The sequence below is a fragment of the Typopeltis vanoorti genome, chromosome 10, assembly GCF_054136105.1.
Source record: "Typopeltis vanoorti isolate ZY-2024b chromosome 10, IOZ_Tvanoo_1.0, whole genome shotgun sequence".
In the NCBI taxonomy this organism is placed as follows: domain Eukaryota; kingdom Metazoa; phylum Arthropoda; class Arachnida; order Uropygi; family Thelyphonidae; genus Typopeltis; species Typopeltis vanoorti.
In genome coordinates this window covers 46765073-46909251 of record NC_143558.1, presented here as the reverse complement: position 1 = coordinate 46909251, position 144179 = coordinate 46765073, and the positions used below count along the sequence as shown (strand labels likewise).

At 35.5% G+C, this 144179-nt stretch overlaps 2 protein-coding genes across 6 annotated transcripts in view; one reads left to right on the top strand and one right to left on the bottom strand.

Annotated features, from left to right (window-relative positions):
• DnaJ-60 (DnaJ-like-60) overlaps nucleotides 1–44194 on the bottom strand; it is a 47991-nt gene extending 3797 nt beyond the window's left edge. Inside the window, exons 1-5 of the mRNA XM_090399447.1 lie at nucleotides 43686–44194; nucleotides 36134–36227; nucleotides 32162–32349; nucleotides 13749–13943; nucleotides 7874–7960 (exon numbers count right to left, since the gene is read on the bottom strand). Of these exons, the coding sequence (XP_090255573.1) occupies nucleotides 7874–7960; nucleotides 13749–13943; nucleotides 32162–32349; nucleotides 36134–36227; nucleotides 43686–43783 (662 nt within the window). The 5' untranslated portion in view covers nucleotides 43784–44194. The remainder of the gene's footprint in view (nucleotides 1–7873; nucleotides 7961–13748; nucleotides 13944–32161; nucleotides 32350–36133; nucleotides 36228–43685) is intronic.
• A 30798-nt stretch (nucleotides 44195–74992) lies between these two features.
• LOC150102390 (uncharacterized) lies at nucleotides 74993–143773 on the top strand. 5 transcript variants are annotated; one of them, XM_090399774.1, is made up of 5 exons: nucleotides 74993–75130; nucleotides 105552–106338; nucleotides 125406–125641; nucleotides 130101–130170; nucleotides 140802–143773. In XM_090399774.1, exons 2-5 carry the CDS (start codon nucleotides 105810–105812, stop codon nucleotides 142355–142357), a joined length of 2391 nt encoding a protein of 796 aa, XP_090255900.1. In that variant the 5' UTR covers nucleotides 74993–75130; nucleotides 105552–105809; the 3' UTR covers nucleotides 142358–143773. The 5 variants fall into 5 exon arrangements, with proteins under 5 accessions (XP_090255900.1, XP_090255903.1, XP_090255902.1 ...); XM_090399776.1 differs by having other exon boundaries at nucleotides 75007–75130; nucleotides 105771–106338; XM_090399775.1 differs by lacking the exon at nucleotides 74993–75130 and adding an exon at nucleotides 75207–75647 and having other exon boundaries at nucleotides 105771–106338.
• Nucleotides 143774–144179: the final 406 nt, after the last annotated feature.

Below are 144179 nucleotides of genomic sequence, written 5' to 3'. Positions count from 1 at the left end.
ATCAAAAACATCTCTGTTTAGCATTTACAATTATTGCAGAAGTTTTGATGCTGTCAAAACTTCTGCAATAATAGAAACTCTAGAAAATCAATCCATACCAAGTGAATGTGTGGAAGTGTTAAAAGAAATAGTCTCTTCTTATGTGTACTTGGGACAAATTTCATATTGAAAATGGATTACAGAGTGAAATTAAAAGAATACAGTTAGCCTGGTATTCATTTGGGAAATTGAACTACATCTTCAAGAATAACTTACCCATCTGCTTGAAAAATAAATATTCAACCAATGCATATTACCAGTACTCACCTATCATTCAGAAACTTAGGCAAAAAAAAAACATACTGGTGACAGAAAGAAGAATGCAGAGAATCATCCTAGGAATAATGGATAAAAAGAGGAAGGAATGGATCAGATCACAGACAAAAGTCTTGGATGTAACAAATTGTGAAAGCATCCAGATGGAGATTCCTCAGGCCAGATAGGACATCTGGCTCGAAGAATGAACAACAGATGTAAGAGAATGGATACCAATTGTAAAGAGAAGACAGGGAAAAGACAGATGAAACAGAAAAACTGGCTGGAAAGAAATGGATGGAAGAAGTGGAAGACTGGGATGGAAGATCATGGGGAGGCCTTCATTCAGCAGTGGATCGAAAATGGCTGAGAAAGACAAAGATTTATTTTTCAAGCCTCCAATAAGAAGGATGCTGGTGTCACACCATGTAATGAAATTCATCTCCCACCCAAAGACAATCACAGAGATCCAGGCCAGAATTCAGACCTGTAGTCAGGTGACTGGAGAGTGGATATGCTGATCACTCAGCCAACCAAGCAGTAAATATATGAATTAACCTGAATATACAATATTCAGATTAATATAACAGGGATTATTTACATTACTTACATCAGGAAAGCTCTTTATTATTTTAGATCAAATAAAAAAACCTATCAGCATGTATCCTTTTAACCATTCTTTTGAATAATCTCTTCATAAGTTACCTAATGAAATATAAAATTAACTTTTGAGACCAGATTTAATTATAGAATATATACAAATTTGACATGCCCAAAAGCAGTGATATTGTTTTTTTACTCTTTAGATTACCTACCTTACTGAAATTGTTTTAATATCCACAGCTAATTAACTTTAGAAAACAATCTGAAACTTTTTTACAATGCTGGAATTTTTAGAATTAAAAATAGTTTCAAAATATCAGCCTTATAAAAATATACTTCCTATAAAATATTATAGTACTGCTTCCACACAACATACACTCACAGAGAAACACTATTCTCATCCCCTACATCAGGAATACATTTAAAATAATATATATATTTTTTTTTATAAATCAAGACACATAAGAGGAAGAATTCATTAAATATTATTACCAGAAACACATTTAATTTAAATATCTTTATTTGTAAAATTTTCAGCTAAGTTTCATAGCCATTATCAATACAATTATATAAAATCAAAAAAGAGAACAACCAAGGATACACCTCACTTAAAGAACTCAACAATCTGGTTTAGCAAACCATGCATTGTCTACAAAATAAAGGGTTCACTGAAACAAAACCAAAGTTTTAACAAACGTTGTTTTCTTCTGGAAAGACAAGACTGTACAAAGAAAGCTGTGAAGCACACATTCACAATCCAAACCTGAACAAAAATGATTGCCTAAAACTTTCTCAATTTTGGGAAGATATATTGACTATTACTCACCATTCATGTGTTCCTTAATTTGAAATTTACTTTGGATATCTATTAATGCAGATGGAGCTATTCTCCTGCAGCCGATAGTGCACATAATATCATGAACTATCAATTGAATTGTTGTTCTCTTTTTTGATTTTCTATAATTATATTGACAATAGCTATGAAACTTAGCTGAAACTTTTACAAATTAAGACATTTAAATTAAACATGATTCCAGTAATAATATTTTATGATGAATTTAAAAAGATAGTCAAAGGACTATATAATCCTCAGACCACTTCTAAACTATATATATCAAACTAGCCAAGCATATTCTCTCTCTTATGAACAAATTCCATCTTTTGGCATATCAAGAAGTGTTTTATGTCTATGACTTTACCCACTATGGAGAACATAAAGAAATATTAGATCGCCTTGAAGAACAAAAAACATACACAATGCTACTCATTTAATGACAGTCAGGATTAGTAAACATGCACTAAATGGAAGTAAAGAACAACATGCAGAAGCTACTGCAAATCAGAGAAACTATCTTTGGACAGCATCAACAATAAAGTACTCTTTTACTTCAACTAGTATGGCTGCATAAGTTTATCCACTAGAGCTCTAGCAGACTTATTTTAAGACCACCCTGAGTTCAATGACTATAGGCTATGTGTGTGTATATATATATATATATATATATATATATATATATATACAGGGTGTTCGGGATAAATTTGACAGTTTCGTAAGGAAAAAGAAAATCTTCTTTGTATCTATTAAATTTAATGAATTGACAAAAAAACATTACAGGCAGAGTTAATTACAATACTATCAACAAGATTTACTCAAAATAACCACCATTAGCATCGATCACAGCTTCAATTCTGCTTCGGAACCTCGAACAAGCTGATGCTACAGTCTCCCTGGGAAGGGCCGCAAAAACTGTTTTAATTTTATCCATTAACTGGGCTTTTGTATTACTGGAAGTGCGATTGGTGTCTTTTTCAACTGCGCCCCATACAAAATAATCCATGGGGTTAAGGTCTGGGGAGTTTGGAGGCCAAACATTTGGACTGGTGAAGTCGTAGAAATTTTCAGACAACCATTTTTGACTTTTCCCAGAGGTGTGGCAAGGAGCCGAATCCTGCTGCCATACATACGGCCTACCATTGGCTACCCTTGTTATCCAGGGCTTGACTACAGTTAGCAACTCCACGAACAAAGCCCGAATTCCAATGCCAGGGTTCTTCAACACCTGTTCCTGCTGATTTGCGAGGAATTCTGTGTACGAACGCAATCAGATCGTCTGCTAGGGATCTTTCTTCTTGCTACATCCTCGTAGTCACCATTGCAAGTCTCTAGTTCATGCCTGATTGTTTTTACTGTATTCAGGGAGCATTGGGCAGCAGTCGTAATATCCTTATTTTGATGGCGGGCACGAATCATCATGATACAAGTTATTCTCTTCCATGATTCAGGTGGGTTCCAGCTATCCATCCTTTCTGACATCTTGTATATGAATGAAGAAGGGTCCAAACTTTTAAATGAAGAGAAGTGTGTGTTAATACATGTAACTTACGGAAAAATATAATTAATTATAAATATGTCAAATTTATCCCGAACACCCTGTATATATATATATATATATATATATATATATATATTCAGCTGAAGAGGGTATGCACTAAGACTAGTTCTCTTCCCCCCCCCATTACAATTCTGAAACAGAAACTGGTTTGAATTACTTAAAATCAGCTAATTAATGAATCACATAATTTATGTTGTTCTTATATGAGGATGAGTTAATACCAATAAGTAAATTTATGTATAAATAACAGCCAACACCTAAACCATATTACTTGAAGCAAGATATTCCTTGCTTCAAGGAATTTTTTAAATCAATTTTTAAAAACCAATTTTTTAAATCTCAATCTCCATACCATCTGCTATAAAGAACTAGTTTACTCTTGTTTCTAAAAAAGACAACTGTCCTTAATTTTATTTTTCATAACATTGGAGTCACAAATAACAAGAGATTTTTCTTTTTTTAGGAATAATAATAATAATCATTTACAGTTCTTTTAACATGTAGCAAATGAAACAACAACCAAAAAGATGTTCTTTCTCCATGACTTGAACAGTCACTTATCTGAACAACAGCTTTAGGATAACCATCTCTAAATTCTCATATTTGTCCAAACCCAGATATAATAGAATATTACGTTTGTGTCTATGGAAGCATAACCAAATCATTTCCTTCCTGCTCACTCTACTGTATAGATGCTAAATTTCAGCTCAGTGCCTATTCAGTATATATAATCATGATCACTGTTAAGATGAAATGACATTTGCAATCATACCACTCTCCTCAAAACCTGTTAAGGTATCAGAGCAGCAACTTGTGACCATCAACCAGGAGCCCAATTCCAACTCATTATACAATCCATTCCTGTTCATTTAACCTTCTTACCAGCTGAGGTGGATGAAATATCCAGCCCATCATTTCATTTTGCATGGATCAAAACTTCATTGGCATTCTACCTTTTATCATGGCATTACCTCCCTCTGCCGTTAATCCCTTCATGGCTATTTTAGAACCATTAGTGGATTAACTGATAGTGAGTGACCTTTGTGTCAACTGTCTTTACGCATACTGTTTTACTTGGAATTTCCTTTACTGTCCTAAGATATCTGACCTTTTTTTTGCCTCACAAATGATTTATTGTGTCTCTTCCAAAAAACTGAAACAAATTTCACATGTGCAAAAATAATCAATCCTGATCAGTGGTCATTTCAGGTGGTCATAAAATACAGCAAATTTACTATTAATGAATCTATTTAGTAATAGTAAATTTGCTGTATTCTATTCTTTAAATCAGTGCAACGGAACAGTTGCACTGGTTGTTCTTTTACTTTACTCACAATATAGGAACAAATTTTTTTGTGAATTTTCAAATGTTTGCATTGAAAATATTATGTCACATATTTATATTTTTAAATAATATTTATTGAAACAAATGACCTTTTGCTTTCTTTCCTAGCAAAATACCATTATATGGATCACCACATTTCAGTTTTAGAAACGATTTTTTTTTTGTGTGTGTTTTGTTTTTATAAACAACAAATGATGTTAAATTGCATTACTTTTTTGTAGGATGCACATTACGATAATATCCAGTGCGTAACCACCGTAGATATGTTGAAAATATAATATGAAGGATATCATATATGGAATGATTCAAAATTTATGCATGCTTACACTCCCTCCTTATCCTCTCATGGAATTCAATTACATAACTACTCTAAATTTCTACAGATTTGAAAACATTTCCAGATAGTATTCAAAATCTATTACTTCATTTTATCGTTTTGACAAAAGAAATAAGGCAATAATATTGTAATACCGTGAAGCTTCTTAATTCGGTACTATTTCTTTGCAATCTAAAATCAGCTGTTCTACTGTCTGCTGAAATTATTTGAAATTTTAGAAATACTATGCTATATTTTCACCATGTAAAACTGCTTATATGTATGCCAAACAAAAGAAAGTTCAGTAGTATTATTTTAGTTTCTTTTTCTTAAAATAATCAAAATATCTTTATTTCTACTTCTGCTGCTGGTTGCTATTTCTGAAGTAACCTATGTCTTAGAAATGCTTGATAGTAATCCTCTTAACTGGAGGAAAAGATAAAGGTTTAGATTACTCTCAGTGCTATTGAGAAATTAAAGAGAGAACACTTAGCCAGAAGTCACACTAAAGTGCCTCAAGCTGTAGTGCGAGATACATCAAGAATGTCGTGTTTCGTTTTCAATTGTTGATTAGTAGACATCCTAACATAGAAAGAAATACAGACATTTCTTTTACAGGCCGATATAGTATTTATGCTAAAATAAGTCTTAATTTATAATGATCAGTTTAATTTTTATTATCAAAAAATTATAAATTATTTGATACAATTATCTTGAAAAAGAGGATTTGAATTATTTTAAAAGAAAAGGAGTGTATGCTTTACATAATCTTATTTTTTGGGGGGAGGGTTATAGACCTATTCAACCTGCAGATATTTCAGAGAATTTATTTTATAAATCATTTGCAAGACAACTGTTACAAACGTAAATAACTTGGGAAACATGCCCATTTATTTTAGTGTAAATAGTATCAAAGGTTTAGCAATGCCATGTATCTAAACTAGAAGAAAAGTCGTTATATCTGCTGATGTTAGAACTCTTCTATAAATAATTTTTTCTGACATGATTTCTCTATTAATTATAATGTAATCAATTGACAGATTTTTGCCTTCTTGCTTTCTCCCATGTTATATGCAGCGATTTCTTCTTTGTACTACAAGAAAAAAAATCAGATAACACAAGAAAAATATGTAGTATTTTCTTTTTCATTGGGTGAATTTAAAATGTTCTTTCTTTGTGTTTTGAAAAGAAAGTACAAATGATTTTTTTCTTACTATTTTTGCCATTATAACAGCTTATACAATTATAAGAATGACATTTTACCATTTTTTCTCCCACACGAGGAAAAGAAATAATAATACTGTCGAACTTCATTGTAGCGGAAATTTTTATTACAAAACTTTGTAATATATATATAAGCAAAAGTATCGCTTACTATAAAATTGGGGCATAATATCTGAACTAGCAGAAAATATATACATATCAATTTAAATCATAACCGTTAATTTTTTTGTAATGACCAATTATGCAGGGAAATCAAGAAGGCGAAAGAGCAAGGAACAGTAGGTTACAATATAAAGAAAAAAAATGTAGTGATATGATTAAAAAATTTAATGTTATTCTCTATAAAGCAAAATTACTCCAGCACGTCCTTCAGGAAATCTGTGAAGTATTCTTCGAAATATGATTTTGAACAAAAATATAACATAATCTTGAATGTCAGCAGGCGGTTTTTTTAAATAATATTTCAAATAATTATCGTGAATTAATTTCTTCGAGAAAAAAGAAAATGTTTTGTGGAGTAAGTGATTAGAAAAAATTAGCGAAAAAAAAAAATTAAAAATGAAATTGATTCTCTAAGGTAAGGTAATATTTAAGTGAAGAAAATATGCAAGGATCTTTATTTTGTCCAGGCATTAAAATTGTATTGTACAATAAAAAGAGAAAATAAAAATAATTTCTATATTTTTAGTCTATCCAATATAACTAAGATTCAGTTACCCACCACAGAACGAGGAACTGCGTTTCTTGTTATAGGCAACTGAGATGTAGCTATGAGTGTGAGATAATCTGATTAAGAGTTCTCTTCAGCGTGAGGGATTATCACGCCTTCTAAACGACATGATGGCCAAATTGCACTTCTTATCCATGTTCTTTCAACAGGTCATCTGAATCGTATCCAGATTTAACTGGACATCTATAGATGTCTTGGCCAGTTGGGGGGTTAATCCTCGATCCCCCCCATGATCAATTGGTAACTACAATGTCTTTAGGTTAGAGAGAGAGACCTAAGTTTGAACAAATAAAGCAAATTAGCATTTTTCAAAGAAGTCAGAAGGATGAAAAAAAACAAAAAAAAAAACATATCCACTGATTGTAAAGGACCTCTGTCCAAATCACATTATGGCATGAAAGACATTTACAGACTTTTTTAGCTGAAGGCAAAGACAACCAAGGCTGATATGAAAGTGGTAGCATCATTCTTCCTGGAAACTTGGACGTTTGCACTGAAAATCAGTAAATCAGTTAAGATCATGCATTTAAGAGATGAAAATACATTTAATGAGATGAGTGGACAGACTGTAACATGCTCATGGTGGATAAATTATTAATAATGATAAGAACAAAAATTTTATTTTTCACCCACAGTACAAAGTACTAGTGTACCGTACATTCCACTTTCCCATCAGAGAATTAGCTTATTAATATAAAATAAAAATTTTTACGGTATAAAAATTTATGCAACTGTTAAAAAAAAAAAAAAAAAAGCACAGAAAAGAAAAAGTTAAATTAAAACTGACCAGGCAAATTAAAAAAAAAAACAAAAATATCATAATTTAGAGGCTCAGAAAATATCCCCACTTCCTCTAACATCTTAACAATGTACAAAGAACAACAGGACAAGAGAATACGTGATAAAGGCTAAATGCTACAGTAGCTACAAGACAACTATAACAAACATTTAAAGGCATACATACTCACCGTACATTTTCTTTAAGTTCAGCATACATCAACCCATGTTTTTTGCTTTCCTCTTCAAGTCTCTTTGTTGAGAATGCCACACCTACCCTGAATTGAAATAACAAGCATTGTAAATAGCAAAAATTTTATGCAAAGCACATAAACTCTAAATGTTATGTTGAACAGAATTACTATCCTTTTTATTGATTTGATTTATCAATACATATGCAAAACTACTTTTACCTCTGGAATAAACCGTAGAAAACATATGCAAATGTTTTCATGTATTTATATATATAAATACAGTAAACCCTCGATTTAACAGACTGATAGGGGCTAAGGGGTGTCCATTAAATTGAAAGTCCGTTAAATCACGCATTTTTTAAAATAAAAATATCTGTAACATTATACTGCAATTTTATCAATATTAGCACTGTAATAACAAAAAAATTGTTTTACACACAATTTTTAACAGAATATTCACACTTTTAGATAAGTTAATGTTTGATGTTGAGGAGCTTGGTTTAAGTAATCCTTCTTTGAAAAAACTAAGAAGTTTTTTTTTGAACTTTTGAATTCTGCCATTTTTTTATAATTAACTCCCTAAAATTACGAAAATGTGTGTAATAAAACTGCCACAGAAAGTCACGGCATGTGACAAAAGAACCAATTGCAGTGCGAGTGGTGTGATCACGTTCTAATCATTTGGCAAACATGTTTTATGAGCAGAGACTTATTTATGTCGGCTAAATTACTACAGTGTTTTTCCAACATATGATGGCCTATACACCAAAATTTGTTAAAAATAACAGGAAATTAATAACAAAAAATAACCTGTTAATTTAATTCTTGGTTAAAAGCATTTTAAAATTAACAGGATGTTAATTTTACAATCCGAAGCTTGTTAAATCGAGGTCCATTAAATCAAGGAATTACATTCAGAGGAACAGTTAGTGCACATGTTTACATTGGAAATCCCTCTATGCATATAGTGCATAGTGTGTTTGAGGACCCCCCCCCTCAAAAAAAAAAAAAATTGGTTGTAATTAAAATTCTATTAAAATATATCTGATAAATTTATTTCATACAACTGAGGATAATAATTTCCCAGACTTTTGGGATAGTGAGATAATCATTACAGTTCAGATTGGGTCTGTGATGCAAGGTTTCAGCACTTTCTTTATATAAATGTTCATGTTTATATAAGGATCTATGTAGCAGCTTGGTGTTTTTTCATTGGATCCTATGGTTAGGGTTTTCAACTGCATGTTGTGCAAGGCCAGATTTCTGTGGTTTGATAAGACAGATGTGGTCTTCATGTTCAGAGATGCGTTTATTTATAGATCTTCCTGTTTGTCCATAGTAAGACATCTTACAAGAACATGGAACTTCGTATATGCCAGGTAGCATCATAGGTGAGAGTTTGTCTTTTGGAGAAGGTAAATTGTGGATCTGGTTGATAGGTAGTGGTGAGTTTGTATTTCTTTATAATTTTTGACAGATGTTCCGAGATGCCCTTTGATATATGAAATAGGAGTCCTACAGGCTTCTTCTTTTCTGGGTTGATGTGTAGGGAAGTGGCTGATGATTTTTTTAGTTGTTTTTGGATTGTATCCATTTAATAGGGATGTATCTTTAATAATTTCTGATTCTTGTTTTAAAGATTCTTCAGAGGAACAAAATTTGTGTGTTCTGGATACCAAAGATTTTATGATGCCATATTTTTTGAGATGGATGGTGAGCTGATGAATTGTGGATGTAATGACCTGAAAAAGTTGTTTTATGATAGACAAAAGTGTAAATGGAACCATCTTGTTTTCATTGGATGTGTATATCAAGAAAGGAGATACCTTGTGATGATTATTTTTCTAGTGTGAATTTCATGCGAGAATGACTGCAGTCTGGAGTCACTCTTAACAAGAACTATACTCATTTCTAGATAAGATCAACAACTTTCATCCTCGCATCAAATTCACACTAGAAAAAGAATCATCACAAAGTACCTCCTTTCTTGATATACACATCCAACGAAAACAAGATGGTTCCATTTCCACAACCCTGAATTTCAGGTCCTTATTCACCACCACCACTCTCACATCTCTCATCTCATCTCTTCTACCTCCTTTAAAGTTTTCCCACCAAGCGTGCACCCCATCATTGCTTACCAAACTTCAAACCTTACACTCTGCAACACTGAACTGGCAATTTCACTTACCTGCCCATTCATGCAATCCATTCAAGTCCTCCTGTAAAGCCATAACATCTGCTTGACTCTGCATTGCTTTCCCCAATTTTGCATCATCTGCAAACAGCCACATATCACCAGTTAAACCCATCTCAATATCATTAATTATTAATATACAAATTGAAAAACAATGCTCCCAAAACTGACTGATTCGGCACACCACTAGTGACCTTCCTCTTTTAGGATAATGCACCTCCATACAACTTTCTGATACCTATCTGACAGCCGGTCACTGATCCAACTCAGAAGACTGCCACCCGATTCCACCCATTTCAATTTATTTAACAGCTTTTCGTGTGGCAATCTATCAAAAGCTTTTGCAAAATCTAGGTATATCACTGTATATGCATCTCCCTTGTCCAAGACATTTGTCAACTTGTTATAGTACATAAGTAAGTTAGTAAACCATGATCTTCATTTAACAAACCCATGCTGATAACCACAGAGAATACTCAAAAGATATATTTCGGTGATTACACCACATTTTTTATTATTCAGTTATATAAAACACTGAAATAATAGTTCCCGACAAGTTTTGTAAATCGTAGGATTTACATCTTCAGGGGGTAAATAGTATAACTTAAAGTTTAAACAAGAGAATTAATAAATACAAATCATAACCGTCTGGCTATTCATAAAATTCAAATAACAGAATGCAGATATATAACGTTATTGACGTTGAACAATACTGAACGATGTCATGTGTTCTTGTTCTTGTTCATACAGTCCGCACTCAGATTGAAGTAGATTTTTTTATTAGAGCTGACCACACTTGATGGAGAATTAAACCTTGATTTTTATTGCATTGGGTTGGGTTTTTTATAAAAAACCCAAAATGTGGTGTAATCACCGAAATATATCTTTTGAACCAATTAGCCACAGAAGTCTACGCCTGCAATCACAGAGAATACTGTTATCAATCCATTTCTGTATCCTACTTCTCACCAATCTCTCTCTCTTTAGTACCTTCACCCACAACTCCAGATATACAGATTGGCCTATAATTTGTGGTCACAGCCTTATCATCTTTATGCAGTAGAAAAATTTTAACTTCTTTCCACTCCATTGGAACCTGTGCTGTTGTAAGATTCTTGTTACACAGAAATGCCAGTGCTACTGCCAATTCCCCCTGAATATTCCTTTAAGATATGTGGTGATATGTCATCAAATTCTAGTGGCTTGTTGATAAAGGTAATTTCCTCAAATACCTCCTGCTCAATCACAATTAAGCCACCCTCTCCTATGTCCTCTACATTTAAGTTTCTCATGATTTCACCCTGATGAGGATGAAACACCCTTATAAATTGATCACTGAATACCCCAACGTCTTTTGCAGCAGTTACCATTCTACCATTTTCATCCATTAACAACAACTTACCATAATCATTCTTTCTTCTAATTACTGCATATCCAAAAAAACTCTCTAGGATTTTTCTTCACCAGATTTGCTAATTTCTGCTTGTACTACACTTTTGTGTTCTTACCAACTGAGTCACTCTTCTGGCCTGCTCTTTATACTCTTCATGCAACTGATTATCACCATTATTAATCTTGTACTGCCTTCAAAATGCCTTCTTCTTCTTCCAGATTTCATGCTTAAGTCCCTCAATTGATCCATTTACTCAGAAGTCTGTAATCCAATTCCATCCATACCTACCTTATTCAGCCTGTTGCCCTTTGGAATGCATTCACACTTTGATGCTGTTATTATGTCTTTCTTTGTCAGTTCAAGCAGCATTTATTTCCTTACCGCTCAACTCCTCATTCCATGCTATAGCTTGGCACTGTCTCCCAAGCATTTCATAATCACCAGCCTTATACTTCTACATATATTCATTCCTCACAGAAGTCTGCATATGGCTAGCCATAACCCAGGTGATCACTCCATGATCACTCTCACAAACTGGAGGAAAGTGCGAAAGCTAACTCACAATTACATCCTCTGATTAAATGATCAGATCTAAAATTCTTGCTCCTCGTGTGATCTTTACATGCTGCCCAGGAGAGTTGTCTCTCAAGAAATTCAGGTATTATTTCTGGGAAAATTCCCATGTTAAGTCCCAAATCAAGAAATAAATTTTCCTTATTCCCAAAGCTATCTCTTCATTCCAATCTATATTAATTCAAATTGTCCATAATAATTACCTCTCCACTGTTCACTAACCCAAGTTGTTTATACATTCCTTCATTTCCACCCTCCCATTCCTTGGCCTATGGCAACATCCATTATGTGGACATAATTCCCCTGCTATTATCATCAGCAGCACTCCCCTCCCTTCTTGTCTTTTATATCCTCATGAAAAACACTATAACCTTTCATTTTGATTTCCATTAGGATATCATCTTCATTCAACCATTTCACTTATGCCAATGATTTTGCAGCGGATAAACTCAATCAGTAAAACCATTTCATCTCCCTTATTTCTAATACTTCTGGCATTTGTAAATAAACCCAGCAATTCACTTTTAGGTCTATAACCAGTCCTATCAAAGTCACTTGTTGGTTGTGATTTCTCCACCACACCTGCATTTCTTGAGATTTGTTTCTATTATTTTGGATTATATTAAATTGAAGTTATTACTCTAACAAGGCAGCTGCCTTCATAATTTATTATAATGAACAACTGATGAAAGACTGGAGACCACAGAGATGAGAGAACTGAGAAAGATTAATGGCATAAACAGATGGCATCAATGGCAGTATCATACTAAAAATGAGGATAGTAGGAAAGAACTTGACACTTGTGTCATTTAGTAATGTGTTAGCAGAGCTAATCTCAGGCAGTAACTTGAACAGAATGGGAGAGGGCAGGTCAGCAAAACAAGTTCTTTGTCAGGATGGCAGGAAAAACACCTGTAGCGAGACCAAGATTTAGGTGGATTGATACAGTAAAAGAGTGCCTTAGAAGACAGAAGCATAATAATGGAGTCATAACAGATAAGAGATTAATTTCGAGAAACATTGTTGATAGGAGTACAGAATATATATCATGTAGTGCTCTCATGATATCCTGTATACCTCCTGAGGATACATGTCAGGAATTTGATGATGAAAAAAATAAATAAATAAAAACAATAAAAAGTAGCAAAATATCAACTAAGTATATAAATATTTATTTTCCCATTATTGTCTTGTTGTTGTTGTAAATTGACTATTAAGAAACTTAATATGCTTACTAACTATAAACTATTATTAGTATGAGATGAGGGATCCAAATGCTAACTATAGCTGTTCAAGTCTATTTATATCTAGAGTTCAGTATCAAAGCTCAAATGGGCTCATTGCAAATCCCAAATGTGAATAGTTATATTCTTGATCTTCTGAACCTATCATTTCTGTTGAGCTGTGGAGCTTTATAAGAGTTATGGAGATTGCTTTTAATGTCCTTTCATACCAGAATATATTAGAATTGTAATAATATGGTATCCTTCCAAATGATCTGCAGAAGGTTTTTCTATGAGTTACTTTAAATTAAAGCCATTTACTCCTAAAATGGTAGTTGGTTTTACAGGTCTTTTATAAATGACACCCTTTAACAAAGAAAGAAATTAATTAAAATTCAGCTTCAATTAAATAAATACAACATAACTGCCTAAGAAAAAAAGTTATAAAATTAAAAATTCAATTATAACAATTTTGTTTAAACTTACCTAAAAGCAGCATAATGCATAACAACTCCACATGTTATAATAATTAAACACACTCCAACGATCCATATGTTTCGAACTCGCTTCAACCCTTTAATTCCATAATAAGGTTGCTGTTCACGATCTTTACCTTTTGAGTTATCTCTTGGTGACCAGTATGTTTCATAATTATAGTAATTTCTTTCTCCCTCATGATAACTGTAAGTAAAAAACAGTCAGTTCAAACAAACAGTAAAACAGAACCTGTAGTCAAAAAAGTATTATTATTTTCATCATCAGACCTCCATGGAGTCACAAAGACCCACTGTAAAAGATCAGCAAACCAATTATTATTATTATTATTATTTTTTTAAGACAGTGCAATCTGTTTACAACTTTCTTCAAACATCAATTCCCACTCTTGTCCCTTATGCAACTTCCAAAAATGGCCTATGCTCCCTCTTCTAATTTCCATGGTTTCTGCTGATAGCAGTACACTCCATTTCTCCTCTTAGTTAGATAAACTATGTAGTACTTAAACATTCCTAACTTTATACTCTTCCATAAACAATACTTTAAACAAGCCTGATCTTGCAATTCTTCAGTAGGGTGAGGACAACCTCATTGACTTCAATATTACCAAAACACGGTCCTTTCATGTTTCTCACAAGAAAATATTGCCTTTCTTGTTACATACAATCCATATCTCTTTACATTCCCAAAAACTTCGTTCTTTTCTGCCCAAGACACTAATTCTCACCTGTACAACTGCTATCTCTATACAAATCCTAAATCTGCCCTACCTTAGAATATTATATTCATATTTAGAGTGGTACACTAAAAATGTTCCTAAAAACTGTTGATCCTTCCAGAAGAGGGCAATTCAGTTAATTGATGACCATCTTCTCACAGACTCACTACTCACTTCTTCACTGATATTCTGTTCTGCTTTATGCCTTTTCTGTAAATACATCCATGGATATCATTCTAATGAATGGACTTTCATTACTCCTCCACTTACTCCAAGCCTATAAAACATATCAGCTCAACATCCATTCACAGTCCAATTTCAAGCTCCTCCACTTCCATGTCACCTACCTTTGCCATTCTCTCTGAAAGCGATTTCATCTTATAGCATTTGCTATAACAATATCTTATTATAGCAAATGTCAATATCAACAGAGATAATGATCTGTTGTCCTTAAAGTCCTTCAATGTAATCCTATTTAAAATCATCATGATTCACCTTTTTTTAGCTAGCTCCTCTGACTTATTTTTTAACATAGTACCACATATGCACACTCCCTCATCCAGTTATAATGCAGAACTACTGATTTAGGGCATCCTCAACATAAGGATCCTTATCTTTGTGCTACCATTTTTGGGTTCTGCTTTCCATAGCATGTTTTGCTGTTGTATCAAGTGTGTAATCATAGATTTTATAACTCCAGTTATCTGTGTGACATGATGATGACTGGTATTGAGCAAATGGCCTTTGATTTAGTCAGGGAATTTTTTTTGCCTAGTGACAAATCTTTATATGGCATCTTGATAAAGGTTCAAAATTTTATAAAATTAAAAACAAAATTATTCAAAAAGAGAGCACCAAAAAATCTCTACACTTTCGTGATTAAGCAATGGCTCAGCATGAAAGATGACAAGGGCACATAACTGACACTATGTTAAGAAATGTTCCCCTTTACAAGATAATATGCTGAACAACCAGAGTCGATGAGAGAGATGATGAATCATTCACATGTTAGCTAAAACACATGTGGAACAAAGCTGATGAGTCATTTACAAACTGTAGTTTGGCATAGTATGATCTTTGTTATTGATCTATATTATTGTTATTTCCTTTACAAAATTGGACTTTTAATAGTTTTAAAATGATGCAAAGAACTGCTTTAATATTAAGGCGTGCCAAAGAGATAGTTTTTCATGTAAGTTCTGAACCTTTTTATGCTATATTAGATTTTACTTTTTCTATGTACTGTTTTGTTTAGATGGGACTATTCTCCATAAACTGAACATTGTAGACTTTTTTAATCCTAACTCAAGTTCTGTAAATAAAAATGATCACTTTTTTTTAGTAGGCTGAGAATAACAATGCAGTGTTTACAAGCATGCTAGTAGGTACTTAACAAGTTTTAGAGGTTTGTTACCTGAACTTACAAGCATGTTTTATTATTCTCTTTCTTTTATAAGAAGAATGTCCAAAAGAAGTTGAGGCAGCCCCAACATTTACAAATCTAATGCTGATGAAAACTGATATGGGTCAACTTTCTGAAAATTACACAAATTTAGATCAGATTAAAGAACATCCAGAAATGTTTGATAAGAGCAGTGAATCCAATGAAGTTAAAGCAAGGAATGAAGAAAATATTTCAGCTGAGGTAGAAGACTCAGAAAATTATTTTAATTACAATAATGTTGAAATAGAACAGGAGGAACCTGTTGGGTCTCAAGGTCGTCCAAAAAAGGGTAGGAAAAGCAAGTTTCCTTCACAAAATCAAAATATTAGAAGATTGAAGAATGTTCAAATAAAACTTACTTCACTCAAAGAGGGGAAAGTTAAATTGAAAAAAGAGTTTCGGCAGATTTTATGCAGATGTCTCCACAAAGTTGGTGTAGAAAAAGCAAAAGAGGAGTATGAAAAATTTTACAGTGCAAGTTCTCATGACACTCAACTGGCTGTCATTTGTGCAATGATGTGCAAGTGTCCAATAAAGAGAAAAAGAGTGAAAAAATCTGAAAAAAGGTGTTGTCTAGGCAGTATAGTGCAAAGCATTTTTCCTACAAACTTTTAGAATTTCAAGCAGAAAGGTAGATTTGGCATTAAAGACTTTAAAAAGACCAGAAGGCATGAAAGCCTTGAGGGGAATAGGTGGTGGTAAAAATAAAATCTCAGATGAACGACTTCAAGAACTTAGTAAACTCAGTATCACCACCTCTGGGTCTGGCTCCCACTGATGAGACCTCAATAAAGGTCGAAACCAGTCTGGGTAGAAGCCCTTCCCTTAATGCATAGCATTATATATGTCTGCAAGGAGATGTGCTTTGCATTATGGGAGATACTAAGACAAGGAGTGATGAGAGATTGGTCAACCTTTACCACAAGTTGCCTCAGTCCTGAAGATACTTCAGGTGCAAACTTTGTTTACTTACACTTGGATAAAGGATTAAACTAACTTTATTATAGTCTAACCAAGTGGGAAAAACTTCCATCATCTTTCCTATATCCTTTCACTATATCCAGAGTTGTTTGCTTACACTTGGATAAAGGATTAAACCAAGTATATAATTTCTTGGTATCTTTAATTTATAGTATATTTATAATATAACCAACTGGAAAAACTTCCAACAAGCGCAAATTCTAAATCCCACCCTTGTTTCCTAAATTTTAAAACTTTACATTTCACAACATTTAACTGCCATCCCCGTTCCTGTGCCCATTCACTCAATCTATTCAAGTCTTCTTGTAAGGCCACAACATCTTTTCTACTCTTCACAGTTTGTCCCAACTTTACATCTACAAACAACTGAATATCTCCATCTAAATCTTTGCCAATATCATTAACATACAGGTTAAACAGCAATGGCCCTAAAACAGACCCCTGAGGAACACCACTAGTGACTTTCCTCTTTTGGAATATTGCCCCCTCCCCCATACACAACTGGCTATCAGATAGTCAGTCAACAATCATGCACTAATCTAATATCTTGGATAAAGGATTCGAATCCGACTGTTTTCCCCTTAACCCAGGTCATCATCCCCTTCCCTTTTTGTCTATACATATATTCACATCCTCTTGGAGCATTAACCTTTCACCTTATTCTCTGATGTCATGAGAAATCCAATTTCATTTAATTTTATAGTTCTTCTCAATTTTCCATCATCTGAAAATAGCTACATATCTCCAGTTAAGCCTGTCATAATACTATCCAACCCCATTTGCTCTGGTTTGACTATCAACTTATCATTCAGCAACCAATTAAAAGCCTTTGCAAAATCTAAGTATATTACTGTGTATCCCTCTCCTCTGTCTAATGAAGCCATCACATTATTGTAACAAGTAAGCAGATTACGAAAACATTACCTCCCTTTAACAAATCCATGCTGTCCATCAAAAATAATACCATTGTTGTCAACCCAATTCTGGATCCTGGTTCTCACCAGCCTCTCCAACACCTTAACCACAGCATCTAACACACAGGTAGGCTAATAATTTGATAATTGAGTTCTATCACATCCCTTATGAAGCAGCACAATCTTGCCCTCCTTCCACGCCTTTGGAACTCGACCCAGTGCAAGACTTATATTAAAAAAATTATGTCAAGGCAGATGCCAACTCCCTGGCACGTTCCTTCAAAATACATGGTGATATAGTATCAAGTCCCACAGCCTTATTAGCATCAAGTTTGCTCAATTCCCCATATACCTCTTGCTCCCTTGCAGTCTGTCTCCTCCTCATCATCAACTGCTCTCAAACTCTCTATGATGTCACATTCACAAGAATGAAATACCTTTATGAAGTGCTCATTAAGTATCTCCACTATGTACTATATCCCACATATACCTTTTGCTGAAAGAGGTCCTCACACTGCTGGCAACCACCCAGGTAATCATTCATGGTCACTCTCACAACTGGAGGGTGATTTGACACCTCATTTATAATTACATCCTCTGATGAGATGATCAAATCCAAGATCTTCAATCCTCATGTGCCCTCTGTATACTGCCTGAGGTAGTTGTCTCTCAAAAACTAATTTTCTTTACTTTCAGTTGCTATCTCATCATCCCAGCTATATTGCCATAATTAAAATTGCACATAATGTTCATCCTTTTCTTATTTGTTTGGCTAATTTGATTATACATTTCATGGCCACTACCATTCACATTACCAGGTCTATAACAACATTCGACTAAGTATTTTGTTCTATTAACCTCTATCTTACACCATACTGCCTCAAAACACTGGCACTATTTCCTTCTTGCATCTCTTTCTTGTATGGACATAACTCTTTCTCTATCATCAATAGTACCACACCCCCCATTTCTACCCTTTCTAACTTCATGAAACACATCATACCCTTCCATCTCTATTCCTGTCAGGATGTCATCTTCATCTAACCATGTCTCACTTATTCCAACAATTCTTGGGTGAATAGACTCAATTGCAACCACCTCATTTGTCTTGTTTCTTACACTAGCATTTGTATACAAACGCAGCAACTAATTCCTAAATCAAAAGAGGTCCACTGATACCGCTTATTTGACATAACTTCTCCATGCTTAACTCGAGCCATTTCTTTTTCACCTTATCTTAAAACCTTCTTAAAATCCAACTGTTTTCCCCTGATCCTAGGTCATCATCCCTTTCCCTTTTTATAGTTCTTCTCAACTTTGCATCATCTGAAAATAGCTACATATCTCCAGTTAAGCTGTTATAATACCATTAACTTACATAATAATAATAATAATAATACAATAATAACGGTCCTAAAACAGATCCCTGCAGCACACCACTTCTGCTTTTGAGGATACTACCCTCTTATACAAAACCAGCTGATATAATGACCACTTATCTATTTGATTCACTAGTCTCTTATCCAATCTCATCTGTTCCAATTTAATTACCAGCATGTCATGCAGCAATCCTTTGAAAAATCCATATTCACTGAGTTTGTCACCTTGTTGCAGTACATCAGCAATTTGCAAACATGACTTCCCTTAACATCAATCATAGAGAATACTATTATCATCAGTCTAATTCTGAAACCTAGCCCTCAGCAACTTCTCCAACACCTTAACCACAACCCAATGTGTGACCGCACACATGCACACGCAGGCTTATAATTTGTAGTCTCAGTCTTATCCCTTCCCTTTGTGAAGTGGAACAATTTTACTTTAAGTCTTTTCAGATAGAACAGAGTGCTGTTAACTCTCTGGAGCATACATACTACACTCCCAACTGAAAGAAAACAAGTTTAGACGCTATTCATAATCACATCTTGTAATGATATGATCAGATCTACACAGTGTGCCCGTTAAGTAATGAAACTGATTTTTTACAGGACAACCCCCCCCCCACTTGAATAAAAGTAACAAACATGTTTATAATTTTGGCTACTAGAGTGTATTGTAATTGCAGGTGCTGCAGCAGTTTCAGTCCTGAATGATTCTTGGCAAGGTAAGACACAGGTTCCTTGAGAGAATACACTTCTTCTTAAGCTTTCATGAACTCTTAAGATTCTTAGCTGTGGACTGTGCAACCACAACTTGAGGATAAGGTGGTTAGCACTATGTCTCCCAGTGTGTCCTATGCCTGTAGAAGTGTGTATTCACGGGGCCGGTTTGCCTGCTCTGGGGGATGAAAAATCCGAGTTTCCGAGTGAAAAAAAAAAAACCCTACCTCCAATATGAGACTGGCTAACTCACCTTTCATCGAAAGAGACCAGATGAAGGTTCCTCACATCATGGATGGGAATCAACCCAGGACTTTCTGCGTTTCTGTGTATTCTCTCAGCCTCCTGAGAGAATACACAGAACACGGAAAATGTATCAAACCTAAGCCAGATGTAACCAAAGATTAACAAACATCATTAGAAGACTGGAAAGAAAAGACTGGACAGAAGATAAATATCATGAAAGGGCCAAAAATGTTCTCAAGGCTACCATTATTCACACAATACCTATCATACCTCTACTTCAACTCATTAAAGGAACACTCACAACCTCTGGCAAACTTTTTCACTCTCTCATCATCCTCCAAACAAAAAATCTAGTCTTAACACCCTTGCATAACTAGCCATGCTCATACACAATCTCCATGGATAACCCCTCACTCTTTCCTTCCTACCAAGTACTTACTCAAAAAAATAAGTCCTCAGTTTCAATCCTATAAAATCCCCTTTAACAACTTATATGCTTCTATCATGTCTCCTTTTTTTTTTTCATTTATCAGCTAGTTTTTGAAGCCCACAGACCAATCTATTCTCATAGGGAGCATTCATTAACTTTTGTTGCAAGTTTGCAACAATGTTTGTCACTCACATCTGGATCTTCCCCACCACTTCTTCAGTCCCATGGACTGTCCAAATCTGCATATAGTAGTCCACATATGGTCTTTTTAAAGCTTTATACAAGGTTTGTCCAGACAGTATATGCCAGGTGGCATTTAGTTGGAAGGTTCATGCAAAGAAGGCTCCTGATTCAGATAAGTTTTTTGACTAATTAATTGTAAATAAATATGTGTTTATGTGTAATAGCTATGCACCTGTTTGTTTGCAAAGTTAAGTATGCAATGTTGAGTTTCAAGTTAAGTTTCTTTACAAAATTATTGAACTCACCACAGTGATACAACATGGCAGTGAAAGGCAAGTCCTTGTGTAGGTCTGTGCAAAAGGCAAATAAAATAGTGTAGATTTCTCAAAGATGGTACACAATGCCGTAAGTGTGGTATGTATGTGTGTGGGAAGATGTTGTGGATGTTTATGTGGAAAGGCTGAATAAGAGAAAAGAATGAGTGTGGGTATATAGGAAGTGTGATATTCTGATGGATCTCGAGACTTGCTTAACTATGAGTTTAAATAATAGTAGGGAACGTGCCATCAAAACTGACACGGCAGATGAAGATTGTGTGAATGTTCAGAAAGAGAGAGAGAGAGAGTGTGTGGAAACAATAGGCAGAATAAAGTTTGATTGGCAATAAATTGGATGATTATACAACGTTAAAAAACAGAGTGAAAGTAATGATAAAGTGGGCAATAATGACATCAAGAAACAAAGTGCAGTAAACAGTAAGGTGACAAGCAGGATTGACGGCAAATAAGTGTGTGTGTGTGTGTGACTGGTGATAAAATAGCGAGAATGAATGATAGTGAAAAAAGGATGCACGATATGAAAGCTGAGTTGGTGAAGATGAGGTGGATGCAGAGTGAAATGAAGAGAATTGTAGATGTGTATGGAAGAGTGAAGAAGACAAAAACAAAAGAAGTCGGTAGGAAAATGGTAACGTAACGAAAGACCTACGAGTGATGTATGATGATTTGATTATTAGAGGTGTGGTAAATGAGATGCACAAGGTTTGTGCATCTTCTCTTTTTCTTGGAGTTAAAATGAATAGAGTGAGGCGTTAGATATGAGGACTAAAAGAGCAAAGGAGTTGGTAGTGGTGGTAATAAGGACAAATAACTTGACTAGGAAAATGTAAGATTGGATATCAGGAGGCTGTTGAGAAGAATAAAAGATAATAGCATGGTAAGAAAGGTAGTCAGTGTGTTGCACAGGTATGACAGTGATGAGATGAGGCAGAGAGTAAGAATTATGAATGATATGTTAGCAGAAATGTGTGAAGAGAAAAGAGTACAGTTTGTTAATGTGTGGAACAAGTTTGAGAAATGAACTATATAAGAGTGATGGTCTGCATTTGAATGATTTTGGTGTGAGTCATTTGGAGAGACTGCTGCTGGAAGGGAGAGTAATGAGCGTAGAGAATGATCTGAGCAAGTAAGAAGCAATATGAAAAAACAGGAGAGTAAGATAATAAGAAAGGAGATACTGAAATGGTGCATATGAATGAAGAAGTGGGTAGCATGAGTGTAGAGAATGAGAGAACAAGTGTGCAAGACAAACAGGGAGACTCAAGGTGGACAGGGGAACACAGCATGAGAAAGGTTGATGCTCCAAGAGGATATGAATTGGTGTGTGTGTGTGTAGACATCTAATAAGTGGTATCAATGAAATTTGTTATAGATCCAGGAATGAGCTGTTACGTTTGTATACGATTGCCCGAAGTATCAGAAATAAATGATTGCATTGATTGAGTTTGTTCACATAAAAAATAGTTGGCATAAGTGAGTCATGGTTGAATAAGGATGACATCCTGACAGGAATAAAGATGGAAGGGAATGATGTATTTCATGAAGATAGAAAAGGTAAAAAGGGAGGTGGTGATATTGATTGATAGAAAAACAGTTATGTCCATACAAGAGGGAAATAATTGGTAATGGTTTTGAGTCAGTTCGGTGTGAGATAGAGGTGAATAGAAAGAAATATCTTGTTGGATGCTGCTACAGACCTCGTAATGTGGAGGGCAGTGACCAGGAAATGTATAAGCAAATTAGCCAAACAAATGGGAAAAGGTTGATTGTTACGAGTGATTTTAATTACAACAATATAGATTAGGATGATGACACAGAAACTGGAAGTAGAGAAAATGAATTTCTTGAGTTTCTGAATTTAATTTTGATTTGATTTTTTTTTTTTATGGCACAAAGACATCAAAGGTCACATTGCACCAGGACACCGGTCACAGCAGTACATATGGTAATTAGTAGGACAATCACAAACATCCATGCTCTTCGTGGGATTCGAACCCACAGCCTCTTGGCTGACGAGTGGATATGCTAACCACTCAGCCAACCAGGCAGGTGAGGTTTTGAAGGGACAAGTACCTCGAGCAGTATGTAACAGAGGGCACACAAGGATTGAGAGTCTTGGATTTGATCATATCATTAGAGAATGTTATTATAAATGAGGTGTCAAATCTCCCTTTAGTAGGTGAGAGTGGCCATGAAGTGAAGTGATTACCTGGGCGGCTGCCAGACTGTTGTTTTGTGTTTTTCCAAAAACTGATAGATTAGTAATGATGTGTGTGTGTGCAGGTGGATTATTGTGATGAAGCATCCATCAATTTTCCATCCCAGCATCAGTTTTTTTTTTTTTCAACAAAGACTTTGCATTACTTCAAGATAATACTCCTTGTTCAATGTCTTGCCTTATGGAAGAAATTTATGATGAACAATGCCCTTTAAAAAAAAAAAAAAAACCTATCATCATCACTTTAGCATTTCACTGCACTTGTCTTGCTTTTTTTGGGTTATGGTGATCCTTTTGACACCAACTCTGAGGACTGAGCTTTTGTTTCGATGTCATAGCCATAAATCTACATCTCATCCCTGGTAATAATGTTTCTAAAAAAGTTTTCATCCTCGTAAGCTTGACTAAAAAGCTCTTGGCTCACATCAACTTGACAAAAATTTAAAGGTAGATTGTACAAGTTACCATCTATACAAGGTGTCTATAAATTTCTACTTTCTTTCAGTGATTTTCTGTATATCACTTTTTATTTCTTTGGTATTGATTTTTTTCTTATCTTTCTGATATTTGAATTTTTTTCAGATTTTTCTCTACTCATTATCTCCTACCCATCTCTCTATTTTCTTTTTTATTACTGTTTGTTTTATTTTCTGGTTTGTCTTTAATATCTCCTCTTCTTCTTTTCTTGTCTCTATTGTTATCACAATATTATATAATATATGAGGGTGGTAAGGCGAGGTGAACAGCTTCTTCACCTTCAATAATTTGCACAGTTGCAGCATCATTCCAGCTTTGAAGTTAGATCCCTGATCAGTTAGGAGAGTCTGTGGGGTCCCATATCTCGAGATGATTAGTCTAAAAAATTGATCTGCCACAGTTTGATCCTTTATAGCAACTGCTTCTGGATATCGTGAGAACACGTCCACGATCACCAGGATGTATTTGTTCTCATTCTTAGTGACTGGTAGAGGCCCCATGATATCCATGGCTACTGCTTGGAATGGGCGACTAGGTGTCGGGGTCGATTGAAGGGGGGGGGGCCTTTCCACATATACCTGATTTCTTTTGGCACATGTGACATGACAGCACATATGCCTCAACGTCCCTTCTTATTCCATTCCAACAATATCTACTGAGTATTCTGCCCAAGGTCGAGTGTATACCTTGATGGCCTGCAAGGCTAGTGTCATGAAACGTATGGAGAATCCAAGGAACCATTTTTTTTGGTACTACAATTTTATCTCTCCATCGCCCTATGGATTCTTGCCTTGATATTAAAAGACCATCCTGGTCAAGATGTAAAGTCTGAAGAAGGGACTTCTCATCATGTGACCTCTCCCCTTTCTTGACTAAGTCATACAGAACTCCCCAATATGGATCCCCCTTCTGTTCCTCTATGATTTTAGCTTTATCCTATGTTTGTTGCTCTATAGGTGTGCCTCCTTCCTTGTTCACTGTGACTGCTACATTTAGTGTACGAGTCTCCTCTCGATCTGGGCCTACTCCGTCCTGGTTGAAGGTGTCAAGTGACCTAGAGAGGTAATCAGCTACAACATTTTTGGAACCAGGGACGTATCTTATTTCTACATTAAATTCCTGAATTTTTAAAGCCCACCAGATGATCCTTTGATTCTTGTCCTTCATTGACAATATGAAGGACAAAGGCTTGTGATTGGACCTCAAAATTACTTGTTGGCCTAGTATCAGACTTGAGCTTCCTGAGAGAGAAAATTATGGCTAGCGCCTCCTTCTCAATTACAGAGTAATTGATCTCTGATGGGGGACAATCTGCGGCTGATGAAAGCTATTGGCTTATAGTGCTCTCCTTCCTTTTGCTCTACCACAGCAGCAATTGTATCTATAGAAGCATCTGCAGACAGATAGAATATTTGACCCAGTTTGGGGTAGGTCAGCAGTGGAGATTTAGTTAAAGCACAGTTTAGAAGTCGGTGGGCACGTTGCTGCTCTTCCCCCCACTCAAACTTCTTTCCTTTCTTAGTTAACTTGACCAGTGGATCCATCAAATTAGAGCATTCAGGAATGAATCTTATATAAAAATTTACCAATCCTAAGTATCTTCTGACTTGCTTAGTGGTTGATGGAACCTTCGCATTCAAAATTGTGGTTACATTCTCCTTGGTAGGATGTACCCCACCCTCGTTCACCACATGTCCCAAGTATTCCACCTCCTTTAGGAAAAACTGTCACTTTGATATCTTTAAGGAGAGTTTTGCCTCGTCTAGCCTGTTCGTCACCTCGGTTAGCAGCCAACAATGCTCCCTGATGCAGGAAGAGTACACTAACAGATTGTCCTGGAAGCAGATTACCCCTTCTCCCAACATATCTGATAAAATTGAGTTCATTAAACTCTGGAAGCTCATAGCTGAGTTTCTAGCGCCTTGAGGGAGTCGACACATTTGATACTTTTGCCACCTTGTGGTGAAAGCAAAGTACTTTCTGTCCTCCTTCCTCAAGGGTATCTGAAAGTATCCAGAGTTTAAATCTAACTTTGAGAAGATTTTTGTTCCTCCCAGTCCAATCAATAGGTCCTCTATTCTGCAGACAGGGAAATCTATTGGCTTGGTGATCTTATTGATCTCCCTTAAGTCCAGAACAAATCGCAGTCCTCCATTGGGTTTCTCCACTAAGATGAAAGGACTATTCCACCTTGAGTTAGATCTCTCAATTATGCCAGCTCTCTCATACTCATACAACATCTTCTTAAGTCCTTCTGTGTGTTTGAGAGGTATCTGATACTGCTTAACGTATGTAAGCACATCAGACATGATCTGGACAGAATGTTCCACCCTGTCTGTGCAAGAGAGAGAGCTGATATCCTCCGTGAAAACTGGCTGAATATTTTCCCAAAAAACTCCTCCATACAATCCTTTTCCAGGACAGACCCTGCATGCTCAATGGCATCCCGAATCAGTTTCTTTCTCCATAAATTCATCTCTTCTCTGCACTCATTCACTTGTCCATCCTCAACCTTATTCGACTCATTGATACCGCCCTTTTCTTGGTTGAGTTTATACTCCTTCCCACACAAGGACACAGACATGGTTCCAAAATCACATGCAAACTTGTTCTTCTCTAAGAAGTCAAGGCCCAGTATGACCTGATTCCCAGTGTCCGCCAATTCAGGAAGGACGAACATGTGTGTGTGGTATCAACTGGAAGCATGGTATACAGATCTTTACTTTGGCCTTCATGACCGACGAGAGCTCGACCAGTGCTATCCCCATTATTTTTACAGGGTCACATAGTCTAGTGAAGGCATCAACAGTGGATTCTTGGAAAGCTTCCACTAATTTCATGGGCATAACCAAAATCTGGGCTCCAGTATCCAGGAGAAACCTGCATTGGATCCCTTGCACATACCCTTCCACTAGGGATAGAGGTATCCTCCCACAGACATTTTCCACAGAGGCAGTTTGCATTCTATACTCGTCCGAGCCAGACCTGTTTGATGAGTCTATGTTGGAATTCTTGAGTTGTGAGAGAGCTGCTGGACCGGAATCCATAAGCTCTAACTCTGTTGCCAATTTAGCTCTGAGTTGAGAAGAAATGCTCAATTAATCCAGCATTCTCTCTTTCTTTAAGGCCAGCCTCAGACACCCGTCAAGAGACTTTCAGCTCCCTTCTTGAATATTATATTCCTCAACTAATCTTGCAATCCTATTTTAAATTGCTGTAAGGTTACCCATCTTAAATTATCACACTCATCAGACCTTAATGTCCTTCCCGAACCCGAGATAGACAATAACCTGTTGAACTAACTGGATACTCCCTCATTGTTTCCCTGAATGCATTTGTATATTTCCGACATTATCTTATTGATCCCACCCCTCAGTGTAAACCTATTAATAAGAATTTTCCTAAATTCCTGATAGTCATGCGTTTCCCTTAGGTGGGGGGGGGGATGAAGAACGCATAAACTCTAAGGCTTTCCCTTGCAAATTATTCCGGACCAAAATCAGAAGATGAAGCTCTGACCATCTGCCTACCCTCCTAAGATTTTCTACGTAGTCAAAAAACGTGAAAGGATCATCCCACTGCTCTCCCAAGAATTGCGGGAATACTTGTAGGGGATTTACTGTTTTAAAAAACTCAATGTCGTCCATCCCAGTACTAGAAGGGAGTGCCATAATGACTTGTCAGTTACAAATTTCTTAGTTCTATATTCAAAATTTCAAATTTCAATCTTGCCTGTCTTGACCTACAACTTGCTTACTTTGATTTAATGGTTTCTATATATTTCTAGTTATTAAATCAAATCCTACGGCTGCGCCATTTTGTTGTGTCGACTCTCTTATGTTTTGGGCCCTCTTTTATCTCTTATATGTATATATTACTTTATTTTACCTTTCTCTCAATAATTCCTATATTTTCTTTCCTATTTCTTATTTAATACCATTTACTTTAAACTTCTATCTCACTTAACTTAACTCAGGCCGAATCCCTGACAAGAATGAAGCTGTTGGTTTGTGAGACAAAGAAAATGCAAATGGCAGATGCCTATTTCTTTGTCTCAGCACTGGTTCTAACTCCTTATTCAAATTCAGAGAAATTTATTTATTTTCGCTGCGCCACCCTGAATCCAAGATTATACTAAACTTGTATGATCAAGGAGTTGGAATACAGTCAGCATTCACTCTTATCAACCATATTTTTCCAACTCGCAGTCATGATCCAATATTATCTATTTTCCCGCCTTTTTAGGCTCGCTAAATTTTATGAGCAAGTGCAATAGGGTCTAAGTTCAGGCAATACAACATTTATATTTAAACAAAACATTTAATTTCAAGAAAATACATATAATACACAATATCAAACTGAGTCACTCAAACAATCAAAGCTAGGTAGAGAATTAGCACTCATATATACAATTACTTTATCCCTTCTGTAAATCTCAATCTGAGAAACATACTTAATAACATTTAATACACTTAGTCTCTTTGTGCCACTCTAGTTAATCAATTCCATTCACAATATGAATTAAGTTCCATTCTCAATTTTCTCTGACAATCCTATCCAATACATATATATACAAAACTCAATTAAGAACTTTAGTAAATCTCTCTCTCTCAAGGTAAATTCATATAACAATTTTCTGTATCTCTTTCAATTTTAGCAGTAATTTCTAGATTCTATCTACTACATAAGCTTTACGTACAATATTCTGTTTCATTCTCAATCTATCAATTTACTGTCCTAAGAGTCTCTTGTAGCACAATCCAATAAAATCTTCCTAAACATTTCCACTAGATAGGAGGAACAAAATTTTGCATCTTACCAATTGCTGGTATGTTACTTTGGCCGCTTCCTTGTCCTGTCGGATATCTGCCTTCTACGACTACTTTACTTCACACATTCTCATGATGTTCACTACGGATTCCCTCTGTACTTCATAGTTGGATATTTCTGTAGTCTTCCATATATAGAGTCTGCTGGGCTATTTTCCGACTAGCAGGCTTCCTGGTTATTCTTCTGATATCTCCTCGAACAAAGGAAAACCACGTGGAGGCTCTGCACCAGCCGGACCTACGAGGGCACAGGAACACAGCAGCAGGAAAATGTCTAAAAGCCTTGTCTCCAGAGTTACATGCCTTTTTAAACGCCATGCCACTCTTTTCTCTTTCATCATCGACATCTACGTCATTCTTCACGTCACACGGCACTTAGCGCCACACGCGGAATCCTCTCGTAACTTACAGAGTGTAGCGGTGGGGGAAACACTGTGCTTACTAATGGATATGCCTGTACACAGTATTACGTGTTTCTGAAATCCACCATTTGCATTTTCTTTGTCTCACAAACCAACAGCTTCATTCTTGTCAGGAATTCGGCCTGAGTTAAGTTAAATGAGATAGAAGTTTAAAGTAAATGGTATTAAATAAGGAATAAGAGAAAGAAAATATAGGAATTATTGAGAAAAAGGTAGAATAAAGTAATATATACATATAAGAGATAAAAGAGGGCCCAAAACATAAGAGAGTCGACACAACACAGACACTCTCAAACCCTTCATTCCCTCTATAATATGTTGTTTCATGTAATTACTCCTTAATAGCTGTACAAATTCCACTTCCATCTTGCTATGTCCCCTTTTCTCCCTCCAATCTATATCCCCATAGTTCAAGTCTTCCATAATAATTATTTGGCCTGCACTCATTGTGTTAATCTGTTGATACATGGCATCTTCCTGTGAATCCCCCACCCCCAAGATCTACAGAGCACTCAACAATATATTTTGTCCGATTGGCCTCTGTGTCACACCAGTAAGCCTCAAATTAACTATCTCACCAGTCCTAAAATCCTCTAACTTCTAATTTTGTTGGTTGTAATTCTTCAGCTATCATCACAATACCCCACCTCCTGTCCCTCTCCTTCCTGAAAATACAATACCCTTTACATTCTATTCCTATAACCACATAATTTTCTGTCAACCAGGTCTCACTGATGCCTTTAATTTTTGGCCATCTTAAGCTGGCCAATGCCAAAAACTCCTCTCCCTTATTCCTGATACTTCTTGCATTCATGTACATGCATTTCAACATTCTCTTGTATTCACAATTATCCTTGTATAATGTCATTACCACCCATTCAAATCTGAAATATATGAAATCGTATTCAGATCCAATCTTAAATTCCTATCCTCTCCATAACATGTTTCATGGAATTATCCCTTAACAACCGTACAAATTCCACTTCCATCTTGCCATGTCCCCCCCCCCTTCCTCCCTCCAATTTATTTCCCCATAGTTAGTCTCCCATAATAATTGCATTCAGCATTGCATATTCATTTCTGCACACACAATTTTGTCCCAGGTGCGGATAGACACGACTGATTGCTCCCCACCCCCCTGCAATATCTCTAGTTTCCCTGATTTTGCACTTCCAAACTTACTGAACAACACTTTCTCCAAGTATCAACTTAAAAACCATTCAAGTGCAGTCCATCAGGCATATATAGGTCCTTTAGTCCATCAAATCCATTCCACACATCTATAAACTACACACCATTCCTACTGCACAATCTTCTCATTGACTCACTAACAATCATGGCTCTTTTTCTCAAACCTGTCCTATTATACCAAGGCAGCAGACTGACAATTTTTATTTCCTCACTCTTAATTTTTGCTTCTTTCAACTCTTTCATGACATATTTCTCCCCTTTCAAATCATTTGTTCCTGCCATAACAATCATCTCTTGCACTTCACTCTCTGCAAACTAACAGTCACTAACATCCTTGATTACTACACTTGGAAAACATGATTTCGTCACTTGCTCATTAAGTATACTTCTTATCATCAAATCTCTATGTAATACTGTTTCCAGTTTTTCGCACTTTCATACTTTCTGAATTCACATTTTGTTTCATTCTCTCGCCTGCTGTACCACACAACAATAGTTTCTCCAGTCGCTCTAGTTCCCGTTTTGTCCTGTAAATGAATTATTTCACCCCTTAGTGTCAATTCATCATCCGCAGTACTTTCAGCCACTTCTTTCAAGCTCTCATTCCGTACACTATCATTTACTACTTTCATATTTGCCAGAACACTTTTGCTATTTTTCCTTACTTCGTTAACATTCATCATTTCATTTTCCCACTTTCCAAACCAATATCCATTCTTTGTCTTTTCTTCTATGCATTCCAAGTGTTCTTTTCTGCAGCTTCATATATATGCTCTTAATCTCTCTCCATATTTCTTCAATGCTTCTATATTACCATAATTAAAATTATCCATAATAATCATACTTTTCTTATATACTAGGCAAATTTGTCTAGCATCTCCTTCTCAATGCCCTCCACATTACCAGGTATATAGTAACATTCAACTAAATATTTCATCCAGTCTGCTTCATGCCATACCTCCAAACCACTGCCACTATTTTCCTTTTGCATCTGCACCTTTGATGGGCATAACCTCTCTACTATCATCACTTCCTTCCTTACTTCCTTCCCCCTTTCTGATCTATCTATCTATCTTGAAGCAAAAAACACAATATGATGTTTTTCATATTACAGGAATTAAGATGGAAGAATACCTGTAATGATGTGCACCTCATCCAATTATGTCTCACTTATTCCAACAATTTTTGAGCAAACAAGTTTGATCAATGCAATAATATTTTTCACCTTATAACAAATTCAATCAACATCATCACTTCTCAGATATGACTTGCCCATACCTCTTCCTGGCCATTCCTCTCTATAGCCACTAATCCCACACACTCCCAACATCCCAAGCAATCTCAATCCTTTGTCTGCTCACACATTCACTTCTGCATCCAGGATCTGAACTTCTCGCATCTTCCAGTCCACCCTGATTCCCCCCCCTTTTTCCTGTCTGTCTTATGTTACTGTTCATTCCCTTCAGTATTACACAACTCACTTTTCCATCTACAAGCTCTCCTATCTCTTTTATCCAACCCTACTTTCCTACTCATTTCCACAAATCTCTCTAATCATTTCATTACTCTGCCTTCCAGGAACCTCTCCAGATGACTCACATAAAAACCATTTAAACAGAGTCTGTCTCTTTTTTATAATGCTCCATCAACCCTCAAAATCATCCTATTGCTTACAAATTGCACTTTTTACAAATGGCACATAATCTTTGCTCACTCTCTCAACTCATCACTTTCATACCTGGGTAACATACTGACCACCCACCTTTCCTAACACAGTATTATCTTTTTCACTCTCATTAACAACCTTCTGATATCCATTCTCACATTCTACTTCTTCGCAGCAAATCAATCACTCGCATCAAATCTGACATAAGTAATTCAAGGGTATTATTCTTCATAATATTCAATACTTACAATGGCTTATGATATGATGCTTCATATGATTTATATGAGTAATGCTTTCCAGGATATGTGGAACGAGATTTTAAACTTAAATCATATACTGAACGAGATTCTGGTCTAATCAAGCAAGAGTAAGCTTCATTTATCTCTACAAACTTTTTGTGAAATGATACATCACCTGGCTGTAAATCTGGATGTAACTAAAAAAGATAAAATTTGCATATAATTGCACTGAAGTAAATAAACTGACATTAATTTAAACCATAATTAAAGAAACAACTTGCACTGAACCTTAATGAATCTGTACTATTTTGTAGCTTAAACACAAGTAATCTAAATATACACTTTTACTTACACCAATTTTGGATTGTTTCACTGTATTGTGGAATTTGTTACTAATTGATGGTGGTGGATTGGTATTAAAAGTTGAGCTAAAAATAAAGGTTAGATTTCCTTAGAAAATTCAGATAATGGATTCTCAACCCCTATTTACATTAAAGAAAAGTGACCACCATTGATATATAACTGTGGTTGTTTGAAATGTTGTACCATCATTTTGTATTTTGGTTTAAGCCAATAAGAATACAATTTGGTTGGCTAAATCCCATGCCAGCCCATCCTCGTTCGTTCAGTATTTGGGTAGATACATAACAGGGTGCACCTAAATCTGTATAGCTAGCTCCAGAGGTTTTAGGTAGATTGAATCCTGGAGGTTTGACAGTTCGATCTGTGATCAGGTATTTCTTTGTAGTTCACTCCAGAATCTTCTCCACTAGTCCTGGTATTTACACAAGCCAGATGGATCCAGAGGTAAGCTGACAAGTTGGAGGTGGAGAGATGTCTTGATGTATGGGAAGGTTGATGTTATTTCTGATTTTATTTCTTTGATGGTAGCTTCTCTTTTCTGAAAGATGAAGTGTTGTGGAAGGTAGAAGAACAGACAACCATGGGAAAGGAACAGACCATAAGATACCAGAGATGATTCTCACTGTTATGCTGAACTATGTGTCCACAAGAATCATGTGGTGACTTCAGCTCCTAATTGGTGAGCAATACTCTGCCACAGGGAAGACTAGAGGCAGGGCTGCTGTTCTAAGAATCCAAAGCATTTACAACCCCAAGTTGTACCTATGAGCTTGTTGTTTATGATATTGTTACTGGCAGATATCTTTAACTTAGTCTTTTCCAAATGCTATTGGCATGTGAGGTTTAGAAGTTTATTTTTAGTTTTCTGTGAACCTTTTGGTTATTTAGGTGAAAAGCTGAACCAATAGTTTTGCTGGAGTTAAGGGATAGTTCCCAGGTCTCAGAGGGATAGTCTCCAAGTTGCAGAGCTGACCACAACTGGATGGGTCCACAGGTGGAGGATAGTGGATCATCTCCCAGATATGGAGGGTAACTGTGAAATAAGCGGGGGGGGGGAGGGAATGATGAATAAGCAGTCCAAGACTAACAGGAGCACTGCAATCATGACTGGTGGCCTGACAAGACCTCTCAAACCAAAATGCCACAGATAGAAGAAAACGATGTAGCATGACATCCTATGCCACCATAAAGTAAGCATGTCTCTGGGGATGTACCCTAAATATTTTACATTTTCTAGCTTTTTCCATTAAGAATGCAGTTGAAGTTTCCATGTTCCTGCATATTTTCAAAGCTTTGATCTTTTTTATTGTTGATCTGCATAGTTTAGTTACAGCAGTTATTCAATTAAGTTAAGGAATCCTGCGGGATTATACTGTATTTATTTGAGAATATAATATCACCTGCATAGTCCAGAGCTTAGATTAACTTCTCCAATTTTGATATCAGGTTTAATACCACTATCTTTTATAATAACAGCGGATGTTAACATGCATCCTTGTCTTACACCTGATTTTATATCGGATTGTTTTCCTGTACCACCTGCAATTCTAACTGTTGATGTACAGCTTAAATATAGACTGTGTTTAATCTGCATAATGATGTTCCATTTACATCATATAAATGTAGCATTCTGAACAACTTTTCTCTTGATATTTTGTCATATGCTTTTCCTAGATCTGAAAAACTTAAATACAATCATTATTATATTCATATGATTTCTCAAATATTTGTCTTAAAGTGAACATCTGATCCTGACAACCCCTATTTGTGAAAGTTTCTCTTCTATAATTCTTTTTAGCCTCTTCTCAAGTATATTTATATAAATTCTACCTGAAACCCTTAGTACGAAAATCCCTCTGTTTCTCACATTCAGTTTTATTTCCTTTTTACAGATAGGTACTGCGATAACTCTACTGAAATCATTGGAATTTGACTTTTTGATCATGCCTTCTGAATTATGCAATGCAACCTTCGTGAAACTTTTATACTTTCATATTTGAGGCATTTTGGGTCAAATATCATTTACTCAAGTTGTCTTTCTGCATTTCAGGATTTTGATAGCTTTTTTTCTAACTGAAATATTGATATATATATATATATATATATATATATCTTTATTTACAGAGTAATTGACTCGGTTAAATGACATGTTTAAAATTATTAACTGACTTAAACACTGAGAAAAAAATACAAGCCAGCTGACAAAGGGAACGCCACTGTCATCCTGAATAGATCCAATTATCGCCTCAAGATCTGTGAATTATTAGATTGTAATACTTACTCTGAACTTCAAAGAGACTCCACAAGAGAACTACATAACCAGACAAATAATCTCCTCAAATCCACCTCAGAATTACCTAGAAATATCTGCCTATCGCTCCACTCTCTTCATCCACTTATTCCCATTTATATGACCTTCCGAAAATCCACAAAGAAAACACTCCTCTTAGACCAATAGTTGAAGGCATTGAATATCGTGAAACCTTATTAAATCTCTTGTATTTTTTCTCGGTGTTTAAGTCTGTTAATAATTTTAAACATATATATATATACACACACTCCTAACTGCATTCTTGTTGAATATATTCTACCACTGTTCTGTCACTTCTTGTTTCGTTTAACAATCTTTTCTACATGTGCGAAGTAATTATTACTCCACACATGTAAAATATGTAGATTCCTTTTATGGTACCCTTTACTCCATTTCTAAACTTTTGAAAGCTTCCCAAACATTTTACCATCTTTCTGATACTTATTCTGTATATACTTAGCAAGTCTTCTCATGACTTGTTTAGCCACTTTTACACAAAACTTATCTCTTACATTTTTATTTGTGTTGTCTCAGTGCATCTGCCAACTTAGCTGTGAGGCACTTTTTATATGTTGTCTCCTATTCTAGGACTGCTTCTTTAATTTCCTGTGCCCACCATAAGTCCAAAATTTTCTACCCTTGCAAACAACTTCACTATCTCCTTGGCTGAATAGTTTCAATAGTTGCTTCAAAGTTTGCCACTGTCTCCAAGGTTCGATTCTTGTTTCCAAACCATTTTATTTTTTTCTTGAATAATATTTCTATATCTGGATCTATGATTTCCCCTCTCAAAGTTTTGGTCTTTTTTATTATTGATTTGCATGCCAGTTTTGTTACAGCAGTTATTCAATTAAGTTAAGGAATATAAAATTAATTTTTATCCTGCTCCAAACTAAATGGTGATCACTTCCTATTTCAAATCCATTGTATACCTGTCCTGAACCAGCATGAATATATAGCTAGCTATCAATATAAACAACATGACTTATTTCATGTCTTCTTCCTTCCGTGAGAATTTGTGTGCATTTTATGTTAAAACACTGTGTTAGTAATAACTGATCAATATCCTGAACAAAAGTCCAGTAGGACCTTACCATTACTATAAGCTTTGCTATTTTCTCCAAATTTTCTTAAAATCTTATATGAACTGTGTTTATTAATAAACATTAATTGTGAAAATCAGTTGAGCAGTTCAGATAAAAAAAGTAAAAAATTATGAGTACTGTATTCTATGTGTGTACACGTGCATCTGTGCAAAAATCTATACGCATAACAGTAAGTAGTGTACAGAAATAGATGAAACTTACCTTTTTACAAAGTTTTACATAACTATCTTTAATTTCTTTAGTTGTGCATTTAGGATCCACACATAATATTTCATAGTATGTTTTAGAAGACTGGCTAATAAAAAAAAAAAAGCAAATGTAAAGTTTATAGATGAAATAAATAATATAAAAATATCCCATATTTTAGTCAAAAACTATGTAATAATGGGTACAGTACAATGCACAAGAACTGCATTTTTATTGCTGATGATGTTTGGAAGGCCACAGGGGATGAAGGGATAAGAATGTTTCATAGACTAATTACAAGGATATGGGAGACAGGATCATGGCCTAGAGACTGGAAGAAGCTTGTTTTCATACCACTACATAAGAAAGGAGATATGAAGACATGAACTATAGAACTATTAGTTTAATATCTCACGCAAGCAAAATTTTATTTAAGATAATGCTAAATAGGACTGGGGCCAAAGTTGAAGCAGAGATGCCCGAGGAATAAGCAGGTTTTAGGAAAGGTAAGGGCACCAGAGATCAGATCCTTTGCCTTAGACAGATCATAGAAAAATATAAAGAATTCAGACTCCCTCTGGTAATGTGTTTCTCAGAACTACTCTAAAGCTATTGACTGTTCAGCATGTGAAACTGTGGGAAGTAATGAAAAGAATGGGTTTTCCTCAACACACTATCAAGTTGATAGCCAACTTGTATAGGGATCAAATCCTTTTGAAGAGTCGAAACATCAGCACTGTTACTAATAACCCTACCAAGTTTCACATCATCTACAAATAACTGAACATCTCCCTGTAGTCCTGTAACAATATCATTGATGTAAAGATTGAATAACAATGGTCCCAGAACTGAACCCTGTGGAACTCCTGTAACCTTCCTACACCTTGATATTGCTCCTCCCATATACAACTCTCTAATATCTATCAGAGAGCCATTCACCAATATGATCTACTAAATCCAAACCCATATGATGCAACTTACAAATCAACTTGTCATGTGGCACAATGTCAAATGCCATGGAAAAATCCCAAAAAATGATAGCGTATGCCTTACCTTCATCCACTGCTCTTGTTACTCTATTGTAAAAGGCTACCAGATTACCAAAACAAGAGCACCCTTTAACAAATCTAGGGTGTTGACAATAAATAATATTACCCTCATCTGATATTACCAGTTTCTCCAAAATCTTAACAACTACAGAAGAAATACAAACAGGCCTATAGTTTGATACCTCTATTCTACCACCACACTTATGCAATGGTACTATCTTACTCTCTTTCCACACTTTCTAGGAATGTGCCCCATTACAAGACTTTCATTAAATAGCCAAGTTAATGGCACAGTCAGTTCAATAGCCTATTCTATTAAAATATGTGGTGAAATTCCATTTGGTCGTCCCCCTGCCTTACTGACATTTAGTGCACTCAGTATTTATAATATATTCTCTTCATTCACTCCTAACACTAAGCCACTCATTATTCTTCAAGGAATAAAGCCTGTAGTGCCAGGATGCAACACTCTAATAAAGTGATCATTAAATAGCTTAATTATGTCATCCGCTTTGGTCACCCAATTTCCATCTCCATCCAGTACGTTATCCATCCACTATCATTTTTCCTCCTACTTGGCACATAGCAAAAAAAAAAAAAAAAATCCTTGGATTGCAGTGCCAGTCTCCTCTCATATTTTAATTTTTCTCTCCTTACAATACTAGTTGCTTTCCTAGCCTGAGTCCAATATTCCTCAGGAAACTGTTCTACGCCTCTCTCTTTATATCTCTCTTCCATAATCTCTTTTTCTTCTTTTTATTTCTCTCATCATCCATTTGACTTTTATTTCCACTTTTATTTCTCTCATTCCACTTTTTATTTCTCAATTCCACTTTTATTTCTCTCATCATCCATTTGACTTTTATTTCCACTTTTATTTCTCTCATTCCACTTTTTATTTCTCAATTCCACTTTTATTTCTCTCATCATCCATTTGACTCCAAATTGCTGTATCTTCTTCACTTGATGTATATAATTTACCACTGCTGTCAACAACTTTATCTTAAGTATCTCCCATGCACTAATGAAACCTCTTTCTCTGAATTCTTCCATTCATTATACTACTACAAGCTGGTTTCTAAGTCTATGATAGTTGCCTGCCTTATAATTCCTAATAATATAAGATGAGTAATTTGCTACCAACCTGGCAGTTCAGTTGCTAGGGTGAAGAAATGCAATGCCAAATTATTTTGATGGGTACACTAAACAAGTAATCATTATTGGTGACTTAAATTATCCAAAAATTGATTGAGTAGCAGAGAAAACTAATGATTAGAATACAGGAAAATTTACTGATGTATTACAAGACAATTTTCTCAAGCGGCATTTGAAAGAAGCAACTCAATACCAAATAGTGTTACGTTTAATCATAGCATCGGAAGGGATCTCAGTTGAGGATGTGACTGTTTTGGTGACAATGAGCAAACTGTACTGACCTGGGAAGTAGCTAAATATATGAATGTTCCAATTAGGACAGGTAACATGCTGAACTACAAGGCTGGAAACTCAGGAGAATACTATGTTAGGTTTCATGGTATCAGTTACTGAATGGGAAAGATATCAGCAGTACAAGGGAAGCTTTGAAAAGATGTTTAAATAATGTGGTATGACGGATGTGTTTCTGAAGTTTAAAGAACAAATAGAGTGGGAGTGAAATGAATGATTGATTGATTTTCCCTTTTCAGTCGTTTCCGACCGTAGGTGACTTTGTAGGCATTGCCTACAAAGTATTCCTAGTGAGATTTTTACAGGGTGGTTCACTATTGCTTTCCCCAATCCCCCCGATTTTATCCAGGCAAGGGACCGGCATATGGCTGGGATGTATTCATGACTGTAGTCCATGTGCTTTCAAGGGCAAGTTTGCCTGTTTGCAGGAGGAAAACCCTGCTGTCCATGCCCAAGACCAGCTAACTTGGCTATGACTGAGAAAGATCCTTAAGCTCCTCATGTTGGTGACAGGAATCGAACATAGGACACTCCTTTCCCTGGCATATGGTTGCGAAGCACATAGCCACTAGGCTAACCGCACGGGCTGAAATGGATGTGCAACCATATTAAGCAAGAAATCCATAAGATGTGATTGATATGGAAGGAATACTGTGAGAATAAGGGTGACAGGAATTATGAAATATAAAAGCACAGGCAAGAAAAGTTACAAGCATTGTATGGAAAGCTAAATTGGAGTACAAAAGGAAAGGAAATTGGCTGTGCAGGCTAAAAGCAATCAAAAGGATTTTATCGTTAGACTACAAGTAAAAAGAAAGAATGAATGTGAAAGAATAACTTTAGTGAATGTGTTTGTATCATATTTGTGTCAGAAGCAGATGAATGCGATTGCTTAACGTTCAAAGATGAGTGCTAACTTCACTAAGTTCTATTAACTTGATGTATGTAATATAGTGCTGCCACTAACACTGGATGAGGAGACAAAAATGCATGAGGAAGTTCCAGAGTTGTTGCACAATCTGGATAAGAATTTGATCATACAGATGGAATATCAGCATGTATGCCAAAGGTATGTTTAGCTGAGTAGCCATGCCCTTGACATGTTTGTATAATTAGTCATAGATCAGAAAAGATCCATTAAACTGGAAAGAATGCATGATAATCTCATTGTCTAACTAACTCTGGAGTGGTTATAGAGATTTTAGCGAAGTTGGTAAAAACATACAGAAATGAGTTGACAGACCAGCCATACTCTGCAAGGAACTGCATCGGTTCATTAAAAAGAAGTCATGTCTTAGCAATTTGCTCATATTTTGTAATAATGTTACAGATGCAATGTTGGAGGTATAATGGAATATTATCAGCACTGAGAAAGGATTAAAAACAATTTTAATACTTCCAGTATTTCGTCTCCATCACAGAGACATCTTCAGGGATTACAAAAAAACCTTTTGTAACAACACACACACAAATATAATACAATAGTAAGTGAAACTAAAGTCCACCAACTCAAAAACCACCATGCTCCACCATAATAAATTAAAAAAAGAAAGACTATTCTTTGAATCTGCATCTGCACTCAGAAATCAACCGAATTTAAACAAATACTGTTGCATTAAACTTCCCAAAATTTGGGAAACACTAATTATCAGAGATCCCTCTTTACATTCTAGGACACCTGCAAATGCCCCATAGAGGGTACACCACCTGAAAAGGACTTTAGTTTCACTTACTATTGTATTATATTTGTGTGTTGTTACAAAAGGTTTCTTTGTAATCCCTGAAGATGTCTCTGTGACGGAGACGAAATATTGGAAGTTTAAAATTGTTTTTAATCTTTCTCAGTGCTGATAATATTCCATTAAACCTCCAACATGAATTCTTCACAGCACTTAAGCCTCAACACACAAATGTTACAGATGAGTTAGACAAAGTGAATGGATATACTGTGATACTGCTGGATTTTGCTAAAGCACTTGACAAAAATATCACAAAAAAGGATGTAGCATAAAATGTGACTTCATGGAGAGACTGAGAGCAGTTGATGATGGGGAAGAGACTGACTGTAAGTGAGCAAGAGGTGTATGGAGAGTTGAGCAAACTAGATGTAAATAGGGCTGTGGGACTTGATAATATATTACCACATATTCTGAAGGAATGTGCCAGGAAGTTGACGCCGGCCTTGACATATTTTTTTAATACGAGTCTTGCACTCGGTCAAGTTTCTAAGGAGTGGAAGGAGGGCAAGATTCTGCCACATCATAAAGGAGGTGATAGAACTCAAGCATAAACTATAGGCCTATCTGTGTGTCAGGTGTTGTAGTTAAGTTGTTGGAGAAGCTTGTAAGAACTAGGATCCAGAATTGGGTTGACAACAATGGCATTATCTTTGATAGAGAGCATAGATTTGCTAAAGGGAGGTCATGTTTTAGTAATCTACTTACTTATTACAATAAGGTGACGGCTTCCATGAACAGAGGAGAAGGATATACAGTAATATACTTAGATTTTGCAAAGGCTTTTGATAGATTACTGCATGATAAGTTGATAGTCAAACTGGAGTGGATGGGGGTTGGATATTAGGTTGGTGCATTGGATTGAAGACTGGCTATCTGGTAAGTATCAATAAGTTGTGTATGGGGGAGAGATATCCAGGTAAAGGAAAGTTACTAGGGTGTGTGACTCAGGGGTCTGTTTTAAGGTTATTGCTATTTAACTTGTATATTAATGATATTGGTGAAGATTTGGATGGTGATATTCAGTTGTTTGCAGATGAGGCAAAGTTGGGACGAACCATGAAGAGTAGAGAAGATGTTGTAGCCTTACAAGAAGACTTGAATAAATTGAGTGATTGGGCATGGGAATGTGAGTTTATTGCAAAATGTAAGGTTTTAAAATTTGGAAAACAAAAATGGGATGCAGAATTTATGCTTGGTAAGGATATATTGTCGGAAGTGGAGGAAATAAGACCTCTGGGGGTGACAGTGGATAAGGATCTGAAATTTAGGGGACACATAGCCAAAATTGTGAAGACAACACAAAGGCTTCTGGGAATGATGCAGAGGACACTGACTTGTAGAAGTAGGGAGATTCTTGTTCCATTATATAAGGCTTTGATTAGGCCACACATGGACTATTGTGCCCAGATTTGGTCACCTGGTCTTCAGAAGGATGAAGAGATGTTGGAGAGGGTCCAGAGGCGACTGACTAAGGTACTTTCTAACCTCTGGAATGTTGAGTATGAGGAAAGATTGAGAAGATGCAACTTGCAGAGTCTGGTGTGGACAGGAGGAGGAGAGGAGATATGATAGAGATCTACAAGTTATTAAGGGGCTGTTATAGGATCGATGCTGGAGAGGTTCTACAGAAAATAGTGGGAGATCAGGGGAGAACCAGAGGTCATCCCTGGAAACTGTATAAGGAGGGTGTGAGTAGCAGGTTTTTTTTCATGCAGAGTTGTGAATGATTGGAATGCCTTGCCTGAGTGTGTGATGTCTGCAGAGAATTTGAGTATGTTTAAAGCACTGATGAGTACGATGAGCTGTGTGTTTGATAAAAGAACCTCCTAGATGAGTCTTTGACTCCGTCAGTTCTTGGGTAATAATAATAAATCAAGGGAATTGAAAAAAAAACTATTGACTTGAATAAATGGTTGATGAATAACTATCAGAAAATGGAATATGGTGGGTGTGAATCTGCCAAATTTAAGGTGACTGGTGGTGTACCCCTGAGATTAGTCCTTGAACCACTGTTGTTCAATCTATATATTAATAATACTGAGAAGGATTTGAGAGGATTCATTTATTTGCTAATGATGCAGAGATAGGCAGGGTGATGCTAATGATATACAGCATTTACAGAATGATATGAATATGTTGGAAATGTGAACATGTGATCATAGCTATCAATTCAATGTTAGCCATCATAATATGTCCACACTTCCAGCCTATTCATATCATTCTGTAAGTGATGTATATTAGTAGCACTGGAAGATATTGAATATTTCTTCACACCAAAGTTATACATTTTTGCATGAAGAAATATTCAATGTCATATTACAATGGTGGGATTATGCTGGCAGTAACTGCTGAGGCTAGAGATCTTGGAGTTATGGTGGAAAGGAAGATGAAGTTCAAGATTCACACAGCAAAAATTGTAAATACAACTTAGACGATAATTGCAATGCCAAAACTAACATTAACAAGTCAGGATATGAAAGTCATTTTTACCTCTTTACAAAGCCCTAATATGACTACAAATGGGGACTATTGTGCGCAGAAAGCTGTGTAAAGGCTACAAAGAAGCATTACATGTGATAATGGAATTACTGAATGTAGATTACAAGGAGAGTGAGAATACGTGGATCACAGGCACTAGAAGACAAGGGAAATTGAGGATTAAGACAGAAGTCTATAGACTGCTGAAAGTGTGTTACAGGATATTAGATGAAAATTTTCATTATATGGAAAGTAGATTGAAGACAAGGGAGTATCCATGGAAGTTGAGTTTGTATGTAGTTAAAAAAAGGATGAGAGTTAGATTTTTCTCTCAGAGAGAGAGCAGTGATTGAGCAGGACAGTTTGCCTGCTGAAGCTGAGTAGATCTAGAATGAGTTTAAGTAAAAGTGGACGAGTTTAAGAAAAGATATGACAGTTGGTGTAGGCAATGTATAGCCTCCATCAATGCATTCTTGAGTTCCTGAAAGTCTCTGAACAATATCATCTAGCAGCAAAACCCACCATTTAAAGCTGCATCAGCAAAAGGAAGCAGTATATTTTCAATATACAAACCGAAAAGGATGTGTTTTGTATTATGAGCCTCTATATTCAAGTATCCTAGTTATGGACAAACTTTGTTTGCATGTATATGACTTCTTGGCAACTTTAATTTACAGTAAAAATATGACACATGTATTTGTAAAAAAAAAAAAAAAAAAAATTCTCCCCCAAAAAGAAGTCAAGAAAAACAGAAAATAATAGGCATGTTTAAAACAAGTAACGTTGGATTTAACACAGAAAACTTTAAATAAATTAATGACTAAATAAATATATATTATTTGAAAATATAACCACCTGGTACAATGAATAAATTTACGACGCATGTTCCACGTGAATACTGATAAAGCATTGCCTACCTCTTGTCCTAATCGACGATAACCTAAGATAATCATAGTTCCCCTGACATACTGATAAATGATCTCCCGAGTTAATCTATTGAACAGCTATTTTGATCTAGATTTGATAAATATCAAACACTTTCTTTTAATTTATGTAAATTAATTTTAGATGCGCTGATAAACATGAATGTAGAATCTGTTCTTTTTTATATATATTTCACAATACTAAATATATATGTGCATTACATGACATTTACATAATAACCGATTATACGTAAAAGTAATATTTTCCACAGTAATAGAGTAAGAAAGCCCGAAACTTAGTTATGAGGTGTTACAAAACGTCTAAGATCTGTTCAAAATATATACAAAGAGTAATTAGCAGTTGTCATTGCCATAAAAATGACGAATAACTTAAGCGTGAGCTAAATAATTATAAACCTATCAGTGCACAACAACTACTTCTACTGATACTCCAATTCAACTATCAGCACTGCCACACGAAAATGCACAGCGAAAAAATATTGTGTTGAAAAAAAAAACCCCGACATAGATGCAATATCTACTCTCTATACATATATAAAAAGATAAGCCGAAATTTCAAACGTTTTTATGACACGTTTTTTGTCTCTCCGGCTCTTACGGCTTATCATCCCGGAACTCGGGGAGTTTGGCATCAGGTGGGGGGGGGGGAGATCCCCCCTGGTATCATATTTAAAAAAAAAAAACGACATAGATGCAATATATAATATATATAAAAAAAACCGACATAGATGCAATATATAATATATATAAAAAAAACGACATATATGCAATATATATATAAAAAAAACTATCCAGTCATTAACTAAAAAGTTATAACGCTTTTTCGAATTTAATTTAATGTACTTCTACTGAATACTCCGATTCAGCACTCAAAACCGAAATCCTACGGAATAGGTTAGTTACTCCTTATTCCAGGAGTCTTACACCTGTAGAAGTGTCTCATGTCTTTATCTGGTTTGCCTGTTGTAACGGACCCGGAAACCAGAGTTTCAGGGTGAAAACTTGGATGAGACCTGCTAACTCACCTTTAGTCGAAAGAGGACAGATAAAGATTCCTCACGTCATGGACGGTAATCGAACCCAGATCTTTCAGAGCAAGTGGCTTCGTCCATACCGACTAAGCTAAGGAGGCTATAAGAATTTAATGTCTTAGTTATTTTTTGAGTGAGTCTCCCACCCATCAAATGAATATTTCTGTTATTTATTTCTTAGCAATATCTCAAGCAGGATTCTGCCCTCCAAAATGCATCGAATAATAGGCATCTGAAGGCTGCATATTTTTCGATACCAAAGGACACCATAGAAAGATGTGGGAAGGAGCGGGGGTTTCATCAGATGCCGTATGGATACTCCACACCTCGTTGATGGCGTACAAATGCTCATTGTGTGGTCCTATTGTATGCTTTTCTTGATGATTCAAAGCACCAAAGACTAGTCACTCCAGAAACACCATACATCTCATTAAGGATCTACCACTTCCCTTGTTCCAAGAAGCAATGTGCAGCAATGTGTTTCCTCATTGCGTCACAAAGGTATTCTATAGGGTTGAGATCTGGACAGCTTGCTGGCCACTCGATTTGATTATTATCCTCGGTCTGCAGAACTGTCCCCAATGCTCGTGTACGATTGTGGTGTGATATTTTCATTCATTAAAATGAATTCATCGACTACGATACCACGGAAAAATCGAATATGACGTTGAAGACTTCGTTGCAATATCGTTTACTAGTCATAGTCCGTTTTACCAAAACTTGTAGCTCGGTGCGTCAGTTAAGCATAATGCCATCCCACACCATAACCCATCACTTCCGTATCTATCCGTTTTAAGAACATTCTTGTGATGGCAAGCACTACCATCATGTCAGATCGTGTCGTCTAGAATCGGAGATAAGACTAAAACGCCTCTCATCTCTAAAGAGTACATTAGCCCATTGGTATTTTGTCCAATTTTTATGGATATCAGCGGTCTCCCAATGTACCCCAGTGTTCTGGGTACGATGAAAACGTGCTCTACGATGAGCTGTAGATAAAGGCACACTGACTAGGCCTTCGGGCGTATAGGTCAACTTGTCGTAGAAGTCTTGCCACAGTTTGTCGAGATATCCGTGTATCTATGCTTGAATGGAGCCGACTTGCAAAGTGACCTGCCTTGGTGCGTCGATTTCGTTTTGGTGTTATAACCAAAATCTGTCTTCAGGTACCGTGGTAGAGAGAGAGAGAGGGCGACCTATTAAGAAACGTCTGGAGCACATTCCATTGACCTGAAACCAGTGGCGTAGCTAGTGCTTTCGTCGCCCGGGGTGGTCCCTGAGTTTGCCGCCCCTCTCAATACACACCAAAAATACTACAAAAAGTCAAAACACGTAGGGAAAGAAATTAAAACACTATGTTTGTTTATTTTAGTTGTAAGTATAGTTGTTGAAAACTAATTATTAATTAAGTAATAAAATTACTCAGCTAACATAAATAGAATAATCGTCGAAAAAATAAAATCGTCTTACGTGAAAAGTGCCACCCGGGGCGGACCGCCACTTCCGTACCCCCCCCCCCCCAGCCACGCCACTGCCTGAAACGCTTCCCAGAGCCTGGATACAAAGCTACGTAAGATTTCAAACTCTGGCAATATCACTAATTCTGCGGTTTTCTTCAAGCTTTCCAATACTTCTTCCCAGTGTGAACTCGACTAGATTATGTCTTAGAGACATTACAAGACATTGAAGTTTGCAACCCTGCAAGAAAAGAGATTCCTCTTGAAACACGATTCGCTTAGCACAGAATTTTGCCTTTTATCCTGTTGAGTGCTACCACGTGGTTCTTTGCACGCTAGTCGAAAATTTGAATGTGTACCGCTTTCTCCTCGAAATCATCAGCTATACAAATAGCAGAAGCTGATTCGTCTGTATTTGCGGTCGTAATCGTTAGAAATGGTGTCTGTCCTTGGGTTATGGACACCAGTATAACATCATATACTTATTACGAGTATTTAGTAAAATCTTATCTGTTTATATCGTGTTTGTTTCAGTGATTCGAATTGTGCCCACCTGGTATTTTTCCAGTTCTTCTGCAAGCTCGATTTCCCTTTCCATTAATACTCCTTATATCGATGGATGCTATCATCATTTCTTCTTATGTATTTGTTGTTGTGTTGTTCTCCTTCTAGAATTTGAGCTTGAATCTATGCCTATTTTAAATATTAGATTTAATATTTGTTACAGTGAAGAACTGCGACGAAGTAGGATATCACCAGTGAATCTCAAATTGTTGATGCATCTGCCGCCTATTTGATTCCTGTCTTCAGTTCATTCAGGTTTACAGGCACTATATTCTCAGCATTGATACTGAACAGATTGGGGGAAAGTAAGCATCATTGCCTAACTCACTCTCCAACATGAAGCTAATTAATGAATTTAACACTTGTTTCAGAGTTCGCACGGTTAGCCTAGTGGCTGGGCGCTTTCCAACCATATGCCTGGGGAAAGAGTACCCTAGGTTCGATTCCCATCAACGACGTGAGGAGCTCAAGGATCATCCTCAGCCATAGCCAAGTTAGCCGGTCTTGTGCGTGGACAATAAGGTTTTGACGTCTCAGGCAAACCGGCCTTGAGAACTGAACACTCCAGGACATAGGATACATGGGGCGTAGGCTGACCACCTTATCCTGTGAACGGTTTGAAGTCCGATGATTATTTAACCCTCGAGACCGCAAGGCAAAAGAGAGTAAAAGGAATATGAGATAATACACTTCTTTCTTATCGTATTGCTCAATGTACAACTTACTTATCCAACTGATAATGTGTTGAGCGGAAATAATTACTTTTATTACCTCTAACACTCTGTAGCCCAATGATCTGTCTAAGACAAAGAACTCGATCACTGTTATCCTTGCCTTTATAAAAACCTGTCTTTTTATCAGGCATTTCAGCCTCGACTTGACCTCGGTCCTATTCAGCGTACAACATTTGGTAAAATCTTGGTTTTTTTTTTCTGCGTCTTCCTCCAACAAAAGGTTTTCTGAAAACCTATATTACATTCCTACTCTGAATGGGCTAAGAATTTTTTTTTCTGTTTTTATTAATTTTTATAGATTTTTTGCATTTTTTTATTTGTATGAAATATTAAACTGTACATCTTGTAGCCCATTGCACAAGAACAGTTTAAATTAAAACTGTTCTTGTGCAATGGTAAGAACACTGACTTCTTCAACTTTCAGCCACATGCCTAATGGAAGGTAGAACCAATTCGAGATTCTTCTGAAAAGTCGCCTCGTCAATTTTTTTCTAACCTCTTATCCGATTTGTATTTTTTGACTTCTCTTTGCATTCTCTTATATTCTTCAATCCTCATGTCTGTTTATTTCTCCAACCTCCTTCTTTTGATCAGATCCCATGTTAATTGTAAGAACCATGTGGCGCTTGGCCCTTTAACTCTTTCTAGATGTTTTGGTTGCATTTCGTATTATAACTTTGATTGCTTCCTTTTATGGTGTGTCCTTTTCGTCAGTCTCCAAAACAGCATTCAACCTTTCGAAATTTCTGCTGTAAACCTAAACCCGCTAGGATTACTTTCATGTCTAGTAGTAAGATAGCACTGACAGAAGATTTCGAATCATATTCTGAGACTGGCAGAGACTATTAGCAAGAGCTAAAATAATAATCTTATTCCGAAACCATTCGTCAGCAGAAGATTATTGTCTTAGTACAAAAAATATTATTATCTTGCACAGTTCTTCATCGGACAGTTTCCGAGCTATTCGATCTTTGACACAGGCAAGCAGAGGTTCCCTCCCGCAAAGATCGATTTCTAACTCAGTAATTCAAGAAAATGGCCCTTACAATTTGCACTGTTTTCGACAATAATATACAGTGCTATGGTTAGGGATTGGGAGATGGCAGTACTGTACTTGTTTTCCGTTATCTCCTTTTGGGATGGCTTTGGATGATTTATAGTCTTGGGCCTACTATTAATGATGGCTAAGAATGACGACTGACTGGCCATTGATCTTCAAAAAATTGAGTGGGTAAAACAGCCTAGAATCTGGGAAATAAAAGAATTAACGGATTGAGTGGATTCATTATTATTTTTCCATACTAGGATCAAACTGACAGCTACAAGTTGCTGATGAATTCAATGTAACCTTAGTTAACAACATTACAAAATTAAAGAAGAGTTAAAATTTTCTGAAAAACTACAGAATTTCCTACATATTAAGATGAAATATTCTGAACAGACAGAAATTATTTTACCTTTCTCCGACTATCACAGTGGAGGAATGAACTTTTACAACACTAACATTCAAAAAGAAAACCAGTTCAGGTTTTGATAGAATCAGATTTATTGATATAAAGAACCAATCCAGTCTAGTAAAATAACATTAAACAAACTTATGAATCTAATCTTTGAAACAGGAACTACTTCTCTTAAAGTAAAACTAGCTGTTATAATCTTAAAAATAGGCCATAATAATTCCCATCTCCAAATGCGAAAGTAAGGGGTATGAGGGTGGTTTGAAAAGTTCTCGGCCTAACAATGAAAAAACGAATTTATGATTTCAAAATTATTTTTATTTTTCAACATAATCTCCCTTAAGACTAATTCATTTATTCCAGCGATGCTCCAGCGTCATTATCCCGTCTCTGTAGTGGTTCTCAGTAAGATCTACAAAATACCCTCTACAGCTGCAATCACCTATTGATTCAAAGAAAAACGCTGACCAGCGAGGAAGAGTTTTAGTTTTGGGAAGAGATAGAAGTTAGAGGGAGCCAAATCTGGGGAATAGGGTGGAAGTTCCAACAATCCATAGCGCATATCCCTTATTTTTCCCATTGCCAAAACAACTTTATGGGCAGGTGCATTGTCCTGATGAAAGATGATTTTTTTTCCTTCTGCAAACCGGATCTTTTCTCATGAATTTTTTCGTCTAGTCTGGGTCTGGTTAAAAGATCGCAATGATATTCCCCAGTTTTGGTTATTGTTTTACCATTTTCAAGATAATTAATAAACAAAATCTTTAGCATCCCAAAACACCGATGCCATGACTTTTCCTGCTGATGGAACCGACTTTGTCTTCGTTGGCGCTGAACAACCGACTTCTGTCCACTGTTTTGACTGCTGTTTGGATTATGGTCTGTAATGGTGAATCCAAGTATCATCGATAGTAATAAATCGACGCACAAAATCAGTTTTATTCTTGTTAAAATGTTTCAAGCACTCTTCAGAGATTTTTATGTGAGTGCCTTTTTGATCTGTTGTGAGAAAGCGAGGCACGCGTCATGAACAAAGCTTTTTCATTTGCAATTCTTCATGCAGAATATATCCTACACATTCTTTTGAAATGCCAATAGTCTCAGTAATTTCATGCACTTGGACTCGCCAGTTATCCAATACCATATCGTGCACTTGATCAATGATTTCTGGTGTTGTTACACTCCTTTGAACTCCTTCACTTGGATCATCTTCAAGGCAAGTACGGCCACGTTTAAACTCCAGCTCATTTCTTAATTGCCAAAAACGAAGGAGAAGATGAGTCTTTGGACTCCCTGGAGGTGTCAAATAATAATAATAATAATAATAATAATAATAATAATAATAATAATAATATCTCACAGAAATAACTTGCATAAGCATACTAAATATACACTGACGTTTGAGCAGTGTGGGAATAACACAACATGCAATGAAGCGGAAACAAATATCGGCGTTAGATCGCAGGACATTTGTTTCGTAATCTAAAGCGTTAATCGAACAATTCCAATTATTAACCATTCAGTCAATGTCAAAACATAAGCTGTAACCTTTAACATGTTATATTGCATTTATATAATGTTGTAAGCATTGTTATTATTTATAAACACAAACAAAATTTCATTTTTTCATTTTTTTCTTGGGGATGCTGCAGTGTCGCAGTGCTTATGTGAGGGCCGCCATTGCCCAAGACTATCACTAATTACAGAGTATTAAAACATAACGCGCAACGAATGTTGATGAATATTACTAAAAATTCATCAATATATTAAATGCTAAAATTGAACATGCAGCTATAACTCTTTAAGGAGACAGAATCAAACGAACAAAGCCATAGATAATGGATAACTCAAGACATAATACATTGCATAAAGCTGAGAGATAACATGTAGAAAAAGCAAAAAATATATTCCACACAACGAATTTCAAATTGAAATTCAATTTCTAATACCTTTTATTTCCCAAAGGGAGGCATCACACATAGCTGTTTCACAGATTTCTCAGCCATCATAGATAGCTTGTCCAAGACTATAAGTGATTTTAATAGGCATCTGGGAGAATAGTACAATAGAGAACTGCCATCTCTAATCTAACTGGTATCTAACTGGAGCATTGTATATTATTATCTGAAACAGTGTGAGTTCAACAGTCGATATTCTTGAATTGAGGAATTAAAAATCTTTATTTCCAGGGACGGAAATCTACTTTCCCTACTTCTGGTCCCCGACTAAAGCGACTCTATTCTACTATGCACAAAATCAGTTTTAAAACCAAGGACGGAGTAAATCACGATTGTGTGATAGTGTCATATATATTTGTTAGATCATTTGGTGACTATTTTTAATTCACTGCTGATGACTGGCTTGTTTTCAACATAATTTAAGAAAGCTGTGATAATACTAATTCATAAAAAGGGATGCAAAAATTATCTTAAAAATTATAGAGCGATTTTTTCTGATTTTTTTTCTAAAATATTAGTGAAATTAGATTAGTAATTTTTTTTAAGGAAAAAAAAGGCATCTCTTCCAAACTTATCTTTTCCATTGCTGAACTTCATAAACTTGATTTATTCATCACAAGATCAACATAAAGTAACTTTCTTTAGCACTGTTTCTATGCTTAAAGAAAGCTTTTGACACTAAATCCTGCGATATTTTAATTAAATAACAGAAGGTTATGAAAATTAGAAGTAATGCTTTTGACACCGAAAACTATTTACCGCCCAGAATCATAAACAGTAAAAAATAAAATAAAATAAAAACCAAAGCAATTTAGTTTTTATTTTATTTTTAGCTAAATTTATTGAAGTAAATTTAGCAATTGACTTCAGTAAATTAAAAAGTTCGCCAAGCTTCTGTCATCTACATTTATAGAGGAAACATTTTTATGGATGCTGCTGCATTGATCTTCCATCAGATTCGGTAAATGAAATGAAAAATTTGATAATTACATATCTAAAAATTTTAAATTACAATTTAAAATAAAAATAAAAAAATGCAAAGTTACAACCTAGTTCCACTCTAATAAAGTTAATCTCAATGCTGAAAAATAAACTTCATAATTTTTAATAAACTGAAAAACATCCTCTCAATTTACAAAACCAATTTCTTTAGACATTTCTACACAGTTGAAATTATGAAAGTAATTTAAATTGCAACGACATCAAAAACTTAGTAATGCAACATTAGGATTTAAAATTGACAGGAACCAAGGCTGGAAACCACATGTTCGAAAATCACGTAACAGTACAATTTATGCTATCTAGAATTTTTTTTAAAAAAATCTAACAGTGTTAATTACATTATATTTTGTAGATGGAAATGAACAGTACAGCACTCTAAGCTGGGGTGGAACAATATTGATATCTCTGATTTCTTTAGAAAATACAGTAATTTGATACGAAAACTAATTCTCAGTAAACATAGAGGCACCATAACGAACTCCAAATACACCTTATTAAATATTTCATCACTTAGCTAATTAAATATCTATGGGATTCTACTTTTCTTATATAAAAGAAATAAAAAAAAATACAGAAAAAGAAATAATAATACCACATTACATTATACTCATCTCCTTCGTTCTTCAATCCCCAAAAAAATCATTAATAGGCTACTCCATAAGAAACGGTCTCATACGGAGGTAGAAGGTTTTTCAGTCGGAAATTCTGGTTTTTCGTTCCTCAGAACTGGCAAACCGGTCCCGTGAACACACACTGACTTACATTCATATGATATATATATAACTAATCCCTCAGGTGGGATAAACCCTCCCCTCCCCAAAGGGACGGGAAGAAAGAGGGTGAACCCCATAAGAATAAATAATAACTAAGAAATAAATGCAGAAATACGATCAGGAAGTACTTGAATTTTTCTAAGAATACTAATAGTTATTTATAATGTGTACATTTAGAAATTAATTAATGCCACAATAGTGAAGTAAATGATATGATGGCACTAACTGTGTTTATATAATTTAATCCTGTTTATAAATGTTTGTTTTTCTCTGACTGCAATTGTGTACCGCACTATTATATTAGCTGTATTGATATCCGTAATGTTTATATACTCATGAGCCAAAACACTATAACCACCTGCTTAGCAGCGTCTTTTGGCCAAGATAATTACTTACTCTCTCTCTCTCTCTCTCTCTCTCTCTCTTGGCTCCACTGCCACTGGACCACGAAAGATGTCCTGACGTATTCTGGACAAACTAGACTGAACAGCATCACGGTGGTCAACAACCGAGCAAGGCGCTGGCTCCAACCTCCGAATGCTGCCTTCTACATGATCCCACAAATGTTAGATAAGATTCAAATCAGGAAAATTAGGCGGCATGGATGCACAAGGAATGATTGAATATGCTTTACGAATCATGCTTACACAATGAATGCGGGTCGTGACACGAGGCGTTGACTTTTTGGAAGGATCCAGAACCATCGGGCCATATTGTCAAGGATAAATACAGATGAGAGGAGCCAGTGGTGTCCATAAGAACTATTCCCATATCAGAATACCGACACGGCTGGCCTGTTTCCAAACAATTATGCACTCTGGTTGGCTGGTAACCGGCTTGTAGTTATAATGTATTGGCTCATGAGTGTAATATATATTTATGAAAACATTTTGATGAATATATTTGTGGATATTTTATTTTCCTAAGCTGTTGTCTTTCCTCAATGAAGGATGTCTGCATTTACCACTGTATGCAACGGAGAAATGCCGCATACGTGTATTTTCGGGCATGATACTATTATTTTGATAACTGTAAATTAAATAAATGTAAATTATTAATTTTCAATGCCCGGGGAAAAAAAGTTTTACATCCCTGGCAGGAATGTAAAAAATTAAATAGAGAGTCATTATAGCACAGTAGATGTAGACAGTGACCGTTAGTTGGGAAGATCTGAGTTTGAATCCTGACTTGGACGCGAAGAAACTTAACAAGATCTTTTCAACTGAAGGTGAAAGAGCTTATCTCATAGCGACGATTGCAGAGCCATTACCTCGAAAACTCGGTTTTTAAATCACTCACGTAGTTCACAGACTATGCGGGGAATTAATCATTAAACAGATCATGGAGGCTAACACATAAGGGGAAATGAAGTGCAATATATAACATTACGTACTTATGATTAATTTTCTTAATATGTAAATGAACTTCGGCGTCTTGACACCAACGCTCTTTTATATATTTATTTACTTAAAACTGGGTTAAGTGGTTTTATTATTATTGTTTTTAATATAGTTTTGAGTAAAACATATGAAAATATTTTTGTAAGGAATGAGTGATGCCTATCGAAATTAAGATAGTTGAGCTTTGCAATCACTGTATTCAAGTAACATAAGCAAGAATATATGAATTACAAAACTAAAACTGAAATTTAAAAAAAGTTTATTTTTAAGATGCAAGTGACGAAGATATTTAATCCAAAATAATCCTGGAATCAGCTCCAATCGTAAATAACAGCTATATGTATATATAGCTCATGGGGATTATAACGCTATATATACATGAGTAACTTTTGATTTCTCAGAATTCCATCTTTGCCGATATGGAGGGAAATAGGTGAGTTTTGTAAGTCTGAAATATTGTAAGTGTAAATTTAAGACAGAAACAGTCGTCCTACTAGCAGTAGGGCTTCACGCCGTGAAGCCCTACAAATATTCTTGAGTTTTTGAATAAATGAATTAAACTTTTTGAATAAATGAATTTTGAATAATGAATTTTTGAATAAATGAAATGAATGAGTTAAACGATTCATTTATTGTGCTGTTTACTTGTCATTTGGTTTCATTTTCGTGCGGCAATCGCAGACGATAACTTTTGTGAAAGCCAAGCAGATTTCACTTTCTTAGTCGTTTTTCAATAGATTTGACTACAGAGAGAGAGAGAGAGAGAGAGAGAGAGAGAGAGAGAGAGAGAGAGAGAGAGAGAGAGAGAGAGAGAGAGAGAGTTTGCTGTTTAAATTACACTAAAACAACCAAACACATGGAGTTAGTGAATTACCAGTTGTTCATGTGTTTGAAGGTAAATTCAAATACATTCGAGCATTCGGCTTGCATATGTAAACAGAAATTAGCTTTCTTTTAAATTGCGACTTTTCATTATTTTAATCCATTTAAAATTATATTTTAATCTGTAAAGATACAGATGCTATGCATCAATAACATGCATAAATTAATTTTAAAATATTAATGCTTATTGTGGCTCGTCCTTTAATTCTAATTTAATTTATTTTTGTTAAATTATATTAGGAATTTTCTCTGTACTTATATGCAGTTTTTTTAAACAACTTCCTGTATTTAGAGAGACGATTTCCGGTATATTATATCGATATACCTAACAAAGATAGTAAGTTTGTGATCAGATCTAGTAGTCACTGCTTTGATACGAAGGTGATCAGGCCATCTGAAACATTAATTTTGACATGGGTATGTAAATGTTGTTATTATTTTTCACTCCCGAAGTCTTAGTTATTTTTATCTCTATCTACGGACTTTGCACATTTCTAGACAATGCAATTGAATCATGTTGTATGGTGAGAAAATTAACTGATGTGTTGGAGTTAGATCTTGTTTCAGATATAGGTTGTATTTTGTGCGTGTTTAAGTGTTATGAATAGGTAGGCTGACCGTACGTACCGTTTTGAACGGGACAGTTACCGTTTTTTTTTTTTTTTCATATTTTCAGGCCGTCCCGTCGTTTTAATAAAAATGTCAGTTTTGTCCGGTTTTTAATAGGCTGAACTCATACGTACCGTTTTGAACGGCAGAGTACCGTTTTTTTTTTTTTTGTTCTTTTTTTCATATTTCCCGGCCGTTAAAAAACTATAAAGTATATTTATAGTTTTTTAACAAAAATTATAAATATACTTTAATATTGGTCAATCATAAATTATTATTCATAACCTATAATTGCATATAAATATCATGGATACCAGTAATTTGTATAACCATGGAGTCGTATTGTTCGATACTAAATATAGATATCCGCAGTGATTTATTCAGAGGAAATAAAAAATACACGTGGGCAACACTTGGGTGTCTCTGGGCGGCGTCTGTTTCGCTGTAGCGTTAGTTTTTGTTTTGCCTGTACGCAGCCGGGCTTTGTTATTCAATGTAGGTGATTCAAATTTCATATTTTTTAAAGTTTTAAGTTTTATTTTTTAAAGCTTTAAAAAATAAAGTTTTAAGTCCATCCTTGCAATGTCAAAGAGGCGAAACTGCAGTTTTAATGACGATCTCCAGAAAGAATTCAAATTTATTAAACTGAACAAGCTGTGTGGTGATGGAACAAAAGTGGTATCCAAGATTGTAATGTCCATTTTTCCATGTCCATTTTTAACAGTTGAAAACATTAGCTCGTTTATGGAGACGTGATGGTGATAGTGAAAACGATAAAATTGCAGCAAGTGAAGCCATGTTGCTTATCTTACTGTGCGTCACGGCCAAAGTTTTCGCGCAAATGACTGCTTGTCGACATTGATAAATAAATGTTAAGGTTACCAAGCTATTTTAAACCTGGTTTTACTCCATTTCCCAAGTAAGCAAACAGACAAACAAGTCAAGTTTGCGCCTGCAAGTGTTGCAAGTCTAGCTGATCCTACAGGTAGTGCAAGACCAAGGCAACTCATGGTAAAAGTAGTATAAGTTCTGATCACTAATCTTAATATTTACCCTTAATGCAAAGCACATCTCCTAGAGGAGATGTATGTCTCCTAGAGATGTATGATGTTTTGTATTAAAGGCAAGGGGGGCCACTACCCAGACTGGTTTCGACCTTTATTGGGGTATCATCAGTGGGAGCCAGGCTAGAAATTCCAAGATTTTAGTAATACAGAGCTCATAAGTATTTTACTAGAACAAGTTACCATAAGGTGTTTTAACCTTATTAAATAAAAATCTCAGGAGGAGATATAAATGTAGAAAGTATTTTACCTTGGGTATAATAAATGTTAAAGTTACCAAGCTATTTTAATTATACTCCTATTCTTATACTCCTCTTATACTACTTTTACCATGAGTTGCCTTGGTCTTGCACTACCTGTAGGATCAGCTAGACTTGCAACACTTGCAGGCGCAAACTTGACTTGTTTGTCTGTTTGCTTACTTGGGAAATGGAGTAAAACCAGGTTTAAAATAGCTTGGTAACTTTAACATTTATCATTCCCAAGGTAAAATACAAGTTAAAATTTATGAACCAAAAGTTTCTTCAGCACATACCAAATCAGAAGCAATAATTGCCAACGTTTTATCACAATACATATTGGGCAAAGTAAAACTTTTTTTATCGTCTTACTTTTTCATGAATACAGACAAGGGCGAATGCTGGTCTTGAAATTCACGCTTGCTCTTGTTATCATTCAGGGAGTGAGAGGTGTGATTGAAGTCTGATTAGCGGAATAATGAATTACTGACCATTTAAAACTATACATTTAGAAATTTATGTACATTTAATCATACAAATACAACATTTATTTTACAAATGATATTCTATCTTTTTCAATTTAGCTACTTGAATACAAATTCTACACTACGGTTCTTCTTTATGAACTGGTCAATAACATCGTCATAAAAAGTTGGTTGTAACTTAATTTTCCCAAGCAACATGCACACTTGTAAAGACCGACTGAAGCTCACTGGCTAGAGCTACGTTGACTGCGTATGGCCTGTGTTTAAGCAACAGAGTGAGACGACGTGAAATGGCTATGCGCGCGCATGAAATCACAGTGCTGCTGCGAGAACCTGGAAGCTCCTACAACCGAGCAAGCCAAGGTAGCTTTGACTAGACGAGCAAGCATCGGCCTTTTGCCACGCAAGCTTAAGACGTCTTCTGTCTACAAAAATTAAAGCCTAAATTGAATGCTTATAAATGCATGCATTTATTAACAAATAAATATTACTTCTTTCTCAATTAATGAGCTTGCGCAGCAAGCATGGAGAATTTGTCCCCGAATACAGAAGGTAATTACGTGACTCCCGTCCAGTTTTTGCCATCCCGATGTCCAGTTTTTGTCTCAAGGAAATATGGTCAACCTATGTATAGGAGACATTAATTTACGCTTTTTTTAAGTGAATGGTAGGAAAAGGAATCTAAGTTAAAAATATAAATAAATAAATTCATTGTACCTTTATTGTATGCCTGCTTATGGAAATAAAAGGAGTTAGGAGATTTTTATTTATTTATTTTCGAAACAATTTGTCTGATTTGCCTTATGCAAACGATTACCTCTGATGGTAATCGTTTGCTTTATTAGAGGCAAACGATTACCATCAGAGGACTTCCAATTTAAACGAAGTTGAGATAAGTAAAGAAAATTTAGTAAAATAAATGAACAGATACATAAAAATAAATAAAAAAATTAAAAAAAAATAAAAAATCCGCGTACGTCTTTTATTCTCTATAGAGTGTAGACAAGGGCGTTTCAGCTCTATCTAACTTTTTTTCTTTTTTTTTTCTTTTTTTTTTGTTTTGGACACTGAGGGAACAGTTTAATCATCACCAAATCAGGGATATCTAATCCAAGAATGTTACTAATTATAAATGGCGTCCGGCAAAGAGAGGCAGACAAGTTCTGCCATCTTCTGGTTCCTAATCCTAACGCAGTATACTGTTTTCTGAAATATTGTGGGTTATATCGTCGAGTTTTCGAATTTACGGGACATTAGCGTCTGGGGGGGGGGAATCCACTTGCTTGAGATCGACTCGGGAACCCGTCGAAGAAAGTGTTAGAAAAAGTTCCTTCAGTCAGAGGCTAGATTGGAACTCAGAATGTATTTCTTTGCACGGCCTGGCGCTATGGATGCATCTTTTATCCTGAGGGGTTTCACTCTTTGTTACAACTTTAATTTTGTGAAATTACTTCTTATGGTCATTAACTGTGTAAGTATGAAGCATTTCCACTTATCTGTGTAATTCAATAGTCCTACAAACCATCATGGTTCATATGTGACTTCATTCTTGCTTTCTTTTCGTTTGACCAATTGCTTTTCGGATTATTTTATATTTAAGATTTATTTCTAATACATATATGTCACACTTTGGTTTTCGCCATACTTATTTCTAAGTATATAAGAATAACTACATAACAATAATTATATTCTTCGTGATATTCAGTTTTCCACGCTTATTTATTCCTGTTTTACTATTATTAATATAAGTGACTGACTTGGTTAGCTTGATGAGAAGTGAACACCTAAAGGCTGCCATTCCTCTGCGTTCATCTATTTAAAAAGGACAGACTTCCTCATTGCATGTTGAAGGTATTGATGGAACTTTGACAGGATATTTTTATTGCTTTTTTCTACATAGACTTATATGTTCAAATGGTATCTATAGTTATAATAATTACGATTGTTTGTACTCTAGTCAGTTTCTTATTTAGTCAAAAGAGTACGTTTTCATTTATTACTGGAATCTTTGTCATCTATTGTTTCACAACACTCCAGAATTCGTCCACTTTTTTTTAATAATAATCATCATGTGATAAAGTGTTTCTGGTTTTTTTTTTTTTTTTACAAAAATGACAGGTTGTGGGCCTTTAAAGTTTTCAAGTGCACATACCGGCCACTGAATTAAAAACTTGTATTTAATACCTTGGTGGACCTCCTTTAATCCAAATTACAGCACAGATATGGTTTAGCATAGATTCCACAAGGTGCTCCAAAGAACCAGACCGTTCTTTAAGTAGATTTGACAGAAACGCACGGCCTGGCGTTGCTCCCGGATCTCTTTTTCTAACATTCCCCATACATTGTCAATGGGTTTCAGATCTAGACTTTGTGGTAGCCAGGGACGATGGTGGAAGTTGCTAATCATGCTCGCTGAACCACTGCTGAATACTTCTTGCGGGAGTAGCATTGTCGTCCGAAACAACCGCCACCTGCTGGATAAAAAGTAAACATTGCAGGATGGACCTGCTCGACAACAATGTTCAAATATTCTTTGGAGGACACCCAACCTTCCAGCAATATCAGGGGAAAACCGTTCTTTCTAACAGAACGTGTCCCACACCATGACACCACATCCAGAATATAGTGTGTTTATAGGGCAAGTTGGGTTCATTGCTTCATGGTCTCCCGCCAAACTCTGCCTACCTTCGGTACAGAACAAGTTGTACCGTGACTCATCCGGCCACATGACTTTTTTCCAGTCTCCCAGTGTCCATCACGGTGTTCCCGGTTCTTTTCCAGAAACCAACGGTTTTCATATAGGCATGCGACTGCCAATACCGATCTTTTCAATTTCCTGAGCATAGTTCGGTGAGTTATGGATCGGGAACAGCCTTCATTAAATGCTTTGGTGAAGTGCTGCACATAGGAAGTTTTGTTTGTTTATACAAGCCTTCTCAAACAAAGGCAATCTTATTCCGTCTGGGTGCGCCACTGAACAGTGGCGCGCCCAGAGGGGAGGGGAGGGGGACTTGGCTCCCCTCAAAGAAAAAAGGGAAAAAAACACTAGAAATATTTCCAAAAATCTTTTCCTAATTAAAATTTATTTATTTTTATTTATGTTGTGTCGTCTTCTCTTTCTCTACTGCTTATGAATTAGCGATTATTGCAGCTCAGTCATACGTATGCGATGCTTATTGTGTATTCTCAAATCGTCTAATCTACTCTTCCCCATAATATTAAATCCTGAGTGCGCCACTGCTACTGTTATCAGATCAATAACAACTAAATACATAGTAGTAGCCACAGTTGTTGTTATTATTACTTGTTATTATTATTAAAAATTACAAACTGTTACAAATTGTAAATAGATTTAGAAATCAGTTGAAAGCAGTACTGTGGACGAAGAATTTGAAGGTAACAAAAAATGTCGTTAGTACATGGAGTCTAGTTAAAGAATATTTGTTAAAAACAGGAAAGATGCTCTGCTAAGCACAAGTAAATGTTGAGCTTGCAAAAGTGGCTTAGCCGTTTCCAGTTAATATGAACTATTGCTAAAGAGGGAAAAATCCATTGCCGAAATGTGTTTGTGCAGTTAGTGCTCCAGGACTGGATGTGTTCCACAAACTGCATGGAATTTGCAAAGGAAAGAAATACTTATGCAAATGAATAAAAGATGAGAGTGAGACCTGCAGAAATTTTTTTTTACGGATGAGACAATCTTTCTTATCACTGGAAAAGTGCCTCAATGCAATGCGAGGATTTCATATTCCAAGAATCCACAGTAAATCGCTTAATAGCGCATTAATATCTTTTTTTTTTTTTTTTTTTTAAACACGCAAACGATGTCTTTCTGACAGGTATTTCTATATATAAGTCCGCGCGGTTAGCCTAGTGGCTGTGTGCTTCGCAACCATATGCCTGGGGAAGGAGAGTCCTAGGTTCGATTCCCGTCGGTGACGTGAGGAGCTGAAGGATCTTCCTCAGCCATAGCCAAGTTAGCAGGTCTTGGGCGTGGACAGCAGGGTTTTCTCCCCAGTTTATCCTGGGGGGTTTTCTTCCTGCAAAGCAGGCAAATCGGCCTTGAGAACTCGACACTGCAGGATATAGGATACACCGGGGCGTAGAGCTGACTACCTTATCCTGTGAACCGTCTGAGGTCCGATGATTAATAAAAAATCCTCGACACCGCAAGGTAAAAGAGGGAAAGGAAGATGAGATTAGATATTTGACAGCAGTTTTGATATTTGACTGAAACGGATGTGGCTTCTGCTTCGTTTATTCCATGATCCGTAGATTCTGCATGCTAGAAAGTAGAAAGGAACTTCAGCCTCAGTTAAAGACGGCATCAGTTAATGATGCCGTCTTTAACTGAGGAACTCCAGAACATTTTGCGTTCGAGTCGGCCACAATTTTAGCTTACAGTTTTAGCATGTGTTGCTACTTAATATACAAAATTAATAAGTGGTTTTCGGCATTGTGTTTTAGTAGATTCGTAGATAATCCGTGTGTAACTGAGAATGATCATAAGTTTAATATTATGTGGACATAAGAGATATTTACTTTATTCATTTTCAAAGTTGTAGTTATTCCAATTCTAATTTTGATTAAAAAGTAATGGTAATTTTTAATGTCAGGAAGCGAATTATTATTTTATTTTATTTTATCATATTTTTTAAAAATTCTGAATTTTTAGAATTAATTCAACCCTTGTATTTTATCTTTAGTAACAACAGTCTTCTGAATTCGGCATCCTATGTTCTTCCTTTTGTCCTCTTCTTATTGAAGGAAATGGCCTATTATAACTATTATTTGAGATTTCATCTAGGTAAGCAATAGTCTAGCAAAGAACAGTTTTTTAGTTATAATTAAAATGTTTTCTAAACTGAGTATGACAAACGCATAGCATATTTTATTGCGCCGTTTATACTGACTAATCTGAAAAAGAAAGAAGAAAAAATAAATAAATTTTATCACTGGCACTCACTATCAGGAAGCTGCAAGCCTATAAGCAATAAATTTCTTATGGATTACAAAAATCCATAAAAACAAACGGTTATATGTACACGTTTTATTTGAAATCAACATAAAATATCACTGAAACAGAAACTGAAACTGTGGTTTCAGTGATATATATATATATAGTATATATATATATATATATATATATATATATATATATATATATATATATATATATATATATATATATATATATATATATATATATATATATATATATACTATATTCGGCAAGAAACTCTCTGATTCCAATCTTGAGAGTTTCTTATTCGGTTTCAAAACAATGTGGGATTTAATATCCCCTTAATTTATGAATGAAAATTGTTTTAAAACCGAATAAGAAACTCAAGATTGGAATCAGAGAGTTTCTTGCCGAATACAGTAAACTATAAAGTATCGGCGAGCACTAGCGTCCGCTAAATGCAAGTGACCCTAACACGTAGTGCAATACCGGAAATCTCGCAGCAAAGTCGCTTATGGAAAATACCTAAGAATAGCGATCAGAACTTTACCGACTTTGCTGCGAGATTTCCCGTATTGCACTACGTGTTAGGGTCACTTGCATTTAGCGGACGCTAGTGCTCGCCGATACTTTATAGTTTACTGTATTCGGCAAGAAACTCTCTGATTCCAATCTTGAGTTTCTTATTCGGTTTTAAAACAATGTGGGATTTAATATCCCCTTAATTTAAATAATATATATATATATATATATATATATATATATATATATATATATATATATATATATATTTTTTTTTTTTTTTTTTTTATCAACAAAGCATTTCCTGCTTCTGCTCAAGAAGAAATTACTCGCATTCTGGGAAATAGTGCTTCTTCAATCTGCTAATCTTTTTTTTTTTTTTTTTTTTTTTTTTATACACAAGATACCTGTGATGGATGAAAATATTATAATTAAATGCTTAGCTTATTACATATCTTTCGTTCTTTTCACCCATGTATTACATGGACGAAAAGAACGGAACTACATTATATCTTCTCACGTTCCGATTTTTTTTCGAAACGAAATAAGATTAAGTCTATTTATGCTCCGATTTTGTCACAATTTATTCTAATAAATTGTGATTTCTAATAATCACAATTTACTAGAATTAGAATTCTAATTCTAATAAATTGTGAATCAGAATTATAATTATAATTATAATTGAATAATTTATTATTCTAATAAATTAGAATTTCTAATTTTAATTTATAAGAATTAGATATTCTTAGACAGGATTCATGCACAGGTCTTTAAAACCAAAGGGCATGCCGATACCGACGGTTAACGAAGGCATTGAGAAGGAGATCACTTTTTTTTTCAACAGAAACATCTTTGCACACGAATTTCGAAAATCTTTGAAAAGATTGTGTGGGTTCCACTTCATATATTGTTCGTATTTTTGTTTTTGTTTTATCACTAGTCACAATCCTGGAAAGTAAGCTGACAGGTTTAGTTGAGTGAACACTGACCCCATCCTTAAGTAATGGACTTCGAATTCGACTCCCATTGTAGCATGAATGTTTATGTACAGCATATCTGAAGGCCTGAATAAGCTCCATGTTTGATCTCTGGAGCAAAGTTTCTGAGATAGTTAAACTATAGTTCAAACTTAGACCTAATATGTATTATAGATTTAGCCTTTCCTGAATATCTTTATGAATATGCATGAAGGGAGAATTAAAACAGTGCACGGAAATACTGTCATTTGTGTATCTTTTTTATAATTAAATATATGAAGATTATAGTGATTTATAATTGATTTATAAGTGATTTAAGAGAATGAAATATTGCGTTGTAATAACATGCATATTTTATTATAATTAAATACATGAAGTGTATGCAATGATTCTATTCTTTGTGTAATCTTTTCAACAAGTTCACTATTCCAAGAGAGTTCAATTTTAGCCCTTAATCATATATGCTTAGGGTAATCTGAAGAAATTAGATCGTATTAATATTAATTTCGCCCCACTTCTTTATATGTGGAGTACATATACGTATCGCCACTGACATAAAAAAAAAAAATCTTTACGAAAGATATAAAAGATATAACATCTTTATTTTATCTTTATATAAAATTTGCTTTTTACTGATTTAAAGATATGCAATCCAAGACATTTACAGATTTTCGAGTTGCAGAACAAACTACAAGAGTGGATACTACCCACATATTTGAATTTCGAAGTAGTAAATTACAGTACATGGAAATAAAAGGACTCGGACGGGAAAAAAAATAATACGGACGCCTTTTTTTTTTTTTTTTCTTTTAACAAAAACAGCAAGGTAAGTTTTAATTTTATTTTTCATAGATCTTTAAGTAATAAAGAATAATCTATATTTTAATTGATTTTCCTTTATAAATAAATATGATAAATCTTTCAACTTTTCATTTCAAGGCAGAATAGGTGGCGCTTTATTAGCCCTAACTTTTTTTAAAATTAGTTTGGCTGCCCAGCTAATTTCGACCTTTCCTGTCAGAGTTGATTGCATTTTTGTTTTTGTTGGCGTGCTGATGAAAGATGAGAATGCAGCAGACAACTGCTGCCATCTTGAATACCTACTTTTAACAAATATTCATGTCTACATATGGTGTGAATTCTTTGGTCGATTTTTTTCTTTTCTTTTCTTTCTGTCTTTATTTATTTATTTTATATTTGAGTTACTGGGCTAAAAACAATAAGTTTCTTCCTGAATAAAATAAATAAAAATAAAAATACATTCGCCATTTCTTTCTCACGGAAATTCGGGTTTTTCATTCCACATGCAGGTATAAAAGAAAAAAAAAAATATTGGTCGGTGATAGATGGCGATGTGTGGGGATGGAGTAATAAGCAGTGGAGACGGTGGATTGTGTGGAGTGGAATGCCCCAGATTGTTCATTGATTTATTGAAGTAAACGATGGCTACCAGGTCAGTATATTATGGTTGTAAATCGCATGTGTTCTCCTAGCCGGTTTGCGGGATGGAAAACCTAAATTTGTGGAGGAAAATCCTTGCATCTTCGTATGAGACTGGCTAACTCACCATCACTTGAAAGAAAAAAAAAACTATAGAAAGGGGGAGGGTTGGTTAACAGTACTGAATTCTCATTACCTTTAGAACTAGTTAGGCTTTATGGGGTTGGTGTTTTTTATCCATTGTTAATCGTCATTTTTATGAATGAAAATGAACAAGAAATTAGTTTCAAGCAAAACTTTGGGAGAAGTCCTGAATGGAAAGGGCATTAACACTGAAGAGCAAGCTCTGTTGCTTCCATTAGACATAATTCGGATATTTAATTACTCAACGAAATTGCGATTACAATTTGACAGCTCAAAAACAGTGTTTTTCATACACGGGGTGAACGCTCTCAGAATAATCAACCAAACTTTATAGCGACTCCGTGGCGCAATTGGAAGAACAACGGTACATTGCGCCCTTCGATTGGAATAGGCCTAAGTTCGATTCTCGTCGCAACGGGAGGAATCTTTATCTGGTCGATTTCAATCGAAGGTGAGTTAGCCGATCTCATACGGTGGTAGCAGGGTTTTTTCTCCCGGAAACTCGGGTTTTTCATCCCGCATACAGACAAATCGGCCCTTCAGAACACACGCAATTTACAGAAAAAAAATACTAGTTGTGGTGGTGTTAGAGGGGCGGTAGATGGCGTTGATGGAGATGATTCGTAGTAGAGGTTAGGTGTAGAGACAGTTGTAGGTGTCCTCCCGCGATGAGTCTTCGGACTCCTTGGAGGTATCAGGAATAATAATAATAATAATAACTTGGTAGTTAAATCATTGTCATGTGCAACACTATGATAAACTTCGGTAATCTAGTGAAATACCCAATGAGCGTTACTCTTGCTCTGATATTATTATCTGCATTGTATTTAAAGGCATACTTTAGATATATTTTAGTTTTAGTGATTTTCCAGTGAAAATCACGCGGTGAAGTACGATAGAAAAATAGTAGTGTTTGAATCATTTCAATTACCTTCCCCCCCACACACACACCCACACACACATCAAAATGTGTTTGCAATTTCTGCTTCCATTGAATAAGACACGAGACATGGTTGACGAGTGCGCCACCTCGTGGTCCCTAACCCTAACACAATATGTTATTATTTGAAATAGTGTGAGTTCTACGGTAGATTTTTCTTGAGTTTAAGGGACGAAAACCCCGAATTTTCCGAGGACAAAACAAAACAAAACAAACAAACAAAAAAAAACACTTGCCATGTCAGAGATCAGCTAACTCGGGAACCGGTCGAAGAAAAGCTTAGAAAAAGTTACTTTAGTTGGCGAATAGACTAGAATTTGCTTTCTTCTGGCGGTCTATAACACCTGCATTGTTTCTACCAATTCTACCCTCGATCACCACTGGTGGTTCTGCATTCATGGCTATCGACGATTTGAAGACTGCTGGGTAGGAGAGCTACAAGCAAGCGCTGCCATCTCTTATTCCTACATCTTAATTGGTAAATGTATCATTGTCTGAAATAATGTGATTTCTGCTGTACATTTGCCTTATTTACGGGATTAAAAACCTGAGTTTCTTGTGGCAGAGATCAACTAACTCGAGAATAGGCTACAAAAACTTAAATAAAATTTCTGAAGTGAGAAGAATAGAATCGAACCTATAGTGATTTTATTATGGAGTGTTAGAACGTGGAAGTGTTTCCAGAAGTGTACATGGACGTCTTTGAGTGATGTAGGATTTAAAATGTTTTACTATGGCAGAACATCCGGTGAAATTGAAAAGAAACAGACTGGGGAAGGGGGACGTGATTTACTGTGATTAATCGACCAACCTTTGCCAGCAAAGGTTGTTCGATTGGTAGAACCTCTGCTACTAATGGCTCGCAAAAAGTTAAGCAAGTTTGTGCGCGGTTAGTAGTTGGAAGGAAATCAATCGTTCGATGCTGTTGGCACACTCTCCCTCGATGAGTCTTTGGACTCCCTGGCGGTGTCACATAATAATAATAATAATATTTACAAAGTTGATGCACACGATTTGTGGTTTTTAATGGTCCTAAGTCTGTCACGATTCAATGCTGATTATCTGTTATTCAAAGTCGCTGGAAAAAATTCTGAAGTGGAATAATTTTCCATGTACTGTTACTTCAAAATATCATTTTGATTTCAATATTAATCAGATAATTTGTTTAAAAAATGATTTAGCAATATATTGGCTGGTATCCAGAGTTGTTTCGGTTGTTTTTGGTTCCATTTAAAGTTGTTTTGTTCCCTAAGTTTTTAAGAGACCTCGTCTAAGTAACTTTTAAATTATCTATTCGTAGCAGTATGATACCCTGAGCTGTAGCTTGTCTAGCACAGTGGCGCACTCAGGATTTAATCTTGGAGGGGGCCGAGAGCTCAGGATTTAACCTTTGGGAGGGGGGGGGGCGAGTTGAGTAGACGTTTTGCGAATACACACTACACATCGCATACGACCCAACTGAGCATCTGCAGTGATCGCTAATTCATAAGCAGCACACAACATAAATAAAAAAAATGAATTTTAATTAGGAAAAGATTTTTGGAAATTTTTCTAGTGTTTTTTCCTTTTCTTTGGGGGGTACCCGGTCCCCTTCCCCCCCTCTGGGTGCGCCACTGGTCTAGCATATTGCATAAATCCGTCCTTGTTTTCGTTCATATCTTATAAGTTAGAATTCTTGAAGTTTGGCTTCATTGAGCTATAGGAACAATTTCGTGTGAAGCGTATTTTATTCATAGCGAACTAGTTTTCAAAAGAAAACCAACTTTTCATAATTCTGAAATCCTAACTTTCGGGCTAATGCACGTTACACATGCCCAAGTACTTGTCAGTGGATGCCTCTGTAAGAAAAAATGAAATAAATAAATTAGTATAAAAGAAATAAATAAGAAATGGAAAAACGCTCGTCACCACCGACAATGTTTCATGGCCCGAAAACGTAAATATACAATTTACAGCTGACTATTCGTTTTCTTTCAAAATAAAGTAAAAGGGAGGGGAAAATGCACGAAACCTCATACAACGGTGGATTCCAGCTGAGTTACTGGAGCAGCAAAAATGTAAAAAAATAATGGCTCACAATTCAACATTCCAAGAATAGTCTACTATTTGGTCAAGGATCAGTTGGGGACGGTGGAAGAAAGGTCTAGGGAATAAAAATGCAGTCCAATGTGAAATTTTCGAAACGATGCAGCGAAAATTGCAAGCAGGATTCTTTCGTTAATTTGGAGGAGCTCTGTTTTTAGACAAAAAATATAATTATTCTCCTATACGAAACGGTACCTAGGTCTCAGGGTCTCATTTAGAGTATCGCATTTAAGTTTTGAATCATCAGCTAAGAAAGGATATTGATATGCGAGAGGCAACTTTTATGAAGAAAGACTTCGATTTTATAGGATACGAACTTTAGATAAAAGACCCTAGACCTGGTTATCTCTTCAATTAGAGATAACTAGATCAAAAGGGAATCAATATGTTAAATTATAGAAATATTTTTATAATTTTCGAAAGCTGACAAACTAGGGAAGAAATTTTCACTAATGAAATTTTCTCTACCGGTTAAATCTAAGGAAATATTGTGTAAAATAGTGAAAGAGTATGAAACTAGCACGGAAAGTTTGCGCTTCAGGATTTTATTTGTTTCGCCGTCGGTGTTGTCTAAGCTTTGTTTTCTTGCACCTGATGTTATCTGTGCTTTGTTTACTTTTGCAGTCTAAACCAAATTACAGAACCACATTGTTTAAGCAACGTATAGCTTGAATGTAGGAGAGCAATAGTTTGTTATACTAGATATGCAGCTATAGAGCAGCCTAATTTAAATTTTAAAACTTTGAAGTGATAACAAGGACATATTACTTTATAAAACTGTTCGAGGCTCAGTGAGTCCGAATTCTTAGTATGCTATGATAACTAAACTACTCCAATCGAGCAAAGATTTAAAAAATGCTTAGCCATATATCGGTAAAAAAAAAAAAATGCTTTAACTGAACAATACATCTCCTCCCATACACACTTTTGGAACCTTGGATATAGTGAATTTCCTTTAGAACAGCATAGCCTTTTAAATCTTCAGTTGGGATACTTCAGTAATTTGATGTAATAATGTTTATTATAGTGAGAGACAAATGCTTTACTTTTCCTTTTAATAAATAGAATCATTTAAATATAATTAATATTGTCATCTATGGTATATTCAGATCTGTGCATGTTTTATTCGATATAAGTGCCTCCGTAGCGCAATTGGAAGAACAACAGTTCGTTGTGCCCTTCGATTGGAAAAGGCCTAAGTTCGATTCTGTTCATGACGGGAGGAATCTTTATATGGACGTTTTCAATCGAAGGTGAGTTAGCCGATCTCATACGCAGGTAGCAGGGTTTTTTCCCGGAAACTCGGGTTTTTCATACAGACAAATCGGCCCTTCAGAATGCACGCAATTTACAGACAAAAAAATACTAGCTGTGGTGGTGGTACTGGCCAGTAGATGGCGCTGATGTTGATGATTGGTAGTAGAGGTTCGGTGTAGTGGTGGAGACGGAGAATTGTACAACAGGTGTCCTCCTGCGATGAGTCTTCGGACTCCTTGGAGGTATAATAATAATAATAATATTCAGTTTACTCATATGGAGATTTCTTCCCTTATTTATTGTAACTTGTTCTGAAAAGTTGATTATGGTAGTGAAAGCAACCATTTGGTGGCACGAACTAAAAAAGAGTAATTGATTAAAGTTAATGTATGGTCATAGGGTTAACAAATGAACTGAAATGGTTGTTGTTCTTGGTTTTGTTTAAAAATTAACTTAGAAATTATTGAAGAATAACCTCTCAATTTAATGAGAAACAGTATAAAATTACATGCTACAAATGACGATAAGACTACTAGTACTGATGCAAAAAAAAAAAACATCCTCTGGGTTCAGTTGGGTGCTAGAGAGTCTTTATAATTCACTCTGTACTGACGCCCTTTTCGTTTGAATCTTTTTCGGGGCTTGAGGTACTTTTATAAAAAAAAAAAAAAAAAAAAAAAATCAGCTAACGCCTTTTTATTCCCGTATACGGGGAGTAGGCGAGGCCATTTAGCCCTATCTTTTATAATTTTAGTTTATTTTATTATTTTTAGTTTTCAGATTTTTTTTCCTTCAGTAAACTCGGTTTTTTTTTATCCAATAAAGACAGGTCAGAAGAAAGCACAATTTACAGACATAATACAGCACAGCACTGGACTCATGACATTAGTTACTTCAGCCGTCATCATCAATAAACAAACAACTAATAAATCACTGTAAATCATTGTAAATGAGTATTACTATGAAACTTACCATCTGAACTGAAAGACGAATCTCTTTCATCGTAAAGACTGTTTCGATTTGTCTTATAGTATAAGTGGAACAATCATCAAGGCTTTTCCATGAAAGCAGAAATTATCAGCATTATGCTGGTGTTACATGAGTTTTCATCCGCCATAGGCGAACTCTTGATGATTTGTATTTTAAATTAGCCATTCATTATCTCTCTCAAACTTTGAATCATATACAAACTTTATTCCTCTTCATCCAGAATGTCATAAATATACAAATTCAATAGCAGCGCCCCCAAATCCTAGATTCCATTGACTATTGTAGGAATTCATGCTTTGCCTCTGCTTCTCCATATACTGTTCTTTGATATATTACAGTCTGCTTTTTATCTATATCACCAGTTTAGTACGCATTTCCAAGTACATTAAGTTATGGAATTACCCACAATTCAGAATTCTCTCTTTTTTTTTTTTTTTTTTTACCTTTCAAAGTTCAGTAATATTACCATACAGCTACTGTATGGTAATATTAAGATTGTTATAACCCAGTAACTTCGAGAAGAGAATTAAGACAAGTTCGTCTCCTTACAAAGTCTCCTTACTGGTTTTTTTTATCACTAATTGAATTCTGAATTTTGGCTACAACAATCTTTTGTAAGACTTTAACAGCCATCCGAGAAACGCTAACTTGTTTGTTATTATTATTAGTCACCTCCAGGGAGTCCAAAGACTCATCGAGGGAGAGCATCTACTCTATAACTCTGCTTCCACCACTCACAATCCACTAACTGACCGCAACTACACCAATGCCATCTACCGCCGACCACCACCACTAGTATTACCACTAACATACATCGTCTCTGTTTTGTTAATTACTGGCGAAAACCATGTAAAAAAGTAAAGCACTTTAATAAATTAATTACTAATTTCCTACAACATTATTGTGTGCTTTACTGGGGCAAACAGTAAGTAATCTTCTTTTTGAAGAGTGCTTTTTTGAACCATCTAATGTACAGGATGGTCCATAAGTAATGGAACATGCCATAGAGAGGGCCTGTCTTTGTGAAGCGGATTTAAAGATGAGCCTTTTCCATGGAATGCTCTATGACTAATGGGCCACCCTGTATTAGCAGGCAAAATGCTGTTTTTTTCTTTTTTAGTTTTAGTATGGTAATGTGAATTGTCGCCATCAAGCATAACATGATGGCAGTCAATACTTAAAAAAATTTATATGAAAAACATGTACAGCAATATTTTTGATAGATTGTCATAAAGCAAAGTAGTATTTGAGCTAGTTTGAGAAGTCCATTGTAGAAACGTTTCTACGGTTAATTATTATAAATTATGGAATTCCTGACAAATATGTGAGAATAATGAACGAAATATATAAAGGAAGTAAAAGGTCTGTTAATGCACAGCAAACAACACCGGTGACAGGTGTATTAGAAAAGTTACACGTGTATCAGAAACGGTTGACCTTAAAATCAATAAAACAAAAGTTCTAAATTGAACAGCAAATGCCAAAAATAAATTAAAATCTATTAACATGTTTTAGAAGTAGTTAAGATTACATACTTGGGAACTAACGTTGATATGAAAGATGGAACTGACAGGAATATAATATGCAAATATTGACAAAATCAAATACTACTTTCAGAAAATTGAACAATATATGGAAATCATCCAAATATTATAAGAAAACAAAGATCTTCAGTAGCAATGACCTGGTTGGCCCAGACTGGGCCGCGCCAACCCGAGGGTGCACCCTACCCGGGCAGCATTTTATGTAGCTAATATCTAATTTGGATTATACAATGCAGTATTAGGGGCTGCCGATAAAAGTTTGCACCCGGTGGCAAATACTCTTGGCGTGACCCTGGGCTCAGTGGTTAGCATATCCGCTTTCCAGCCAAAAGGTTGCGTGTTCGAATCTCGCCATAGGCATAGATGTTTGTATGGTCCTACTAAATCTGTGTTGAAAAGCATCTGTGACCTTACCACTTCTAGCAAAAGGCTTTACTCACAAAACATAGTGAGTTACGGGTGTGACCATACGAAGTCTACGGAAATGTGAGATTTTTATTTAAGACCATATTATATTGATCAGAGACATAGAAATTGACCAAAAATAGGAAGCTAAATTAAATAGTTTTCAAACAAAATTTTTACATAAAATATCAAAAATATTTTAGCCCCAGGGATGAAGGATGAATTTTTATTTTTTTATACTGACTGGGCAAATAAGTATCATCAGCGGAAAAAAAACAAAAAAAAAACAGATCGAAACGGATTGGGGGGTATGTTCTGAGAATGGACGGCAGAGAGAGAGAGAGAGAGAGAGAGAGTGGATTTGACATGGTTTTCGGAACGAAAAGTAAAAGGGGTAGTCATAAATTAACTTGATAGAGAGTGCTGTGAGGCACAAAGATAAGTAAATAAGTAGTAGACAGCAAAAGAAAGATCGTTATAAGTTCTGCTCTAGTCTCTGACTAAAAGAAATTTTCAAAGTCCATTTTTTTTCCAGCTGGTCCTAGAGTAGCCCACTTCTGGTACATCCAATTAGGACCCTTCTCCAAGCTGGAAACTCTGGTTATTAACCTCGCAATTTAGAATAATTGATCGCTTTAGATCATAATTCGCATTGGAGTTTTAAGATCATGAAATGGTGTGAGTTGTATGCTGACCCTTGTCTCGAAGTCATCAAAATTTTTGGTTCTCATGAGCTGTTTGTGATCAGCTATTAGTGACGGATGAGGGTGGAGCTAATTGCTCACTGATTTTATGGTTGAAGGAGCTCCGTTCACCCCTTTGAGAAACAAAAAACGTGTTGAAGGAATTATCGGATTTATTATTATTATTATTGCCTGTGTAGTTCAGTGAAAGTGACATTTGGATCCTCTACGCTAGCCGCCGAAAGATAGATTAAGTTTATGTCTAGTCACTGACTGAAGGAACTTCTAAGCCTTTCTTCGACTGGTTTCCGAATTAGTTCTCTCTGGCATGAGTAAGTTCTCCCAGAAACTCGAGTTTTTCTTCTTAATTCTGTAGTCCTCAAACCAGGGCGGACTCTACGCTTAGGCACAAGAGGCACCGACCTAGGGGCGCTAACATCGTAAAAAAGTAATAGTAATAGTCGAAGCGTTGGTGGTACGAGCAGTGCCCAACCCCCAAATGCTCTATACGCACTTTTTTAGCAATAACTATAAATTTCTTTTAACAATGAAGAATTTTATTATGCCTGTCTTGTCTTACAATGCGTTGATTAAACTGGCCTAGGGGCGCTAAGTATCCTCGAGCCGGCACTGCTATAAACCAGCTTGTTTTATATGTTAGTTGATTCCTGCTTTCATTTTTCTTTTGTTTGGCAAATTGTTCTTTACATTATTTTATGTTTAAGACTTATTTCTTAATACGTATATGACACACTTTGGTTCTGCGCCATGCTTATTTCTAATTACATGAAAATAGTTTCATAAAAATGATTATATTATTTGATTTCGTCAAGTTCACTTAGTATTTCAGAAATTGTCGCATTAGCTGATTTTGATTATCTTTTTAGGATATTTCTCTCTCTCTCTCTCTCTCCCTTTCTTTCTTTCTTTCTTCCTGCTCAGCTATCTAGGTGACTGACTTGGTTAATTGGATGCTAAGTGAATTTCCAAATAGCTACACAGGCGCGCACTCACATACACACCTATGTTTTTATGTTTTTTAAAAAATCGGTTAATCATTTCAAGCATTCGGTGGATGATATATTTCATTTAACATCAACGAAAGCTGAACTTTAAAAAAAAAAAAAAACCTCTTTGGAAACTGTTCTTGCCAACCACTAAATGGAATGGAAGTTCGCACTCTGTTTATCAGGCTTTAATGATCATTCTAGAGGAAAAACAGGAGTCCAAAAACTGATTTCCATTATTAGAGAATAGCTAACCCAGCCTTGGTCGGTAGAGAAATATCTTGATTCTTTTCTGGATTTCGAATCACCAACGATCCTCTCGTATTGATTTCATTCTTTGTGCGTTGCACATTCGAGAAGCTTCCGAAATACCAACAATGTCTCCATTCTAAATGCTGAATAAGCTATCAAATTCGTGACAGGTGGCATTCTGAAATGAAATAACTTGGATTAATTAACTCAGCATTATACAAATAATATAATGTAGCAGCATTTGAAATTATATTTATGAGTGAAGATGAAAATTTTCCTTGAAAAAATGACGTCAGCTAATGCAAATATTTTGTAATCTTTTAACTCACCAATTGATGTAGGTATGGTTCTGTTCTACGCTTTGTATCTTAATTGTATGTTAAACTTGCATGTGCTCAGGTGTGGTGTACGAAATGAATCCTTTACCCGATGCAATGATTAATATGGCTGGCTTTTGGTTCCCAAATATTCCATTTGCCTATTGGTATAACTGTAAGTGTAACTTGTAATATTGACACAATATGTTGCTTCTTAGAGATGTTGTGTAAAACGAACGTAATACGATATGATTTTAAACGTGAAATCCAAAATTAGAATTCAACGTTTCGCTCGTTTATTTGTTGTTGTTGTTGCGGTTCGGAATCATCTCTTTGTTTCATCAACTTGTGGGCATGCTCAAATCCTGTGGCTTGTTCCTAAATTGTGCTAACTTACTAGATTTAGTGAATTATATTGGAAACCAAAAGTAATGCTGTAATTATAATTATAAGCTTATGGCGCCTCAGTCGAAATCCTTGAAATACGGATGCAATGTGGCGCTGACCTTTAGGTGTTGTTTATGTTTATTTTTAATATTGTTAAAACTTATGGCACATACGACTTTACGTTTTTTGTGATTAGATGTAACTACCAAGTAGAACTCGTTTTATATATGAATCAGTTTTTGATACGCGATGGTATTTCCAGCATATTTGAACAAATGTGATCAGCAGTGAACAGCAGTTAAAAGGTAAGAGTAATTGTTTCGGACATTTTTGTGTACTTGTTGATTGTTTTTGGTGTGCATTACATAAATATATGCGACCCAGTGTAATTTATCAAGAATTCTATTAGGTGGTTCGTTGTTTGACAACATAATATATCCGACTGCAGCTTTTGGCTAGCTGTTCTTTGAATAGTGCTCATGTTAAACTGTCATACGAGTTAAAGGATACTGTTATTATTATTATTATGTGACACCTCCAAGACTCATCGAGGGAGAGTGTGCCAACAGCATCGAACGATTGAATCCCTTCCAACTACTAACAGCGCTCAAACTTGCTTAACTTTTTGCTGAGCCATTAGTAGCAGAGGCTCTACCAATCGACCAACCTTTGCTGGCGTAGTTCTTTTCTTTTCTTTTTTTTTTTTTGGAGGGGGGAGATAGTATGACTTGAAAAGCAGATCAAGGATACAAAATTGAAGTTGTATTGTTGTAAAGACCAGAATATAAAATGAATTTTGGCAGACTTAATAACAGAAAGCCAGCTGAGTGGTTAGCATCTCTACTCTTCTACCTGGAGGCTGCATGTTCGAATCCTGATGTTTTTGCAGTTGTCTTGTTAACTCCATGTAGAAAGGGCATCTGCCATCCTATCACTTTTTCTAGTAGAAGGCTTCACTTCCAAAACCCTGTGAGATACAAGAGTAGCCATACAGTGTCCAGTGATGTCAAATGTGAATAACTAACTAATAACAGGGATGTAAAAATGGGGGGGGGGGAGTTGAATTAGTATTGATGAGAAGTGTTAAGTGATATGCTTTCTTGTTCCTGGAAATCATTATGGTCCAGGATATAGTGGTACTTTACAACTTCATTTGTTGTCTTTCCGTGGAGTCTTTTCTTATAGGAGGGCTCTTTCTTTCACCTGTAAATCTTGCTTGTGAAAGGTATGGAAAGTAACATACTCAGCAGCTTATGCTATATGTGATTTCTTATTATTTTCTTTCCTTATTATTTATTATGTGCTTTATAATGAACCATTACAGATTTCTCTGTATAGCTAAAGTAAGAACACACTACAGATGAAAGATATCTGATAAACATCAGCTAATGACAATGGAGGTAGCTTATCCTTTGCTCAACTAAGGGATACAATGAGACTTAAATGTTGAAACTTCTGTCATGACTGTTCTCAAAGATTCTTTAGACAGAAGGGGATGCTCACATAATTAATCTTATTCTTAAATGAATGGATGAAGATAGAGTATCTCTGTATTTCTTTATGGTATTGTTGATGAAATCACTATAATTGTTTAGACCATGATATAATGACATACTTCCAAACCAGTAAATGTGCAGAAATCTAGATTATATGTTAATCAGGACCCAAAGACGTTTTCTGTATATAGCCAACATAGTCCCAATCAGAGCAATTGTGGCTAAACTTCGGAAGACTAAAATGGTGATGGAACCGATGTTAAGGCCAACACAGTGTGGAGTGTAATTTAACTTTCTCTAGTCCAACTGTTTACTGTTATAGTGATTTTCATGTTTTTTCACAATTAACTGGTTTTCCTTTCCCAGGTCTATAGATTTAGCAGAGATTTGTTTTCATCATGGGTTGCAGTGATCCTTGTAAGTGTACTATTATTGTTCTCTGCCCCTTTCTTCCCCCGTGGTTAATCGCAAGTAAAAATTCGTAACTAAACATACACACATAACCACAGGAATAAGATATATATATATATATATATATATATATATATATATATATTTTTTTTTTTTTTTTAATAAGTAAATATTTCATCCCAAGTATCATAGGACATCTTCAGTACAGTTAATTCAAACAATACTAGGAATCACATACAGTTAGGACACATGCTTACAATGAAATTTATCTCAAAAATTTGTTTAGTCATGAATGCTCCACAGGTTTCATTATATAACAAGTAAAATTCCTCTGATCCATGTTGTTTGGTAATGCCAAGTTACATGATAATTTCTATGCCTTATTTTCTCAATTGGATTACTATTTTCATGTCTTGATTTAAACATTTGCACTGAACATATTACTGAAGTAATTCTTATTGGTATGGAAAACATTTATTTCCTATTTCACTTAAAATTCTCCTCTCTTATCTCAGCTTTACTTCAAGAAGTGTGCCAAGGCTGCATAATGAACAAATCAGGTATACTGCAATGTCTTTTATTGAAATCTTTATTTTCTGTTTATCTAAAAGCTGAAATCATTGCTAGCCCTATTATGAGAAGCACTAGAGTGAATAGTGCTTCTGCTTTCCAAGCAGTAGGTCATGGCAATAAATCCTGCTGCATGCATGGATGTTCACAAATGTCCTTAGGTGGTACATGATGAATTTAGCAAGGTGATTAACTACCACCACCTTGCTTATTGGAGGCATAAAAGTAATAACTTGAAGAATTTCATTGTTTGGTCTCTAAACTAGGGCTTCTGGATTATCTTAGCCTTAGATTACACACAGTACTAATGTACAATATGTGTACTAACTTTTTTGTGTTGGATATTAAAAAGAAGGAAATCATTCCTAACACATCAAAAACTAATTTTTACAGGGCCAAACGAAGGAAATTTGCATTATGTCTAAATAGCAGTCATGCTCCTGGTCTCTTGTTGAAGCTTTTGACCATAACTTTTTTTTTCAGTCCTGCTTCTACTTCTTTTCTACTAACATGGTTCTGTTTCATCACCAATGGGAGAAGGGGAAAAAAAAAAAAAAAACAATATCTTCTTACTTTTACTACAATTCTTGCATTGATGCTAAAACTCTTCCTGCCATACCAAACATACACTCTAACCCCTTTTGACTTTTTGATGGAATGTGATCAGAAGAATTTTGTCCAAGATTTTGCCTTAATGGCATTCTTCTGGTTTGCTACAAAGGCTGGACCTCCAGAATTGATTACTGTTTCATGCTTCCTCTGGTATCTATCTTTCAGCTTGAAATGAGCAGATACTCAATCTATTCCTAAGAGAGGTAGCAAATCTTTACCCTCAAATTGCCATTCATTTTCTCTCACTGCATTTCTTTCTAAGTAATGGAGAAACTATTAACAGCCAACTTCTTCACTACCTGAAAACCTTTCAACTAATGAACAGTCATCAGCATGGATTCTGCTGCTATCAATCCACAAGAGGTAATTTTTTCTGATATCACTCACTTTGGGTCAAATGCCATGGAAAAGGTTGTGTAATCAAGTTCAGTCTTGCACAAAGGCCTGTTTAAGTTCATATCATCTAAATTCTCTGATTGGTTTGCTGTCTTTCACACATTATATGTAATGGTGGGTGGATTTTTTATTCTCAAACTTTTCAACTAATGCTGTAGCTAATGCAAAGCTCATTTCTTTCACTCTTCTCTTCCCTCTGTATATCTCTGATGTTTACTGCTTTCCGATAATGGAGAAATCAACAATCACATGACATGCATATGGATCGTGCAATTGATGTCGTGTTAATCATGTGACACTGCATTAAAGAGAAAACAAAATACAATACAGATAATCAGACATGATGCAGATAAAAAAAAACAATACCAAACTAGAAAAAAATTTAAATGATACTAAAAAAAAAACATTACACATTATTAATAAAAATATTATTCTATTAAAAAAAAAAAAAAAGAACTTAGCTAAAGGCTTTTATTCGCCTATAAGGAATAGGCAAGGCTCTTTTAACCCTAACTTTTGGAGGCTGAAGGGACAGTTCAATCTCTACCAGTAGCCAATCAGAGATAGCTGGCCCAAGATTATCATAATTATACACAGCATCCAGCGAAGAGGCAGCTGAAAAGTGCTGTCTTCTCTAATCCCTAACATTAGTCCCTAATCCTATGTTTACTGTCTGAAAATATTGTGGTTTCTGTTTTGATTTTCTTGAGTTTACAGGATGAAAAACCCAGAGTTTCCAGGAGAAAAAAACCCATTTGCCTGTGTCAGAGATTGACTACTGGTAGAAAAAAGGCTGAGTTCCTCTAGTCATCAGCTAGAATTGAACTAACCTACAAGGCATTTCCTTTGGGTGATTTAATGCCATGGACAGCATGCCACTTCCTCTGAGCTACACAGGCTGCAAAGATTATTAATATTAATTTTAACATATTATTATATTTGTTTTATTATTATAAAATAAGTCATATGTACAGAAATAGTATCAATCAGAACTCCACACCCGCATGTGAAACAAATAAACAACAAAGAAGAACCATTTTCTACCAGTATTACCTTTGCCAGCATTCAAATTTCCAGGCAAAATGAGATTTCTCTTCTTGAAATCATCCTGACATTAACCCTCTTCTGGCATAAAGACATCACAAATATTGCCTCCTGTGCTTCAAACAAACTAGGATTTCTCTTTTGCTGAAGTCGTTCACCTCTGAACAGTTGTTAATCTTATACAAATCACAAATCCATTCAGCTATTGAATATTGCCCTCACATTGGAGTGGGACCTATAAGAGCTCCCTTGAAATGCTTGACTCGATACAGAGGAGGTTTTTGATTAATAACCCATCTCTTACCAGCTCACGCCACCCATTTTTGCACAAGCATTTGGTTTCTTCAATACTTGTATTCTGTAAATATTTCTATGGCAGATGTTCATATAAAATAGCATCAGTAATTCCCCACTCAATACTAAATCCATTGGAACACGAACAGCTGCTGCCAAATATCCTTTCACAGTACACCTTGAGATCCAGATAAGTATTCCTCCTACTTCTGTATTGTGGGAACACTCTTTCTCCATTATGTGTTTCCCAAGGAATACAGTATACAGGATTTGTCTTTGAGAAATCCCCAGAGCCAGAAGTCACAGGGGATCAGATTAGATGAAGGAGGAGGCCATGCAGTGGGAAATACACGGCTGATCACTCTGACTTCCGTGAAATATTCTCAAATCTCTCGATATGTGGAGGGACATTTGTAGCTGTGGTACAACAAAATGTGTACTGTAAACCTGTACCGGACAGTAATTTTGGGTGATTGCAAAGGAATTTGTTGGATTCCATGCAGGTTTTGTGTAGTCCATGCCCAGCAGTGTGTATTCACGGCTCCGTTCAGGTTAAAGTGACCCTCATCTTTCCACAAATTCATCCATGGCTATGCAATGTCCAACTCCACGCAAGCAAGGAATGTCAAAGTGAATGTCAGTCAACTTTCAAAGCTCTGCAGGTGCAACTCCTATGTCAGGGTTTGACATAGGAGTTGCGCCTGGATGGATGTGCCTTACAGCATGTGCACTGCAAGAACCAACACTGTTATTTATGGCCTGCTCCAGAGCAGCAGTAGCAGCTTCATTCACTTGTTGTGACCTGATTGGTTGGGAGTTAGAAATCTGTCTAACTCCTAACGATCCTGTTTTTTTTTTTTTTCCACAAAATGACTAATCATTCACCATAGAGCATGTGGAGATAGTGGACTTCATTGATATTTGTTCAGGTGATGAAATTCACAGAGTGCAGCAACAGTATTGCAACTGTTTAGATAGTACAGCTTCAGGAGCAAAGCATGTTGGCACCTGCCAAGTTGCATGATATGCAAATTCCACACATTTGCTGTTTACAAAACCCTTGGTGGTGAATTTTGGAGCCCCCCCCCCCCCTCAGATATCACTTCCACATGATGTATTTTTGTAAAGATTCACAGCATTTGGATCACTGGATGGTGCTCCACAAGGCCTTAAACAGGGATACTTTAATTTTGATTACCCTGGAAATAAAAACAGAAAAATGAACAGAATGCTCTATACAGTCTTGGATTATGCAGATATCAATAAAGGATAAATATAAGATTTTCAAACTCTTATTTACATATAATTTAATAGAAGTGTGACTACAGTACTAAAGTTACAAACACAACAAGCAGATATATAACACAAAACATATAAAAATCACCCAAAAATGTATAATAAAAATAACAAACACTAGTACCAAGAACCAACAATACATTACCAAACATTTCTGGTGTTCTGCCCTCAAGAGTTAACTTAATATTTGAAAGTCAGTGAAGCAAACATACCATCACAAACAGAAGCACCAATTAACAAAATGCTAACATCAGAAACATAAGTACCAGGAACTAAACACCTCTGGCCCTTGAGAGCTAACCTGACCTTTTAAAATCAGTCAAACCAATGTCATCCATTAGGAAATAGATGCATCCACAACAATTAAAATATTAAATAATGAAAATTCCAAAAACCCAATAAATTATATTGTTGGTTTAATCTTTTATCCCTTTATGCTTTGTTTGCTTATACTTGGATAAAGAATTAAATCAAGAATATAATTTCTTGGCATCTTTAATTTTCTATTACTGTGATTACCAGAGACCTCCAAGGAGTCAGGGACTACTCATGAAGGGAGGCCATATGTTGCCCACACCACTTGTCATACCTTTTCTTCAATTCATTTACACTACCTGCACCTACCACCTCCAAAAGGCAAGCCATTCCAATCACACACACTGCTCTAAGAGAGAGAACTCTGGTCTCACTCCTTCCTTGATTGCATTCATTCTCATTTCCATGGATGCTCTCTTCTCTTTTTCCCACCCTCCATAAATTAAAAAATTCCATCTACTGATATTCTGTATGATCCTTTCAGAAGTTTGAAGGTCTCTATCATATCACCTCTCTTTCTCCTGTTTGCCAACATCTGCAGTCATTCTTTCTCAATCTAATCTATAATCTACATTCTACAGTCCTGATATCATCTTTAACACTCTCCTATGTACTGGCTTCACTATATGTACACCTTGGAAGAAACCAGACCAGATCTGTGCACAATAGTCCAGGTGAGGTCATGTCAAGGCCTTGTAAAGAAGCAAAGTGACGCCCTTCTCCTTACGTGTAAATGTTCTTTTCAGCATTGTAATTATCCTCAGTTTTATTTGAAATCTTTGCTATATGGCCAGAAACTTTAACTTCCTATTTTTATTTATTTTGTACAATGATACAACAGTTTTGAGCTCCTTTTATGGGGAGTACGGCACCATCTTAATCTCTTCTATTTTTATCCAGGCTTGGGACCGGTAGTTGACGAATCAGACCTGTGGTTGGAGGGACCTGACTGTAATCTGTGTGTTCACAGGGCTGGTTTTTTCACCTGAGTATCCGGACAGAAAAAACCCTACTCCTGTATGAGACTAACTCACCTTTCATCAGTAGAGACCAGATAAAGGTTCCTCATGTCATGGACAGGAATCGAACCCAGGTCTTTATGACCAAAGGGCTTCATCTAAACTGACTGAGCTACAGAGGCTCTAACTACCTATTTACCCTCCAAGATCCATAGCATATGCCATTGGATATCTTATGACATCAAAATGCATAATGTTGTCTTTACTAACATTGAACTGACAACCATTGTCACATCCCTGATTTCAAGCTTATTCAAATTATCTGCAAGTGTTGCATGTGAATTGCATTCCGATTACCTTTCCTATCATTGCATGATCAGTAAACAGCCATATTTCTTCTGTCATATCCTTTTCAGGGTCATACAGAACTTCAATACAAAAGCAAAAATGCATCACCCCTTTCAGAAACAAAACAATGCCTAGAAATAGGGAAATAGCATGAATACCGTCAGGAAAAATCAAGGGGGGGGGAGAACCACCAGTAAACACCACTTCTAGGCAAAAAGCGCACATTCACTTTCATAAAAAAAATAAAAAACAAAACAAAAAACCTCACAAAACTATTAATACATGCTGTTAAAAAAAACAGAAAAAAAAGCAATGCACTCAACAGAAACTTAGAACAAATATATTATCAGAAACACTAATACCAAAAACCTTGTGCGTGTGTGTGTGTGTGCATGCATTGGGGAACCCATCATGTTTACACAAAGAATTAATACAGGACCATTTCAGACATCAAAAACACATACCTCAGTTAATATAATGGAAATTAGTGAATAACATCACTTTAGTGATGTTGCTCATGTAACTTACATAGGTGATGTGGTTATAAATAAATAAATAAATTCCATGTGATGATACAGAGTTCCCACTTTTTACGGGAGTTCACAATACCATCTAGTCCCCCCAAATTTTATCCGGGCTCCGGAACCGGCATAGACTGATGAATCAGACCTATGGCTGGATCAGTATTCCTGACTGTAATTCGTGTGTGTTGTCGGACTGGTTTGCCTGCTTGTGGGATGAAAAACACCAGATAAACTGGCGGAAAAAAACCTGCTGTCCATGCCCAAGACTGGCTAACTTGGCTATGAGGAAGATCCTTGAGCTCCTCACGTCATTGATGGGAATCGAACCTAGGACACTCCTTCCCCAGGCATATGGTTGCAGAGCACACAGCCACTAGGCTAACCACGCAGACGTCGTTATAGATAAGTGCAGTGTACTGTCATCCTCAAAATTCTGGATTCAATATGCAGTCAATTAATACTCGATCTTCTGTGATTGACTGCAAATTCAATCTAGAGGTTTGATGCCGACAGTGCACTGCACTCCTATTGAGTGTCCGCAGCTTAGTTGATATTAGTGATGCTGTTTGGGTGGAAAGACCTGTGTTTGAATCCTGTCTAGGATGTTTTTTTTATCTGAATGTGAGTTAGTCTTACATGAAAGTAACAGGTTTACCTTTCTATAGAATGCACACAATTAACATGCATGATACACTGATTGATGGCTTTAGTTTCTTTGGCCATAATTCAAAACAGATGCTTTTCTCTTTTGACATGTCTTGCATAACACAGCTCAACAGAATTTCTAAAATACAAGTTTCAAAATTCTCTAAATAATTTTTAATGGGGTTCTGAGGACTGTGTTAATTTTAATGCTAGTAAAATTCAGTTCTAATATTTGATATTATCTATATAATATATATAATAATATTATCTCCTCAACCAAGAAATTAGATTTTCTCTTTTGCAAAAGGTGTTACTTTATTTCTGAACAGCTGTTAACTCTGTATCAATCACAAATCCATCCAGCCATTGAGTACTGTTCATATATTTTGAGTGGTACCACCTGAGCTCCCAATTACAGAAGAGAGATCAGTTAGTTTGAATAATGACCATCTCTCACAAATTTACTCCTGTCTTTTCATGCAGATGTTCAGTTTCTACTATTTGAATTTTCCACAGATATTTCTGTGTCACTGTTTATCACAGTTGACATTGGCACTTCTTGAATTCTTCTCTAAATCTGTTAATGCATGTGCAGTAGCTATATATAATATTCCTTTAGTTAAACTCCAGATTTACAAAACAAATTTTTGTCAACTTTATTAATTCCTTCTGATGTCTTTTGGATTAGTCTCTTTGCTTCAATATTTCCTAGAAAATATCTCTAGCGGTCTTCAAATACAAGGTTAAGCAGCTTCTTCTCAGCTGCCTCTGCATGGCACTAATTTATTATAGGGGGAACAGTCTTATGTATTAATTGCCATAAAGTTTGGTATTCTAACTACATAATTAATATGCTTTTGAAACATTGTCATTCTCTTCCCAGAGTTCCACTTGGCAGATTTTTATTTTTTGTTTTAAAATGAAACCCGAAGTACCATAGATTTGCGCAAAAGTATTGAACGTCCCAAAATTTTTATCAAAAAGTCAAGCTCAGTTCAATGCATGCATTTTTCCCACAAGAGACACTTTTGTAATGGAAAACTGTCAGTCATTTCAGTAGTGCAAGTCTTCAACAGGTGAGGGTGTTTATGCTGAAAGATGACAAAAACACACTAAACAAACATTTTGCACCATGCTGTATAAGGAGGATGTGAGCAAGGGGAAGGGTGAGTAGATTTTTTGTATGGAGAGTGTTGGGTGATTAGAATGCATTGCCTGAAAGTGTGAGAATGGGACCTCCCACAATGAGTCTCTTGACTCCATGAAGTTTCAATAGTAATATCCATTATTTTTATACTAGATATGGAAATACAAACAAACTTTTGAAATTTACCCGCAAATATAATTTTTGGCATAGGCATTGCCTTTGACACGAATTCTGCTCAGGAGGTTATACATTTTCCTTTTATTAGTGCTTTATAGGTTTCACTATCCTGACAGATGTTTCAAACTGTTGGTTCTATGCAGAAACCCTGTATTTAATACCATAATCCATGTCAGAACTTATGTTATTTATAAATGAGCTCTCAGTAGGTGCAAGCATTAAAGTATTTAAATATGGAACTATCAGTTTGAAACAGCCATCAGGCTAGAGAAACCTAAAAAGTACTAATAAAAGGCAAATATATGGGTTCCTGCACAGAGTTCATGTCTTGATATGCAAGGGAAGGGAACTCTGTGCCAAAGGTTATGTTCTGTTCAATGGATATATATTCTTCATAATGTCTGAATTACATATTTTTATTCATCTGAAAATATAAAATGTATAATCATATATAAAATATATGTATATGAATTGTTCTGTATGCTTTGACCCCTTGGCAGGGTCTAACTCAAAACTTAAAAATCTCGCATTACTGGTTTACTGCTGCATTAATACTACAGATAACATGAACACACTTTGTTAGAACATCATCTTTGACATTGGGCAATAGACTGGATCTTGTGTGCCTGTGCACAACTGTATGGCCACAGAAGTGTGCAACGTAAAGGGAACATGGTTCTGGCATTTACTCTAACCTTTCTAGGCACAAACACATCAGTAGCTTCCTCATTCTGTAATATACACCCAACCTTTTTGTGTGAAGTATTCTATGCAAAACTCAAATACTTAGCTTAGAATATTATCATGTTGGGGGTGATGTACCAGAAACCTCCTAAAAATCTTGATGCTGTCCACTGGAGGGCAGTCTTGTTGATTGTTGTATCCCCCTTCTCACTGACTTATTTTACCCACTAATCTCACAGATGGCCTGATATTTTTAATAATGCCACATTTCATCTTATTTTGGCTTTAAGTATTTCTTTGGGCACTGTTACACTCAGCTGGCATTTATCATTTCTCTGTTTTACACGAAGGAGAAGTAGGTTGTGTGTGTGTGCATGGTCGCACACACACACAACCTACTTCTCCTCTTCCTCTTTCATTCCATTTTCTTCTGTTTTCTGGAATAGCCTTTCATATCAAGTGTTTCCTGAACTACAGACTCTTTCTTTTCAAGAAAAATAGGAATAGGTTGTGTTTCTTTTCTAAACCTTATCTTGCACATAATACTACACACGAATATGTTGTAGGCTCTGCAACCTCTCACACATGAGGATTTATTCAATTTATATATTATTCTATTAATTATTACCACCATGGAAAATGGAAAAGACTCAGGGGTGGTACACACTGTTACACACAGAGCCCATCAAACCATGCTTTCAACTCATTCAATGTATCGACATTCACCACAATGTCAGGCAATACATTCCACTCACCAATCACTCTCCATGCAAAGAACCTGCTCATTATTCCCTTGCACACACATCCTCCTTATGCAGCTTCCAGGAATGTCCTCTTGTTCTACTCTCTTCCTCCATTCTATGAAAAATTTCTTCCACATTAACCCAATAACTCTTTATCAACTTAAATGTCTCAATCATATCCTATCACTTCCTCCTATTCACAAGGCTTTGCAAACTGCATTCCCTCAAGCTGTCTTCAGATCCCACATCCCGAAGACAAATTACCACCTTAGTGAGTCTTAGTCTTTGGACCCAATATATATATACTCATCACCATGAAAACTAAGGGACCAAATCTGTGCTCAATAATCCATACAAGGCCTGATCAAAGCCTTATACAGTGGAACCAAAACCTCAATATTTTTGCATGTTAAGGTTCTTTGCATTATTGCTATAATCTGATGACTTTGCAACTTGTGCATTGTGACTCTGAGCTTTATATCTTTGTTTGCCACCACTCCAAGGTCTCTTGTCTCCTCAACAGTTAAATTATTATAATGGCTACTTTACACGTATATCTCAGAAACTGAGTTATGTGTGTGTTATGTTATATATATATGCTATCTACCAATAATTGTTTGGACACCACTGTTATTTGAATTATGGAACATTCCAAGTTTGTTAATAACATAAAAACTGGTGTGCGATAGTAGGATGCAGTATTTCATCATAGCAGTTGAATACATTTGGTATGACAACACATCGTGAACTCAGTGACTTTGGGAGAGGTGTCATCGTGGGCTGTCATGTTGGTGGCATGTCCATACATGCCATTGCTGTTAAACTGGAGCATCCAAAATCAACGGTTAGCGATGCGATCAACAAATGGAGATGTTCTGGAATCACTAGTACAAGAAAGCACCCAGGGAAGCTGTTGAAAATGACTAACAGGGACAGGAGGGTGTTAAAACTGGTGGCCCGCAAAAACTGGCTACAATCGGCACAGACCATCCATCATGATTCCAGAGGGCCAGTAACACCATGGCAAGCACTAATACTATACAAAAAGAACTCCATTCATTGGGTTTCCACGAAAGAGCAGCGGCACACAAGCCAAACATCACAACAGCAAACAAGGTGACTTGTCTGGCCTGGTGCAAAGAACGTATGAATTGAACAATTGACCAGTGGAAAACGATACTCTAGAGTGATGACTCAAGGTTTACCTGTTTCCACATTTGAGTGATGGCATGGTGTGGAGGCAGCCTGGTGAACGCTTGTTACCATAGTGTGTCGTACCCACAGTAAAGTTTAGTGGTGGTGGAGTAATGGTGTGGGGTGCATTCAGCTGATTTGGAGTGGGACCACTGGTTGTTGTCCATCATTCCATGAAGCAGCTCAGTACTTTGATATTCTGGATAATCAGGTGCTGCCTACACTGTGGAGTTTTTATGGAACAGACCCTGTGTTACTATCAAGACGACAATGCCCCATGCTGCAAAACTGCAGCTGTTATAGAATGGTATGAAGAGATGTGTGTTAAACAACTGCCCTGGTCTGCACTGAGTCCTGACTTCAACCCCCATCGAACACTTGTGGGACAAATTGGGGTGGGGATTGTGGTTCAGAGCAGCACATCCTAAATCTGTTGCCGAACTCAGAAACTGAGTTCAGCAACAGATCTTTTTTGATGAAGGAATGGAGACAAATTCCACCTGATGTCTGCTGCACATTGGTGGAAAGCCTTCCTCAAAGGGTGCAGGAAGTGATCAATGCCAAAGGTGGAAATTCCTGATATTAGGGTTTGCCTGCTGATATCAGTTGTAAATTGCTAAAGTTTTTGGACAATTATTGGTAGATTGTGTGTGTGTGTGTTTCTAATTTACTTTCCTTCTGACTGAGACAATCAAATGCCAAAAGTTTTACAGAAAAAAATAAAATATAGCTTATATTTTAAGTTTGCAATTTCAAGTGTAAGTTTTTTTTTTTTATTTCTTAAATTTTTTAAGCAACCATTTATGCATGGGGTTGATAAAAAGAAAATTTTAAGAAATTAAAATAAAAACATTTTTTTAATATCTAACCCAGACATGATGGGTTGCAAGACCTGTAGCATATTGGTGCTGTGTGGACAAAAGAGTGAGAAGAAAGGCTAAATCTTTTCATGTATTTTACTGCTGAAGGGCAGAGCTTCTGTAGCTCAGTTGGTATAGACAAAGTCCTTTGGTTGGAAAGACCTGGGTTTGATCCCTGTCCATGACATGAGGAACCTTTTATCAGGGCTCTTTTGACTAAAGGTGAGTTAGCTGTCACATACAGAGGTAGTTTTTTCAATTTCATCCAGAAACTTGGATTTTTCGTCCCTCAGAACAGATAAACCAGCCTGTGAACACACATGGATCTACAGTCAAATACATACTTAATCCCTCACTAGGACTCGACCAGTTTTAAGGGATGGTGGAGGAATGAGGGAAACTCTATATGAAGAAATAAAAACTGCTGGAGGTTGTACTCTTTGGGGAAGGTAGAATGGGAGGGGGACTGTTTCACAGAACACATGTAGATGAAATGAAAGAGGAAGTAGAGAAGTTGGCTCAGCAAGTTTCAAGCTGGACTGTAAATGGGTATTGGTTGGCAGTAGCTCTTGTTTTTATGAATTTAAAGGAATGATAGTGGCCAGTTCAGCAGAGCTTTGTGAAGTATCTGTAGACCAAGCATAAGGTAGAAATGGAACATCTATGGAAGAGGGATTGAAGTGGATCCATGAGAGAGAGAGAGAGAGAGAGATATCGTTAACTGAATTTTCCTCTTTGGATAACATTGACACCACCCCACATATCTGAGCACTATTCCATGGTTGGGTGGATTTGGGATTTGTATGGAATTAGGAGCTGTAAATGTGTGAAGAGTAGTGTCTTGAGTAGAAGAATACACCAAGGTTTTTGGCAGTTGCAGAAGATATGGTTGATATGTGTTTGTGCCAGGAAAGGTTGGAGTAGGTCAGTCCAAAGAGAGAAATCTGATTGTGTTTGGATATCAGGTTATTGAAGATTATAGGAATAGATGTGAACTCATTATGAGAAATCAGACAGGACTGAGTTTTGGTGCCGCTGAAATTGCAAGGTCGTCCTTGATCTATTGAGATGTGGCTAGGAGATTGAAGTTCAGGCCATTGGTCATGGTGGGCCTTGAGGGGTCTAATAATTGGTAACCACGAGGGTTGTCAAATTATTATTATTATTATGTGGCACCTCCAAGGAGTCCAAAGATTCATCAAGGGAGGGCACCTACTCTACAATTCTCTGTTTCCACCAACAAAACTGAAATGTCACTACCAACATCATCTACACCAATGCCATCTACTGCCTACCATGACTAGTATTTTTGTTTGTAAATTGCGTATGTTTTGAAGGCTTATTTGCCTATACGTGGTATGGAAAAACCATGTTTCTGGAAGAAGAAACCCTGCTACCTCCATATGATACGTTAAAGATACCAAGAAATTATATACTTGGTTTAATTCTTTTCCAAGTTTAAGTAAACAAAGTTTATGCCTGAAATATAATCAGGACTAGGGCAACTTGTATATAGAAGCTAATGACTTCACATCACTTGCCTTTTGTTAATTGTCATATCCCACGTGCCCCGAGGGCAGAGAGGTCTGACATACGTCAGTTTACAGGCCAAAGTTAACCCTGTGAGAATGGCTAGTCCTCAGCAGAGCCCCAACTGTATTGAATGATTGATCCTCTTCCAACTATTAACTGCACTCAGACTTGCTCAACTTTTCATGGGCCATTTGTAGCAGAGACTCTACCAATCGACCAACCTTTGGTGGTACATCACTTGCCCTAGTATCCCATAATACAAAGCACATATCCTTACGGGTATGTATAATGCTATGCATTATGGGAAGGATCACTAACCAGACCGGTTTTGACCTTTATTGAGGTCTCGTCAGTGGGAACCACTGACGAGACCAGATAAAGGTTCCTCATGTCATGGATGGGAATTGAACTCAGGTCTTTCCAACCAAAGGACTTTGTCTATACCAACTGAGCTACTATTTTTTTCTGAAATGCCCCGAATATAAGGTATGGCTATGGCATTCTTGTAATCTTTTTTGTTTTTTGTGGCATTCTTGTAATCTTTTTTTGTTTTTTGTGGCATTTTTATGGAGGATCTTTTTATTGTAGCCATTTTTTACACATGTTTGGTTAATGATTTCAAATTGTTGGTTCAGAGCTTGTTCATTAGAGCAAATTGGAGTCATCAGCACCCTGTGTTTGAGGGTGCTGATGACTCCTGGTTTTTGTATTAGATGATGATATGAATTTTTATGTATGTATTTTTGTGTATAGATTTTGGTAGACTGTAAGGGAGAGACAGTCTGAGGAAAGACATGTGATGAGTGTGTCTAGAAAAGGAAGAGAGTTGTTGTTTTTGATTTCGATGGTGAATTGAATACGTTTGTTCAGATGGCTTAGGGATGTATTTAATGTTTCGTTGCCGTGGGACCAAATGGTGAAAATATCAACATATCTGAGCCAGACTTTGGGCTTTAGGCTGGCTGAATCCAGAGCTCATTGCTTGAAGTCTTCCATGTAAAAGGTTAGCTATTGGGTGGGTGTGTGGGGAGGGAGTGGTGAGCCCATGGCCGTACATTCTTTTTGTAGATAAATATTATTTTGCCACACGAAATGCACGGAATGGAGTACATGGGCAAAGAGGGCCATGATGTTATGCAGAAATGTGTTTTGTAAGAGAAGAATAGTATTATTGATCGAGACATAAGTGAAAAGGGCAGTTATGTCAGACCTGACTAATAAATCTTCATCGTTCAGTGTGATGTTTCTAATTTTGTTTATGAAGTCTTGTGTATTTTTTATGTAGGACATGGAGTGACCTAACAACTCCTTGAGTGTGACCGTTAATTTCTTGGCTAAGCGATAATTAGTACTACTAGTAGTAGTAGTAATGTTTCATTAGTGCTTTGGCTATCTTTTCTGATGTACCTCTGACATAGGGAACAGAAATGGTAATGTTGTGTTCCTGTATATTAGAGAAGGGCAAAGTAATAGGGCTATGTAGTATTTTATCTATTTTGTAGCCATTTGCCAAGAAAGTATGGTGCAGATATTTGAGTTCTGTGGACAGACCTGTATCGTTAGAACAAATGGCTCTGGCTCTGTGTGTAAGTGTTTTTAAAATGCTGTACTGTTCGGCTGGATGATGATGTGAACTTGTTTATGTAGATATCTTCGTGTGTGTGTGTGTGTGTGTGTGTGTGTTGGCTTTCTGTCAGTGGTGTTGCTGGAGCTTTTGCTGCCCAGTGTGGTCCCTGAGTTTGCTGCCCCTCTCAATACACACCAAAAATACTACAAAAAGTCAAAACAACATATAGGGAAATATTTTTGAAGTATAACTTTAATTTTAACATTCTAAAATGTTATTTTTCTTGCTTTTCTGTTAGCAAAATCATCGATAACATTGGCGAAATCTATTTCATAATAATGTAGGTAATTCTTAATCTATTTTATTTAGAAAAACTCCTCTTACAACTAGCAATGCTTGCAGCAATTGTGAGGAAAATTCACAGTAGTATTATAATATTTGGAAATGAGTTCTCGAGACTGTATTTTAGAATTAACTGCAAAAGTTCAAAAAGGTTCAAAGTGCCACCTGGGGTGGACCGTCCCCTCCACCCCTCCCTAGCTACACCTCTGCTTTCTGTAAATGGAAAAAGATAGTGCTCCATCTGAAAGGCAGGTGACTAATGTGTCAAGAAAAGGTAAACAGTTAATAGATTCTTTTTCTACTGTGAAGTGGATTTTGGACTGTTTTGGTGGGTGACAAACACATGGGGCAAATTGGCAAACACAGCATGAACATAGAGTAACCACACGGCTTGTTTGTAGCTGTGGTAACCACTTTGTTTTCAAAGTGTTCCATGTAAAAGTTTGCTAAGGGGGAGGGGGGAACTCATAGCAGTACCATTAATCGGTTTGCAGATTTTTCCTCCCCGTGTAAAGTAACTCGCGTACATGGTAAATTTGAATAATTCAATATCAGGGGGAAATATAGACTTGATCAAATCAAGAGTATCTGTAAATGTACCACAGATACATTTACCAATGTATCTGTGGTACATTGGTAAATAAAGATGTGACATCAACTAACCATTATGTCTGAATTTTTAAGGATATGATTTTTAACTAATGATTTGAAATGGACTGAATTTTTTTTTTTACAAAAGTAGAGGAGTTGTTAGTGGGGGGGGGCAAGAGACTTGGCTAACTGTTGGACAGATTTATACAATGGACTATCGAACAGTAGGGCATAGGAGGATATTACATTTGTAGATTTTTGGTGATCCATAAATGCGGGGTGGTTTAACATGAACTGGTTTTATTTTTTTTGATGATTTCTTTTGGCCAGGAAGTCACTTTTTTCCCTTTGAGACATAGTGGGGTCTCAGTCTATAATTTGGTACATAAAACTGTCACATAGAGATCTTGCATTTTTTTGTTATAATCTTCTTGATCCATGATAACTGCTGCATTTCCCTATCAGCTTTTGTAATAACAATATTTTTATTCTTATACAACTTTTTCAAAGTGACTATTTTGTTATGTGATATATTACTCTTTGGTGGTTTAGCCTTATTTAGGATGCTTGCTGTATCTAAACGCACATTATTGGCCATTGCAGGTGGAAGATTGTAGATGTCCCGTTCTGCATTCAGCATGATTTCTAATTGTAATATTCTAATTAAAAATACTTATGCACAGAGTCAGAGCCATTTGTTCTAATGATACAGCTCTGTCCACAGAATTCAAATATCTGCACCATGCTTTCTTGTCCAACGGCTACAATTCTTACAAAATTGATAAGGTACATAGCCCCAATACTTCTCCCTCCTCTGATACACAGGAACACAACATTACCATTTCTATTCCTTATGTCAGAGATACATCAGAAAAGATAGCCAAAGTACTAATGAAATATGGTCTTTGCACCACATTCAAACCTCACGTTAAATTAGCAACTTTGATCCACTCTCCCAAGGATAAACTTCACCCTTTAGCATGCTCTGGAGTGTATGAAGTTCCTTGTGACTGTGACTTGGCCTACTCTGGGCAGACAGGAAGATCTGTTAACATCCACCTGGAAGAACATAAAAAATACATTCGCTACCATTATTATGGCAAGTCATGACTTGGAAGATCATGCTTTGAACACTATCATTGTGATAGAGTTTAATTTTAGGAACTGCTATCTTATCACAATCTAACATGCATTTCTAAACAAAAAAGGGATATAAATACAGGTGAATAGGGATATAAATACAGGTTGCTTCTGATTATAAAATTATTGCTATGTAAATATATCAAGCAAATTTTGCTACGAGAAATTAAATAAGTGTGTATTTAGTACCATTCACAAATGAGGTTAAAATCAATAACGAAGGTGTAAACCTTTAGCAGAATTTTATAAAGTAATATGTATTAATAGATATAGAATGTTAGCACAAATTCAACATGAAGGGGGGGGGGGTGAAGTCCAAAGGTCACGGAGCAGTGACGCGAGGGAGCGGCTTGCGCCAAGCAAACAGCGTGACGTCAGCGCACGTGCAATAGCGGAGAAGGCTGGATGCCATGACGTAAGATCACGTGAGTGTGTTGGCTGGACATCGCGAAATGCGAGAAACGCCGAAAAAAAAAAAGAGGGAAATATAAGGGTCATGCACCCCTGAAAAAAGGCTTTTTGTTCCTGGATCTCCTAGTGTTCATCTCTTGCAGTGGTGAAGGGTGGCAGTGCCTCCATACCGGAGGATTCCGATAAAAGCAGCAGCGGAACTCGACGGTCGTATCTCCACGGAAGAAATAAGCCCGCAGTCCATAGAAAGCCAGATTGAACCACGTGGACATTAAGGAGAGGCATATTCCAGTAGACCATTGACGCGATACAAAACCAAAGGGCAGATAAGTAGACTTTATTTGTATTTCACTGAATGTGAATGAGAGATTTGTGCCATTTTGATAAAGCAGAAAGGGGAACATTAATGATATTGAATAAGACTGTGTTGCTATTGTTTAGAGAGGGTTGCCTTTAATCTTACCGTCTATCACTGTGATAAAGTTCCTTAATATGTTGTAAGAAGTTACGAATATGTCTAGAGTGAGGAATTGCTGATTTATAAAGAGATTGTAAAAGATATAAATGCTACTTTGTGTGGTTTGACAGAATTACTGAGAAATAGAAAGACTGAGATGATCATGAATGATTAAGGTATTTAAGAGTATAAATAAGATTCTTACTTTAGAGATTTACAGCATAATCAGTTATAAGTATATTTATAGTATTGTAATATTTTAACTCTGTCCTGACTGTCTGGAACTCCCTTAAGATAGGAATTAAGCTAATAGTATTGAATGTACATATTTTTGATATATAATAAACCTTGCTTTTGTATCTAACTAAGACTATCTGTGATTTCTGGAATCCGATGCACCTCTTATAAAAATAATACGAATCTATACAGGAGTCTAGAAAGAAGTAAAGTTTGGCCACGTCTGCAAAGTTGCTAGGTATCATTTAAGTACTGTCCTGAGATTACCTCTTGATTGATATTATTATTAATCTAATAGCGCTAAGTGGCACAGTGAAATATAAATTTTTCTTGGCGTTTTACGAGAGGTAGATCTCAGACACTCTGATACTCTAGTGTTGCCTCGATCTCGAGGAGATTCCATTGTCCCTCAGAGGTACCACATGATACCCGTGTGGAATTTTAATGGGGCACTGACCCGAAGACTAAAGAATAGTTATAGTAGTAGAAGGTCGACACAACAACACCCCTTCACACAGGATTAGATGGAAGAAAATTAATGTGCCATTTAGAAGTTGTCACAGATCCAAAAGATTATTCTTTGAGTTAGCCATGGCTATGAAGAATTCTCCTAACTTGAACAAATATGGTTTCATTAATTTGCCATAAATTTGGGAGACTATTATCTTAAGAATAACTCCCACATAGCTATAAATTTTTTATTTTTTTTTTTAATATCCACCTGGCCATATTTAGATCTCAAGTCTTTGGGACTTCAGAACTTTTGTCCGTTACAATTGTATTGCTTCACTTATTCACTGTCGCGTATACATGCTGTGTTGTGGTCTGATGATACTGATTTGAAATTCAGCGAAATATAAGCAAGTTAATAAAACATCTTTTTATAAAATAGCTCATGGTGCTGTTAATACCGTTATGAATAAGTCAACACCTAAGCTTATCCGTTGGAGCCATTTCCTGAATATGCTGTCTAGCTCAGTGTTCCTTTAACTTTACGAGACTGCAGAACCCTTTCAAAAATCGAACATAATGCAGCATCATACGTTATCTTCACTGTTATTTATAATTCATATGGACTGTATCATTAAGGAAAGTGGTATTCACTCTATATTCAGCAGTTCAGCCTGGTTTTTTGTGTTGACATTATTCTCTTAAATAAATCTACTAGTTTTCAAGTATCTTTAGCTTTATTATATAATTGCTATGACAAATTAAGCGTAATAAATTAAATAAATAAAAAATAAAAATTCTAAAACTATAAATAAGCAACATAACCGAAAACATTAAATTCATTCTCAGTACTGAGCAAGTAGTACACCACAGTAAAATGTGTAAACATTTTATCTATTTAGGCACAAATAGGTAAAAGACAAACTGTTTTTTTTCTCTCATAATTATTAAAATCACCCAAAACTTACTTTTATTCTGAGGCATAATTTTTTTTGCAGTGTTCAATTAACCAGATAGTAAGATCATCTTTCATTATGATTTAAATGTTCACAGCTTCATCTGACTTCTCTTTTCCAACACCACATTAACCTATTAACCCACACATCAGCATGAGTTGTTGGATAATCAGAGAAAGGAAGTATAAGAAAAGAAATTGGTATAGCAGGTTTGACGTGGAACATTAAGTGGATGTTTACCAGGAACTGCTCATGTTCTTATAGTTTTAAAAGAAAAGAGAAATGGTGGTATCCAGTTTAGCAGAACATGGTCTGCGAAAAAATAATTCAGATCAAGAAGAGAAATATCTTTTAGCAAGATCTGATTGTTGAAAATTGAGATTTCTTGTGAACAGTAAGAGGTTTTGATGACAATAAGTTTACGGAGTTATAAGGAGAACAGTGTTTACGGCATTGTTATAAAAGTTACAAATCTTTGAATATTTATTCAAGGCTATGGATAGAGTTTGAGGTCAGTGAGAGAAGGTCAAGAAGGTTATATAGAAGGAAGAACATGGGTGAAAAGTTAAAATTCGGAGGTTCTCCCTGCATTTGTGGAAACATCTGAAGAGCAGAGACCCATATATATGTGGTGGTATCAGAAAGTTTCGAGACTAGCTCTGTTTACGAGAAATTACTTTATTTATCTACGTTTACACACTATCACCTTCAAAATAGTCCCCTTGCATATCAATACAGCACTACCAGCATTCTTGCCACTTCTGGAATGTTGGAAGTCTTCTTTTCGAAGCATGTCAAGCACCTTCTGTGATTCACACTGGATCTCTGCAGTGGTGTCAAAATGGTGACCTTTGAGCTGGATCTTCATCTTCTTGAAGAGGGTGAAGTCTGCAGGAGCCAAATCTGGCGAGTAGGGTGGGTGCGGAAGTGAGATCATGTTGTTTCTGGCGAGAAACTCTCATGTGAGGAGAGCTCGGTGACAGGGTGCATTGTCGTCGTGGAGCATCCAGTTTTTCACGCGCCACAGATTTGGTCGCTTTTGCCGAATGTCCTCCCTCAGATGCCTTAAAACCTGGCAGTAGAACTCGCTATTGACGGTCTGGCCCCTGAGGATGAATTCTTGATGCACAATGCTGCGAATGTCGAAAAAGACGATGAGCATGCACTTGGTCGAGCTGCGGACCTGCCTTGCCTTTTTCGGTCTTTTTCGTGGAGATGATGGGCTCTTCCACTGTGAAGACGGTTGCTTAGTCTCAGGGTCGTACCCGCACACCCAAGTTTCATCACGGTAATGATCCTCGAATTTCACGTTTGCTCTTTGTTCTAACTTGCTGTCCATGATGAAATCGCAGATGTGGTAATGCAGGTGGTGAGAATAGCATCAGTTGCACAGCTCCTGATGTACACAGGACGATGTCTTTTGGCACACTGACTTATGAAGGTAGGTGCTCCCTATGACTGTGCATGCAGCCTTGTGCTGCCATCTGTTAGCGTGTTACAAACTAGTCTCAAAACTTTTTGATACCACACATGGAGTAAAACCAGGTTTAAAATAGCTTGGTATCTTTAACATATGTATATATATGTGGGCCATCAGAGGAAACTAGTGACCCGTTTGGAACGGGTAGAAAACAGATCATCAGATTGACATCTTGTTTAATAACTACTGTGCAGACTTTATGCCATGGAAATGTCATGAGTGACTGAGTTTTTCCATACCTTTTCATGGCTTGTATGGAAAAGTGGTTGGCTGTGCATCAGGAATGGAAGAATCCATACTATGGTCAGTAATTATCTATCTAGTGGGCCTGTAGGCCTCCAGCTAGTGAAGAAGTTGGCTATTGACTAGTATTTTGGAGAGAACTGAAGTTGAAAGGAGAATATTAATTTAATGCTTCCGTGCTATAGGGTTAATGCTGGATAAGTACAAAGATTTGAAAAGATGACATGGATAGGTGTTAATTTTGGAGCAGTAGATTAGAGCATAATTGGAGGATTGCCAGTGTAAGGAATTTCATCGGTGTCCAGACTTATCTTTAGATTTCTTTTAATGATAAACTTAGAGGGTGCATCAGTCTTATTGGAGGATAAGGCTGACGGCATCAATCCTCCAATAAGACAAGTCTTATTGGAGGAGTGATGCCAGGAAGGCCACTTTATCTTTGGTTGATGTTCCAGTGAAACCATGTGGATGTGTTGCACTCACTGTCCTTGGATTAGGTCTCAATGCCATTTGAACAGCAAATATGTTTTCTGTATTTCTCCCTTTCAAACTCAGATGTGTTGATTTTTGTAGCTGTTGCAAGCTGCTGTGTAGGCTGAGTGTACAACTGGAGTATTGGTCTCAGTTGAATGCAGTTTTTCTTGGATATCTTTGACACAGCTGTTGGAGAATCAAGCCTCAGATAGCAATTGGGAATTTATAGTGAATAGGGGGGATGGAGTTATTTGATCGGAGTGGGCGGTTAGATCAGAAGAACAGAAACAGCAATGAGATTACTGTTTCTTTTGTCCTGATTACTGGACAACAATTTAGTTGAGGAGGTCATTCCATTCACCATTTAATTCCAATGGATGCAAGACTTGTTGGACAAAGATTCTTTAGGTTATGGTCTGATTTGGAATATATGGAAGAACTAGTTAAGAGTATTGGCAGGATTGTTAGTATTATCCAGTATTCTGATAAGTAGATGGACAGTTTGTGTCAGGTTATTGCTAATAGCAGATACCTCTCTACCATCTTCCAGTTTCAAGGAAAATGACATCACTGTTCAGTTCACATAAAATAAAGTTTCAGTGACCAGAGTACTATCTAAATTTGGAGAGCAATAAAAACAGTAAATGAATAATATAAATATGGCAAGGAAATTTTCAGACAGAGCAGATCAAAAAGAGGACATTTTGTTTGGTGTTTCATGTACGTGGGAGGTATGTAAACTATCTTTGTGATGGAAGGAATTTTGTCTGTGAAGTGCAGTTTGGTTCTGTTTTTCACATATGTTATTTGATGTTTCTGTGTTAGGTTTTTGTTGTTTTTTATGATTTTTTGGTGAATTTTTATTTTTTGAGTTTTTTTTTTTTGTGATAGTTTTTTTTCTGATATGTAAAATAAGTATTTCTTAATGTTGTATTTATGGTTAATGGAAAGACAAGCTAAAGAGTTGAGGCATGAAGGGAAGCAAAATACACATACACATGTTACCTAATAAGGAACTCTGTTTCCTGTCCATGCATATCTCCAGTGCACTCCACATATCAGGATGTCTTGTTGGGCATGATCTGATAGAGTAAGTGGCAGCTACAGGATTACTTTCTGGTTCCTCAGGAAGCCTTGTAACTCATTATTGTCAAGTTTGGTCCCATGCTAGTATATCGAATCATCTGGCATGCAGATCTGGTTTACTGTTGCGTTCTAGACTTGGAGGGGGGGGGGAATTCTATACATAACTAAAATGGGGATGCACTGCACATAAGTAGGGGAGTGGTAGGACAGGAGCCAGAGACCATGGCAACAGCTATTTTAAACCAATAATAAGCAAGCTGTGTTGAGTTTCTTCATGCAGTGTCAACCAGACCTACTTAGAGGTCTGGTTGGCATTTTTTCCCCCAGAAGATATTCTTTTGCAGAAGCAATGCTTGTTAGCTTTTCCAGAGCTTGTAATGATATCATACACTTGTAATTTATAGGATATAAGCTGTGGTACCACATAGATGTAACTATATCAGGAAATTGAAACTATGGATTTTGGGGGTGCTGAAGAGTTGGAATTTGGAAGGCATATTGCTAAGGTGTCCAGTGTAGCTCATAGGATTACTTGGTTATTGAAGAACATACTAAATGGCAGAGATAAGGAAGTGATCATTCCTCTTCATAAGGCCTGGATATGGTCAGATCTGAATTACTGTACTCAGGTCTGGTCACCTGGGTTTCTTGGGTATGAGGAAGTGATGGTGAAGTTGAGAGATAAATGGCTAAGATGGTAAGTGATCTGTGGATTGCTTTCTATGATGATAGATTGAGAGTTTGTGGTTTGCAGACCTTATTGGTATCTTGTGTCAAAAGAAGAGATATTATAGGAAAATTATTAAAGGGGTTTTATAGGATTGATTCATATTACATTTTTGAGCATTTGGCTAGATGGATCAGAACATGGGGCGCGAGGGTCAACCCTGAAAATTGAGTAAGAGTGTGGTTGACAAGTGTGTGAGGACTAGATTTATTTACTCAGAAAGTGGTGAATGAATGGAATGGGTTACCAGATTCTATTATGAGTGCTTTGCCTGTCTTTGAGTTAAAGGAGAGGTATGATAGATATTGTGGATAGTTTGGGTCTCCTGTGATGAGTCTTCAGGCTCCATGGAGGTGCCCATGCTGTAATAATAATATACTCTTTGTATTAATAATGGTATATGCCATTAATACTACACTGGTTTAATGTTTTGAACAGTTTTTCAATTGTTTCTTCATTGTCTATAGTACTAGTATCAACAGAACTTAAATATAGAGAGCCTCAGGATCCTCCTGTGGTTTGACTTGTAAGGTAAAAATCTAGTCTTTGCAGCCTTTGATTTTTTTATGTGAGTCATCTTGTGAAATGAACCCATAATTCATTAATTAGTAATCTATATAGGTTTACAGACCATATCATTTAATTACATAATGCTATTTGCATAAAAATTAAAAATTGCAAATTTATTTTATACATTTGTTCAGTTAATTGCATGATGCTTATTCCATATAATAGGTTTTATCATATCTGAGGTGGATAGAATTTTTCATTTTCTAACACATTTTGTGACAGTTAAATAGTTTTTTTTTTTCCTAAAACTATTTTTTCTCTACTTTTTGCTTCTTTTTCACAGCAGTTGCATTCAACACAACATTCATGATATGTTTTCAAGTTATATACGTAAGCTACATTAACCAACATAAGTTTTCAGCTTGCTAGTTCTTGAAGATGTTTTGTACCCATAAACACTATTCATATAATGTATGTTCACATAGTACATAAGTAAATATTGTAATGTCAGTTCTTGTATCATAAAGCAGCTATTTGTAGCTTACAGTCAACTATAGTTAATTTATTTGGCTGAAAATAAGAGCCAACAGGCTTCACTTCGGCAAAGTAAAATTATTCAAAATTAAGTGGATATTGAATACCACATTATTTCTTAGCCGAATAAGAAACTCAAATATAGGAAATCTAATCCAAGAGTTTTGTAAACGGAGGCTATTTATTACTACTGTTATTATTATATTTATATATAATTTCCTTTCTTACTCTACTTACTATTGTTTATCCACCTTCTGTATTTATTAGTTGTATGCCTATGAATACTGAAAAATTTATTTGTCAGACTGCGCCATCAGTATATCAAGTATTCGGCATAAGACTCAATAAAACTTCTGGTAGATCTCTCTCTCTTACTGGAGTAACTTCTTTCAACAAAGTTTACATAAACAGTCGTGGTTCTTAAGTAATAAAACTGCGCTTTTAATGCCTTAGTTGTTTCCCACTCACAAGTCCGATTTATTTAGGAACAGTGCAGTTGTAAAATAAAGGATCAGGCAGCACTCTTTTAACAAATAATTAAAACACATTTATTCACATTAATATGAAATATACATGAATCAAATGACATGGAGATTGCTTTCTCTACCCATCTATAAAATCTTTAGCATAAAATTAGAACCCTTTTACTTCAACATTAAATAATCTCTTTAACTCAAAAACTTATGTACTCTCTGCTTACAATTCCAACTTATTAACTTCTAGTATACTCACAAAGAGGTTAGCTAACTCTGTAAGTTAATTTTACAAATTTTATATCAACTTCCAACTTGCCAATTGATTCTCTTAAAGACACTTCTTATTACTATTGAACAATCTCTTAAAAGTATCTACAACTTACTATGAGAGTGAATATACAAAAAGTTTGAACTTACAAAAGACTGCATCACACAGTCAGTCAAAAGTCTTTCACTACAGTCTTATGGCATTTCTTTCATCTCAGATCTTGAGTTTCCTTCAGGAATGTCTGGCATTCAGCAGTATCTCATCGGGAAAATAGTAGGCTGTGGACTGCGATCGGCAAAAGGTTGTTCTCTCACAGCGAAAAAGAAAATCTTCCGAGCGAAGTTGCTTCGGGTAATTTACATTGCCTTATTTCCTATGCTTGGACTCGCCGTAAGGCCTGGATGACTGGCTTTTCTATCTGCCATTTCCAATAGCTCTAATTGCTGCCAACTGGAAGCCCTCCCTGCTCGGCTCTGTCTCTTTTATTTTGCGATCTCGGGGCCTTGCACTAAAGGCAGTAACCCCGAAGAATTCGACATGACTTTTTTTTCATCTTCTCTTTAGTTTAACCCGCTCTTTGTTCTTGTCCATGCATCCTTTTGATCGTAAGTTGCTGGCCAGCGGAAAGTTGTTTGAACCTTTTAGACTGACTTTGGAAGTGTTTATGCACAGAGCTTGTAAGCACTTCTCTCATACACAAAACTAGTAAACAACTTTCCTGCGCTCATACACATAATTATATACAAAGTTCCGATGGCAAAGCGCCTTTGTTTTCGACATTAAAACAGTAAATACATTCACTTCCCACAGGGTTATTTACATTAATAAAATACATACATATAAACAAGATTATTTTTGTAACAGTTCACATGAGACTTGGCCTCTGTAAAAAAATCGATGTAAAGCACTTTGGTATTTTTAAGCTACATAGAGATTTTACAGTTTCATGCCGAATACAGAAAACTATATAAATAAAGTTCGGCGAGTCCAAGTGTAAGCCAACACCTCGTAGTGCAATGCTAGGGAGACTCATAGTAAAGGTGGAGCAAGCTCCAATCACTGTTCTTAGTATTTTTCCATAATGTAAAACACAGCTCCTAGGAGATGTATTACTGTTCTACATTATGAGAGAAGGTCGAAACCCAGGCCGGTTTCGACCTCTTTTGAGGTCTCATCAGAAATAAAGAAATAAGTTGCGACTATTGAAACCTTAGTATTACATTGAGGGTCTACCTACTCACTGATGAGACCTCAAAAAAAGGTCGAAACCGGTCTGGGTAGTGATCTTGTCTCATAATGTAGAACAGTAATACATCTCCTAGGAGCTGTGTTTTACATTATGAGAAAATACTAAGAACAGTGATTGGAGCTTGCTGCACCTTTACTGCACCTAAGTTGCCCTAGCATTGTACTACCAGGTGTTGGCTAACACTTGAACTCGCCGAACTTTATTTATATAGTTTTCTGTATTCGCATGAAACTCATAGATTAGATTTCCTATCTTTGAGTTTATTTGCTAAGAAATAATGTGGTATTCAATATTCGCTTAATTTTGAATAATTTATTTGGTTTTTTAGGAAGTTGTTGAAGTTACCATCAGCTTTATACCAAACTTTCAATATTGTATGAATTCATTAGGGTGAAACTGGATACTAATTTAAAAACATATTGAATGTCTGTGTGTGTTTTTCTTCAGTAAACAAACGATTTGAAAAATTGCTTTGTTGTAAATTTACTAATACATCGTTGCATAAACAAATCATTATGTAGATACATATGAAAGATATTTATGCTACCAACATGTACAGCTTTCAGCCCATGGCAATTCTCATCTCATGGTCCTGTAAAATATATCCCAATAATAATGTAATGATTAATTGCATATTTTACTTGAAAGAAAAATGCAGGTTAAGATTTATGATCTATATTAATGCTGTAGGTGGGTTAAGGTTAGATAATCTGAATATCTGGCTCTATATGTCAAACAAATTGCATTGCCAATAAGACCATTACTTTATATTTATTGGTAGCCTGGCATCGCTTGACAAAGCTCAGCTAATCAGAGCTGCAAATTTATCCTGAACCCAGCTTCTTTCATCAGTTTTTCATCAACAGTTTTTTTAATCTTTTCTTGTGGAGAATTCCTCATAATTCTAGTATTTATTTCCATTTTATATAATGGTGCAATGAGAGTTGTACAGTCATCTAGAATTTGATCTTGTGACAAAGCCTTCTGGTTATACAACAATAGTTTCAAACATACCAGAATAGCACAGTATATTAATCCACTTTAAGGATGGAACAAATAAGTTACTTTGTACATCATGGAGTAACTTATTATTCAAATCCAAAGATTTATTTCTAAGGTAGTCCAGTTGACTTCAAAGCTGATTGCTGTTGTAATTACTTATGTTTAGAATTAATTACTTATTGAAAATTATTAGATAACTGAATAGTTGACCATACTATAGCACACTCCCTTCATCTTCAAGAGACTAAAGAGGATTGCTGTGAGGAGTCATCCATGCATCTTGAGCATGTGCTTTTCTATACGTAGATCATTTCTGTGTGTGTGTGTGTGTGTGTGTGTGTGTTTATACATGGTACTAATATGCTTTAGGTTCTGTAGTCTTTCTTCAGTTTTTAATTTAAAAAAAATGAAATGAAAAAATTGATGTCTCACCACTGCCTCTTTTATGCTAGTGATGCATATGCAAGTACATGTATAGTAATTAAGTGTTGTATTCCCAGTTTCACATAATTTATTCCAAAAACGCTTTGTCACTAGTACTATTGACAGCTCCTGAGATTTGAATATGGAATTGCTGAAATAACTATTTCCTCTGAAGTGATTATGTAACAAATGTGAACTGTAGCGATTTTCTAAATTATAAATGATTGATTCTGTAATGTACCACATATTATACTTCTAATGCTAGTTATCAACCTATACTTGTTGGTTCTGTCAAAATTAATATTTGTTTCTTCTCTTTCTCTCTCTCTCTCTTTTAGGTCATATGTCATGCTGTCATCTGCATCTTGATGTTCTTCCTATTATATTATTATCAGAAATGATTATTAAATAAAATGCACACAAGATTCACAGATTTAATAAAAATGGCTACTTTATGCATAAGATACGTTATTTCATGAATGCTGTAATGGCTACATGTTTACACAATAAATCCCTTTTTTCATCAGGCAAACATTTAAAAATTAATTTTGTTCTAGGAAAGCTGCAGAAACATATTTGGGATTTTCTGTCACATAATGATGCTTGCCAAGCGGATGATGATAAATGATATATTGTGGAAACCAGTCAGAAATAATTCTCTTGCTCTACCACTGGTAAGATGCTATAGCTCTTTTTCGTTACACAGACTTATGAACACAAGACAGCAGTTTTTTCATTTACTTTCACCTTTTAGTTGGACAGGTACAGAATTGGGTTTTGGACAAAGTGGCAACTGGCATCTATTAATGCATTATTGCTCATTATCGCCATATGGAATAGTTACTACATCAGATGGAGGCCTAAAGATGTCAGTTAAAAGTGATCAGATTCCAGTTTCCAAACAAGAATTGGGTCCTATGAAGAGAACACGAGTTGATAGTGAAAATGAAGCAGTAAATCCGAATGCAGATAATGAACATGAAGATTTAAGAGCAACTAAACAAAAATTGCAGCGATTGGAAGTTGAATTTCTTCATTATCACAAAGACACAAAAAACGAAAGTTCATCTACAGAAGAAGAATCATCAAATGATTCTTCTGAAAGTAGTTTAAAAGACAAGGCAAGTAAGTATATTTAGGATAATTGTGCTTCCCTTATAACTTTTTTCCCTCTCCTCTATATGTTACAGATCTCTTTTAAATTCTTCTACTGAACTTCAGATCCACTCTGATGATGTTCCAAAGTCTCATGCATTTTATATTTTTATGCAAACTCACCCATGAAAGGTTATAGATGAATAGTTCATTAGTGTTACTATTGTGTGTGTTTGTAAGTGGGCTAAGGAATTGGTAATTATTCCAGACACCCAATATGTGGCTTTTTTGAGCCTTTAATAAGCAAGGCAGTGGCTTCACACCATGTGATGAAATTTATCTACCACCTAGAAACATTTATCCAGACCGTCTAATCTTAACAAACACCCAAATTGCATCTAAATCCACTACTTTCTACCTTCAGTTTTAAATTGCACACTTTATAATTCTTTTCACCACAAGGGTGGCACCTGTGTCTTTCTGAGATCTGACATTCCTTGCCAGAGAATGGCTAATTTAGAATCCCTATTTTTGACCTCCTGGCTTAAGGAAACTTTGAGCTCGACAATCTACAATCCATCTATGCAAATACTGAGAACATCTTTCTAGTGTCCACAACTCCAGCTGTCTCTCCTTTTTCAATGCCAATGACCAAGCTGGTAGAGAAGCAGAAGTCATTTCTATAAGCAATGACCTAACACAAATCATAGATTTCCACCCAAATTCCTGATAATCATCTTCACTTTCCCAATACCCTTGATCTCTTTTTAACCAGTTCTCTTTTCGGATACATTGTAGAGGTCACCTCTCCTCTTGGCAACTCAGATCACAATCTTGTGAAAGCCTCCTCTCTCTCTTGCAGAATGCATGTACTCCAACCACCCCTAACCTCATGTCCTTTGGCACTATAAAGATACTAAAATGGAATAACCTCAAGAAAATCTACTCTTCATTTCCATGCAGTGTGCTAAAATTTTTTCATTGAATGTCTTGACACACCTATTTGTTAAATTGACATGCTTTGAATGGTAGGAAATTAGAATTGAGTGGATGTTTAAATCAGGTAAGTGGAAGCAAGTTAAGGATTCTTCTGATGTCGTTCTGGCAAAAAGAGGTGCAGTGAAACTATTCTAGGGTATAGTGAGAGTAATTTGCCTTGGTTGTTTGTATAAGAGCTCAAAGAGAAGCCATTGGTCAAGGCTTATCTCTTTCTTTAGGTGATTTTAATATCTTGTGAGAAGGAGAGGTGGATGTGTGGAAAGACGTTGTGACTGTTAGTATTGGTGAGAGATCAGAAGGCTTGACTGGCATTTGACAGAAGAAAAGTTTTCTGTATTTGTCTCTTTCAAAGTCAGATTTGAATTTGTTAATGTTTTTTTACAGAAATTTTGGACTGAGTGTAGCCCAAGTGCAAAGCTGGAGGGTTTGACAAATCACTTTACACACTATTTCTTCATGGACTGCTTTGCAACATATGTTGAAATAAGACTTGTATAGTGGTCAGGATTTTGGTGAAGTAAAGGATAAAGGTCCTCCTTTTATTAAGGATTAATTCAGTTATTCATTCAGAGCAGGTGTTTGGATAATGAGAGTGGAAACAGTAATCACATCAAAGAATCCCATCTCATGCTGTTGTAGTACTTGTTGACTCTTGAGTGCAAATGACCAGGTAAAGAACATTCTGTAGAGAAGATGATGCTTACCAGGTTGTGGACTGAGCCTGACATCTGTATATTAGAAAGGCAAGCACAAGCTATTATCAGACTTTTTGCAAACCATATTCATCTTTGTTGTTGTCATCTTCTCTTTGTCCGTCCTTCGTTAGCAACAGTTTTCTTTATCTTCATTGATTATTTGCCCTTTTCACACATCCTAATATGCCATTTTCATTCTTTATCACTGTTCAAATTTGATATAGAAATGTATATATTAAAGTTGTTACAGTGAATCCATTGAGTGAAATATAGTCCAAAACATTTCTTGTCTAATTAGGTATTGAGACTGTGTTATTTTAAATAAGATCTGTCACTAAATACAATTACTGGTTAGAATAACTCAGTAATACAGGCTTATTTATTTGCTTTGTATGGTGTGTAGATTTCAAACATAACATTTTTTTTTTTTTTTTTTTTTGGTCATATAACAGTTGTTATATATTACTAGGGGGATCCCCCTGGCACCTAAGGTCCCCCCTCCCAAATTCTGGGCTGGTAAGCTGTTAAGACAAAAAACGTGACATTAAAACGTTTCAAATTTCGGCTTATCTTTTTATGTATAGAGAGTAGATATAACATGACAAATTCCGTTATTTTTCCTCCAGTCTTTTTCATTATAAAACTATTACAGATATAGCAATGTATCTAGACTAGACTGTTTAAATATGCTGATATAATGCATAACTGCATATTAATAAATAACAAAAATGTGCCCAACAAAAATGTTAGCCTAGCATATCACAGACTGATCTGCTAGGCCACTTATACACTTGCACAACTTACCCTTTACTTTTTCATTATGTATAAAATGTTTTTCTAATGTGAATATGCTGGATACTTCTGTAATAAGAAAATATTATTTTAATGATTTTATGAATGTATAAATAGCACATGATATTGTGTAAGGAATCTATATATGACAGGAAATAAATAGTTTTCTTTATCTTTTCTTTTTGTATATTTGATTTGCTATATGATAGCTAAATCTTTTCAGACTCCTTGTAGTCCTGTGTAATTAACAATTGTATAAATTTACTCATTACAAGACAAAATTCAAGGGCTATTAATAATCACATTCATAATCCAAATAATTATATCAAAGCACATTGTGTCCAACATAATTTAAAAGTTTATAAAGTTTTTAAAGAAAAATCATGGGAATATAACACAGATCTGTATTTAAGTTTTGTAGATCTGAAAAAGACATGACAAGGTATCGAGAGAGAAGCTATTCAAAACATTATAGTTGTATGGTGTTAATAATGAAGCATTATATCAAGAATACTTAGTCTTTATTAGATTTGTAAGTCAGCAGTTAAATTGCAGGAAGTATAGAGAGATGGTTTAATGTTAATTCTTGTAGAGAGGCTTATACGCTGGTTAAACATGCTAACTAATAATTAAGGAATTGACAGTGTACACTAGAAATATAAATTAAATAAACTTTAATGTATACTTTCCGATATTTCGGCAAACATCACGTTGCCATCTTCTCGGGAACTTAATACAAAGACAAGTGCACACAAGTACCAATAACAGCAAATGAGAACCGAAGCTAGGAAGCTAACGTTTTCTTAAAGTCCTGATGTGATTTCATGAATAGTCTTTCATATTTGAACTTGCTGCAGTGTATTACTGTGGCTTTCTTCCATCTTATTCTGTGGCGAGTATCCAGAGCGTGGTCTGCAAGCCCAGAATGGCTGTACTGGTGAAATCGGATGTAATCCTTGTGTTCTGAGATTCTGATATTTGCTGTCCTGCCTGTTTGGCCAAAGTAGGACAATTTATTGTCCTACTTTGTGGGTATACAATAAATTGTGGGGACCTGGTATACACTTACCTGGTGTATACCAGGTCCCTTGCAGCTGTAAATTGTCCTACTTTGGCCAAACAGGCAGGATAGCAAATATCAGAATCTCAGAGCACAAGGATTACATCCGATTTCACCAGTACAGCCACTCTGGACTTGCAGACCATGCTCTGGATACTCGCCACAGAATAAGATGGAAGAAAGCCACAGTAATACACCCCAGCAAGTTCAAATATGAAAGACTATTCATGGAATCAGCCTCAGCCCTTAGGAACATGCCAAACCTCAACAAATTTGGATGCATGAGACTGCCCCCCCAAATTTGAGAAACATTTATCAGAAGAACTTCAGCCCAAAGGCCAAGAACTACCAATATAGCCCAACAGGGGGCACCATCAGGACTTTAGGAAAACGTTAGCTTTCTAGCTTCGGTTCTCATTTGCTGTTATGTAGTACTTGTGTGCACTTGTCTTTGTATTAAGTTCCCAAGAAGATGGCAACGTGACGTTTGCCGAAATATCGGAAAATATATATTAAAGTTTATTTAATTTATATTTCTAGTGTACACTGTCAATTCCTTAATTATTAGTTATCAGGTTTAATGTTAAATCTAGTGTCAGACGAGGATGTACATTATCTCCTCTGTTATTCGTTATCTGTATGGATCACATTATGAAGAAAAATGGTATTAAACCGGATATCAAAATTGAAAATGTTAATCTCAGCTCTTTATGTAGATGATGTTATACATCTAAATAAATCCAGTATGAGTCTGCAAGATTCCCTGCTAAATTGAATAACTGTTGTAATAGATATGGTATGAAGGTTCAGCAATAACAAGATAAAGACAGAGACAATGAAAATAGGCAGAAGCATTGAAAATATCAACTGCATTGTGAATGGAGAACCTATAGAACAAGTTGAACATTTCAGCTGCTTAGGTATGATTTTTAGTGAACATAGTAAATTAAATATGGAAATAGACAACAGAATCCACAAAGCTGATATGGCAGGAAGTCGGCTGAATAAATTTATATCGAATAAGAGAGAAATAAGTCAAAACACTAAATTAGTTGTATACAAGACAGTGTTCAAGCCAATTTTTACTTATGTATCTGAGAGCTGGGTTAGAAATAAAACACTTGCCCAAAGACTAGAGACTGCAGATATGAGAGTCCTGAGAAAGATTAGTGGCATGAACAGTTGAAATCATTGGTAATATCATATTAAAAATGAGGATATTAGGAAAGAACTTGACATGTTAGCATTCAGGAATGTGTTAACAGAGCTAATCTCATGTGGTATGGTCACATAAACAGAATGGGAGAGGAAAGATTAGCATAACAAGTGTTCTCTGGCAGGTTGGCAAGAAAAAGACCCAGAGGAAGACCAAGATATAGGTGGATTGATACAGTAAAAAGTGCCTTAGACGATAGAAATATAAGATCCGATAATGTTGGAGTCTTGACAGACTGATTTCGAGGAAAATTGTAGATGGGAAGTTAGTGGTGATGTAAATTTTTCATGTAGTACTATCATATCTTGTACACCCCTTGAGGATACATGTTAGGAATTTGATGATGATGTGTTATCACAGATAATCTTTATTTATTTTTTATGTGGCTTCTGCCTCACAAAAGGTTTATTTGTAAACCTTTACCATGGGTTGACTAATGATTTTTTCCCCCATTTTTATTCTTTATTATTATTATTTTTTTTGTATTTTTATTCATTTTTTACCTGGTCTAAAAACTCTTCTCTAGACAAATTGATCTTTTTCAAGCCACTTCAGGTCTCCAATAAGTAGGGCAATAGTCTCACACCAGATGATAAAAATCATCATTATTAGACAATCACACACATCCATGCCTGAGGAGGTGGGATTTGAATCCTATTGGTTTGAGAGTAGGTAAGCTAACTGCTCTGCAAACCAAACTGGCAAATTACATGGAAATCAATGTAAAATCTTTATAATTAAAGACTTTGAATGTTACTTTTAAATGAGAAGAAACTGAATTTGTATGGCAAGTTATTTAGCACAGAATTTTCATTCCTAGTGTCAATAGAAATTAAACAAGTAGAAGAAAAAACTGGAAGATTTAATAATGAAAATGCATGAGCTTCATGTATGATGTAGAGTGGTATGATCTAAAATACATTAAGGTCCTAACTGTAGAAACTTAAACAAGAGACAAGTATTAAAAAACTTTCCTGTGGAATGTGTGAGAAGGACTATTTTCCATAAAGGGATAATTTCATCTTCTTCAGATGCGGATGGTGAAACAAGGCTTTACAAGACTTTTTGTATAATTGTTCCAGAAGATAATTACTTTTGTGAAGGGCCTTAATCATTCTCCAAAGGATTCAATGTTTGGTGTAGATGGCATGTTCTACAAGTCCTGGCTGTTCTGGTGAATGGAATTTAATGTAATCGAGTAATTCATCATGACGAATAGTCACCGATCTACCAGTTTGTCCAAAATATGATAACCTAGCATGGAATTTGATAGAATCAGGGCAGGCTAAAGGTGGAAATTTATCTTTTACAGATCATAAAAATGCAAAAACCTTATTAATAGGGTGATAGCACACCTGTAGGCCAGGTGTGCTTTCTGTAGGATTTTGCCTTCAGAGACGCCTTTAACACAAGGAATGATAACACTGTGGACCATCTTTGGAGTCAGATTAAAGGGAAACAATGTAGTTAACAAAATTTGTTGACATGAGATGCATTAACACCATAGCAAGGAAAGTGGACCTAATGCAATTTATTTCATGAGATTGCAGTGCTTCACTAGAGCACAGAGAATGAGCTCAGAGTCAGTGCTGCCAGATTTTTGACAAGGATGATAATGAAGTGAAAGAACATTTATGTAAAATTTGGTATGGATTTTCTTTCTAAAAATGGAGAATTGAAGTCTACCATCTGGTTGATGGAGATCTAGAAAATCTGTTGATCTTTGTGAGGAAATCTTGTAAGGGCACCATGTCAAATCTCATGGATATTGAGATGGTTAGCAAGTATTGGAGAGAAAAAGGACTGCCCATTAGCTGTATCCTCAATTTCTGGTCAAGTTTACTTTGATATATAAAGTAGCCAGAGTGAATGACTAAGTTGGAGAGGAGAACAATATCTGCAGGAAAGTTATGCCAGTATCGATTATATTTTGACCAACAGATAGATTGTCATGATGAACACCTCGATTACATTAAATTCCACAGTCTAGAACAGTTGGAACATTGAACATGCCATCTTCTCCAAACATTGGATTCTTTGGAGGAAGATTCAAGTCCTTCAAAAGTAATTATCTTATGGATTGCTTATCTAAAGAGAGTTGTGATACCATGCTTCACCATCCAAATCTAATGGACTGAAATTATCCCTATTATGGAAAACAGTACTTCTTCAGACGTTCTGTAGATAAGTTTTTTCAGATTAATGCTTTTCTCTTTTTGAAATTTGTACAATTAGGACTTTTTTAGATCAGTCATTCTATATCATGTATGGTAACTCTTGTTTTTATTGTTGGGTTTTTCTCTTCTACTTGTTTAATTGAAAGTCATACTCAAGATTCCCTTGATACTAGGGTGAAACTTCTGTGTTAAATAAATATTATGCAAGTACTAAATTCGTAGCATGTTATTTATCAAGAAACTGAATATAACATTTATCTTTTATACTAAGGTAAATGTTCTATTAGAACAGTAAATTATTACTATTCTAATGAAGCATTTAATATCTGATAAATATTACTATTTCTTTATGAAAAAAAAAAACGTTGGTGTGTGCTTGATCAAGTTACAAATCACAGGGCACTTTGTATGCCTTGCAATGTATTAGAGAATAGAGTTTGTCCTTTGTGGTGTGACGTATTTTATTAGTACTTTTGCTGTCTTTTCAAATATACTCCCAGATATACAGAATAGGAATAGCGATGCTTTTCTCTTGTGTTTTGGGAGGAGAAGGTAGAGAGAGTATATAGCATTTCTTTTATTAGTAGCTTTGGAAGAAAAAAAATTGTAAAGATTGTTGAGTTCTGTGGCAAGGGCTGTATCACTAGAACTGATAGTCCTGGCTCTGTGAGTGCTTTGAAGATTCCATGCTGTTGTGTTGGAAGTCATTATTTATACAGATATCTCTACCAATGCATGCTGGCTTTCTATAAAATATTACCTTCACATCATATTCAAACCACATAACAAAGCAACTCTGATCCTTTTTTCTAAGGGCAAACTCCATCCTCTAGCACATCTTGGAGTATATGAAGTGATCTGTGATTGTAACCGAGCCTACTTTGGACAGACAGGAAGATACATTAATATGTACCTCAGAGAGCACAATAAATCAGGACTGGCAGTCCATGCTTTGGACATCCCTTCACACAGAATTACATGGAAGAAAACCAATGTGCTATATAGACATCATTATATTTCACAGAGATTATTTTTAGAATTAGCGATTGTTATAAAGTATTCTCATAACATAACGTATGTTATGAGAATTTGGTTCAAGTATGGCTGCATTAATCTGCCAAAAATTTGTGAGGCAGCCATCTTAAATCAACTACTACATTGTTATTCTTGTGTAGAGGCTTAAGTGCTGTGAGGACATTGTGTTGGAGGTTTAATGGATTTTTTACAACACTCAAAAAGAATTAAAATAGAATTTAATACTTCCTATATTTCGTCCTAGTCACTAGGACATCTACGGGGATTACAAAGACAATTAATGTAACATGCACACAAAAACTTACAATACTAAGCCAAACCACGTGGGTGACAATACAGTCCTATCTAGGTGGAGCACCCTCTGAGGGCAGTTGTAGGTGGCCTGGAATGTAAGGTGGGACCTCTGGTGATGACTGTTTCCCAAATTTTCGGAAGCTTAATGCAACCATATTTGTTAAGATTTGGTTGGTTTTTGAGAGCTGCTACTGCTTCTAAGAAAAGTCTCTCTTTCTTGAATTTGCTGTGGTGGAGCATGGCGGTTTTCTTCCATGATACTCTGTGGGTGGTGTCCAAAACGTGGTCAGCCAAGCCTGAATGGCCATAGTTGTGTTTAACGATGTACGACTTGTGTTCCTCCAGGCGGATGGATGCTGATCTGCCTGTCTGTCCAAAGTACGCAAGCTTACAGGAACAGGGTACTTTGTAAACTCCAGGCAGAGAGAGAGGAGGGAGCTGATCTTTTGTATAAGCCCTACCGCCAGTTTGCGGTAGGGCTTATATGCTGTGTGTAGGTTATACTTTTTTAGTATCTTGGCTATTTTTTCCGAAGTGCCACGGATGTAGGGTATGGTGATAGCATTTTTGAATTCTTGTTGAAGAGAGGGACGGGGAATGGGGGAGGAATTTATTATTTTTTTGATGCTGTGTTCGCTGTAGCCATTGGAGAGGAAAGTTCTGTGTATGTGGTTAAGCTCAGTAGTGAGGGCTGTTCCACTGGAACAAAGATTGTGGGCTCTCTTGGTAAGGGTTTTAATGATGCCATATTGTTATGAGGGGTGGTGGTGGGAGAGTTTGTGAATGTATCTGCCTGTGTGTGTGGGTTTTCTGTATACAGTGAAGGCAAGTGTATCATTAGGCAGGCGCGTGACTAAGGTGTCTAGGAAGGGTAAACAATTGTTCTTTTCCTTTTCCATAGTAAACTGGATTCTTGGATGTAGGCTATTGAGATGACCAAGGAAGGAATCTAACGTGTCTGGGCCATGAGGCCAAATAGAGAACACATCATCTACATATCTAAGCCAGATAGACTCAGCCCCACTCAAACCGTCTATCTGGCTTAGATATGCAGATGATGTGTTCTCTATTTGGCCTCATATAATGCAGCTAAATAATTTTCTTATTTATTTTATCCTTTAGTGTTGTGAATTATACTGCAAAAGAATAAGTGGCAACACCTAAGTTTATAAGATTTTATCAGACGTTTAGTTTTTAGTAAAAATTTTGTAAGCAAGCTAAAACAACCAAACAACTGCTTTTGGTTGCTTTAGCTTGATTACAAAATTTTATAATTTTAGCTATATTTCATTAATATTCTGCAATGTGTTTTAACAATAGTCTCATTATGTAAGAAGTGATTTTATTTATATATCAACAGATTCTGAACTTAGTGCAGGTCTCTTTACTGCTCTTCACTGAATAACTGTATTTTTTGTCTGTTAATTGTTTGTTTTCTGGTTGGCTTAATGGTTAGTGTATCCACTCTCCAATCAGCAGGCTTTAGGTTCAAATTCTGCTATGGACATGGATGTTTGTAATTGTCTTGGAAATATTTTTTTCTGCTGTGTGTATGTCAGGAAGACAAGTTTTTGAGAGAGTGAGAGACCTGCCATCTTTGTATAAGACCAAGTGAATTCCTTTTAAATTTTCTCCCATCTGGACACGATTCAAACCAAATTGTTTTCTCCAAACTGCTTATGTATCATTATTCTTCTTAATGGCTATGGAGTCTTATGTTTCTGAATATTTTTGGTTTCAACTGTGTACAAAATTTAGCAAACTGGAAAAAAAAAAAGTTTTTTTTGTTTTAAAAGCATATTATATTAATCTTGTTATGTTTAATTATGTTCTGAAGATAACTGAGTTTGATGTTTCTTTCAGCTGATACATACGGCAATCTTATATCTGCAAACCACGTGAAATCAGAATATCTGTGGAAGTATTTGCATAATACATATCACACTAGAATGTTATTTTGAGCAATGTTAAAGTATACCTTTTCAGTTGTACCTGACATACTCTGATTTCATAACCAAACATGTTTATTATATAGAAAATTATTACATTTAGTTAAATATTAAATTTAATGCTTTTAGAGTGAATGTCATATCTTTATGTGGAAAGCTTCTAGTATTGTGCCCACGTGTTTTTAGATTAATAAAGAGTTTATTTAATTACACATGTTAGATGTTATCAGAATTCCATAATTGGTACATACAAATAAGTAACCAAAGTAAAAAAAAAAAAAAATTAATTAATTACTCTATATGCATTGAACAATGCTAGTTGTTGCGGTCATATTATACTGCATTGTACATGTCATATCCTAGATGTGGTCTCAGTATGCTTTCCACAGAACTACCAAGCCACCAAAACTGATGAATATTCATCTGGCAGGTCATTATGAGTACCTATGGTTTAAAGTTACAAAGTAGAGAAATTATGTATTAAACATAAGAACTTTATCAAGAGATTAACATTTCTGATGCAGTGTAGAGTCAATGGTAATAGAATCAAATATACATTCCATTCAGCCAGAGCAGAAAGGATCTACAAGAAAACAGAACTGGCTATCTTAAGAGAACATATATCAGCCACTAGATTAGCGTTTTCAATGCCAGATTATGATATGTTCACTGTACATAGTGAACTATGTACAGTGAACAACTACATTATCCTTAGTCAGCCATGCTCACTAATACCAATAGCTTATGGTCAGTAGGAACTTACCAGTGCTAAAAACTCCTTGTTCCTATTACTTCTGCTATTAGTATATAAATAATATAATGAACTTTACACCATGTACTCACAATTCCATTCTTATTTACTGCCTCAGAGACTAAAGTCTGCATTTTCTCACCAATCATACACACATTTGCTTTATAGATACTTGCATGCAGCCTCACCTACCTCCCCACCTTCAACTCTAGTGTTCCTGATTTTGCACATCTAAACCTGCTATAGTCAGCAGCACTTTTTCTAGACTCATAACACCAACTAGATTTAAGTACAAACCACCTGCCTTATGTAAGTCTTTTTGACCTACAGACTCAATCCACACATCCAGAGACTGCACTCCATTCTTCATACACAATCTACTCATTGAGTCATTTGCAATGATGGCCCTTCTTTGCAACTCACCTTTATCTTACTGCAGCAACAGATTTGCTATCTTTACACTCTTCTCTTTTGCTACAGTCAGTAACTCTTTCATGTCCTCTCTCATACCATATTTTCCTCCTTTCAGATTATTTGTACCTACCAAAGTAATCAACTCTTTCACTTCACCCTTTTGCATGCCAATAATGTCACTAACATCATTAATCTTTGCACCTGGAAAACATGATTTTGTTTTTCCCTCACAAAGCATTTCTCTTATTATAGAATTGCCATACAAAATTTTCATTCTGTTCCTACTATCTTTGACTAGCATTCCTTTCTCTTCGTTGCATCTTTTTTCTTTCTTTTCTCAACAGCACCACACGCACCAAATGCTTATTCAGTCTCTTAAGTTAATGCTTCATCCTATGAAAAACAACATAAGTAAGCTATCTCTCTCGTTACATCTAACTCTTCATTCTCTATACCATCCATGCTGACTGCCTACCTATCAGCAGGCAGTCAGCCCAACATCCAAGAACACTTAACCAAAGCTAATATGTGGCATAATTATAGGACATTGGGTCATCCTGTATCTCTCCTGTTCTACCTTTGTTACTGAAGTGTGCCTGTATGCACATGTTTAATACAAGTGTGTTAATCCACAAAGATGCCAGTTTAACTCGGGCAAAATATATGAAGTAATTATTAAATATTTTTAGTTATTATCTAATCTATGTTGTCAATTTCCTTAAACAACAACGATGCAATAAAATGTGAGATTTATTGTATTTACCAGATATCAGCAAGGCTGGCTTAACACGGTAAGCAGGCAATGCGTTGCATTGGGGTGCTGAAGTGAATAGGCAAAATTGTGGATATGCACTAAATATACTGTAATATATATTGCAACTTTTAATAACATTTAGCAAAAACTGAAAGTTGTTTTTTGTTATGTGTAGTATAGAGTTGGCAGAAGCACAGACACCCCAGGTGAATGCCTGGGGCATCGTATTACAGGGAGAGTCTTACACTACCAACTTTTTTTTTTTTACATGCAGCACATTCACCAGGTATCATACTAAGACCATGAAGCATTAACTTTATCTGATACTAGATGGAAAGCGAGGATATACGCTCTTCGTTCACTTAGATATAATATTGGAGAAGTTTTAGATTCTCTTGTGGAAATTTATGATAATGTTCAAATTGACAATAATACAAAATATGAAGCAAAGACATTAGCTTTGAAAATTAAAGATTACGGATTTTTGTGTTCACTTATAATCTAGTGTGAAATTTTGTGCAGGATCAGTGTAGCAAGTAAAATGCTTCAGAATCCAAACACAAGTTTAAGTGAATCTATAAACGCATTAAATATTTTTGAACAAAAATAAAAATATTTTATTTTATTTTTATTTTTGTTCAAAACCAAGTTTCATATAATACTTCACAGATAGTATGAATGACACACTTTGACTGCTTTGCTTTATAGATAATAATATGAAGATCTTTAATCATATCAGGTGTGAAGTGTGCATTCTGTGAAAAGTATGAAATACGAAATTAGAAGAACGTAGTTATTTATAATTCAGTTGAAGCAGTTGTGGCAGCGGGTGGGGGGGGGGATACTTCAAAACAATCATAAAATTTTAATCAATTCTGTATAGGACATGTCTCAGAACGTCGACAGCCCGTTCCCCCCCCCCCCCCAAATAATTATCTTGAATTAAGTTCTTAAAGAACAAACAAAATGTATTGTTGACTAAGCGATTAGACAAAATTATCACAAAAAAATAAAAATCATATCTATTCTCCAAGGTAGTGCAATATTTAAGTGAAGAAAGTATGCAAAGATCTTTTTGTCCTTGTATTAAAAATTGTACAATAAAAGGAGAAAACAAAAAAAAAAAATTCTATATTTTGTCTATTCAATATAATTAAAAGTCCAGTTACCTAGTATAGAACAAGAAAGTGCATTTCTTGTTATAAGCAACTGAGACACAGCTATGATCGCGAGATAATCTGGTTTAGTGTTCTCTTCAGCGTGAAGGATTATCACACCTTCTAATAGACATGACGGCCACATTGCACTTATCCATGTTCTTTCAACAGATAGCATGCATCTATTCAGATTTTGCTGTACGTATATAGACGTCCTGGCCATTTGGGAGGTTAATGTATGTATTTTTCAAAGTACACAATTTTACATAAAAATATATTTTGATTTTTTAACCTTTAAATTTTAAGTACATTTAAAAACAAAATAAAGGGCACTGAACTTAAAATTGCATCGGGGCACCAGGACACCTAGAGCTGGCACTGGATATCAGATAGTTATAATAAATTCATTGGTTCTTTATTATAGTTCACAATTGTTAAGTGTACTGTCATTCACCATAAAGACATTCCCTTTTCACTAGCAACAATAACGTGTTAGCCGTTACCAACTTCTCGTTTGCTGCTTAGTGGAACAAGTGCACATTCTCTCTTGAGGAGATTGATGGGTGATTGACAGCTAACATGAAGAGAGAGAGAGAGAGTGCATTTGATTACTAGGGTAACAGAGGAAAACAAGAAAGAGAGAGAATGGAAGCTTGAGAACACAGATTAGAGAATTTTGTTCTAGGAAGATTTTGGAAAACACTTAGCAGTCGGAATATATTAATGGAGGATTCCAAAAAGAAAATCTTAGCAAGATGAATCCTTAAACTGGAAAAGTGGGACTGTCAATCAACAAGTGAACAGTAAATAAAAGATCTTAAATAGATGTTCTATTTCAATGTTGAAAGAAATGCAAAATGAAAAGTTTCATCTTCTGTCTCAAGGACACCAGTGATATTAATTCTTTTCTCGGAACAAGTGATGTAATCAGAGAAATCTGAAGCTGTAAAGTAGCTTTAACGAAGAGCTCTACTCTGATACGCTTTTGTTTATTTATAATGTAGTGAAATACAAATTTGTATTTACAAAATACGAAGCACAAATTTGTGATTTGTGCTTCTTATAATTAAATTGCCTGAGATTAGAATATTTATACTCACTGAAATAGTGAGGATGAATCAAACAATATATGCTAAATAAAGAAACACTGTAAAAACCCATGGAAGTGAAGAAGTTGTATATTTTGAGAATAGTCTGATAAATTGTAGGAATTTGTTGTGAAAAACAAAATGTTCAGTCTGGTAGACATGATTAAGTTCATGTAAAGCAAACTAAATAATAGAAGGAGTCAGTGAGAGAATGACTTTATCCTCTTAAGATATAGAGATCTCTAAAGTACAGTTTTAATTTAGAAGGCCTCAAATCCAAATAGTTTTGTAGTTATTAATTTAAATATATTTACCATTTATATAGTTCTTATTGAATTACATTAAATATTTTTTTTATTTGGTCTCGAGTCAGTCATTTCCTGGATTCTAAAAGGAATGACATTTAAAAGTCATTGCACCAATCACATTGAACTCCTGTAAAATTTACTTAATACTCAGTGTAAAATGGTCTCTTTAAAGGAATAACATAACTGGCACAGCTGATATGATTTTTATTATAGGAAACTGTTTAGTTCTCCATTTGTGTATGATTTTTAATGTTGAGCCTATACACGAGGTTGGTTGATCAACCTATAGTACATTGGTACCATGTATGCGTATGCCAAATAGCAAACATATTGTCAACATGATGAAACCAAGTGGCAAGTGAAGAGTGATAATAGTGAATATGTGTTCCATTAAGTATTTTGATGAAATTGATGACCGTTGAGAATCCATGGTGTAACTTTCCACTTGCTTGTTTAGATTCCCTTGCCAGGAAAAGTATAGCAAAGTCAAATAATTTAAGAATGTCACCTGGAAAATCCTTAGAAGAGCAGATGAATAGTTATTAGTTATATCTATCTCTGACTTGAAAATCGCTAACTTTTTGATGGGTGTCATCATCACAAATTTGAACTGTGTAGCAACTGATTTAATTTGTTTACTTGTGACCTCGTGGGATCTCTAGTAATAGGTTTGTAAGTTTTTCTTGTATAAATGCTGAGTGGGCATTTTCAATGAGTTTAATATTTGGAGGTTGAACAAGTGATTTTTTTAACAATTCATTTTTCTGTATTGCTGCTTTTATCAGCAAATATTTATGTTTTATCTGTGTAGCGATAGTAGAAACATGTATAGAAATTGTTGAGGTATAATCAGTTACTTTTGAAATAAGAATGTTCCCACTCCTGTTTCATTTGTGCATGTTTGTACAATGATAGTTATGAGGATCAGCTGAGGGAATGTGGACTGCAGAGTTAGGTGGATAGAAGAAGGAGAGGTGATATGATTGAGACTTTTAAACTGTTGAGGGGTGATTACAGGGTTGACACTGGGGAGTTCTTTCGCTTGGTTGCACAGAGGGAAGGAGTAACGACAAGAGGTCATCCCTGGAAGTTACGAAAGGAAACTGTGAGCAAGAGGGTGAGGAGTGGTTTCTTTGCATGGAGGATGGTTGAACCATGGAATGCATTGCCTGATGGAGTGGTGAGAGCGAGAACAGTTAATGAGTTCAACGAGTGGTATGATAGACTTTGTGTTTCTTAGGGGGAGGACCTCCCCTCGATAAGTCTTGATAGACTTTGTTTCTTAGGAAGGACCTCCCACGATGAGTACCTTTTGATTTCATGGAGACCTGAATAATAATAATAATAAAATTGTGCCTAAATGGCTGAAGTGTTTTACTTGTTCATTATGTTCTCCATTAAGGATAGTTTTAATGGAGAACATATTGAACAAGCAAAAGTAAAAATTGTCCTATCTGTTTCATAGTCTTGGTCTTTTTATTGCTGATTTTCATACTGAATTTATTACAGCTATTATTCAATTTGGTTAGAGAATTCTGTAAATTGTACATGATTTATTTAAGAGTAAAACATCAACTGTATAAAATAAATAGCTGAGGTTAATATTCCAATTTTAATGTCTGATTTAATGCCACTTTCCTTCATAACATGATCCATATCATCGAAGGGACACTGAATACTCTATGGGAGGAGTTGTACTGGAGGAAGTAGAGGAGACAAGAGATCTGGGGTTGATGATTGATAGAAAACTGAAATTTAGGGGACATGTTACAAAGGTGGTGAAGGTAACATGGAGGATTGCTGCAATAATGAGAAGGACGCTGACCTGCAGAGATAAAACAGTTATCATTCTGTTGTATAAGACCCTGATCAGACCACACTTGGACTGTTGGTCTCAGATTTGGTCCCCAGGATTTGAAGGAGATAAATTAACTGTGGAAAGGGTACAAAGGCGGATAACAAAGATGGTTTCAGGACTGTACAATGATAGTTGAGGATCGGCTGAGGGAATGTGGACTGCAGAGTTTGGTGGATTGAAGAAGGAGAGGTGATATGATTGAGACTTTTAACTGTTGAGAGGTAGTTACATTGTTGACACTGGGGAGTTCTTTCGCTTGGTTGAACAGCGGGAAGGAGTGATGACAAGAGGCCATTCCTGGAAGTAACGAAAGGAAACTGTGAGCAAGAGGGTGAGGAGTGGTTTCTTTGCATGGAGGGTGGTTGACCCATGGAATGCATCGCCTGATGGAGTGGTGAGAGCGAGAACGGTCAATGAGTTTAAGGAGTGGTATGATAGCCTTTGTGTTTCTTAGGGGGGGGGCCTCGATGAGTCTTTTGACTCCATGGAGGCCTGAATAATAATAATAATGTGTCTATATGCAATTTTAGATGCTAATATCTCAATTTAAGTAAATTTAGTATTTTTATTTTTTTTTATTTATTAAACCTGCTCCTCTGCCATACACTTTAGCATTTTGTAATGAACTTTGCTCTCTTTTGTCATTCCTCTGTGTTTAATTATGTTAATAACTATTTCCTCTGTTTCCATGGGTTCCTTATGGTGATGTGCCTGGCCAGAGAGGAGCAGAACAGAAGTGTTTTGCAACTTTATTCATTTGTTTCTTGCTTCATATAACTTCAGTTCTTGTTACTTGTTTTCACTCCGATGTGATGAGATAATCATCAAGAAATATTAGTGGTTTAGATCAATTCATTCAGTGATTTATATCACATAAATTGCCTTAGTGAGGCAATTGATGCGAAGTCAGCAGCTTCTGTGTACAAGTAGCTAGTCTTGAAGGTACTTACACTATGTTTGCTTATGCTTTGGCATAGGATTTAAAGCAATATAATTTCTTGTCTATTATAATTCACTTGATAACCAACTGAAAAAACTTTTTATGACACACACACACACACACACATATATATATAATATAGTACAGTACATTGCTAATAGCAATTTTGAGTAATATGCATTAACTGTTTCCTAAGATTTTTGTCCAGTGAAGTCATATGAAGCCATCAAAAAGATATCTGTTAAGTTTAACACTTTCAGTACACAGCAGGTTTAGAGAAGAAAGTGTACACACACATATTGAAAAGCTTCTTTCTCCTTATCAGTTCCTTAAAAAAAATTATTTCCTTGTTTGGAAATAGTTTTAGAGAATTTCAACTACAGAGTAGTTGAAATTCTCTGGCTGTTAGTGATTCATATCCACAACATTTTCTTAATGTGTCCCTGTTGAATATGTCCATATTATTTCTTCTAGTGATTTATGCTAATGATATGGAAATATGTAAATTAGTCTGGTATTTATAATTATCTTTTAATTATATACGTATAAGAATGAAAATAAAGCTGTTCAAAACTATTTTAGAGGCTAGTTTTTAATGGTTCTTGTAATATAGCAATGGTTATTGAAAACATGTAGGCATGAGAACTAATAATTTCTTGTTGTGGATATTTTGGCCTGAAGCAAACTAATGAACTCTTTGTTTATCAGTGCACAAGCAAATTCATAAGGTGGAACATGAACAACAGAATGTTATTCCCCTTTCACAGATATTAGCCACAAAACCAACTGTGAAGAAGAAGAAGAATAACATTCCATTCATCATGCTCCACCTTTTGAATTTGCTTGTACGCTAGTGATGGCCTGTTTCAGGCTGAAATATCTGTAATAATAAGTTATTATTAATTTGTGTGCCTACATGTTTCAATTTAAAGGCTTTTTTTTATTGTTTTAGTTTAGTCTGCCTGTCTATATATAAATTCAATACGTTTGTGTTGATATGTAATGACTAAGGCTTTGACATCTGTTTAGTATTAAAACCATGGCTGAAGGTAACCTTGGATGGGTTCCAAATTTCAAGGGCTGACACTAGCAGCCCTTGAAATTTGGAACATTGCTTTTGCTGTTATGTGAACAGAAGTTTGAATCTCAGTGCTTAAAAATTTGGTATGCAGTATTTCTTCACATTTTGGAAATAAAAATTTTATAAAGAATCGGAAGATAAATCTGAAATTGTTTGGATGACAAAAATAATTTTCCTTAGTTTTGTGCTAAGTTGCTTATTGGAATTGGTGAGATGCATTATAAGCTTTAATGATTACCATTCTTCTTTTAAATTTTGAATATCAAGGCAACCATTTCATTGAGGGAACATTGAGGAGTGGGGAATAGGCTCCTACTGCGCTCTCTTTCTTCCCCTTAATAAGAGAGAGAGAGAGAGAGCCACTGGTTCCTCTCTCTCTCTCTCCCCTTCCTGCAAGTGTTTCTGCTTAATATTTTAATGAACACTATGTAAAATTTAATTAGATTGCTGTAATTAAATTTTATTTAATGAATAGGCCATAGATATTTTTATAAATAATAATATAAATTGTTTGTTTTCCTATTATTAGACAGAATATCTAATACTGTTCTTCAGTATCGAAAGTGGTATTTCACAGATTATGGACAAAAACATCTTCAAAAATCACGCAAAGGTTTGGATTTTACCATCATGTGTTACAATGTTCTTGCACAAGATTTATTGGAAGATAATAATCATCTCTATTACCACTGCAATGATGCTGTTTTAGAATGGACCTATCGAAGTCACAACTTGGTTAGAGAGCTTCAAGAATCCATTGCTGATGTAAGTTTTTCTGTACTAAACTACTGATTATGTATTAAAAATTGCAGTTGAAGATAGTTTTTTACACTGATTAATGCATTTTTTTTTTCATAATTGGATTGTATTTTTAATGACAAATTTGCAGAGATTTAGGTAGACTGTAATAACAGCTTTTAATCTGTACATCAGATATCTTAAAAAATATCACATTCAAAAAAGAGCTATGAAAATTACACTATCAGGATTCCATCCTAAATTATGTAAATGTAAAAAAAAAATCAAAGGGAAATATTACAACATAGTAATGGACTCTAACATTTTATTTATTAATCGATACACAAAAATATGCTATCATGTATTTTTGTATACTGATCAAATATGCTACTATAAGACGACATTGGCAATTGGGAATCATGGAAAAGGATAAAAATTGAAACCATGCACAAATATTGCTTGCTTACACTTGGATAAAGAATTAATCCAAGAATATCATTTCTTGATTGCTTAAGAGACAAAGCTGTATAACTGAGAAGAGACCTCCACATAGCTTTTAAAGGAATGTGGGGAACCAACCAGTGCTTCTGACCAATGTCAGAAGATTTCTGACTAATGTCCAATCCTCACCTTCTCGTGGTGCACCGTCAGGTATCTATCTGGATACTGAACGAACGAGGATGGGCTGGCAATTTGGATTTAGCCAACCAAATTGTATTCTTATTGGTTTAAACTGCAATATAAAATGATGGTACAACATGACAGAATTTCATGCTGGCTGGGGCATCATCTGGTTAAACAAATCCCCTGTTGTTTTTGCCAGGGAACCAGAGCGAACAGTGAGTCAGCTACTGGAACAAATCCTAAAACACACCCCAACTCAACATCACCAGAGTTCAAGATCAGTACTATCAACATAAGAAGCCTGAATGGCAAATGGAGCTAGCTGAGGAATTGTATAAGTACAGATCGAAATAATAGGGGGTGATTAAACAAAAAAGACGAAAACTGGTAATGGTAAACTGGTGAGATCTTTCTAAGCAATAAATACAAAATGTTATATTCAGGCAATGACAATCAAGGAAAAGGAGTAGTCATGGTATTCAACACTAAACATGAGGCTAAGCTCTTTGAATGGCAGGCTGTCTCAAATAGAGTGATGTGGGCAAATATCACAATGGTGAACTGGAAAATGAGACATTTGTGCCAATGTCCCACAGAAGGTTCTACTGCGGTAGAAGTGGAGAAATTTTTTGAGGCTTTAGAGAGCGACCACACAATGAAAAAGGAAAAGTTGGTCCTTGTTGGGGATCTAAATAGCAGAGTAGGAAGTGATTGTCAGACATACAAAAATGTTTTGGGAAAATTTGGAGAAAAGAGCAAAGCTAATAATAATGGCAAATACCTGTTGGATTTCTGCTCAGGACATGGACAGGTTATTACTAACACCATGTTCCAACATAAAAGTGTGCACAAATTCACATGGAGAGAAGAGGCGAGGAATAAGGAAAGTCTCATTGACTGTGTTATTGTTGGTAGTGATGTTCTCTCTCTCTGGTTCAGGATACCAGAGTGTACAGAGGATTTGAAATTGGAAGCGATCACTATTTAATCTTGAGCAGGATAAAAGTGAATTTCATATTAAAAAGAATAACATGTAAGAAAGTTTTAAAGCGAATAAAAGTCGAGCATCTGTCAGATGTGAACTAGACTAAAATACACAAAGATTATTGAAGGAAAAATGAGTTTGAAGAACAGAAATCAAACCTTTGAGATTCAGTGACAAGCCTTGAAGAAAACCCTGATTGATTCACACAGAGAGGCATGTGGTGAGGTAGTCTGCAAGGATAGAAAAATCAGAACTCCATGATGGACACAATAAGTTAAAGAGGCAGTGAAGGAAAAGAAGAAAGCATATCAAAAGTTCCTGGCAAATAAGTCAGCTTGTGCTCTTAGAGAATACAGAGACAAATGCACGAATGCTAAACACTGTGTAAAACTACCTAAACAAAAGTCATGGGATGACTTTGTCAAGAATATAGAAAATAAATATCAAGAAGGTGGCAAAATATTATGGAGCTGTTGAAGAAGCTTAGAAATGGAGGAAAGAGTGCTGGTAAAAGGAGTTAGAGATGATAAAGGTGACATGAAAATGGGCGAAAAAGATCTCCTTGAAGTATAAAGTAATTACTTAGAAAAATTGCTAAATGAAACAAGCAGTGATAGCACAGTGATAAAAAAACACTCAACAGGCATACAGTCAGGAATGCATATCCATACTTGAAGTAGAAAATGCCATCAAAGGCTTGAAATGTGGAAAGGCAGCAGGAGTAGATGATATTCGATCAGAAATGCTGAAGTATGGTGGTATGAAAGTCTCACAGTGGCTGCACTGTATAGTTCAGAACGCCTGGACAGAGGGACAAAATCCCAATGATTGGAGTCGAGCTCTAAAAGTACCCATATATGAAAAGGTAAATAAAACTGAATGTGAGAATTACAGAGGTATTTCCCTACTGAGTGTTCCTGGCAAGATCTATGCAAGTATACTTGAGAAACAGTTGAGAAGAATTGTGGAAGAAAAGCTTGGTGAAGAACAAGCTGGATTCAGGCCAAATAGAGGCTATCAGGATCAGATCTTCACTTTACGACAAATAGTTGAGAAAGCATGGGAATATAACAAAGATCTGTATTTAAGTTTTGTCGATCTGGAAAAGGCATATGACAAGGTGCCAAGAGAGAAGCTATTCAATATGCTACAGTTATATGGTGTCAATGGAGCATTATATCAAGCAATACATCGTCTGTATTTGAGTTGTAAGTCAGCAGTTAGAATTGAAGGAAGTACAGGAAGGTGGTTTAATGTTAAATCTGGTGTGAGAAAAGGATGTACATTATCCTTTCTGTTATTCATTATCTATATGGATCACATTATGAAGGAAAGTGGTATTAAACATGATATCAGAATTGGAGATGTTAATGTCAGCTCTTTGCTTTATACAGACGATGTTATACTTCTAAATAAATCTTCTGCAAGTTTCCCTGACTAAATTGAATAACTGTTGTAATAGATATGGTATGAAGGTCAGCATTACAAAGACAATGAAAATAGGTAGAATTATTCAAAATGTCAACTGTGTTGTGAACGGGGAACCTGTGGAAAAAGTGAAACATTTCAGCTACTTAGGCACGATTTTTAGTGGCGATAGTAAATTTAATTATCAGCTGACAACAGAATCAACAAAGCTGGTATGGTCGGAAGTGAATTGAATAAATTCATATAGAATAAGAGAGAAATTAGTAGGAACACTAAATTAGCTGTATACAAGACAGTGTTAAGAAGTAGTAACAGTGTTACTACTTCTGACCCAGCTCTCTTATGGATCCGAGAGCTGGGTCAGAAGTAAAACACTTGACCAAAGACTAGAGACCACAGATATGAAAGTCCCGAGAAAGATTATAGGCGTGAACAGATGGCAATATCATATCAAAAATGAGGATATTAGGAAAGAACTTGACATTGTCAACATCCAGGAAGGCATTAGCAGAGCTAATATCAGGTGGTATGGTCACTTAAACAGAATGGGTGAAGAAAAATTAGCAAAACAAGTGTTCTCTGCCAGGTTGGCAGGAAAACGACCCAGAGGAAGACCAAGATATAGGTGGATTGATATGGTACAAAGTGCCTTAGACGATAGAAATATAAGATCTGATAATGTTGGAGTCTTGACAAGTAACAGACTGATTTGGAGGAAAATTGTAGATAGGAAGTTAGTAATGACGTAAATTTTTCATGTAATACTATCATATCCTGTACTCCCTTGAGGGTACATGTCAGGAATTTGATGATGATGTGAAATTTTGATCAACCATTCTAATCTAAACAGTAACGGTGTCCTAAAAATATCATTGATATACATTCCCATTCCTGAGAATATCATTGGAGTAAAGGTGTAATTAGTAGGGGTGCAAAGACTAGATTGTTCACTTGAGAGTGGTGAATGAATGGAATGGATTGCCAGAGTTAGTTGTGAGTGCTTTGTTAATGGGTTCAAGGAGAGGTATGATAAATTGTGTGGATAGTTTTGGGTCATCTTGCGATGAGTTTTTGAATTCTGTGGAGGTTCCCGTACAGTAATAATAAGTAACCCATTTAAAAGTTGTTTGAAAGGGAATTTTTTTAATACAATAATGTGCTTAAGAATACGCAAGCTCAGCAAGGATGCTATTTTTAAACTGCATGAGATAACTTGAGCTTAGCAAATGAAAAAAGGTTAATGACTTATCGATGTTGAAGTTTACTGACAGGGAAAGTCATTGCTTGCTCTATTGGTGAAAGATAAAATGATCCTTGCAGTTTATAATTTAATCAAATTTATGCTAAGACATAATAGTCTATATTTGATATTGAAAATTTTTGAACTTTTCTGTAACTTTAGTTACCTGCTGTGTATTTTCTCTTATTTCATTGTCTATTATATTACAGATCATATGTTTACAAGAAGTACAGGAAGACCACTTTTATAATGTCTTTTCTCCACAACTTGATTTCTTAGGTGTGTATGTCTGTATATCATGATTTTCTTTAGCCCTTTTTTAACTGTTTAAAATAAGTTATTGGAATATGGAAAAAAAAACAAAGAAAGAAAGAAATTAGTAATGCTGTTTTAGTTATGGTTTAGAACATAATTTTATTCGAGTAAATCGTAAAAATTTCCTGTCAATTAAACTTCCAGTTCTATACAGCTGTTCTTTTATTGCCTTATAACATGTCATCACTAGTGTAAGCTTGGTCCTCCCAGATAATCTCTGGTTAATGAAAGTGATGATTGATAATATTCTCCTCAGAGCTGCACCTAACAGGTCGAATTTCTGCTTTAACCACACAACTGGCCACAGTTGTGTGGTTAAGGATAAAATATATCAAAACTATATGCTTTGTATCCATGTTATTTGGATATTCTATAATATCCAAAGGACACTTTGGATATTATAGAATATTCACTTCAATGGACACTTTGCATCCATGGAATTATGGAAGTATAGTGATGGTTAATGAGAGATTATGAGTGGTCACTGACTTGCTACCACATTAAAGGTGCCCATGTGATACTTGATCTTCTATAAGATATTTATCTTTTGTACTGATTTTGAATTTTATCCTTAAACTGCTACCTTATCAAAACTATACAAAGCAAAGAAGATAGCAATGCTCCAAAACAATGAAATATACTTCTCTTCTTGTATCATATTATTCTCTACCATTCAACATGCTGTAATTCTAAAAATAATAAATAATATGTAAGTACATAATTTCAAACAGATTTAATGATTAGTTAACAGAGTAAGTTATTAATGCTTCCTCTCAGATTCTGTGTAACAATATAGCTTTATAATGGAATATCTGTTTACAGTAATTGAGTTCATCGAAGGTACAGTATCTGTAAACTATACAAAAAGTTGTTCCAAGATATGTACCAACATGAAATTGTGTTTCAGATTTTAAAAGTAAGGAGGTTCCATAACGAGCCAAACAATGGTGTCTTTCATGGTTCCTTGTTTAACATGATGATGCTCCAGCCAGCCTGAAATTCTGCTATGTTGTACCATCATTTTACATTGTAGTTTAAGGCAATAAGAATACAATTTGGTTATGGTTTGGTTTGGCTAAATCTCAAATTGGCAGCCCATTCTTGTTCCTTCAGTATGCAGATAGATATCCAACAGGGTGCACCATGAGAAGGTGAGGTTGGACATTAGGTCAGAAGCCCCAGTCGGTTCTCTGCATTCCTTGAAAGGCCATGTGGAGGCCTCCTATTTATATGGTTTTGACTCTTAAGCATCTCAGGAAGTGATTTAGCCAGTTTTAGTCTCATATGAAGATAGCACAGTTTTTCATTTCAGAACTTAAGTTCCCTCTCTCTTTCCTGGTCAGTGAATGCACATAGTTGACAAATGTAATACATGCAAGATAATGCATGCGTGCACACACACATAAAGATTTTGCATAGACAAAACATCACTATTTTCAGGCCAAAATATTCATCCTCAGTATTCACAGAAAAGAACTGAGCTTTAATGCATCTTGAAAGACAATAACAGAAAAATTTGATTACATGATCAGTTAATCTGCAATGATTTTTTCAAGAAAGCCATTTATGTCATTATATTCATAAATCATCCTCTTTAAACACATATACAAGATATGAAGATTTTATTTGCTTACAACCATTCGTGCTATTTCAGGTACATTGTTTCTCTGTAAAAGAACTAAACAAATAGTCCAAAAATTTTAGAGAGTTCTAAGAATCTAATCCATAGAAGAACTGACTATATAGGACAGACTGGCTAAAGTTATTAAATCTGTGCAAAAAAGAAATGGCAACTTGGCTCATAAGAGAAAATGGAACATTTGGTTTAACTCTGTCCTATTGACAGTCCAATGAATCAAGTAAGGTTATCTCATTACATGAGATCTTAATTATTATGACATTCACTATCAAGCAGTGTGAGAAATTACTTTTCCTTTTAGAAGTCGAGATAGATAATGCATTGTCTGCAACATAAGAACAAAAGTCATTCATTTTCATTTCATTTTTTGAATTATGTCTGTTGCTATGATGGATGGATGGTGTGTGTGGAATGACTGATCTTCAGAGAGTTGAAGTCTCCAGAAATGCATACAATAGAACTACATGACAAGGTCTCGTGTTGCACATCAAATCAACAAGTATCGGAGTTACCATATGGCATCTAATGGAGTCTGAGTATTCCCTGTTTAGGAATAATGTAAATATGTTGCATGCCTCTGCTATGTAATTTTCTAATGTCTAATATCACCATCCATGAAAGATGCCATGATAGATAACAGTGATGCTATAGTTCTAAAATATTTCCCCACCCAAAATCACGAAACATATCAAAAATACAACAAAAATCAAATTATTCCCCCCCCCCCCTCTGGAGGTCTGCATAGCTCTGTGGAAATAAAGCATGCATCCATAGTGCTGGATCACCCACCACCCAAAGAAAGACTGTTCTAAACTTTTCTTCAGCCAGTTCCTGAGTTATTCTATCTCTCACAGATGATATTTTCATCTCATAAACTAGAAAATTGACTATAGGACTTGCGCTATTTCAGACAATAATATGTGGAGGACCACATAGTCACAAATGGTCTTAAGACCATTTGTGACTAACTAATTTTCATCCTTAGCCAATCACAGAACAGCTAAGGGGAAAATTAGGGCTAGATGAGGAATAAAAAGCATTAGTGGATTTTTTCCATCCGTTCTCCCCAAAAAAAATACTTTCAACATTTAGGGGTCTCTTACTATAAACATTAATTATATGCACTACTACTTGCATGTATCAAAACTTGATCTGAACAAGCATCTTCTACACCTGTTCACTTCTATTATCCAAATTACATTTTCCACATTTTTCATGATTCCCTTCATAAAAAGCATAGAACACATTATTTTATCAGGAGGAGGGATGGAATGCATTCATATTTTAAGATTACCCAAACCTTGTATTCTTCTGTATGAAATGCTCTGGCTCCAGATTTCCTTGCCTCATTTGTTACTTTTGTTTGCTGCCTTTAGCATATCTAATTCATCACCATAAGATGATGAATTACGAGAATGCTAAAGGCAAATTATTATTTTACAAACCAGAAAGATCAGTGGATAATGTTTGTTATTCTTCTAACACTAGGCATTTTTTTTAACCAATTCTCCCTTCAAATGCATGTAGATGTCAACTTATCTCTTCAAAATTTCAAACCATTACCTTGTTCACTTTTTCTTTACTTCAAATCAACCATTACCCAGTGTGCTTTTTTGCTCCACAGTAGTATTAATTGTGACAACCTTCAGGTTTTCTATGGTCTGATTTCTTTTTCCACTCTCTCAGTCCATACACTTGCTGAGACTAAATAACTGGAATTATCCTTTCTGGAGTGAGAGCCTTCATTCTCCACTCAAAATTCCCAACCACTATCCAAGTGATGGTCTTCCAACCAGTGTGCCAAGCAGTCCAAGATAAAACCTCGGCTTTTCACTCGCCCTACAGCCTGTAATTTTTTTTTTTTTTAAGTTGCACTTCAAAAAAAAAAAAAAAAAAAGAAAAACATGTTTCCATTTTTCTTGTATCCAAATGGTACTTTGGTGGCATCATCCAAAGATAAGGTTGACCTCGTGATAACAGTCCTCTCCAAATCTTGTATAGACAACTACAGATAGCCAACTTCATTATTTGGAGGCCTGCTAATTAATTAATGATTACCAATATGGATTCTGTTATTTTCATTAGACTCCAAATCCTTTTTATCTTTGGACACAAGCTATGTTTGGAGAAGTCTTTTCAAGATATAATGTTAGGCTAGCGAGAGAAGGTTATTTTGCATAGAAAGTGGAATAAGGACAAAATAACATATTGTAAAATCTTGTATAGAAAGAATTTTGTATAAAATTCTTATATACCAATTTTACTTGAGAAAGAAAGTCAATACAAAATACTTATAGTTCATTTAACAAATTTTCATAAGTGTTTTATGTAATCTGTTAGAATATTCAAATGAATTGCTATATTATTTAACCACCAATATGCAATCTGGTAATGAATTGCTAAATTATTTGACCGCCAATATTGTACAAACAAAGAGATAGCCCAGACAGAATTAGAGTGTAGACCTGAGGCTATCGCCAGGTGTGAAGGTCAGCGAGTTACAGGGTTTTCCCTCCATGACTCAGCAATTTTAGTAGGGGGAAGGTACCCCTGCTAGAACATACGGGGAAGTCGATTTGAAGAAGTCCCAAGGCCGTCAAGGGAGAATAAAAAGGTGGCAGGTGCTCTGTTTTTTGACTTTGGCTCTGTCTTTCTGTTCCTGACGTGTTCCAGTGTCGCTTCAAAAAGGTTCCTAGGTCCAGCCGTTCCAAGGATGGGGAAGGATATCCTGCTAGCAGTATTTCGACGATGATAGGACATTTTTAATGGCAGTGTCGGCCTGTTCCATAAAGTCCTGTCACAAAGTTCCTTAAGCGATCTCCAGGAATGTTGTATCGTCGTTGCCGTGGAATAATGTCTGTTTGCGGTTCTAACAGGAAGGAAGATTATATTTGTGATCTCTAGGATCTTGAATACTGAATGGGCTGAGACAGGTTTCAAGTAAGATTAATGTAGAACTGTTATGGATTATGAACCTTAGAGCAGGGACTGTTAATTATACAGTTGCTAGTATAATGTAAAGTTGTGAGGTCGGAAAATCGTACTTCTAAATTGTTCCAAATTAGTTATCTAAGGAGTTCTTAGCATTTGTTAATGTTAAGGGAGATTAAATGTGAAGCTTAGTTAAGCATAATTCTTATATTGATCTAAGTTAAATTGAGTTGAAGTGTGTGTGAAACTAATTACGTGTCTGACATACATGTGAACATAAATATTTGTTTTTGCCTCTAAGCTAAAGGTTAGAAGTGCTGATATAAGTAATTTGAGAACCAGACACGTGCATTGCTTTGTTACTTGGCAGAATTGATAAGAGCCTGAAAATTTGATGTGTGTGAAATCCTTTTTCCTTTAATTTGTAATTTCCATGTCTTAGTATGAATAAATTGTTTTGTTTGTTAAATAACTTGCCTGATTTTGACATACCAGTGCACTTCTCATAAAAAGATAGAACCTGATCCTTAAAGTTAAAAGTAGCTGCGACTGACTAATAGTAAGTTTCAAACGTTGCTTGATTTAGAGCTGAATTTTAGAGATATTTCCATGTTCTGCTGAGCATTTCTCTTACATGCTTAGGAAATACAAACAATTCCTTTGTGCGATCCTTAATGGCGTAGTTGTTACATAAATAAATCTTTAAAGATCAGTGTTAGAGAAAGCCAGCTAGTTAGACAAAGGAATTGGCTCCAGCCAGAGGTAATTCCTAAATCTATACTACACACATGTGAAAGTAGCATAGTTACGACCTTGAGAGGGGAGGGGGTGAAATTGTAGACTAAAGGATTAAAGGTGATAAGACTAGACCAAGCAACGATATCAGAACTCAGAGTACGACTGATAATAAGAGAAACAAAAAAATATATATTGAGATAGAATAAAGGAAGTTCAAAAGACACAAACTTAAATAAAGAAATTAAAATATATAATAAAATCATTATTTTTACAGTATCCAAGTATTGAAAAAGAAATCTGATGGGAGTGAAAAAAAACTGTCAACTCAGTCACAAAAGGCAGGAGGAAGATCATAAGATGTAGCTTTATAAGGAGGCATCTGTGTGAATCCCATTAAATACCTTGATCACTTTGATATTTTTGAGACATTTGATTAGATCTGGCATATAGGTCTACTTATCAAGTTACCATCTTAAGGTCTCCTCCTGTCTTTTGTGAATGGGTTGCCAGTTTCCTTTCTGTTTATCACGTCATGATAGACAATTTCCTTCCATTACATTTCTCTGACAAGTCAGGGGTGTCATGGGTACCTCCAATGGCTGTTGTCTCTCCTCCTCCCATGAATAATCACCTTCTCATAGTTTTATTTATAGTTTTATGATATTACTTATTTATTCACCAAACCTTGCAGTGCTCAGTTAAATCAAACTTCAAGATCTATAACCAACTCTTAAACATTGGTCTCCTTACCATTTGCCAGTGAGTGAGAATAATCTAGCGATCATCAGCACGTGCAGTTTATTTCTCAGGAGAAAGATCTTACTTCACTCACCCTTTACTTTTGATATATTCTGATCTTCTGTCGAGATTTTTCACACTTTCACATTGTGCCTTTCCTAGCAGAAACGCATTGTGTCCATAGCCTCTTCAGCGACCAAAAAAACTTGGCCTTTTTTTTTTTCAAATACTATTTTCAGCTAAACAATTCTTAACGTTATTTGTGGTCATGCACTGAAAACCTTCAGAATGCCAGATGTTATCAAGAAGTGGACAGTCTGTTTAACATGTTCATGTCGGAGCGATTTGTAGCTCTCTTGGCATCACCCTAAGTATCTGATGGGGCGAGAATAAACACTGTGCCTCATTGAAATTTCATGTTACATTTTGGCAGGTGCGCTATATATCATAACATTTCTTTAATTATAACCAAATCTGCATGGGAGTGGTGACAGTGTATTTGTTTTAGTATATATTAAAAAACAATGATGGAGGAGGATGTTATATTTGGTTGGTATATTTTAATTACCCAAAGGTGTAAATATGTGAACAATCATTAGTAAACTATGTGAGAATGGGAAATGGAAAGGAAAGAACAAGTGTGAGTAGAAATGCTTTCATTACTGATAAACAAATTTTAATATTTAACATTTGTAATATTTATATGTGGGTCCTATAATTTGCTGGGTAGAGCAAATAACATGTGATCCTATAAATTCTAGACATGCATAAGTGAATTTATTATTATTATTATTATAAGGGTACTTCCATGGAGTCCAAAGACTCATTGCAGAAGACCCATTTTATCCACACAATCTATCATACCTCTCCTTGAACCCATTAACAGAAAAAGCACTTACAACTGACTCCACTCTCCAAGCAAAAAATCTAGTCCTCACACCCCTACTGACCACATCTTTATTCAACTTCCAGGGATGACCCCTGGAAGTTGAATTATATTCTGGTCCCTCTAGCCAAGTGCTGAAACATTTCCCCTGCATCTATTCTATAAAATCCTTTAAGCAACTTAAATGTTTTTATCATATCCCCTCTTTTTTCTCCTATCAACCAACTTCTGCAATCCACACATAATCTATCCTCATAGGGAACATTCCACAGGTTGGAATGTTCACCATCTTGGTCACTCGCCTATGAATCCTTTCCACTGCTTCCACATCCCCAAGAAACCCAGGGGACCAGACTTAAGCACAGTAATCCAGATGTGGGTGTATCGAGGCCTTATAAAGAGGAATAACAACTTCCTTATCTCTACTTGTTAATGTGTTCTTCAATAGCCAAGTAATCTTATGGGCTACCTTAGCAATCTTAGCGATATATATATCCATATATCGTCTAAACTTTAACACTCTGTCTACCACTACACCTAAATCTCTAGTTTAAGCTGTTTCTTGGAGTACAGTGCCATCAGTGATACATGGCTTGTAATCTCTTTATCCCAAAATGCGTGACTTTACATTTCTCGACATTAAACTGATAATTAACTTTGGGTATCAACTTTTGCCCATACTGACAGCCTGTTTAAATCTTCTTGCAAGCTCTCCACATTGCCTTGATTAACTATTACTCTACCTAATTTTGCATCATCAGCAAACAACTGAATATTTCCATTTCCTATATCATTTATGTACAAATTAAACAGCAGTGGTCCCAGCACTGAATCTTGAGGCACACCTCTGGTAACCTGTTTTTATCTCGATTCTGCCCCTCCATATACCACTTTTTGATATCTGTCCAGCAGCCACCCTCTTATCCACTTAACCAATGTCATATCCATCCCCATTTGTTCTAATTTGTGTAACAGTGTTCCATGTGGGATTTGGTCAAATGCCTTTGCAAAATCATCATGTAGCCATTTCCTTTATCCAACTCAGCTGTTACTCTATTATAAAAGTTAGTAAATTACTAAGGCGTGACCGACCCTTCACAAAGCCATGTTGACCCTCATACAGTATCATTTTTATCTATCCATTCTTGAATTATATTTTTTTACCAATTTTTCTAGTACTTTCACCACTACACCTAAGATATTGATTGATCTATAATTTGCTACTGCAGTCATAGAATCTTCCTTATGCAAGGGAATTATTTTGCCCTCTTTCCACTCTTAGAATTCTAGAGCTGAGACTTAAATTGAAGAGCCTTGTCAGAGTGCCAGTTCCCTTGCACATTTTTGCAAAACCCAATCTGATATTCCATCTAACCCCCACATTTGTATATACATTGAGATTCTGCAATATCCTAAGAACCTCCAATTCATCGAGCTCTGTTCCAGCATCAGTGTCTGTCACAAATGTTAAAGCAGTAACCTCACAAGGATGATATACCCTTGCAAAGTAACTCAACTATTTTGTTTGCTTCTGTCTCCTCATTACCATCATCATTCATGAAGGTTAATCTTCCATAGTCATTCTTCCTCTTACTTGCCACATAACAAAAGAACTCTTTGGGATTTCTTTTACCCTGCTCAGCTAGATTCTTCTCATAATCTGATTTTTTCATTCTTGCCATGCTGGTCACCTTTCTTCTCTGAGCCTTGTACTGTTCATGAGTTTGCTGGTCACCTTTCTCTTTATATACTCTCCACAGCATTTTCTTTTTTCGCAGCTCACACTTAATGATATTATGTTACTCATCCATCAAACTCCTACCTTGATTAACCCTCCTTACCTTGGGTATACAATTTAATACTTCTTCCTCTAGATAATCCTTAACTAATATCCTCACCTTGCAGTGATTTTTGCTATGACACAGATTTAAGCTTCTTTCTAAGTTTGTCATAATCACCTATAGTTCCACACATATGCCTTCTTGACAGAACATTCCTCATATTTTACAATCTCCCAAATCAAGGGCACAATCACTTTTAGCAATCGCAGGCAATGTTGATATTTTGGTTATGAATAGCTCTTCTGATTCTATGACCAGGTCCAATATTTTTTAAATAAAAAAAAAAAACTTTTTAAATGAGGTCTTTTAACTTTAAAAATACAGATGCAGCGTCGCTGATCAGTTTATGGAACAACTCCTACCGACTTATTGAGTTAGTAGACCTAGTCAGTAGATGTACTTGCCCAAGACCATCATTTAAAAAAGATGGTCTTGGGCAAGTACATGTGTTGTGTGGCAACACGTGTATGTGTTTTGAATAACTTGTTGTGCCCTAAATATGGGTAACTAATGCAGTCTGTCTACACTTATAAAAGTAGTACATTTATAAGTGTATTCAGTTATGTGTGGGCTACATAAAAGAATAAAAAAAAAAGTTTTATGCAACTGTGTCCTTTACCAGTGCATTACATGACTTGTATCCAGATGACTCTCTCTCTCTTATCATGTGCACTGAGATCAGATGGTTTGCCTTTATTCCATAGTCTTATCTTATGTATATTACACACACACTTTAGTATTTATTACTTTATTTTTTTTTATTAGTTAGTTTTTACATAATGAATACATTACATCTTATAGATTTTCTTTTTCTTTAACATCATAAATGCACACATTGTCCATTGGAAGGGATTAGATTTATTGGTTCATATATTTCATGTAGCCTCATAGTTTGTTATATAATTTATCTGTATAAAAAGTAAATACTTTATCAGGTTTTTCTTTTCTCCCTACACAAACCACTTAGTGGCACATGTGACTCTTGCCTCTAGAAATATTGGTGTGATTCATTTTTACTAATTTAATGTACAACCCAAATGTTAATTGAATATCGTGGACCAATAGATTATTTTCCCTCTGCATAGGTTTGGATTTAATAGAGAGAACATGTAGCACTTCTTAGTATTGTGTCTCCTGCAGCTATAACACGATAGTTTGACTGTGTTCAATATAATGTGTTAAGGGAAAATAGTCTGATATTTAAGCTCCTTTAGTACAGTTGAAGAATGAATGGAACATTGCGACTTCAATCAGAAAATAACAGGTTTGATTCTCTTCATTTTGAGTGGAATCTTTATGGGCTTTTTCAGTTGAAGGTGAGTTAGCTAATTTCATACAGAAATTGTAGAATTTTTTCCTTCCAGAAACTCTGGTTTTCATCCTGCGTACTGGAAAATTGGTCAGAAAATATTTTGTCTGTTATAATACATTTAACAGACTAGTATTCTCTGGCCATGCCAACTACCATCCTGTTAGTAGGTGATAAATGGCATGGTGTGTGTTTGTGTGTGGTGAATTGTGATGCAGTGTGTAGATGGTGAACTGTATGGTGTGAAGGGCTCTCCAATGATGAGTTCATATTTCCTGGAAGTGTCATGTAACAAGCATAATTAAATTAGACATTGAATTATGCATGATACATGCATAATCCAATGTCTGATTTTGATATCTTTCATAATAGTTGAAAAAATAGCTTTCAACTATTTTTGAAACAAAAAGTTTCAAAATAGCTATAAACTTTTTCAAATGTAGAATTTATTCTTTAATATTTAAATTATCTTTGCATTATAAAAAAAAGTTATATATATGCATCTTATTTCAGGTTATGAAGGCATTTATAAGAAGAAGACAAGGGATAAAACTGATGGCTGTGCAGTATTCTTTAGAAAATCAATGTTTATGTTAGATTCTTATAAGGAAGTCGAGTACTTAAAAGATGGGATTAGTCTTTTAAACCGTGATAATATAGGCATCATTGTTTGTTTGAAACCTCGTATTCCGGAAGACAGTGCTACTAAACTTTGTGTAGCAACCACTCATTTACTTTTTAATCCTAGAAGAGGTGATGTAAAGCTTGCACAGTTAAGGGTTCTTCTTGCTGAAATTGATAAGGTGGCTTTTAAAGGTTTTGCCGCAACATCTCATCGACCACTATATTATCCTGTAATCGTTTGTGGGGATATGAACAGTGAGCCTTATTCTCCTCTGTACAATTTTTTAACCTGTGGTAAAATTAAGTATAATGGCCTACTTTCTGGAAACATATCTGGACAGCCTGAAGGCAAAAATAAAGGAAGACTATTATGTACTGAAGAACTTCTTCATCCAGATCTGGGTATAACAGAAAAAAGTCAGTATGTTGATATAGGAATGAAGAGACATCAGGGGTGGTTGACTGAAACTTGTGATTTAAGAATGGAAAGTACACAATCTGTTGATATGGGAAAAGGTTATGAACTTAATGAAAAGAATCCTTCAGTAAGTGAATTAAATGAAAACCTAGTTGAAAGGTATGAAAAAATTGACGAAATAAACACTACTACTAGTTATTTCACTCCCACTCTCAGTACGGAAGATGTGGTGACTCAAGTACAGAGTCCAATACAATTTATCAATATGGATGACGATTATGAACATATAAATGAAACAAAACTTTCAACAAGTGAATTAAGTGAAAGTCCAATGGAAAATCGAGACAAGAATGATGAAATAAATACTGCTGCTACTACATCTCTTAGTCTCCCTGACAGTACAGAAGATAGGGTGACCCAAATACAAAATACAAAAGAATTTATCAGTGTTGGTGATAGCTATGAATATAATATAAATGAAACAAATCTTTCAACATGTGAATGTCCAATAGAAAATATAGACAGGAATGATGAAATAAGTACTGTCACTGCCACCACCAGTTACTGCACAGAAGATGGATTTACAGGTCAGACTGATGTTACCCATCTTACTGCTGATCAGGAAAATGCTGCTAGTAGCATTTTTGTTAATCAACAAGAAGGAATGCTGCTCAATCCCAAGTCACCAACCTCTCCATCTCAAAATGTGCCCCGCTGGCTTCATCATTATTTTAATTTTTTGTCTGTTTATTCTCATAAAACGATGGATGGTCATCATGAAGTAACAACTCAGCACACTAAAGCCAGTTGCACAGTTGACTATATTTTTTACTCTGTTAAATTTAAAAAAAGCTCTCTACAGAAAGGCTTACCAGTGCATACTAATATTACTGAAGGTCCTCTAAAACTCCTTGGTACTTACAGTTTGATGTCAGCAGAAGAAATAAGAATGGTTGGTGGATTACCTAATGCGTTTCAGTCATCAGATCATTTGTCTCTCATGTCTCGTTTTTTGCTAAAATTGTGATGAAAAATTTTGTAACATTTCTGTTAATGATTTTAATGAAACCTTTGTGAGAAAATTTAAACTGAATACAAATTAATTAATAGATACAGGTATTTCATTAAAATACCCTGTATTTTAATTTAAAAGTAATCTAAATATCAAGGAGTAAAAACTTGGCATATTAAAAATTCAGCCTTTTTTTTTTTAAACAGAATGAAGAATATAATTTTTACATTTTAAAATACAATAGTAGTAGTAGTAATATTTTTTATGCATTTTAACACAAATTTTAATTTTTTTCATTTTTTTTTCTTTTGTTTAATAATATAATAATTAGCTATGGACTGTTTTTTTCACAAAATTTCAAAAGTATATTATCATATGATCTAGTACATTGCATGAATTAAATAACATGTGCCAAAATTTTAGAAGTGATAACAGTATACTGTATATACATTTCCAGTAAAGCATTTTCCCCTAACAGTGTACAAATTATATATAGGTTTTTCATTTAAAAAAAAATCACTTTTTTAAGAATATCTTTTGCATTCATTTGAAATGAAATTATTTAATTTCAAATGAAAGATTTTGATTAAGTGAAAATAATTCTAAAACACTGCATATTACTGATAACATCAAGTGAGTGATTTTTCTCAAATCTTTCTTTTCAGCAGTTTGGAAAAAAATCTTTTTTTTACAGTGAACATTCACAAAAGAAGATGGGTTTACAATACCGACAATTGATTTCATTCTGCAAATGGTTATTCTGCATGAAATGCTTGCAGATATAGTTAATCTGAAGTTAACTGTTGTAGCAAAGTTTTTCACTTGGTTATAAGGTAAATTATACTTAATAAAAAATATTCTTACTTTAGTCCTTTACCCAAGCACTGAGCATGTGAAATAACATCAGGATCGGCTACTTGCATATGGAGGCAGATGATTTACGTTACTGTGTTACATTACTAGGACAATTCGATGTACAGTCATCTGCCTCCTTATATAAGTAGTCTGCCATAATGTTAATTCACTTGCTCACACTTGTATAAAGAATACAAACAAGAATATAATTCTTATTTAGTATAATTTATGAAGTTAACTATATAGTTATGTAAACTAGTCATATTCTTCGGGTTATATGCAGTAAATTATGTGCATGTTATGAATTGTATATCTGCAGTTATGATATAAGAATTTTAAGTTTCCATCATTTGAAATGGAATATATTATGCTCCAAATTACTATGTTGCCCAACTCTCTCTGGGTGTGTGTGTATGTGTCTAACCTCATGAACATTTACAATTCATATTCACTCAATTGGTTAGTTTCAGATCTCTGATACTTATGTTTACATCCAAAATTATGAAATATTACAATTTTTAAATATGTAATAGCTTTTAAATCATAATAAACTACATCTGTTTTTTTACTTCTTAACAGTGGTGATCCTGTTATTAAATGAACACCCTTTTCAGTTTAATCTCAGATTTAATTTTTTTTTTTAATTGCATAATTCAGATATTTCATAATGCACATTAAATTTTCATATCAATTTTAAAATATATTTGTAGCTGCTTGATATAGACTTAATAACAGTTAGCATTGCTGTTATAAGAAGTCCAATTAATTCATCATATGAAAGACTAAAGTTTTTGTTTGGAAAAGAAGCAGATATCAGGTAATTCTGATCTGATGGAAATAAATATCACATCTTATGACAAATTTTCTGCATCAAATATAATTTTTGTTTGATTGCATCCAGAGGCATAGCTAGAGGAGGGGGGCGGTCTGCCCGGGGGCGGCACTTTGAATCTTTTTGAACTTTTGCAGTTAATTCTAAAAT

What these genes read in the sequence shown, in the direction of transcription:
- LOC150102390 (XM_090399774.1), top strand. Translation starts at nt 105,810, where the DNA reads ATGATGCTTGCCAAGCGGATGATGATAAATGATATATTGTGGAAACCA. An exon ending in TAGTTTAAAAGACAAGGCAA is followed by an intron (nt 106,339 to 125,405) that starts GTAAGTATATTT and finishes TCCTATTATTAG; the next exon opens with ACAGAATATCTAATACTGTT. An exon ending in TTCAAGAATCCATTGCTGAT is followed by an intron (nt 125,642 to 130,100) that starts GTAAGTTTTTCT and finishes ATTATATTACAG; the next exon opens with ATCATATGTTTACAAGAAGT.